Source organism: Lissotriton helveticus, chromosome 2_1 (genome assembly GCF_964261635.1).
Source record: "Lissotriton helveticus chromosome 2_1, aLisHel1.1, whole genome shotgun sequence".
In the NCBI taxonomy this organism is placed as follows: Eukaryota; Metazoa; Chordata; class Amphibia; order Caudata; family Salamandridae; genus Lissotriton; species Lissotriton helveticus.
Window position 1 is genome coordinate 1161421387 of NC_136059.1, and position 144179 is coordinate 1161565565.

The following is a 144179-nucleotide window of genomic DNA, read 5'->3' on the forward strand; positions in this document are numbered from 1 at the left end:
TTGTAGTTCTTTAAAATCAAACTAGATAAAATTAACAGAGCTAAACTGTATTTCATTTTTGACTACAAATATTTAAACAATTGTTAATGTGTCTGGCAAAAAAATGTACGTGATGAGTTTGGGGTGCTAATTATGTGATTTGTGAGTAAATATTTATTTTAATTAAATTGTAAAATATAATATGTGCTATAACAACCATTATGAGTTTAGTGGCAAAATTATCTGTTAACATCATATGGCTACCATGAATATACATGCTATTTTGTTAACTAAATATGTTACACATAATATCTTTTTACCAATTAAAATTAGACTACCTTACATTAATAGAATAGATTTTACAATTTGTTTATACTAATAAATAGATAAGACGTATTTTGGAAAAGTCATTTGAAACGTATCTTTAATGCATATTTCTTACCTTCAATTTGTAGCAAGGACATAGAAAATTTAACTATAATGGTTGTTTTCATAAAAAACCCAAAACAATGTGTTTTATTAAAACGCAATGGTTATCTGTATAAAATATTTATTTAAGATATTGAGCTATAGATTTTAATTCATAAAACTTTGTTTGTGTTGATTAATGAATTTACCTACAATAATGCATACTTGCATTGTAATTTTTGCATTTTTTTATAATCGTTCTCAATAGGTGAGTCCTCATCTCTGAAAAAGAAGATCTGGTGTGCTATTGCTAGAGAGGTGTGACAGCTGGTGGTCCTTAGGCGTGCAGCCTGCACTGAGGGAAGAGGAGGGGAGAAATTCATTGATGGACAAGCTTATATCTCTCTAAAACAAATTAAGAGGGGAGGTGAAAACCTACCGCCCTTAAATTGTAGAGAGATCCTCTAGAACAAGGATGAAGTGATACGTCCTCCTTATGATATGCTACAGAACATAAAGGTATCCCTTCTGAAGTACGAGACCGGCTCCTTGAAGGCTAATAAAGGGCCAATGGTACGCTGTGTGATAGCACACCCACTTATAGGTGTGGGAAGGGAAAATTGACCCTTTTCTTTATATAACCCTCACGCACTCCAAAAGTAACCTTTATTAGCAGAATGGGAGGGAAGGATAAAATATAAGGGTATGAGGATATGATGGTCCTATGACCCTAAATCATCAACATGTTTCAGCCCTGTTCTACTGGCCTGTGTGAGGTCCTGGGCTTTCGTCAGGGTGTGTAGCAAATAATTCACTCCCCCAATGACGTGACTAATGAGTAATTTTCTTTATGGGCATGCAATCAGCATGTACAAGATTCATAAAATTTATACTTGCCGCTGATGGGGATTACCTGTGGCAGAAGATATATACAGTATATAAAACATCAGATGGATATAAAGATCATGCATTACAGAGTTCAAGTAATCTACATCCGGAGTAGCGTTTATACCAAGAAGGTCCCAAAAGCACATACAATCTTGCAACTCAACAAAGGGGTATGCGATGGATCATTTCATTGTTTGCGATCACTTACATACATATGAACTTGGACGCATCACTGATGCATGGTCCAACTAGAGACAATGTAGTTGTATTGTCTATCTGCTTGATTATAAGCTGTACAATGAAATACATTTAGTATATATCCACTAATTCACAACTGACCAATACTGGTGATGCCCTGAGTGGACATCTCATTTTAAAAATATAAGGGAAAAGTTGTCAGCTCCTGGGGCATAAAGCAGGGATCCTGAAGTGCACAGGGGACCCTGTGTGGCTCCTGGCACAGCCACAAACAAAAATAAAGCTGTAAGAAGCCCCAGGTGAGCACTGGGGCACCCCTCTACTTAAAAGAAAAGATGCTGGCATTAAATAAATGAATAATAAATGAGCTGTTGGAGCAGTTCATTCTTTAATCATTCATTTGTTATTCACTGCTGCTAGCAAGAAGTGACCCATACTGCCCTGCACAAGCTTTTTAAACATATAGTTTTAGAGCCTGGTAGTGTCCTTAGAAGGGGCAGGGGCACAAAAGCAATTTTTTTAAATATTGTGGAAGGCTGCAGGGAGTTCCGCAGCCCCCCGGCAATAATAAAAAACAGTAAGTCTTGATAAATTAATGACACCAAGAGAGCTTAGCATATATTTTCAAAGCATTCCTAGCAGAAGCTCTATGTTCCTCAACTGGAGTGCAGAGCCCCCTTGTGGTTAGTTCTATAGCTGCACTTTGTAGTTTGAGAACTGTTAAAAAAGACTTAAAGACATGTTGATTTTTTTAACTAAAACTTTATTGAACATTTTTAAACACAATCACTTTGATTAAACATTGCACTGTGTGAATTAATAAAATATACATTTAATTATTATTATTGATAATTTTTGACAAAGATACTAAGGGGTTGATTCCGATCCTGTAAAATCCCCCACGATTCGCTGTACGGAGCGTTTTTCCCGTACAATTCGTACATCTACAACATCCCCGTACGTACAATGTAGTACGATCCTAACCCAAAGCATATCTACATACGAATCGTACCAAACACCATACGAACAAGAAATACATACGATACATATCCGGGTCACGCTGTACGCGCCGTCCGTACGTAAACAGGCAGCAGTTTCCGGCCCACCAAGTACGATTCGTCTCGGCGACACTCCGTACGACCCTATTGCTACGGGAGCTGATAACTATCGTAAAAGCAGAGTCCGGCTCGAACCGTACCCCGGTACGCGACAGACCCACCATGAACCCCATCGACTGTGTCATCTCAGTCCTGCACGCCTACGACCTGCTGCACAGAAACCGACGACGGCACATACGGTGAGAACAACGTACCGCAACAACCGAAGTGTACCTGTATGGTGCGTCACACGCTCGCGTATATCACCATTGCAATAGTGAATGAAGCCGCACACACACCATTAATGTTGGGGTACGGTGCGTCACACGCTCGCGTATATCACCATTGCAATAGTGATACAAGTCACACACACGCCATTATTTTTGGGGTACGGTGCGTCACACGCTCGCGTATATCACCATTGCAATAGTGATTCGAGCCGCACAAACGCCATTAATTTTGGGGTACGGTGCGTCACATGCTCGTGTATATCACCATTGCAATAGTGATACGAGCCGCACACACGCCATTAATGTTGAGGTACGGTGCGTGGCATCTGAGGGGTGTGTGGATATGACTCCCAGCAGTGCCCAGACATAGGAGGGGTGGGTGCACAGGACTCCCAGCAGTGCCCAGACATGAGAGGGGTGGGTGCAGAGGACTCCCAGCAGTGCCCAGACATGAGAGGGGTGGGTGCACAGGACTCCCATCAGTGCCCAGACATAGGAGTGGTGGGTGCACAGGACTCCCAGCAGTGCCCAGGCATAGGAGGGGTGGGTGCACAGGACTCCCATCAGTGCCCAGACATAGGAGGGGTGTGTGGATATGACTCCCAGCAGTGCCCAGACATATGAAGGGTGGGTGGATATGACTCCCAGCAGTGCCCAGACATAGGAGGGGTGTGTGGATAATGACTCCTAGCAGTGCCCAGACATAGGAGGGGTGGGTGCACAGGACTCCCAGCAGAGCCCAGACATGAGAGGGGTGGTTGAACAGGACTCCCAGCAGTGCCCAGACATTGGAAGGGTGGGTGCAAAGGACTCCCAGCAGTGCCCAGACATAGGAGGGGTGTGTGGATATGACTCCCAGCAGTGCCAAGACATAGGAGGGGTGGGTGCACAGGACTCTCAGCAGTGGCCAGATATGAGAGGGGTGGGTGCACAGGACTCCCAGCAGTGCCCAGACATAGGAGGGGTGTGTGGATATGACTCCCAGCAGTGCCCAGACATGAGAGGGGTGGGTGCACAGGACTCCCAGCAGTACCCAGACATGAGAGGGGTGGGTGCACAGGACTCCCAGCAGTGCTCAGTTAAAGGGGGGGGCATTATCATCATCATACAGCAACTACATGTGTGTATGTTTACATCCCTAACCTGTGACAGTCCTGATAGTGCCATAGCAACACATCACTTACAGCAGTGTCCCACTCCACGGAGGTTGGATTTCTGTCACACACTGCGTGACACACCACATGTGGTTGTGGTGTCAGATCCCACATGCATATCCACCCATGGAGGTTGCAGGCAACCTACACACCCTGCCATCATGACCCAATAGTGTATAGTCATGTAACAGCCCACCAAACAAATAGAGCAAAAAGGATAAACACACTGTCATGTATATCCCGGGCCTGATATGAATGTCCAGGTGGTGAAACATGTACTCTCTCATCGAAGGAACACAGTTGAAACCCCTTAGATACAAAGCAATAAATTGTGAGTCGTGTGAACAAATACCCTGCATTACAAATCAAAACATAAGGGTAAGGCTGTGATCATAAATCTGCATAGTGTGAAAAAGGCTGATGGTGTCCATGAAGGCATTTCTACATACTACAAACAAAAGTACAGTGAGTAGCATGGATGGCACAGACTAATGAACACAACTCATGTGTGAGCAGGCATAGACATTGCTGAAGGGAATGTCCAAAAAAATAAGAAATCTGCACAAAAGTAACCAAAACAATTGTGCAACTGTCTGTAGTGAAGATCTCATGTGTCACTGAGGAAGGGACACTCTTTCGGACAATGTCTGTAGGCAAACTGCACACACACAAATCAAGATAATTTGCTGCTACATTGTGATGGCACATAGATACCATGGTCCACCTCATTACCATCAGAAAATTGACATATTTCACAATACCAAAACATTAACATGACACCAACTCCTAGGCAGACAGCACCTAAAGCAAGTACCTGAAATGCAATAGTTTAGAATGAAAAATAAAATGCTTTATACAGCTCCAAAAGGAAAATGAGTTCATGAATGAGTCCCGGCTCAAAGAAGGCCAATGGCCAGTCTACAATAATTATTTTTGGGTGGTACATTGGGGAGGTTGTCACCCCCAAACTTGCCTGCACATGATGGAGTTAAAGGTTTGTGGACCAATGGGGGGCATCATCTGGGTCAGTGACCGACACCGCAGTGACAGTAGAGGGAAGGGTAAGTGTTGTGGGTGCAGGGGGTAGGAATCCTCCTCAGTGGCTTGTGCAGTGCCAAAGGTGGAAACATATTCAGCACTGCACACTGCTGCCAGTTCAGCCAGGCCACCACCTGCACCCGGGGACACAATGGGAGGGGAGGTAGAGGGTTCTGAGTCTTGCGGATTTTGTCTGTGGCTGCGTGCCTGCCGTCTGACCCCAGTCCCTGTGGGTGTGCCTGCATCCCCCTGTGATTGGGTGCCTGGAGATCTGCGCCTAGACTTCTGTGGTGGTGTGCTGGGTCGCTCTGTTGTTGTGCGTGATCTTGTGTGTCTGCATGTTCTGTGGAGAGGTATGGGAGAGGGGGATGTGGATGGGTCTGAAGGAGTGGGGGGTACGGGCCACTGCAGGCGGGCAACTGCTGCCGGCAGTGAGGAGTCTATGGACGATAGACTCCGGCATTGGTCAGACATGTTAGCTGACATGCCCTCCATGAATGACAACAACTGTGTCAGTATCTGAGTTTGACCATGGAGGACAGTCAGCATTGATGTTTGACCAACATGAATCTGCCTGAGTAGGTCCACAGACTCGGCACTGAGGGCAGCAGGGGAGACAGGGGCAGGGGCTGCGGTGCCGGGGACAAAGGAGACATGGGGGCCGCACGGACAGAAGGGACACTAGCAACTGGGAGGGTGGCGATGGGTCTGGAGGAGGTGGGGACAGACACAGTGTTTGAAGATGCTGTCGCCGCGTATTCCCCCTCCTCCTGGGAGTCAGAAGCCAAGTCGTCCGCATGGTAAGAACTGTCGGCTTCCAAAGGTCCGGCCACCTGACTCCCCTCACCCTCCGTGCCACTGGCTCCCTCCGACTCCTCAGCGCAGGTGGCACTGCGGCTGGGTCCCTCCTCCTGGTCCGTGCTCATGTCTCCTCCTGTGTCGGTTGATGATGCTGTTAGCAAGAAGAAGAAACAAAAACGCATCAGTCATCTGACACGTGACCAGAAAATCATTTGGGCACATTGCAAATCATGGCATGCATCATGAGTAACAGCCACATTGCTCAGCACAGATTTTAGACTAGTACTGCACAGTTGATATTGACACAATGCTACTTGGACACAAGGATCCAAATAACAGACCAGGCCACAACTTGAGTGAGAGTCACACTGAGGAGGTTCTGTTTGTGTACATGAGAGCTCATCTATACAATGAAGTTATGCCACCTCAAGTTCAGAAATAAAGAAACTGTTGTGTTGCTCCTCAGGGCAAACTAACACACCTCACCCCCCAAGGTTACACCACACCCAGTGCCCAGGAAGTACTGTTTGGTTAAAAGTAATGTCATAAAATCTTGGCATCTTGGGACTCTGCATACTTCACATATTAAACATGTATTGCATGTGCAAATTATCCATCATGTGAACATAACACGTATGTGCCTGCATGAAAGATCTCTCACAAGGAAATGCACACAAACAACATAGACACATTTATTGAGACAGCTTCCACACTTCAAGATGAAACATTGTTAGAAACAAATGGCGTGGACCATATACCATATACATGGTCCAACGGAGGTCTTGATGGATTGACACACACAGCAAAGGAGTCTCAAGCACTCAAGACCACTGTGGGGGTATACAACCTTTACAACGCAACTTTTACAACGCACTACCATTACAACAAAACTTTTACAACGCAACATCCATTACAACGCATGCATTTACAATGCAGTCATTACAACGCATGACACTACAACGCACACCACTACAACGCATGCCATTTCAACTCAGTCATTAAAAAGCATACCATTACAACGCATAGCATTACAACACATAGTACCCTTACACTATCCAACACTTACCCTACTGTTGCACCCCCTGGAGTTAGAATAGTAATTTTTACCCCTACACTATCCAACACTTACCCTACTGTTGCACCCCCTGGAGTTAGAATAGTAATTTTAACCCCTACACTATCCAACACTTACCTTACATGCAATGCAATGTAATGCGTTGTAATGGTATGCATTGTAAATTAGTATGCGTTGTAGTGGAATGCGTTGTAAAGGTAGTTTCAAAGAATTTGTTGAAAAGGCATGCTTTGTAATGGTGTGCGTTGTAATGGATGTTGCGGTGTAAAAAATGCGTTGTAAAGGTAGGCGTTATAAAAGTATGCGTTGTAACGTCATACATCCCTGTGGGGATATGTCTATGTAGATCAAGGCACACCATTAACCACTAACACTGGCCTCATTCAAAACCTGCCAGCTTATTCAAAAACATTGCACATTTTGTGTGGTGTGCACTACCTTGTGACACAACTATAATGCAGACACATAAGTGTAACCTACACAATTTGTCATATGCACACATTCCAAACAATAACAACTCTCAACAAGTGTTGGGAGTGCCAAGGTACATTCATCAATGTGAGTTCACTACAAATGTGTCACTCCTCACAGGGGCATCTATCACCACATCATACAGTTGCTAGCACATAACACACACTGGCTGTCATGTGAAGTGGCCCACATGTCCCAAATCAGGACAATGCTTAAGCTAATGTGCCTCCAATTATGAAGATCAAAATCATTGCTGCATTGTATACACACCCTTAACCACATGGGAAATGTGAGCACTGTAGTGTGCGCACTAAGACAAAACAGCGCAGCACCACAACTACATACATGTTGCAAAAATCTTTGAGGCACAATCATCTCAGTAAGCAAACAACATAGCCTGTAAAGCCCCCAATGACAGCACTGTCCAGCATCACAGGGGAAGTGCATGGTGATAACTCCACCTCACAAATTACATCCACAGCTCACAACTGACAAGGACAAACAGGCAGGGCCATCACTAAGTATGGGCGGATCTAGCGGATCTCGCGTACGCGAACTTGCGGATTTACGGATTCGCAATCCGCGAAGATCCGCGAACTCTAGCGGATTTGCGGATTTTTCCGTTTTTTGTGTTGGCGCGTGTTCGCGCCGATTTTGGGACAAGTTCGCAATTGCGAACTTACTTTTCGGCTCGCAACGGCCGCGACTATGTTGTTTCTACGTCTGGTTTATCATCACAGGTTCACAGCACCCTCTGTTTCACCACTGCCACCCTCTGGGACACCCATGCCACCCTCTGGTACATCCTCACTGGCACCTATTAGGTTTATTTATCACTGTAGATTATGGTGGTTGAAAAAAGCAAGCCCACCTGCCCTTCTTCAACTGCCATCAATTAATTTGTGTTTCATTAATGTGTCAGTAATTTTGAAAGTTCCAGTCTGGCTGGCACCTGCTTCCTTCCTTATCTGTAATTTGCTTTTTGTTGCAGTGAAATTTTTTTTTCACAGGACCTTTATGGTCTACTTGTAGCTATTCTATGAGCCTGCTGTTTGGGTCATAGCAGGGTCATAGAATAGTTGCAAACTCTGGAGGGGCCCATCAGGAAGCACTACCTTGAATGTTACTAATGTTAAGTTTGAACTTTTGCACCTGCTCATTGCTTTCAGTTTAGCTAAAATCGTTTTTTCTGCAATTTCGCGCGTTTTTTGGGGCGCGAATCCGTGCGAGATCGATTTCGGAAGCCGCGAATACGTGCGAATACAAAATTGTTTTTTTTGCGACGTGTATGTTCGCGTGATCTTGCGCGTGTTCGCGAGGCGCTTCTAGCTATACGTTTGCCAAGTTACCCTATCGGTCGTACACGGGCGCGGCCATCTTGTTGGCGTGACGTAATTCCGTTTCCGCCCGCTATGTGTAATCTCGCAAAGTGTGCTGCTCGCTAGTACAATTTCGCGCGTACTCGCAAGGAAAATCTCGCGCGAACTTACCCACGCGGTCGTGAACGGGCGCGGCCATCTTGTTTCTCATTCATTGCTATGGTTCTGGGCATGCTTTCTCTATCCTCTCTCAATCTCTGCCATCCTTTGCTTGTTTGAAGTTTTTTTGATCTAATTTTACTTATTATCTATCCCTCTATTTTTCTACCTCTATATTTTTGTGTTTTCTGCAGCTTTTAGTTACTTTTAAACTACTTTTTTAAACTTTTCTTTTCTTCTTCACTATTCTATTTCTTCTTCATCATTTAAGTTTATTTCTGCCCAGACCATGGTAAAGGGAGCCGGGAAGCACCCTGAGAAGGGGAAGGGTCCCGCACCCCATGCCCGGCTCCCGTGCGGGCGTTTAAGGGGGGAGCAAGTGGTCCCGAGGGAGATCTTCAGCGCGGAGGAAGTGGCGGCACTGATCTTCCACGTCCAGCGCCGCCTCCCCAAGACGATCCTGGGAGGCGGCAAGATCGCGACCGGCTATGGCATCCGGGAGCGTCGCAAGCGGTGGGAGAAGGTGTGCCGGGCCATGTACAAGATCTCTGGGGTCCGGCGCACATATAACCAGGCCACCCACCGCTGGACCGATGTCATGGACCGGGAGCGGGACTTGCTGGACGCGCTCGGCGTAGAGGTCCCCGGGCTTGGTGAGTAGTAGTAGTAGTACATTTACTACTCCGTTTTATCCTGCTCTGTTATTTGCAAATCTTTGTTCTTTACCAAGAGCAATAATGCTGCCGATTACATTGAGGTAAATTATATTTCAAAATCTTCTATGCATTTCAGGTGCACTGCTCTCCTTCTCAGTAGCCTTGCTTGCTACTATGCTTCTTTGTTTTGTATGTTGTGTTCAGAAGCATTTCATTGGCCTGAGAAATTATGTATGAGTGTACTGTAAAGAAAAGAACTGCGTAATGCTAGACAGTAAGGGTCATATTTTCAATTACCGGCGCATCCCTGCAAAGTAGCAGGGATGCGGCAGTAATTGTGTGCCATGCCACCACCACCCATTGGCCCAAAACGTCACAGAAGCCTTACGCATCTGTGCCGTAAAGGCAGCGCATTGCTGGAGTTGCGTGCCAACGATGGCGCAGCTCCAGCAATGCTCTGGGGTACCCTATCTCCCCAATGCTGCATCAAGCCGTACGTCGGCTTCAAGCGCGCAGGGTTTGAGTCATGCATCATTGTCCTAAAAGTGACTGATTGACATCTTGTAGATTTCCCTCAGCCACTTTTAGGATTCGTTCCTGCGCAGGTACGCCCTCCCTTGCGCCGGAACGCCCCCTGATGGCGCAGGGCTTTACAACGTGATGCATCGCCCATATGCCCATATGTGTTTTTTTTTTAATATATACGCCGCACCAACACCATGGCGAGTCTTTTGTTCTGCCGCTGCGTCAGAAAAGGCACGCAACAATGGAGGAAAATGAGCCGCAACTTCCGCAAGGGACTTCTAAATCAGCCCCAACAGACTGAAGTCCAGTCCTTCCTTTAGACACATGGCTATTAGAAGAAATAGTGGCGGTGGTGGCGGGTGGATTGATAGTTTGAGTATTCACTGATCTGCAAGCAGGATGGACTTTGTCTGTCACGTGTTGCGCACTGCTGCCTGCTGCAGTGCCAGGCCTAGGCAAACCTCTTTAGTAGTCTGTTTATTGAGTTACATAGGAACTTTCTAAGTCAACGTTCCGCAAATCAGGCAATACGAATAACGTAGTATACCACATGAGATAGATCCCGTGGAATAGTTGTCTATCTATTTGCTATTTTTCCAAAATATGTTGTTATTGTTCTTTTGAAATGTTTGATTTGGTTGAAAAATCTCATCCATGTTTTCTGGTTTTTCTTTCTTTCATGTTGTACATCAGCTCCCCCCAAGGGCAAGAGGACACAGGAGGAGGGTGCTGAGGATGCAGGCCAGGATCGGGCAGGCGAGGGCTCCTTTGCTGGCCCCAGTAAGTTTACATTTTAATAAACAGTACCTATTTTTTCCTAGCGTTCCTCATTCGATTTTTTCTAAATCGTCTTTGATCTTCTTGTAGACTGGATATAAATTCTTATCCTGCCTCGAATATGACTCCCTGTGGTATTACTAGACTATTCTTATTAGTCTGTCTGTGTAGCTAACTAAGATTGGACATTTGGCAATTCCATTGGACTCCCATTATATTCAGCAATACCTCTATGCACTGTCTCCTTACTGACTAGATAGTGTGGCAGAGTCATTCAGCTCCCGAAGTCACCGATTATAGATCCCCAATGATCTCTAGATTATCGTACGCAGGACAAGAGAGTAGTACGGAGTCACAGCACAGTCAAGAAGTGTCAGAGGCACTCATGCTTGCAAAAATTCCAAAACCTTCAGCTCATCCACTCTAGTCTAGAGGAACAAAAACCACAGAGTCTATTTAAGTTTAAAAGCTTTATTAAAAGTAAACACATTTATTAAAATCTACTTTGTCATAAAACTATTTAACTGTAAACGGAAAAGTGGTTAGTGCTGACGATTAATTGGACACATTTCTTGTGGTCGAGCCGAACTCTCACCTGGTTTGAACTTGATCCTGGTCGTGTTCTTAGGACTCAGGAGTCAAGCTTCTGTCTGTTAGGAGAAAAAGTGGTGCGTGTTAAAAATCAAAAGCAAGCATTCATCAGTTGTGCATAAAAGTGCAGCAAGACAACAGCCTTCCCTGGAAAATGGGACATTTTTACTATGGAGTAGACAGTCACAAATTATTACATTGTATTCTGTTTTTTTAACATTTCTCCTAGACCAAATATTATATAGTAGTGAGTGGTGTATTCTAACATTCTTAAATGTACTTTGTAGGTGTAACATCTGGTGACGGGGCCAGCGCGGAGGTGGCTGTGTTGGACCAGGACTCGGAGGCCTCTGGGGAGGAGGCGGCGGTAGAAGAGCTGGCGGACGTTCCTGTGGGGGATCAAACGGTGGTGGCGGAAACAGGTAAGCTATATATTCCTTACTTATTGAGATTGAAGACTGCATAGTGTGCTTTCTGCACGGGTGTATTACAATTACAAATCAACCAGGTAGTAGCCTCCTCGAAATGTACTTCGACTTAGCTGTGAAGTTTTTGGTGAGAAGAATCCCAATAAGTTCTTAGACGAACGTGATGGATGGGATGAACGAAAAGCGAAAGAAGGGTGTAAGTAAGTGGGACGGGAACTTGTATGATGGCTGGCAAAGAAGAACGATATGTGTTTGCTTGGCCCCCGAGGTGGCTGGGAAGGAAAGAATATGGTATGGTGCATGGCTGGGTCAATGATGAAGCAAGGATGGGTGGAAGGACAGCAGCCTGGGTGGGTGAAACAGAAACTGTATGTGTGCGTATACTTTGACTGAATGGATGCCTGGAGCATGGTATTCTCTGACTCTTAGATAGCACATGTGTATCTAGAGAGAGTAGATGGTCGCCAGGTGAAGTAAGTGTTACCTTGAAGAGCATGTACCACCGCACCCGCACGTCCGTTCCAGTGCAGGGAAGGCAAGGAAAAGAAATTGTAAATGTGTCCAATACTATCATGAATAGTAGCAGTACTTTGTATTGCGTTTGCATTCACAGCATATATCTGGTTATTACGGTGGACACTCCGTACCTCTCTTAATAACTTTAGTTTACTTGTAGTACGTCATTCATGTGTGGGTGTATCACTGTTCACTCAATATTAAGCAAAGCACCTAAAGTCATCTCATCTGTCATTAAATACGTCCCATGTGAAGTGATAGATAATCAAATTAGTTAGCTTCTTCATTTTCCTTTTCTAGTACTCATTTGCACTGTAGGGTGAAAGGTAAATTAATTAAGCAGTAGCCCTTGTAACAGAGTATTCTCAGTGCCACCCGTAATAGAAAAGTAATAGCTTCACCACCTGCATGTACTGGACCGGTACAGTAACGCAAGTCTGTCTCACTCATCATGGTGTGCAACTTTTTTTCTCGGGTGCAAGTTCACTGTGCTGTGTCCATGTCATTCTGCCGGCTTGCATAAGATAACGTACCCATTTCCCTAAACAAGAGAGAAGAAGAAGAATAAGACTGGTGTACTGTCATAGTCGACTGTAATGGAAGTCCATAGTGGTCGTAGAATTAGTTCATTAAACTACCACTACTGTTAGAGCAAGGATGCAGAAGTGGGAGGTTACATAGATACTGTCCTCAATAGTTATGTACTGTGCTTTCAATTTGCTACTTGTACTCTGTGACCCAACTTTCGGCTCAATCACTTTGTGTTATTAATAAGGAGCATTGGTTACAGACTATGTCTTTCTTTCTTCATATAGTTGCTCCTTCCAAATCAACAACAAGGAGGGAGCAGGCTAGATTGGCCCGGCAACGGAGGCTGGAGGCCACAGTCGCCGAATATCGGCGGCTGGTGGCCCTGGAGGAGGAGGAGGACACGCAGTCGAGCGGGGCAACATCCTCGACTGTGACCACTGCATCCTCCTCCGTGACTAAGCCAGCGGGACCGAGCCGGGCTAAGAAAGACGACCATCACCGCCAAGCAACCGAAATACCAGCTGCCCCCCACAGGAGCTGCAAGGAACGCCAACGCCGCCTACGAGTCCGCATGTCCAACCTGGAGCAGGAGGTCCTGAGGTATAAGAACTTGGTTAAGGGCCTCCGCTCCGAGCTTGCCACCCTCCGCAAGGAGTATGATGCCCATGCCGCATCATGCACCAGCACCAGCACCCTCCAGTAGTGGAGTGTCCCTTGCCCTTTTTTTATAGACTTTTGGGGGGTGGGATTTGGGAGTTGGGATCGTTTTGGGACGTTTCAGAGACAATCGTTGGGGTTAGGGTGGGTGAGGGAGATTATTTTGTTAGGGCTAAATAAATATATTTTTCAACTTTATCTGACCATACCTGTTTTTTACTGCTTTTCAGTCTGGTGGGTGGGGGGCGGGGGTGTAACAGTAACTTTGTTTTCCTGAACAGTCGTAGGACTTTAGTAGTACAACCGTCAATCTCTTGTCTACTCCGAAATAATACTCCATTATACTACCTCCCACCAAACGCTTATCTTACCTGTAATTTGTGTTAGAAATTAGGGCTAGGCCCAGGGCTGGCTCCAGGTGAAATGGGGATTAACGTTGTCAATCCTGGGCGGGTGACATTTCCTCATTGCGGTGGTACTAGTGGTGTGACACAGTGGCAGTTGCATGCCTATGGAAAAAAAGAAAACGAACCCTTGTTTGTCCTCCTTACTGTAGCATTACAACGGTTACGGTACGATCGAGAAAATAGCAGGTGACAGTACACTAGAACAGTGCCATAATGTAGCCCAACAAATGGTAAAGTATTTGCTTGCAAGTATAACTAGTACTTGCGTTGAATTTATTTGACATTGGCTACTACTACTAGAAGATATAGTACTGAAGCTGAGTAAGTCTAGAAGATATCCTCGTATTCCTTCACCAGCCTGTTGCTGCTATGACCTTATCCTCCCCAGCAAGTGTGTGGAATTATTGATGTCATTTTAGTCAGACATCAAGCAAAACAACACAGCCCGGGGGAAGAGGGTTAGGGTTTGTAAAATGGATGGGAATGGGGGTTTCTTTTTGGGTAGGTTTTGTTGAGAGAAGAAAAAAAAAGCAGAGCATGGACAAACAATAATTGAAGATACAGACAATCTTTGGTTACAAACTAAAGGTAAGCACATGCAGTCACACTCATAGAATAAAAGACAACAATGGATACTGTATCTGTATTGCGTATGTTGTTGGAGTTGTCCTGTTGAATTTGGTAAGTAATAAGCATGCAGCAAACAATTCCTCTTATTGGCGGCACTCCTCCATTCCAGCTGACGCTTTGTCCATCAATGTGGTGACCACTGACAGAAGACACCCTGTCCACTGCCTGCCTGGCGGATGTTGACTGAAACCCGGCCTGTAATTATTGAACGGAAAACAGGAAGTGCTATTACAATACCACTGATAAATAAATAAAAGGTATGTACGCTGTGTGGTGCAAAAAGTCACACTTTGATTTCCCTAATAGACAGTATAATATTTTAGAAATTGCGTGCTCTGTCTGAGTCACCTTTTTAAGGATCAATAAGTATGGCCAAAATATTATAGCGGATCTTTCCCCTCAAGGTAGGTGTACTACTGTGTTTTAGAACAAAATTTGACCTTGAAAAAAAGGCTGTTCCTTATGGATTTTGTCCAAAACACTTCTATCCGGTATTAGACCTTCCCAGGAATGCCCCAGGCAAGACCCGCCGGCGCCAACCCACCCGCAAAAAACCACCCGACAACACCCCCAAACAGCGAAAAAGCTAAATCTCATACTTACAATATCTCTCGGCCTTCGGTCCAAATGCGGCGCTGTTCAGCTAGGTCATCATCATCATCAATCATCATAACTCCTGTTTTCCACCACGGATTTCCTGAAAAGCAAATGCAATCAAGATTAGACTGTCGCAGCAGTGCTTCGACAGAGACCCCGGCCGCAACCCACCCACGAACAGCAGGAAGCCCCCAAAACGCTACATTGAGCAAGATGTCAGAAGAAATAGCAAAAAAAAGGCTGTTCCTTATGGATTTTGTCCAAAACACTTCTATCCGGTATTAGACCTTCCCAGGAATGCCCCAGGCAAGACCCGCCGGCGCCAACGCACCCGCAAAAAAACACCCGACAACACCCCCAAACAGCGAAAAAGCTAAATCTCATACTTACAATATCTCTCGGCCTTCGGTCCAAATGCGGCGCTGTTCAGCTAGGTCATCATCATCATCAATCATCATAACTCCTGTTTTCCACCACGGATTTCCTGAAAAGCAAATGCAATCAAGATTAGACTGTCGCAGCAGTGCTTCGACAGAGACCCCGGCCGCAACCCACCCACGAACAGCAGGAAGCCCCCCAAAACGCTACATTGAGCAAGATGTCAGAAGAAATAGCAAAAAAAAGGCTGTTCCTTATGGATTTTGTCCAAAACACTTCTATCCGGTATTAGACCTTCCCAGGAATGCCCCAGGCAAGACCCGCCAACCCACCCGCAAAAAAACAACCGACAACACCCCCAAACAGCGAAAAAGCGAAATCTCATACTTACAATATCTCTCGGCCTGGCCTTCGGTCCAAATGCAGCGCTGTTCAGCTAGGTCATCATCATCAATCATCATAACTCCTGTTTTCCACCACGGATTTCCTGAAAAGCAAATGCAATCAAGATTAGACTGTCGCAGCAGTGCTTCGACAGACACCAAAAATTACCCACAAACCCCCGGAACCCCGCCAAAGAGCACCTCAAAGGCAAGCAAGTCAGCAAAAACGGCAAGAAATTTCCACCTCATATTTGGTCCAAAACACTTTTGTCCATTATTAGAGCTTCACAGCAATGGGCCCAAATCCGTCAACTCACCCGCAAAGAAGTACAACACCCCCACAAGTGCTGAGTCTTTCTTCATTGGGCGTAATCCAGCACTCTGCTTGGAGGGAAATCGCAGTCTGGAGGAGGAGGATAGAGGAGCATGTTCTTCGGAACTTGTAAACCTGAGGAATGTAGACTGCGGCACCTTCAAAGCAATAAGCAAACAAGTGAAGACAGTTCTGATGATGGTCTTGTTTTTGGGATTAGGTGATTAAAGTTTGAATTAAATTAACTGTGCAAAACAAAGAAAGAGAGACACAAAGCACACAGGAATAAAAGGGAATAAGGACGAAAAAGAAAGTTCTTGATTGATTGTCTCATTTTCAGTGCTCGGTGTCAGGGAATAAGAACAAGATTTCGTCATCATACTCTGCGAATTCAGGCTGGATGAGGTCAGTGCCACCGAACAGAGAAAAAATCCCCTCATCTACGTTGCCGTCCTCCTCGTCTTCATGCGGCGTGTTTTCTCGTACTTTGTAATCAGGTGGTATGAGGTGCTGATTCATCTTGATCATTGTCAGCCGCTCCACATTTTTGGGCGAGAGGCGGCTCCGTTTGGGAGTTACAATGCCACCAGCAGCACTGAAAACACGTTCAGAAGACACACTTGCGAGTGGGCAAGACAAATAGTTTATAGCCAGGTTGTAGAGCTGTGGCCACAATTGTTTTTTGCCATGCCAATACTGCAATGGCTCCTCATTAAGAAAGACCACTGTTGAGTCATTCATATAGTCCTGCACCATCGACTCAAGGTCATCAACGGTTCCTCCACTTTGCTTACTTTTTGCTGTGGCTGTGACATTTTTTCGAGAACCATACCCCATCAAACTTAGCCAATCCTCCTCCGCAGCCACTGTTAGTGTTGTCATTGTGTGTGGTGCAGATGATCCAGTTGCCGGTGTCTTTAACGGCTGAGAGGTCACTTGTGCCCCAGCCTCAGGTGCAGAAGTGGATTCTTGTGACTGGGGATGGCCTGCTGATGCTGATGCTGATGTACTGGCTTCTCCTTCAATAACCTGCCGTTCTTTTTCAAACCTATTGGCTGACCAGGCTAACCAATGTTTGTACTTTTGAACATCTGCATCATCAAAAGGAAAGAATGCTTCGTCTGCCAGCGCCTTTTTGTAGCGTGGATCCAGAATAGTAGCACAAATGTAATGCTGATCGGACTTGATCTTTTGAAGACGTTCATCACCACGTAGGCGCTCTAATAATTTCTCTGACAAAATGAAATGGTTTTTTTTTTCTTCATCTTCTTTTTCAAACTCAGAAGACACCGCCATCAGTTGGTGCTCCAGCATGCACAACAATGGGATAGCTTTTCCCAAATTACAGTCCTCCTGGCTGACTGCACGCGTGAAGAACTCAAAAGGACGAAGCATGTCTGTCAGGCTTTTAACTATGTCCCATTGCGCCGCAGTCATCCGCAGGTCCTCCTTCTGAGATTTACCCTCTGTGAAGAAATAGTGATCGAGTACCGTATACTGCTCATACAGACGCTCAAGCATGTAGAAGGTTGAGTTCCAACGTGTTGCCACCTCCTGGATGAGTGCTTTCACTGGCATTCTACGTTGAAGTAGCAGTCTCCGCAGATGCTTCCGGGCCTTAAAAGAATGGCTGAAATGGTTGGACATTTTGCGGCAGGTGGCCATTACCGCGAACGCTGCACTGTCTCTATCACTCAAGAATTTTTGAACTACCAGGTTGATACAGTGCGCCAAACATGGCACTCTGAAATAGCCACCCTCCGACATGGCCTTAACTACATTGGAGCCATTATCCGTGGAAACATAACCAATCTTGCGTTTTAGGGGGGATAGCATTGTCAAGACCTTTTTGTTAAACTCTTGCAAAAGGTTTTCTGCTGTGTGACTTTTCTCCAAGCCAAACATGGCTAGTGTTGCATGTTTCCGAGCAGCTTTGAAAACTTTGTCCGGGTCAACACCTGCGTTTAGCTTTGCTTTAACACCTGAAAAAGAGACCCAGTGTGCAGTGATGCACATGTAATCATGGCCTGGGCCACTGGTCCACATGTCTGTTGTCAGATGTATTGTGTGAACAGCACTCTTCTGCAAAGCTGCCCCAATCGCCTGCAGCACATCTTCATGTAGTGCTGGAACCGCAACTCTGGCAAAATAGAACCGGCTCGGAACTTTCCATTTAGGGCAGAGCGTTGCCACTAATTCAAGAAAACCTACCGCTTCTACAAAAGAAAAAGGTAGAAGGTCCACAGCTAGCATTTTAGCCAGCTTAGTGTTATACAGACGCGTCAGTGGGTGGTTGCGTTCATATGGCACGTCTGAAGTAAGCATTGTTCTAATGTTGCCCTGGACCAAGGATTTACGGGCTGATAATGACTTCGTTGACCCAATTTTGCTCGCTGGTGAACTTTTGTGCGTTGGTGTCTCACTCGCTCCAACACTCTTAGTGTGCCTCACATTGGGTGTGCTGCTGACAGGGGTACTGGGTGTAAGGGAAGTGTTTGACACGTCTTCTTCCTGCTCGTCATCATCAGATGAAACATCAACGTTTCCTTGAATTTGGCCTTTCTTGATCGCATCTAGGTGCGCAAACCATTTGACAGTGTGCTGTCTCCTAAGATGACCTCTCTGGCCTCCGGTACCATAGTTGGTACCTGGCTTACCACGACTAACTGCTTGCTTACAAATGGTACAAATGGCAAACTTTGGATTTTTTGGACAAACAGTAAAGAAGTCCCAAACTGGGGACTTGAAGTGTCTGTGGGACATGGAGGAGGCGGCGATACTGGTGGTGGTGGTCATGAAGCTAATGCCAGATGAAGTGGAGGATGTGGATTGCCCAACTTTTGTACGTTTTGCACTTTCACCGCCACTAATTAAGGTCGAGGTTGACGGAGGTCTCTTCTTGCCAGAAAGAAATATGGAAGCGGGACGAGTTGGTGTACTACTTAACTCCAATGATTGTGGTGTTTCCACTGCCTCCTCATTGACAACATCATCATCACGCTCAGCAGCTCTTCGGGCTAGGGTCAAAATGTCTGTTTGCTGCATGCCCGCTGGGGCTGCAGTGACCTTTATGATGACTGGGTCGTCGTTGGCAGAGTCTTCATCAGCAGCAGTATCCGCCACTTCTTGTTGAGACTCATCACACTCCATAACTCTGAGACTTTGGACGAGCTTCCTTTTACGCTTAACTACCTTTGTTTGTTCCCAAGTTTGATCCGTATCATCAGAAGGAGGTGTGCTTGAAGAGGATGTAGACACCACCCTTGATCTCTTCCTTGCTAGGGGTGTGGAAGACAATGAAGGATCATCAGGAGGAGTGGCTTCCTCAAATGATACCTCGCCTTGATTGTCGATTTCCTGATGTGCCCCTACTTCGGGAGGAACAACTATTGTGGGCACTTGTTGTGACCCTCCATGCACCTCTGCTTGCGCATCTCCTTGCGCTGCCTCTCCTTCCACATGTACTTGGGCTTGTACTTGCACATGTGATTGTTGTTGCGGCTGTGGTTGTTCAACACTCGTCAGATGAGCTACAACAACCTGTGTTGATTGAGGGACATTGCTGCTGCTTTCTTGCGATGAGCCAACATCACTGGTCGATGGTGATTGAAGAAGTATACTGGCTGCCTCTGCACCACTCAAGGGCTTGGACTTAAGTTGGCGTGGTGGTGGTGGTGGCACTGAGCCCAATGGAGCGGGGGTGCTGCTGCCAGCTTGGTCCCCAGCAGATCCCGCTGCAGCTGCTGCAGGCATACTTTTTTTTTTACTCCCAAAAAAAGGGGCGGGCGGCACACCAGTGTCCTTGGTAACTTGCTTCTTCTGCTCCTTACTGGCACCTTTCTTGCTAGAGGAGCTACGGGTTACTTTTTTTGGGGCCATCTTCTTCAGAGCAGGTCAGCAGGCAGCAGTTGCACGAGTTGCAGAGGGTTCTGTGTCCAGACGTGACGTCGCGTGACGTTATGCTGCACACACCGCTGCAGGACTTCTTCCTGGCACTGGTGGTTCTATTGAGTCTTCTTGTGCACCTAAAAGCAATGGAAGACAGAGGAACATCAGTTCAGTTATACACCCCAAAAAATCGACAAAACACAGAAAAATGAGCACAATCCCATGCCATCCATGATGTTTACATTGAAGACACCCCACAGAAAGACTAGGGACATGCAAGTATGCAACACTCACTACCCCTGGGCATAAGGGATGAAAAGTAGGCAAAATAAGTGCAGGCCTCAGACACTGCCTCTCCTCAAAATGGCCCCCTTACACCCCAAGCACATGTTGCCTGTACCAGCCAGCACTCAAGATGGCCACCACCACCACCCACATGGCCAGTCCACATCAACAGTACACCCCCAAAAAACAGAAAAACAGCCAGAAATCACCACAATCCAATGCCATCCATGATGTTTACATCAAAGAGAGTGAGACCACACCACAGGCACACTCAGTCCATGCACCAGCACCACCCCTGGGCAAGGAAAAGGCCACACCAGCAGCCCCCCAAAAACGACAAAAAACAATAAAATCTGCACAATCCCAGCCCATCCATGGCCTCAATGGTGTTTAAATTCAAGAAGACACCCCACAGAAAGACTAGGCCCATGCAACACTCACCACCCCTGGGCAAAGGGCCACACCAGCAGGCCCAATAAAACGACAAAAAACAATAAAATCTGCACAATCCCAGCCCATCCATGGCCTCAATGGTGTTTAAATTCAAGAAGACACCCCTCAGAAACACTAGGCCCATGCAACACTCACTACCCCTGGGCATAAGGGATGAAAAGTAGGCAAAATAAGTGCAGGCCTCAGACACTGCCTCTCCTCAAAATGGCCCCCTTACACCCCAAGCACATGTTGCCTGTACCAGCCAGCACTCAAGATGGCCACCACCACCACCCACATGGCCAGTCCACATCAACAGTACACCCCCAAAAAACAGAAAAACAGCCAGAAATCACCACAATCCAATGCCATCCATGATGTTTACATCAAAGAGAGTGAGACCACACCACAGGCACACTCAGTCCATGCACCAGCACCACCCCTGGGCAAGGAAAAGGCCACACCAGCAGCCCCCCAAAAACGACAAAAAACAATAAAATCTGCACAATCCCAGCCCATCCATGGCCTCAATGGTGTTTAAATTCAAGAAGACACCCCACAGAAAGACTAGGCCCATGCAACACTCACCACCCCTGGGCAAAGGGCCACACCAGCAGGCCCAAAAAAACGACAAAAAACAATAAAATCTGCACAATCCCAGCCCATCCATGGCCTCAATGGTGTTTAAATTCAAGAAGACACCCCACAGAAAGACTAGGCCCATGCAACACTCACCACCCCTGGGCAAAGGGCCACACCAGCAGGCCCAAAAAAACGACAAAAAACAATAAAATCTGCACAATCCCAGCCCATCCATGGCCTCAATGGTGTTTAAATTCAAGAAGACACCCCTCAGAAACACTAGGCCCATGCAACACTCACTACCCCTGGGCATAAGGGATGAAAAGTAGGCAAAATAAGTGCAGGCCTCAGACACTGCCTCTCCTCAAAATGGCCCCCTTACACCCCAAGCACATGTTGCCTGTACCAGCCAGCACTCAAGATGGCCACCACCACCACCCACATGGCCAGTCCACATCAACAGTACACCCCCAAAAAACAGAAAAACAGCCAGAAATCACCACAATCCAATGCCATCCATGATGTTTACATCAAAGAGAGTGAGACCACACCACATGCACACTCAGTCCATGCACCAGCACCACCCCTGGGCAAGGAAAAGGCCACACCAGCAGCCCCCCAAAAACGACAAAAAACAATAAAATATGCACAATCCCAGCCCATCCATGGCCTCAATGGTGTTTAAATTCAAGAAGACACCCCACAGAAAGACTAGGCCCATGCAACACTCACCACCCCTGGGCAAAGGGCCACACCAGCAGGCCCAAAAAAACGACAAAAAACAATAAAATCTGCACAATCCCAGCCCATCCATGGCCTCAATGGTGTTTAAATTCAAGAAGACACCCCTCAGAAACACTAGGCCCATGCAACACTCACTACCCCTGGGCATAAGGGATGAAAAGTAGGCAAAATAAGTGCAGGCCTCAGACACTGCCTCTCCTCAAAATGGCCCCCTTACACCCCAAGCACATGTTGCCTGTACCAGCCAGCACTCAAGATGGCCACCACCACCACCCACATGGCCAGTCCACATCAACAGTACACCCCCAAAAAACAGAAAAACAGCCAGAAATCACCACAATCCAATGCCATCCATGATGTTTACATCAAAGAGAGTGAGACCACACCACAGGCACACTCAGTCCATGCACCAGCACCACCCCTGGGCAAGGAAAAGGCCACACCAGCAGCCCCCCAAAAACGACAAAAAACAATAAAATATGCACAATCCCAGCCCATCCATGGCCTCAATGGTGTTTAAATTCAAGAAGACACCCCACAGAAAGACTAGGCCCATGCAACACTCACCACCCCTGGGCAAAGGGCCACACCAGCAGGCCCAAAAAAACGACAAAAAACAATAAAATCTGCACAATCCCAGCCCATCCATGGCCTCAATGGTGTTTAAATTCAACAAAACAGTTGTATCATGCACCCATAACCAACCCTGGTCCTACTGGATACTGTGGCTACCCACAATATAATTTATTTAATTTTCTGAAAAAGTTCCAAAATTGTACTTGCAGCAACTGTAATGCCCCAAACAAACTTACTTGTGAAAGTTGATTTCTAATCCAAAAGTGATCCAAAGACAGTCAAAAAGGCCTCAAATCCAAATATCCAGCAGCACCCACAAAAAGTAATCCTTCCAGCTCCAGATCCAAATGAAAGTGACCAGGAGATGGACAAAGCACTGGGAGGAGCCTGCTGGACAGGAACAGGAAGTTGGAGACTGTGGGGCACTTCCTTCCTCCCCCCCCCAAAATGGACTCCTTGCAAAAAAAAAGGCCATGCAAATGTCAACCTGAGGAGTGATTCTGATAAAAATCATAATTTTCTGAAGGTTTATCCTGTTTGCTGGTGATTTTCTTGTGCGAAATTGCAAAATCTCTATTTCGCAAGTGCGAGATTGTTCCTTTCCGCCGCAACTACGTGTTCGCAATTGCGAACTCTCGCGAGGTGTGCTGTGCAAGGTGGCAAGCCGCGAGTACGTATTCGCGGGCGACAAACTCCCGCGGGAACACGCAGCAAGATCTAAAATGGCGCGTCACTCGCAAAGAAAAACAACTCGGCAAACGCTAAAATGACGGAAAGTGAACGCCGTGCACCACGCCGCGCGCCGCAACCAAGCAAAAAATCCGCCGCGAGCGGATTCACGGATTTTCGACAAATTCGCGAGCGTTCGCGGATTGCGAATTTGCCGAAAATCTGAAAAATCCGCGAGCGGAGCGGATTTTACGCCCATGCTTAGCCATCACACCCCTCCTGCACAACACCCCCATCACTCCGTTAATGTGATTGATACAGCTCAAGAAGTTAAATCTCTGAATCAGGGTATCAAAAACTGTGCTGCAACTTTTGAAAAAGTAAACCAAGGTCACCTCGTCTGGCTGGCTATCCATATTAGTCACAAACAACCAGCAACAGATTCTTGTGAATAGGCACACAGGCACTGCCCAGTGTGAGTATGCACAAGCCAAATCTTGTATCCATGGACAGTGTGCACATGTAGCTAACACATAATAAATACAAAGTATGGCAAGGACCAATGCCACTGAGGCACACCCATGCTGAACCCACTTAGAATGGGCACAGTGTTGGATGACACGCATGATTTGGAGGCCAGGGTGTTGCAGGGGACTGTAGTGGGCACACAGATCCGTGGGTCTAGAAATTGCTGACTGTCTGATGATTAACCGTCTTTTCACTATGCATATCTTGCAAATGATGTACATCATGTATGAGTACGCAACATGTGTCATGAATGCTGCTAGGGTGTGCATTTTAAAATGTACACTCCTATGTTGAGACTCATGATCAGTGCAAACAAATATGAATGCCAAACACAGTGCACAGGTCGTGTCACAGGCAAGGTACCAACACATGTCACAGACCTCCCTCCCACATGATGCGCAAATCAATGTGCAGCCCAGTTACCTTGCACCCTAGAAGTACATATGCAAAATTTGAAACACATAAACCAGGGAACACATGTGGAGGAGGGGAAGGGATGGAAAAGAGCAACAGCTGAATATGGGGAATTTATACTACAATGCACAAATAGTCTGTCTGACCAGACCCCCCCAACTGTGGGAGTGTCTCCAGGCTTCAGAGCACCTCAAGTAGCATGTGACAAACAACACAACAAACAGACATGTACCTTCCCCCTCCTTGCTGCTGTCCATTCTGCAACTGCCTATGGAGGTCTGGAAAGACCATTTCCAGGACCCGGAGCATGTGGGGGGTGAGGTGACGGCTGGCGCCATGCCGGCGCGGAGCTTCCAGCTTCAGCTAGACCCGGGCGATACACCAGGTCCAGTACCGGATGTCCTGCCACCTCTTCCTGATGTTGCTCAGCCGACGGCCCCCCACAGACCTGAAAGCCATGACAACGTCCAACCAGATCTCCCCCTTCTCGTAGGCAGTTACCTGTCAGGAAGACAAAGTGAAACAACACCAGTACACCTGCTCCATGTCCCAGAGACACACACTTGCACTACATTGATGATGTGAACAGGGCATAGGATGCTGACAGAACTTGCATCATTGTCCATGTGAATTTGGCCTGTGGGCATACACAAATGTACTACATGCCTTTGAAAGGTAACAGATGGCATTAGGGGTGCAACACACTCACTGATCATGGCACACACTGTACAACACATGCAACTGCAGGGCGTTGGACAGCACGTGACATGCTATCACATATCCCACTACACCTACGAACCCTCAGCAGACCACACATACACACCCTGGCACAGATCACTCGCCTGTCAGTCTCAACAGCGTATACAACCATCACTTTGCACGTCACACTTGACAAAGAGGTGCTACAGGTGTTGGGCTAACTGTGCAAGTCATGCACACAACACTGCATACTTGTCACATCATATGGCTACAGCTGCTGCATACGCCATGCAGCTGTGGTGCAAAACATCACATACACACTCAGCCAGGTGACAAGGAACATTCACACTCTTCAATGTCCATGAGTTCAAACACAGCATTTGTACAACATCACCACAGGTCCCCAAAAACATAAACATCAGTGAGTAAATTCAGCTGTCACTCTGGGGTGAACACTATTACAGCTCAGTAAATTATGGCAAAAAAACCTGCAAGGTGTGGCACAGCATAATGTGTAAATCAGTATAAATTGAATGACACAGTTAGCATAATGCAAGTAAGGAGTAAACACACTTTAACTACAACATGCTCTGCTTGGGAGACACCACAATGTACACACCCGGCACTCACTGCCAAACCACATTGCAAATACAGAATGGCTGTAGTGACACTCACACAACAGGTGCACAGTCAAAGCTAGTGCAGTCATCACTCACCTGCTCCCCTGGTCTCCCATACAGCTGTAGGTTGGTAGGAGGGCATCCAGCAGGGCCTGGTTCTCCTCCTCACTGAATGCAGGTGCCCTCTCCATGGTCAGCAAAATCAGAGTCCAGGGAACGCAGAGACAGCAGCAGTGTGGTCCACTCCAATGTTGTGCAGGCAAGTGCCCTCTCACAGCCACATGCAGCCTTAAATCAGTGCTGCTGAGGGGCTTTCAGTATCAGGAGTACAGTGTGATAGGCCAGATTACTTTGCATCCTACGTTTCATCCAATCACTTTCAACATAAGGCCCTGGCACACATTGGCATGGTTCAAAATTTGAACTTCAGCTCCACAACAATATTGCAACATTGTATAGTTTTGCCCAACTGACTTTTGCAGGACACCTTTAGCACACACTCAAATCTCAGTATCCATGACAACCAGCCTGCATTCTGGACCTACTACTCGTCCCCTAGGTGTCCCCTATGTATTTTTTGGGATCCACACACAAGTACGGTGCGCTTCACGTTGTGTATATAGTGAAACGAGGCGCACACGCGCATGCAATGTCGGGGTACAGTTTGCTTGCGTATGGCACCATTATAATAGTGAAACGAGGCGCACACACCCACGCAATGTTGGGGTATGGTTCGCTCGTGTATGGCACCATTACAATAGTGAAACGAGGCGCACAAACGCAGGCAATGTCGGGGTACCGTTTGCTCGCGTATGGCACCATCACAATAGTGAAACGAGGCGCACACACGCATGCAATGTTGGTGTACGATGCATTTTACACAGTGAGTTTCACACGCTGGAGTCAAAGCAGGGGGATGGTACGTTGCACACGCTCACATATGGCAGCATTACAATAGTGATACAAGGCGCACACATGGCAGGGATGTAGCTGTACGGTTAACACAAGGATGTCTATCAAGTTCTTGTCATTGCATACTTAAATGAGCATGCCCTAGGTGTGCCAGGCACTGATATAGCACAGGATATCAGATCTTGTTGCACAATCGATGTGTGATGACCTGTTGACAGATATGATGTGTGATGGGGCAGTATGTGGTACAGATCACCTTTCCACTAGTCCCATTGGTATCATCATGCACATGTTGTGATGCACATCAACACTGGAATGGCACAGTCATTACTACGGGCACCTGTCTCATGATGCCAGGGACCGTGGCACTTTCTCACTTGACAATTTGACGCTCATCAGGTCCCTATGTAACAATGTAATGTGTGTGTCATGGTAAAGATTGAATTTGCTGTTTGTGTTCCGTAAAATGCATCTGCTGTTGGTGCATCTATAATGGGTCTGTGTTGTGACTGAAATGGTTTTGCATGTACGCACACCATGCCACATGTGCTTTTCCAATGGCTTTTGGGTCTGATGGCATCATACATCATTGATCCCCATGCATACATGTCTGCATCGTGACAATTGCTGTGGTGTTGCGTTGTCACATACACACCTTATTAGCAAGTTGTATGATATGTCCAATAGATATTCCATGTGACCTAGATCTGTGCCTTGCAGTCAGCTGTCTGTATGGGATGACAACCTTCTAATGCAGGTCTTGTGACGTGTGTCACTCCAGTGAGATCTTGCTCTGCTCACTCAGAGCAGCCCAGCAGCTCTATTGTGTGCATGTAATGTGTTTTTTCAAAAACAACAGATGTATCTGTTTTTTTTTTTGGAGTGCCAGGAAGCTGGCATATGTGTCCAGGATGTATTGCTTACGCCAGACCCCATAGTAATTTGATGTGTAGTAGCAGTGTTACAGGTGCTATGCACATTGGAATAGTTGTTGGCTGACAGTTGTTCTCCATTATTCCCAAATATGTTCCTGCAGGGCACCGCCTCTACCAAGGCCTTTTCCCGACTTGGAGACCATGAGAGAACATGATTGTATCCGACGTTACAGATTCACTCTCGTTTTGAATCAGAACTTGACGGACAGGCTGGAACCACAACTCCAACGCGACACAGGTATCCAACTGCGCTGACACCAAAGCTAAAGGTGATGGCAGCCCTACATTTTTTTGCCACAGGTACGTTTCAAGTTACCATTGCAGATGTGGGGGGTATGTGCCAAACCATGTTTAGCCGTGTCCTACGTGATGTGTTAGCTGCCATGTTAGAGCACATTGATGAATTTCCTAAACCCGAAGAGTTAACAGATGTAAAGGGTGAATTATATGCCCTGGGAGGGATGTCACATGTCATTGGGTCTATTGATGGTACACATGTGGCTTTGGTGCCACCACAGGCTCAGGAGCAGGCCTACCGCAATAGCAAACATTACCACTCAATAAATGCCCTGGTGGTGTGGCTTTCTAACATGCTGATTTCCCATGTTTGTGCACTTTTTCCAGGATCGTGCCATGATGCATTCATCATGAGGCGTAGCAGGGTACCACAGATGATGCTGCAGCTGCGTAACGATCGGGAATGTCTTGTTGATGGGTATACTCTGTTTGTCCTGTATGTTTAATTTTTTGTTTGCTCTGATGGAATGGCATTACCCAAATGATAACACCATGTATATTTGTAGGAGATGCGGGATATCCCAACATGCCGTGGCTCATGACACCGCTCCGCAACCCAAGAACAGCTGCAGACCAGCGGTACAACAATGTACACGGGCAGACCAGGCGAGTGATTGAGCGAACATTTGGACTCCTGAAGAGCTTATTCCGGTGCCTTGATAAGACCGGCGGATCCCTCCCATACGCCCCGGTCAAGGTGTGTAACATCTTCATCATGTGCTGCATGCTGCACAACATGGCAGTTGAGAAGGCCGTGACACTCATCCTGGATCCTGAGGAGCTGGAACATCCACCCGTTAAGGACGAAGGGCTTGGCCACGATGAAAGTGATAAGGAGGAGGAGGATGATATCCGGAGTCAGCTCATACGCAACCTCTTCTCTTAATGGTGAGTAACTGGGAATTCGTGTGCAAGCTTGTGGCATAGAGTGACATGTGTTGCATACTGTGTGTCCAGCTGTCTGTATGAGAAGTCACTTTGATGTTTGTTGTGATGTGTCACACAAGTGATGATGTCATGACACACGCATATGTGCAATAAGTGAATTCGGAATATACATGTGTACTACATTGTGATGTTTTTTTACATGACCATGTCTGTATGGAAATCTTATTAATGTGTCCCCTTGTGTGCCTGTCATTCCCAGGTTGTTCTGCCTGTTGTCTGTTTGTGTCATCTTGGTACTCCTGCTATTCATCCTGATGATTGCAACGTGTGTCGAATCAGCGTTCCATGCACAGACATGTGGAAATGTCCGTTTGGGTAAGATATCTAAACAGGCTTTTTTGGGTTGGTATGCTTTGGGAATGTGTGGGAACTGTGTCTGTTCATGTTGTAGAAGCATACATACATGTGTCATTAACATGGATCAAGATGCATGTTGCAACACTCCCATGACTGGACAGTCACCCTTCTTCTCAGTCATCTGTTGTTGAGTGTTGACTCTGGTGAATGCATCAATGTGTGTAAACCTTGGGCCAGGCACATTGCGGATGTCACCGGTTTACATTGTGTGTGACATCACAACCACAGGCTCTGTGTGGAATTGAACCCTCACTGTGTGCAGCAGGATGTGTCTGGCTCATCACATTAATGTTGTGGCACAGTATAGTTTGGTTTACCTAATGACATGTTGTGAAGGTGTGGGCCAGTGTATGTGCCACATGGTCTGACAACTGTTCAGTGAGTCTGTTCATATGGATGCATTGCCCCTTGTGCCAGTATGTAATATCACTGTCACGTCGCTACATCAGTGCCGGTGGAGAACACTGCTTTGCAAGCCTGCTTGGTAACTTTATGTTAACTTTCTATTCCCATGAATCCAGGAATGTTGCACTGATGACATACCAACGTGGTGCTGTGGCAAATGTAAACACTTCCGTTACACCAGTCGGTTGACGTTAATCGCAGCAATCTCTAGTGCCGTGCTGCATATCCTGGTCACGGTAGGGGTGTTTTAGTGGCTTTGTGCATCATTACTCTCTGTAGAGTTTAGTCACACCTGCTTGTCATGTTTGGCATTGTAAGGCACAGTTGGAAGAGCCATTGACTGGCTCATGCTAGGCTTCCTTGTGTTTCAATAATTCCCTTCCTCGTTGCATGAGCTAAGTACAGCTCTTGCAGGTGATGTGTATCTTACATTCATGACGCTCACTGATTCCCAGGGCTGACAACAGTTTTTTGGCTTTGTGAGAGTAGCACTGCTACACATTCAATTCACTGTACTTTTTGAGCCTCATTCATACACTGTGAGTAACTTGATGAGCGCATGGTTCTAATTGCATTGAAGCAGCCAGGTGAGTGTTAGACCCCCTTCATTTAGGTGATAAACTCTGCTACCTTTTATGTGTCCCTGTTCAAACCTCAGATGTAGTATCATTTCAAAACCTGTGCTCACAAATTGTATACAGTGACTGTGGTTAAAGTACACAGGTGTAACTGTTACAGTATACGTCATGAGGTATAATGTGATTCAGTGCCAAGAAGTGTTGAATTGTTATGCTTGTTTACCTTTGTTTCAGATCTCCCTCCCTGCTCTTCACATCCTCTCCTTCCCTCGCCTGATCACCCTTTTGAGTCGGTTATTCATACTCAGACCAAGGGGCTATCTGGAGATGGACCCCTCTCAGCATCGCACAAATCTGAGGATGAAAGGTACCAACAGTCCCTGGCAGTCGTGTGGAGATAGTTTCACCAGCATTACAGGTACCCTCATTGCATGACAGTTATTTCCTTCAGACCAATGGCACTGGCCATGTACATTGGCTAAAGCAGCATGGCCTCAGAATAAACTTGAACCATTTCTGTAGTAAAAGTTTTCCCAAGTGTACATTGTGCCCCATTATTGTCACCGCAGATGTCTTGCCAGTCTGCATGCGTCATCTATGGCATACTTTACAATCATTGTGCATATGTGGTTATGTGTACTGTGTCAACATACACGGGATTTTTTTAAAACGGTTATGGTCTATAATGTGATTGACATACATGGTTGTGTTTGTATTGTTTTAGCTTAATACCCACAACGGTCATGCAACACATGCTGACGCTGTTTGTCCTGTGCCCCGCTTGGCCTTTTGGTGCCTGATCCTGTGGCCGTCATATTTGGTGATTGTTCACCCATTTTCTAGCAGTGACCCATGGGTAACCAGATACTTCTCCCTTTCCATACACATGTAACAGGGTGCTTTGCAAATATCCTTGTCTTTGTGTGCTATTTTTCCATGGTGTCTCACACCTTCTGCCATCATGTGTTCACACATTCCTGATGCTGCATCCCCAGTGACACCGCAACACCCAGTGCCCAGATTCTGCGACACACAGCCTCCAATATGCTCCTCTATTCATCCGTCCATTCCTAAGGCTGGCCGCAGCTTGTCAGTGCCACAGTTACACCACCTCCATGACAAAGGCAGGACCGTCAGCGCATGCAACGTGCACAGTGCAAGGTCCTGTGGTCATTCAATTAGACAGGTTACACAACGGACTCATGCTCCTGCCACCCTTCACACAGTGAACACCAGACAATGATCTACCTGGCATCAGGCAACCCCTAAAGGCACCCCTAAGCGCACACATGACAGATTCGCAGGCTGTGTGTGCAACTCATACTGCCAACACCTCACTGCCACACATAACAGTGCATGTCCGTACAAGCAGGTCATGTGCGTCGTACTGCACACACACTACTTACACCAGCCCAAAATTGGACACTGTTACCTCAACAACACAACAGCACAACACATAACCTTCATTACTGTGACCTGGTTGTCCGTAAGCCCCACACACTACTTCTACATTGCCATCATAGATTGATACTAGACCACCCACAAGAACGACACCAACATTCCAGGAGTATGACTGTCAATACTTTGTGAGGTACACCCCCAGAGTGACATACAACACCAAGGACCAATTTTGGTGATGCTCACAAATTGCAGCTCTGACTGGATTGTAGGGGATTAGAAGCACAAGATCCTCAGCATATGATATCATTTAGACTTCAAACATGGCAATTGAATCAGCCAACGGGGTAAAGTAAATGTTACCAAAGTCTGCGGGCTCTGAGCAGAGCCCTGCGGCATACCCCACTTCTGTGGTTTGACTGTGGAGTAGAATGTGTAGGTGCGGAGCTGATGTGTGCAGTCAGATAGTTAGGACAATATACAGTTCAGCACTAAGGACCATACACCTATGGTCTTCATACGGTTCTGAAGAATGGGATGGTCTACGGTGTCAAATGCTGTAGACATGTCTAACAGCAAAAGGCGCAAGCCCGTCTGCGCCTGTCCGTGCCTGGAAAGCGCCGAGCGCCCGAACCCCTGGACCACAAAGCCGCCACAACACCAGACTGCACTGCGACTCCAGCACCCTCCACGCACTCAACCCCGACGCGATCACTCCTGCCACCGGGTGACCCCGAAGCACAACCAATGGCCCTTCAGCTGCAAGGAAATGCAGCTTCTACAGCATCTGGCCTGCCAAACCATTGACCAGACAACCCACAACCTCCGATGCACCCTCCTCAACACCCGCTCTGCTTGCAAACACGCCATCGAACTCTGGGACCTCCTAGACTCAACCACCCCGACGTCGCCTTCCTGACTGATACCTGGCTGAACGTCACCTCGGCACCAGACATTGCCATTGCCATCCAAGAGGGCTACAAAATCTACCGCAGAGACCGCACCAACAGAGTTGGAGGGGGAATCGCCATCATCCACAAGGACTCCCTCAGAGTCATGACCAACACCGACGACACCCTCACCACCGCCGAGCATATGCACTTCCATATACACACTGACCCCAACACCACCCTCTGAGTAACTGTTGTCTACAGACCAGCCGGACCCTGACCACAGTTCAGCGACACCATCGACAACGTCATCAGCACCCAGGCCCTCACCTCCACGGACTACATCCTCCTCGGGGACCTGTACTTCCACCTCGAAAACAACAACGACGCCAACTCCACCGCCCTGATCGACAACGTCACAAACCTCGGACTCAAACAGCTCATGATGACACCCACCCACGCCGCTGGACACACACTGGACCCCATGTTCTCCGCAAGTCACCACGTCTCCTTCAACCACACCACCGAACCTTACTGGACTGACCACAGAGGCGTCCACTTCACCTTCAGGAAGCCAACCAAACACCACCGCACCCAACAGTTGCCACGCCGCTGCTGGGGCAAGCTCACCAAGGACCAACTGACCACCACCCTCACCCTGAGGCCACCCACCGACCCCACCGACCCTGCCGCCACCACCATCAACCTCAAGCATTGGATCAACAACTGCGCCGACACCCTCGCTCCACACAAGACCTCTGTAACAAATCACACCAACAAGAAAGCCACTTGGTTCACCGAAGACCTCCGGGCCTCCAAACGCACCTGTCGGAAACTGGAGAAGAACTGGCTCCGCAACCGAACACCAGACAGCTGCACAGCCCACAAGAACACCAACCGCAAACACCATCAACTCATCAGGACTAGCAAGAGAACCGCCTTCAAGGACCGCCTACACAACAACGCACACAACACCAAAGAGCTCTTCTACATCGTGAAAGACCTCTCCAACCCCAGCTCCAACACTAACGACATTCCAATATCACAAGACCTGTGCGATTCACTGGCCACCTTCTTTCACCGCAAGATCACCGACATCCACAACAGCTTCAACACCAACACCCTCTCATCCACCGTCGAGACCACCACCCCAGCGATCCCCACCCACACCAGTCGCCTGACCGCCTGGTCCAACATCAGCGACGAAGACACCATCAAGCCCATGAACTCCATCCACTCCGGATCCCCATCTGACCCATGCCCTCACCACATTTTCAACAAAGCCAGCACAGCCATTGTACCCCATCTCCGAAAAACAATCAATAGCTCCTTCGAGACAGCAACCTTTCCAGGGAGCTGGAAGCAATCCAAGATCAACGCCCTACTGAAGAAACCCAAGGCGGACCCCAATGACCTCAAGAACTTCTAGTCCATCTCCTTGCTCCCTTTCCCGGCGAAAGTCACGGAGAAGATTGTCAACACACAGCTGACCCGCTACCTCGAAGACAACAACATCCTGGACCCATCCCAGTCCGGCTTTCACAGCAACCACAAGACCGAGACCACCCTCATCGCCACCACCGACGATATCCGGATCCTGATGGACAAAGGAGGAACAGCCGCCCTCATCCTTCTGGACCTATCAGCAGCCTTCGACACGGTCTGCCACTGCACCCTAACAGCATGCCTCCATGACGCTGGAATCCAAGAGAAGGCCCTGGCTTTGACCACATCCTTCTTCTCCGGCAGAACCCAGAGCGTCCGCCTCCCCCCTTCTGCTCCAAGACCACTGAGATCATCTGCGGCGTCCCACAGGGATCATCCCTCAGCCCGACGCAGTTCAATATCTACATGGCACCACTCGCCCACGTCGCTCGACAACTCAGCCACAACATCATCTCCTACGCAAACAACACCCAACTGATCATATCCCTCACCAAAGACCCCCACACCACCAAAGCCAACCTCCACAGGCAAATGAAGGCCGTCGCAGAATGGATGAAGGACAGCAGGCTGAAGCTGAATTAAGAGAAGACGGAGGTTCTTATCCTCAGCACCACCCCATCAGCCTGGGACGACTCCTGGTGGCCAATATCACTAGGAACAGCCCCAGCACCCACTGACAACGCACACAACCTGGGGGTCATCCTCAACTCCGCCCTCTCCATGTCCAAGCAAGTCAACGCCGTCTCCGCGTCATGTTTCAACACCCTCTGAATGCTCCACAGTATCTTCAAATGGATCCCCTCCGACACAAGAAAAACCGCCACCCAGGCCCTTGTCACCAGTAGACTGGACTGCGGGAACACCCTCTACACGGAAACAACAACTAAGCTACTGAGACGGCTGCAACGCATCTAGAATGCCTCGGCACAACTGATCCTCGACGCCCCCCGACGCAGTCACATCACACCCCACCTGAGAGGCCTGCATTGGCTCCCCGTCAACAAGAGGATCACCTTCAAACTACTCATCCACATACACAAAGCCCTACACAAAGCCGGACCAGCATACCTCATCGACCGACTCAGCTTCTACACCCCCACCCGCAGCCTCCGCTCTGCTAACCTCGCCCTCGCCACAGTTCCACGCATCCGGAAAACCACCGCCGGCAGCAGATCCTTCTCCCACCTCGCCGCCAAGACCTGGAACACTCTCCCAGCCAACCTATGTCAGACCCAGGACCTGTGGCCTTCAGAGAACTCCTGAAGACCTGACTCTTCAATCAGTAGCAGCCCCCTCCCCTCCCCCCAGCGCCTTGAAACCCTCACGGGTATGTAGCGCACTTTACAAATATCCTGATTGATTGATTGATTGAGAGTCCCACTGTCAACTGCTGGATCACCTTCATACTCCTCAGCCACACTCAGTAGGCACTCCACAACCACAGCCCAAAAAATACTATATATGGACCTCTCCCACCCAACACCCCGTTGCCTGTAGTCCGTCCAGCCAGACTTGCCTTGTGCAACATTCATCACTTCCACAGTATAACTGCATGCGGGTGATAGTTCTCCCACATCAACAAAGAGACCTGGTAGCCCCTCCCTGGACATCGACACATTACCCATGACCTGTACAACTTCATGAGACTCTTACGTAACTGTCTGTCAGAGCAGTATGGCAAGCCACTCCCCCCCATCCTCAGCAGATAGTAACCATCAGGTGTGAGTATTTCCCTCCATGGATGTAGTTGATCATACATTGTGACCTATGTGTGTCCACAACCAGATTCAGATCCCAGTGTATGGATGGCTTGAGTTTGTTCAACACTCTGGCATACTTTGACATATCCCAACAGGTATGTTGTTGAGTCAGGGAAAAAATACTTCTACATCAATACGTATTGTGTTTGTTATTTTTAATTTTCCATCTTGTGAGTGAAATGTGAGTAGGTGTTAGGTGCTGTACAAAAATGCGGGGAATCCAAAGTTCACAGAGGGAGATGTGATGCCTTGCAGTTTTAGTCAACAGAGTCCAGACCACAGTGTTTGGCATCATTGGTGACACTGCGACTAGCAAGTCCATGTGGGAGAGTCAGACAGTCAATAAGGTGATGCTGTTGCACACAAAGGCAAGATGCCAGACCAGGTGACCTAGGAGATGCACATGGCCCTCTGCCTCTCAACGTCTTCTCCGTGGATGACCCACCTTCCATGGGGGACCCTCATATGTTGGCCTTGACGATGCCTGGGACTCTCCATTGGATGATTCCACCTCCTCCTCCCTCCCTGTGCATGTTGGCAGTCTTGCCTCGATGTTTCTGGCCTGGTGACACAGGGAGGGGGCTGCATGTTGTCAGCAATCCGACAGAGTGAATGGCTTATGTCCCTCTGCACCGCCAAGAGCTCAGCCAGACTTGCCTCCATCCATCCTTGGTGTCGTCATTGACTGGCATGTTGCTCGGCCTGCTTGTTTTTTAAATCGATGAGGGCCCCCACTCCCTGGCTGAACTCCCTGGTGTCCCGCCGTTATTCCTCCATGATGTTTCTGAGTTCAGACATACCGGTCCCTGCAGCTTGCTGGTCAGGTTCTCGCCTCCGCCTTGTGCCACTCCCACCACCTCTGCCCACACGAGCCTGGCCTACTGTTGTTGGCACATCGGGTCGACGGGACCCCTGGGGGTTGACAGTGGTGGTGTTGTCTGCCACCTCCTGGGTGCCCAGTGAACCTTGTCCCTCATTGTCAGACTGGCTCAGTTGTGGATTGTGGTCAGGGCTACGAGCCGTCTGCTGGGATGTGGCAGGAATGGATGTGGTGGTTGCGCAGATGCCCCTGATCCAGCTGCTGCACGGGTTTGGGATCCAGAGGTGCCAGGTTGGTCGGGGTCATCCATGGAGTGGTGAGAGGCGTCGCTGTTGGTGGGATCAGGGGGAAACATCACTTACAACGCAACTTTTACCACGCAGTGCCTTTACATCACAACTGTTACAACGCATACCATTACAACGCATTGCGCTGGGGGGCGCTCTAGGATAGGGAATAGGTTAATTTACTATCCAATAACCTTCCCTACTATCCACGGGGACTGGAGTTGGAATAGTAAATTAAACTATTCACTATCCAACACCCAAAAGCACTATGCGTTGTAATGGTATGCGATGTAAAAACCGCGTTGTAAAAGCATGCGATGTAAAAGCATGCGTTGTAATGTCGTACATCCGGGATCAGGGTCCTGTGGAGGCTGGGACTGTGATCCATCTAACCCCTGGTTGGGGGTAGATTGTGCACGTTGCCCTGTGGGTGTGAGAGACAGACGATGTTAATGCAATTTATTGCAAAATCAAAGGTTCATATGCATTGTCGTTATCACTGTTACACCCGCTTTGGATTTTTCACACTGTTCACTTGTGGTGTCAGATTGATCTGTGTTCGGGACACATTTTAATGTGAGGGTCTATTTACAATGAATGGCACAGCCAGGCATATCAGCAGGGATTTGGCAGTTATTGTGCACCACAGCTATGCCAGCATGGATGCAACACATTAACACTGTGTATCACCATAGTGTGATAACAGTACAGCTGCGTCCCACATCTGTGCCATGAAAGTGGAACATTGCTAGAGTTGTGTCACTGGTGAAACGGAGATCCAGCAATGCTCTGTGTGGCCCTATCTGCACAATGATGTGTCAATCCTTACGTTTGCTTCAGGCATGCACAGAGTTTTGAGGCAGCATGCGCATAAAAGTGACTGAGTGAAATGTTTAAGATTTCACTCAGCTACTTTTGGGAGGTCTTGCTGCGCTGTGACATGCAGCCACTGCACACCACACCACAACCACAACATGACCAGTCCACCTACTTCTGGCGCAGGGCTTTAGAACGTGGCACATCTCCCAGGTGCATCACCTTGTCAATACCCAGCACCATTGCAGTAATATTTGGCCATCCGCTGCGTCAGTAAGGTGTAGCTACGGCATCGTTGTATAAGTGCAAGTGACTTGTGAATCAGCCCTGTGCATTTTTTGCTTAAATGCTTCATCAGATCGGTATTTGTTGTGTTACATGACGATTGTGACAGTGGGGCACTACATTGCCTGTCCCAGCTGGCTATGTTTATGTTAGGGTTGTGTGTGACAGGCAGTGCTGATAGTTGGCATGTGAGTTGGAACTGGGCCTCACCCATGGTGTGGCTGTCCCCCCATGGAGCATGCTGCCATGACCGTGGTTGTGAGTTCCTGTGCAAGATATCTGACCTTGTTGTCCTGATGTTAGTGTTTGCACTGGTCACAGGAGGGCCTTGTGCTGCACACATCGGGGCCCAGTGTCAGCTATGTTGTCAGTACTTTCTCACTCCCTGTACATTGAGCATGGTCCATGGTTGTGTACCTGCACCATATGGGATGAGTGCAATTGGGCTTGTGCGTACACAGTATTGGTGATGGGGTGGCCAAAGTTTAAGCTTATTCACCATCCCCCTGGCACCCTCCTATCATCCCCCTTGCAGCAGTCTGTCCCTCAAGCCTTGCACCCACACCCATACTGTTACCCACTGCTAGGAGTCATATCCACCCATCCCTCCTATGTTTGGGCAGTGCTGGGAGTCATATCCACACACCCCTCCTATGTCTGGGCACTGCTGGGAGTCATATCCACACATCCCTCCTATGCCTGAGCACTGCTGGGAGTCATATCCACACACCCCTCCTATGTCTGGGCACTGCTGGAAGTCATATCCACCCACCCCTCCTAAGTCTGGGCACTGCTGGGAGTCATATCCACACCCCTCCTATGTCTGGGCACTGCTGGGAGTCCTGTGCACCCACCCCTCCTATGTCTGGGCACTGCTGGGAGTCCTGTGCACCCACCCCTCCTATGTCTGGGCACTGCTGGGAGTCCTGTGAACCCATCCCTCCTATGTCTGGGCAGTGCTAGGAGTCATATCCTTCCACCCCTCCTATGTCTGAGCACTGCTGGGAGTCCTGTGCATCCACCCCTCCTATGTCTGGGCACTGCTGGCAGTCCTGTGCACCCACCCCTCCTATGTCTGGGTACTGCTGGGGGTCATATCCACACACTCCTCTTATGTCTGGGCACTGCTGGGAGTCCTGTGCACCCACCCCTCCTATGTCTGGGCACTACTGGGAATCCACCCATGTAACATGAGTTGTTTGTATACTCACCAGGCTCCACGGCTCCTTGAATTCCATGTACTCCCACCTGTGGTAGCAGGGCCATGACCTTCTCCTCCCAGGGCTGGTACTGTACTGGTCTGTGGGGACCACCACATCCAGTGTACTGGCTCTGGGCTTAGTCCTCATCCATCTTCCGCTTGAGCATCCTCCGCAGATCGTACCACCTGGCCTGGCAATCCTTCCTGGTGTGCCTGATGGGTGCAACAGCATTGACCTTATTGACGATCCTCTCCCACAGCCGGGTTTTGTCAGCTATGCTGGTCTGTCTGACCAATGCGCCAAACAGCTGTGGCTCAACTCTGATGACTTCATCTGCAAGGATCTTCATCTCCTAGTTTGTGAACTTTGGATTCTTCTGTGCCGACATGTTGTGGGATGAATGTGTTTGGGGGGTGAGGGTATATATGGATGGGGGGTTGTGGGTCTGAATGTGAAGGGGGTGTGTGGGCCTGAATGTGATTGGGGGTATGTATGAAAGTGGATGTGTGCAGTTGTTGGTGTGTTGTCAGTCTCTGTAGGTAAATGGGTATGTTGCAAAGGATGCTGGTTTGTGTGTGTGGGCCCTTTTTATTGGTCAATTTGTGGGTGTGGCTTAGTTTGAATTTTTGGTGGGTGCGTTATAAGGGGTGGGTCTGAGTTTGGCCCTCTGTTTGCCAGTTTAGATTTAGCCAGGACATTGTTTTGCAATGGTTTGTACCCAGGAGATATGTTTTGTGGTGTTGTGCGACTCGTTTGCACACTCCTTGGGCTGTTTTAGGGGTACGCGTGTGCTTTTGTGTGGGGGGATTCGTTTCTTACTTTATTGTGTAGCTATCTCATATGCGATGTTTTTACGGGGTACGCATGCGCTTCGTTGAGGGGGGTTCGTTTCGTACTTTATTGTGTGGCTCTCTCATATGCGACGTATTTAGGGGGTGCACGTGCGTTTCATTGAGGGGTGGTTCATTTCGTACTTTATTGTGTAGCTCTCTCATACACAGCGTATTTATGGGGTACGCATGCGCTTCGTTGAGGGGGTTTGCTTTTTATTTGATTGTGCGGCTCGCTCATACGCGATGTTTTACGTACAAATCACAGTTCATACGCAACAGCATTTTCCCGTACGAATCGCCTTCAAGGTGCCGGGTCCGGATCGTACTTGGCGGGTCGTACGGCATGTGTAAAAATCGTAGGGTTCACTAGCCGAGTCCGTGTCGTACGGTTCTTCGTTTGTTTTTCGTATGGTTTGTAAACATTCGGACGGATTCTTTGTAAACGGATCGTACTACGCAATTCGGACGGCTTTGTACGAATCATACGGAAACAGCTATGAATACGAATCGTAGGACGGTATTCTTTCCTGAATCGGAATCGACCCCCAGGTGTGATTTACATATGTTAATATCATCAGGAGGAGACAGCAAAACACAGGTGAGGGTACTGCAGAGGGGTGAGACCTTCGGCTACAGGGCCACTCCAGTTTGTACCTAGAAATAATTTTGTTTCTTAATTTCACAATGTGAATATCTTTTTTACATGTCTAAAAATATTTGAATAGTAATATTATATATTTTTACATATAAATCTGTGTTGGCTAATCATGTTCATCTTTTAGAATTTTTTTATGTAGTTCTTGTAAAAGATTTATGAAAATTGTTACATAGAACATACATTGCAAAAATCGGATATTTGTACTGGTATTTTTCAAATGTACACTGGTGTCTTGGGTTTACAGTTTCTACTATTTGACACTAAGGTGCTCATTACGATCGCGGTTTTCCCGCATCCTCCGGGCCGGCGGAAGTCACCGCCGGCCCGGAGGATGCGGGAAAACCGCTGCGGACCCACCAAAGACCCACCGCCACATTAGGATGGCTGGTGGGTCCTGGTTTAAGTCCGCCGCTTTTTCGCCGCGGTCGGCTTACAACCGCGGCGGAAAAGCTCTAATATGGCTGGCGGTGTCTATCAGACACCGCCAGCCATATTAGGATGATGAAAAACACATGCCTTTCCGCGGCGGATTCTCCGCCGTGGAAAGGCATACGGTGAATTCTTTGGGGGCCCGATGCGGGCCCCCAGGGTGAGTAGGGGGGTGGGGGGTGCACATGTGGGGTACCTATGCATTTGCATGCACGAAGCGGCAGGCACTGCGCATGCATATTTAACCTTGCGGCGGGTGCTGCTTCAAGCAGCACCCGCCGCAATGTTAAATATTGAGTATGTGACTGCCAGGCTGGCAGTCACATCCTAATTGCACTGGAGGGACCGCCGCTGCCCCTGCGGACGGTCCCTCCTCCTCCAGGGTGGCAGACGGACGCAGGTCCGTCCGCCATCCTAACGAGCCCCTAAGTTTGAACACATTCTCTATCATACAATTATAATAATTTGATTGTTTTTAATTATACATTTCTTTTATAAAGTGTTACAATAATGGCATGTTCCATAACTATGGAGCAGATTATCATGGCGGGAGGACTTACATCCGCCTGCCACTCTATCGGAAATCGGGACCGCCTGACAGGCTGTCAGTGGTTTCATAAGAGGCATTATGATGCGACCACCACCACGGCGGTCACAATGCCTATCATTTGTATTGAGGCGGGTGCTGCTGGCTGAAGCACATGCCGCAGTTCAAAAAGGGGTCACTTTACAAATCCCTGCACTACGTGGCAGGCCCATGCGGGGCCTGCCACATGGTGCAGGGACATGTAAGGGGCACCATAGGTGCCCCTCAGTGCCCAAATGGGAGGGCCAGGGTGAAGGGGGCACGCAACAGGCCTACACATTCCCTTTCCGCCAGCCCTTTCATGATGGGTTAACCGCCATGAAAAGGCCATCAGAAAGGGACATTGTAATCCCTACGGTGGCTCCGGCACCATGGTAGGGACTAAAACCCCTTCCGCCGCACCAGTGGGCTTCTTTAGCCCGTCGGATGCTTAGCGGTCAGTCTTCCTGACTGCCACCCCTCCGCCTGCCATCCTAATGTGGTAGGCGGTAAAAATAGTTCAGATGGCGGCGAGACTGCCACCAGCAGCCTGTCAGTGGTGGTCTCACTGCCATCGAAATTAGGCCCTATGGGCCTAATTTAGATTTTGGCAGATGGGTTACTTTGTCAGAATGCTGACAGATATTCCATCCGCCAAAATATAAATCCCATTATAACCTATGGGATTTAGATTTCGGCGGACAGATAGCCATCACCGTTGTGAAGGATTAACCCATCAGCCAAACACGAATCAGGAACTATGTTTTAGAAATTCTTTATGCTTTATTAGGCCCAGATCTCTGTACTGGGGTGAATGTATGACATTGTTCTGCATTCTGTCCATCAACTGTTGTTTTTGCATTTGTCACCCCGAGTGGGAAGGGTATGCTCAGACGTGAGTCCCGTGCTCTCCACACCACTGGAGTCAAGCTATCCTGGCTGATGATGGCTGATAGCCAGAAACCGGTACTAGGATGCTTGATTCCGGTCCAGGGAAGGCATGGCTTGGCAGTTCGGGCTGAACTGTTCCCATGAGGTACAGGGTCAAGGCTGATTTGCATATGGCCATGTCTGAACTAGGGTGGTGTGGAGTGCAGAAAAACGAAGGATTTAGGCCCAGATCTCTGTACTGGGGTGAATGTATGACATTGTTCTGCATTTTGTCCATCAACTGTTGTTTTTGCATTTCTCACCCCGAGTGGGAAGGGTTTGCTCAGACGTGAGTCCCGTGCTCGCCACACCACTGGAGTCAAGCTATCCTGGCTGATGAAGGCTGATAGCCAGAAACCGGTCCTAGGATGCTTGATCCGGTCCAGGGAAGACATGGCTTGGCAGTTCCGTTCCCATGAGGCACAGGGTCAAGGCTGATTTGCATATGGCCATGTCTGAACCGGGGTGGCTTGGTGAGCAAAATAACAATGGATTAAACCCAGATCTGTGACTGGGGGTGAATGTTTTGTCATTGTGCAACATTCCGTCCATCATCTTGTGTGTTTTGCTGTTCACCTAGAGAGGTGGCCATTCCCATGAGACTGCGGTTGGTCCAAATAAAAATCTTACACCGAGCCTGGATCACTGACATAATATCGACAGTCAAAATTTCGACTTACCAAAATATCGAGGTAAAAATATAGAATGCCAGCATATCGATTTCCTATCTACAAACAGGTAAGTACAAAAATATCGACTCCAAAATATCGATAGGAAAAATTATAGAGAGTCAAAATATCGATTTTTTAAAATATCTTAAAAGTAATTTTAAAGTACTATAATAATAAATATAATTAATTTAAACATACTCAAAATACTTAAATATACTTTAAAATAATAAATAATTATTGTAACTTAAAAAAAATATTAAAATATATATATATATATATATATATATATATATATATATTACCTACTGGCGGTCGCCAGTAGGTATATATAGTTAGGATTTTTTCTCTATGGGTTTTTTGAAAATTCTATGTCTAATAACTTTGGCGTTTGTGGACGGAATTGGCTGAAATTTTCAGGAAAATGGCACATTTTGTTTCTGAGCAGCCCCTGAAAATTGGGGGGGGGTTCGTCCAGGGGGGGTCGAGAAAAAAGGGGGGTCCCAAAACGTGTTTTTAACATTGAGTTTTCCATAGGGCGGTTGGCCTCACTTTTAGCCCGAACGGCTGAATGGATTTGCACGAAACTTGGCAAAATTGTAGGGACTGGTAGCCCGATGTGCCTTTTGTAGGTCTCAATATATGTGCTACAGTGGATTTTGAGAAATTAACGTTTAAAAAAAGATATATATCTGTAACAGCGGACCGGGCAGTGCTCCAGGACGCGTACTTTTCGCGCAACGGAGCTTTGTGAAGCGAAGCTGATTGGTTCTCCGGCGTCTGTCAACATTCCAAACAGTCCGTAGCGGCCGCCATCTTGTCTCTCGGTAGGATCGAGAGACAAGAGGAGGCCAAAGCGAAGGGGCAAATGACCATAAAGGGGCATAGTAGATCCTCGCTGACCCCCTAGGTTTGATGTGGAGGTTTAAAAAGGGCCCCGCGGGGCAAAAAAAATAAATAATAATAATAATCGAACGGCTGAATGGATTTGCACGAAACTTGGTAAAATATTAGGGACTGGTAGCCCGATGTGCCTTTGCTAGGTCTCAATATATGTGCTTCAGTGCATTTTGAGAAATTAACGTTCAAAAACAAGATATATATCTGTAACAGCGCTCCGCTTCGCGGAGATAAAATTATATCTGTATTACCTAGCTGTTGCTAACACCAGTTAGCGACGGCTAGTAGGAGATAGCGACCATCTTGGGCCCCACTTTGCATGTGAGTGATATTTATCACTAATGACATGCAAAGTGGGCATGCCAAGATGTTAGCGACTGGAAACAGTCGCTAACATCGCTATCTCCTATTATCAACTTTTGGAATTATTCGAGATAAGCGCGAATATCTCCAAAAAGTAACAGCTGCCCTGAGCAGTTCTTAGCCATGTTATGCAATGGGAGGTGGATAACATGGCTAAGAGCATTAGCTCGGTAATGCATGAATATCGCTGAGTTTTCAGCGATATTAATGCATTGCGGTCGTTTTTTATCGTATTTGCGATAATCCTTGATAATAGCAAGGTTTATCTGCGATAATTTCTGACGGTAAAAAAATCTTTGCAATGCATCGTTAGGGATAAATATCGCTTAACTTTGGTAATATGCCCCAACGTCTGTTAACGTTCGATTCGAAGGAAATCAGGAAGTGTTGAAAAACATTGTCTGCGCCATCTTGTCTTTTTTCAAATGCCACACTTTTGTCGTGCACGGCAGCCATTTTAGATGCCTTGACCAGACCCACTCTGTGCACGCTGTCGATCCTTAGCATGGCTCCCCACCCTCGCAAGCATCTCACCCAGGCAGTGGTCATCCCCGCTCTCTGTCTTATGCATGGGTAATAAACCTCCCCCCATCTGCGCTGCTCTTCCCTGAGAATCACACCCTGTGCCCGCCCGACACCTCCCTTTCGCCCTATTCACTACACTCCTTTTCCTCTGTGTCCGATTGTCCAGGCCGGTCCTAGGCTATCAGCTAGCCCTGCAGATGTAGTTTATGGCCACAGCTGTAAAGAATCACCCCTCTTCAAAGGAGTTATAGTAGATCAAGGCCCACACTCGATGAGATCCGTCACAGCAGAAGCGTTGCTATTATCTGAAAACCATCCTGTATTGTGATTGGGGAGGGGACCGAGCGTGAAGCGGAAGATTCCAGGGATGACTCTTTGTACATCAAAGTTTTTACAATTATGTGTCACATTAAAAATATATAGCACTCCGACAAAGTAGTAAGATTATAAAACTTTAATAATTTATAAATATATACAAGAAAACAAAAATAGTAATAACATATAAACATTTTTAGGGAAAAACAACGAAGTAGCGGTCGGCTGTGCGAATAGTCCCAATGCAGCACAACGTCCAGATTTCCGGCGTGGGGCGTCGCGGGGGGTGGGTCATCAGTAGCAAACTGTTGTGCGAATAGTTCCAAGGCAGCAGAACGTGCCGAAATCTAGATGACACGAAAGTGATGTCTAGTAGGTTGCCACCCAGCAAATAACGGCGTGGGGCGTCGCGGGGGGTGGGTCATCAGTAGCAAACTGTTGTGCGAATAGTTCCAAGGCAGCAGAACGATGGCACCAAGGTGATGTCCAGTAAGTTGCCGCACTGGTTTTGGTATCCTACAATGCTGCTCCGAATAACGGCGTGGGGCGCCCCGGGGGAGGCGGCGTGAACGGGCCTCTCCAGGTGGAGTGTCATCTGTTGTAGTGGGGCGCCCCTTTACCGTTTCAGTTGCCATTCCGTCCGTTTTTGGTCCACTGTGTCAAAAGCCGCAATTCAGCTGAGTTGCGCCCACTCTTGCGGTGCAGCGATAGGCGGCTGTCACAGGACTCTCAAAATGGCGGCAGGCTCTTTCCTTTTTGGGCCTGGTCCACTGAAATGGCCCTGGGACACCTTGGAAATCGGACGCTTGTCTGCTAGGTCTTGGACCCCATTCTCGAAAGCGTCCCCTCCGCCTTGAGAATTCATCAAAAGTTTTGGGGGCCCCGACTCCTGCAGGCTTCTGGTGGGGAGCGGCTGCCATGATTGCTCGCGGAATGACCACGACGGAGCTACGAGATGGTGGTGCTCTCATGCTGACGCCAGTTTAGTCTGAAACATCCAGAAACAAGGTGGGGCTTTCATCGTTTGGGAAAAAAAAAAAGTTTTCATCCAATGAAAAGTGTTGTTTTTAGGTCATATGATCAAGCCTTCCATCATTAGGAAACCAAAAGTAAAATGAACCAATGAAAAGTTTTATAAACAAGTCACATGACCTGTTATGCGGCATAGGGTATAAAATGCGGAGAAAATACGTTGGCACGTGAGGCGGCGTCAGTAGCGGACCGATGTGCGAATAGGCCGAAGGCAATACAACGCGCCAAGATCCGGATGGCACCGAGGTGGTGTCCAGCAAGTTGCAGCACTGGTGTGGCCATCCTACAATGCTGAAAGTCGGCGTGGGGCGCCCCGTTGGCCTGTGAGTTTGCGTCAGTAGCGGACCGATGTGCGAATAGGCCGAAGGCAGCACAACGCGCCAAGATCCGGATGGCACCGAGGTGGTGTCTAGTAAGTTGCCGCACTGGTGTGGCCATCCAACAATGCTGAAAGTCAGCGTGGGGCGCCCCGTTGGCCTGTGAGATGGCGTCAGTAGCGGACCGATGTGCGAATAGGCCGAAGGCAGCACAACGCGCCAAGATCCGGATGGCACCGAGGTGGTGTCTAGTAAGTTGTCGCACTTCTGTGGCCATCCTACAATGTTGAAAGTCGGCGTGGGGCGCCCCGTTGGCCTGTGAGATGGCATCAGTAGCGGACCGATGTGCGAATGGGGCCAAAGGCAGCGCAACAATATTTTCTGACTGACACCACAAGGCGCTGAGATGCCAAGATCCGGATGGCACCGAGGTGATGTCTAAGTTGCGGACTGATGTGCGAATGGGGCCAAAGGCAGCGTAACAATATTTTTTGTATGGAAGATACCACTAGGCGTTGAGATGCCAAGATTCGGATGGCACCGAGGTGATGTCTAGCAAGTTGCTGTACTGGTGTGGTCATCCTACAATGCTGAAACTCGGCGTGGGTCGCCCCATTAGCCTGTGAGATGGCGTCAGTAGCGGACCGATGTGCGAATAGGCCGAAGGCAGCACAACGCGCCAAGATCCGGATGTCACCGTGGTGGTTTCATAGTTGAGAGGCACTTCATCTGCAGTGGGGCGCCGAGATCCGGATGGCACCGAGGTGATGTCTAGCAAGTTGCTGTACTGGTGTGGTCATTCTACAATGCTGAAAGTCGGCGTGGGGCGCCCCATTAGCCTGTGAGATGGCGTCAGTAGCGGACTGATGTGCGAATGGGGCCAAAGGCAGCGCAACAATATTTTCTGAAGAGAAGACACCAAAAGGTGCTGAGATTCCAAGATCCGGATGGCACAGAGGTGGTGTCTAGCAAGCTATGCAGTTGAGTTGTGTGCGCACTTGCGGCGAATAGGTCGAAGGCAGCATAACAATGTTTTTTGAATAGAAGACACCACAAGGCGTTGAGATTCGGTTACCACCGAGGTGATGTCTAGCAAGTTGCCGCACTGGTGTGGCCATCCTACAATACTGCTCCGAATAACGGCGTGGGGTGCCCGAAGGGGGGGGAGCCGGCGTGAATGGGCCTTCCTAGGTGGAGGCTCGTCTGCTGTAGTAGGGGGCCCCTTTACCGTTTCAGTTGCCATTCAGCTGAGTTTCGGCTGCTCTTGATGCTACAGCGACAGGCGGCTGCAAGAGGACTCTCAAAATGGCGGCCTGTTCTTTGGATTTGGGCCTGGTCCACTAAAATGGCCCTGGGACACCTTAGAACTCGGACGCTCGATTTTTTTTTCCTTTCCTGTACATGCAAAAAAAGGTAAATGCTTGGTACGTTACACGCTTCATCTGCCACGATGAACTCTCCAGAGGAACCGAAAAAAAATATAGTTGTGGTAACTATACCATGCATCGTCATATGGAGAGGTGGCACCAATTAATTATAGTGCTGCATAAAAGAGAGATTTGGAGGAGAACCCCTGACCTGCTAGTACATTCATCAAAGAAGTGGCACTGACCTTTGGGGAGATACCTGGTGGCCCCCTGAGTTGGGTCCCACCCCCACTCCGGTTGCGGAGATCAAAAATCTTGGTGTCTGGCTGGACCCTTCCCTCAACTTTGTTGGTCACACTAAAAGGACGGCGGCGTGCTGCTTTGGCATCTTGCGCAATCTGCGACCTGCCCTTAAATATTTTGATGCCGCAACCCGTCAACTTGTGGTACAAGCAACGGTTTTGGCTCGGCTGGACTATGCCAGCTCCCTTTTCATAGGGTTAAACCAGGCCGAGCTAACCCGACTTCAAAGAGTGCAGAACGCAGCGGCCAGAGCAATCGTAGGTCTTCCTAAGTTTTGCTCGGCCGGTCCAACCTTGCGAGCCTTGCATTGGTTACCCGTTAGGCAGCGGATCCATTTTAAAGTACTGTGCATATCTTTCAAGATTCTGAAGGGCCTACCGCCTCCCTTACTGTGCCAACTTTTGTGCTCTTACATCCCGGGCCGCACTTTGCGTTCGTTGGACCAAGAACTAGCGGCAGCCCCTCGGTTCAAACTCAGTCGGGCGGGGGGTCGCTCTTTTAGGGTGCGGGCAGCCGCGCTCTGGAACGCTCTCCCCTTGAAACTCCGGACCCTTGGCGACTTGCTTTCCTTCCGCAAGGCCGCTAAAACCCTTCTGTTCTCTGAGTTATGTTAAAATCCATACCCCCATTTTTAAATAATATTTTCTGTTTTCTGTTGTGTTGTGTTCGCCACCTTGTCGGTGCGCCGGGACGCTCCTTCGCTGGAGCAGCCGTGCGCAATACAAATAGCCCTAACATAACATAACTGAGAGCTTCAGAGGCAAGGGAAATGGTCCCAAATATTTAGAAGAACTTTGGAAAGATTAAAATGACATGTTTAGATTGTGGCAAATTAATTTCATGTGGACAGATGAGTGTTACTCTAATAAATACAGCATATAAACATCATCATAGTCGATGGTTGGTAGAGACATTTTGACTATATCCTGGACCTGCCCGTCCTCGCCCAAAATGGCGCCGGAATAAATGGGACTCGTAACTCCTTGTTGTGTACTGGTTGCAGAACCTTGAAATCACGAGATACGTATGCAGTTTTGAAGCACATGGCGGGCGGGGACGAGAATTGATTGACTATTTCGACATCCCTATTGATATTAAGTTCTGATGTGTTATTGATTACTGTACTGTTGAAAGTTCGAATTAACGTCACCCATGGTACTTGCCCGCAAATGTATATCTAGATAATTTTATTGTAACTGGCCCTGTCGTATTTTAATTATAAAATGTACGTCCACCGATTCCGTAACTGTTAGACACCTTAGTTCTTGCAACCTAATGGCCCGCCCGTTACGTTCCTCTACAGTGTAAATGTCTATTCATCATATACGATTACAGTTTGCTCTGTGGCAGGCCCACGTGGTTATAGGCTCGTATTTGTATAATGAAATTTTCACAATAAAGGTTTTTAAAAGAAAACATGGTAGTAGTATATACATTGGTAAAGTTTTTAATAATAGTGACTGTTTTAGAATCATTAAAAGGCAAGTGAAATAAAGCAGACCAATTACATGAAGGGTAAAAGGTATAATACGAAGTAACGCAGTAAAGATAAATGGTCAAGGGCTGTTGTGTTTTCTATTCCTGCAACATAAAGTGATCGATAAGAATCTCATATTCAGGCGTATCGGCGACTAAGACAGCAGGTCGACCCTCTTTTGCTCAACGGCTCCGTCATGGGACGAAGAAACGCTCTTTTTCTCGAAAAAAGAATATATTTTACTTGCAGGACAGTTGTAAAATTTCCGGGAAAGTACATTAGCCTGGCACATTATAACATATATTTAAGAAAAAATAATGTTCGGAAGTAATGAAAAGCGTAATTTTTAGGTCATATGACCAAGCCTTTCATCATTACAATAAGAAAAGTAAAATGAACCAATGAAAAGTTTTATTAACAAGTCACATGACTTGTTATGCTTACGTTACGCGCTGCGCGCCCCGGATGACTTCCGGATGCGCTAACGCGGCGCGTCATATGACGCATTACGCGACAACGCAGGTCCAGAATATAGTCAAAATGTCTCCACCAACCAGCGGTCGGAACACAACCCCTTTCAGCAGGCTAAATAGTTCTGTTAAATGACAACAGAAGGGACAGGCAACAAGAACCATCAGTCAAAGAGGGGAGGGCTAGTTCTTCTCTACCGGGTTACATTGGGGCGCTACCGGAACTGATCGAATTGGTAGTCTACATTGTTTCTGGATGTTTCAGACTGAAGCTGGGGTTAGCATGAGAGCAGCACCATTTCGTAGCTCCGTCGTGGTCATTCCGCAACCAATCATGGCAGCCGTTCTTTATCGTTATTTTGGGCGGGGTGGGTGGCGGAGCCGAGCTGTTTTGCAGCCATCATTGTGTGGAGTTCAGTTCATCTCACTAGTTTTGTATTTGTCATGAGGGGTTGTTCCTAATGTTTCTATTTTAGCGAGGTCAAAAAGAGATCCCATTAGTGGCCTACTGATTTTGCTCGATTCCTTTTCTTTTTTTTTACACGATTTTTCGTTATCTGCAAAGACTAAACAGAGTATTGCGACTCTGTGTTTGTTTGTAAATAGAGAATGAACCAAAGAGAACTAATTCTAAAACAGTAAATACTTGGATAACAATCAATCAAATGGAGAGAGAAGCAGGCACGACGGATTACAACGGGGGCAAAGGCCTGCGTTAACTACCTTTCACTATCTGCAAAGAGAGAGTACTCCTAATAGAAATGAGGGGGGGGGCACCATTCAAAGCAGATCAGTGTGCATAAACACGAAAATGTTTTCACTTACCACGTACTTGACATTCGACAGCTTATGATATTTGCTATTAAAAAACCATTGAAATTCACTGAAAAAACCATAGGTTATAGACCATATATAGTTAGGAATTAGCATTTACAAAACCTTGAAAATTCACTGAAAAAACCATAGGTTATAGACCATATATAGTTAGGAATTAGCATTTAAAAAACCTTATTTTACTCACACAAAACCATTGAAATTCCATATATAGTTAGTTGCACTAACTATATATTGCGCACCCGCAATCCACTGCTGATCATGTCACATATTACATCATTCATGACATGGTCAGTGACATCACTGATGACATCACTGATGACATCTCAAATGACATCACTGATGACATCACTGATGACATCTCATTTGACATCATTCTTGTGCTAATACGATAAACCTCTTCAGACTCTAATATAACCTTAGATACACTCAGTGTATACAGACACTTACACACTGCCACTCATCCATGGAGTTACTCACACACCCAGTCAGTCATGCAAAGAAACAATCTCACCTCCATTTCTTCAACTATACAGTTAAACACACCTTACTTATTGAAACATATACTAACACATATTTACTCTCTTATACAATCCCTGATACAAGTTCACAATGATCGATACAACCACTCACTCATTCAGTGGCTCTCATGCACAGTTATTTATATATGCCAACTCTCACATGTACTGTGTTTTACATATGTACTTACTATGACATGTAGCATTGAGATATCCATTCACTCATCAATACACTCATGCACACAGTCAACTGCCCATGTAGCTGTTTCCACATGCACTCTTGAACTCATACACCTAGTGAATAAACTGCTCACACATCTATGCATAGAGTCACACACCTTCCAGCCACCCCCACACAAACCCAATCTCCCATAGAAATACTTGGGCAACCAATTAATAACACATATAGCCTCTCGTATAGCTAATGATCAACACATGCAGCAGTTTACAGAACAACAGACATAATGATGCACAAATTAAGACAGTTTAGTTACTAACCCATGCATTCAGTGAGACACATTTAATCACTCACTCATACAGTCAGTCACGCACCTACTAAATCCTTCATCCAGACACTTATACATCCAATCATTCTTCAATATGTAAGACATATTTTAACTTTACAGAAACATACAGTCACTGGATGTTGTCATCAGTGATGTCATCAGTGATGTCATCAGTGATGTCACTGACCATGTCATGAATGATGTAATATGTGACATGATCAGCAGTGGATTGCGGGTGCGCAATATATAGTTAGTGCAACTAACTATATATGGAATTTCAATGGTTTTGTGTGAGTAAAATAAGGTTTTTTAAATGCTAATTCCTAACTATATATGGTCTATAACCTATGGTTTTTTCAGTGAATATATATATATATATATATATATATATATATATATATATATATATATATATATATATATATATATATATATATATATATATATATCCAATGCTTTCCCTACTGTTGCACTCCTTGGAGTGGGAATAGTCATTTTTATCTCTACGCTATCCAACGCTTTCCCTACTGTTGCACTCTCTGGGTGGGAATAGTAATTTTAACCCTACGCTATCCAACGCTTTCCCTACTGTTGCACTCTCTGGAGTAGGAATAGTTACGCTTTCCCTACTGTTGCACTCACTGAGTGGGATGGGAATAGTACATTTAAACCTCTCGCTATCCTACGGAAAAAAATATTGTATATGTTTTGTTAATAATATATATATATATATATATATATATATATATATCTTCACAACAAGGTTGCCCAAATGAGGATGTCACATACATCGGGGTTGCTGCACTCGACGCCGCAGGCAGCCGTGGATTGAGTGAGCTGCCTCTCCCTTTCAATCGCCAAACGCGTTTCGGGCTCCCATGAGCCCTTGGTCACTGGCAAAAAAGATGCAGGAAGCGGACTGCTGGAAATTGCTTTATTTAAAGTATCAAGTCCCGCCCATGTGGGCGCACGGTATGCTGGATAAGGTAGTCCGTTGTAATACCCCTGGACTTTCGTTCCTCTTACCAAATGGTTACCGCTGCTGCACCTCTTTGAAATATATACTCCCGGTTAGGTGAAAAGTTATGGCCTGAGCCGCAGTGCTACTGGAGCGGTTGGAAGGGGTGTTGCCATAACTTTTCACCTAACCGGGAGTATATATTTCAAAGAGGTGCAGCAGCGGTAACCATTTGGTAAGAGGAACGAAAGTCCAGGGGTATTACAGCGGACTACCTTATCCAGCATACCGTGCGCCCACATGGGCGGGACTTGATACTTTAAATAAAGCAATTTCCAGCAGTCCGCTTCCTGCATCTTTTTTGCCAGTGACCAAGGGCTCATGGGAGCCCGAAACGCTTTTGGCGATTGAAAGGGAGAGGCAGCTCACTCAATCCACGGCTGCCTGCGGCGTCGAGTGCAGCAACCCCGATGTATGTGACATCCTCATTTGGGCAACCTTGTTGTGAAGATGTTAAGCGGCCATGCCCGGTCGCGAGGATGTCCTGACGCGTACTGCGGACCCTAGGCACTTGTCTTAACAGGTGCTACCAGGACATCGGGGGCCTGAGCCGCAGTGCTACTGGAGCGGTTGGAAGGGGTGTTGCCATAACTTTTCACCTAACCGGGAGTATATATTTCAAAGAGGTGCAGCAGCGGTAACCATTTGGTAAGAGGAACGAAAGTCCAGGGGTATTACAACGGACTACCTTATCCAGCATACCGTGCGCCCACATGGGCGGGACTTGATACTTTAAATAAAGCAATTTCCAGCAGTCCGCTTCCTGCATCTTTTTTGCCAGTGACCAAGGGCTCATGGGAGCCCGAAACGCGTTTGGCGATTGAAAGGGAGAGGCAGCTCACTCAATCCACGGCTGCCTGCGGCGTCGAGTGCAGCAACCCCGATGTATGTGACATCCTCATTTGGGCAACCTTGTTGTGAAGATGTTAAGCGGCCATGCCCGGTCGCGAGGATGTCCTGACGCGTACTGCGGACCCTAGGCACTTGTCTTAACGGGTGCTACCAGGACATCGGGGGCCTGAGCCGCAGTGCTACTGGAGCGGTTGGAAGGGGTGTTGCCATAACTTTTCACCTAACCGGGAGTATATATTTCAAAGAGGTGCAGCAGCGGTAACCATTTGGTAAGAGGAACGAAAGTCCAGGGGTATTACAACGGACTACCTTATCCAGCATACCGTGCGCCCACATGGGCGGGACTTGATACTTTAAATAAAGCAATTTCCAGCAGTCCGCTTCCTGCATCTTTTTTGCCAGTGACCAAGGGCTCATGGGAGCCCGAAACGCGTTTGGCGATTGAAAGGGAGAGGCAGCTCACTCAATCCACGGCTGCCTGCGGCGTCGAGTGCAGCAACCCCGATGTATGTGACATCCTCATTGGGCTCACTGCACCGCCCGCCACAATGTCACAAAACAAAAGCAGCCTTTGCACAATCGAAGCGGCAGGCACCGCGCGGTGCCTGCCTCTTCGATTATGCAAAGGCAGGGGGTACCACAGGTACCCCCCGTGTGCCACCCCCCTTTGGCCTTCTCTCTGGGGGCCCACAGGGGGCCCCCAGAGTGAACACCGCATGCCTTTCCGTGGCGGCATTGCCGCCACGGAAAGGCATTGAAAGCAGCCCATAGTAATATTGCGGGCGGTGTCTAACAGACACCGCCTCCATGTTACTCGTTTTCCGCCCTGGCCGCAAGGCGACCAGGGCGGAAAACAGGGGGGCGGTGTTTTTCACCACCGCCTTCCCCTCCGCCATCCTAATATGGCGGGGGGGTTTGGGCTAGTGATGTCGGGCGGTTTGCCTGCGTCAGGCCGGCGGTGGCCACCGCCAGCCTGGCGGAGGCAAACCGCCCGACATCGTAATGGACCCCTTTGTGTCTGAATGTGGTTTTTCTTTGGATGAAATACAATGCTGTGGTTTTTGTTATGATCAATAAAATGAGTTTTAAAAAACCCTTGATTTGTCAGGTGCTTATATTAGTTTGCGAATTTACGAGAAGGATAAGGTGGATTATCTTGTTCTGATATTCCATTTTCAGGTCCTCAGATGGCTGTTTCATGACCAGATGGAAGCATTGGAACAGGATGGGCAGCATGATAGCAATGGATGTCATGCTAGGTCATCGTCTTTTCTTGTCAAGCTGAAATCATAATTCTGAGAAAAAAGGCACAGCCAAACTTATGAAAACCCCTTTCTAAAATGGTGACATTTCTTGAACACATTACCAGAGGTTCCAAACCTAAGATGAAAGTTTGAGCCTTTCTTGTGATTTCAGTTTCCATTTACATCATATCTAAAGAATGCAATCACGGGTAAAAGAGGCTTCACAAAGCATTTGTTCCCTTTTTTGCGTCTCTTTCATTACACTCTTTGCTTTCTTTTTATCCATGAATTTTGCTTCCAGCAGTTTGGATTCCATTTGAATATTCTTGTGTATGACTTGGCTCAGCTTTTGTTTCTTCTCTGATGTCAGAGAGAGTTTAGTGCCTGGATTATCTGCTGCTACATTAACTTCTGTTTTCAGTAAAGAATTACCAGAACTCAGTGGCGGCTCCTCCCTTAAGGCAATGGAGCATTGCGCCACTGTTCTCAGTAGTAAAAACAGGAAAAATAAAATGATAATAAAACAGGTTAGGTTAGGAGCCTAGAGAGAGGTGGGCCGGGCCATCCTAAAGACAGCAGCTGTAGCAGGTAGCGGAGTGGTGGTCACTGCTGCAAATCTGCATGTCGGTTTGGCCGGTACTATTAGGATGGACAAACTAACATATGCACTTAGATCTCTCCACCTGAACTGTGCTGCACAGCAGGGTGGAGAACAGGCAGAGGCTACCAGGACTTGACTGAGAGTCAGACCAGGACGCTTAGACCAGTTGTGGCACTTCTCTCATACTTGGTATTCCCAGCATGAGAGTAGCATGTGGATTGGCGAAGAGGAGTCTGGGAGCCTGTGCCTGGACTACATGAGTCAAGAGGACCAGAAGAGCACTGAGGTGGAGGCCGGCAGCTAAGTAATATGTTTGATTCTTATTTTTCTCCCCTGTACTGCCCCCTGTGCTACCCACAACTTTGAATTAAAAGCAGCCACCGGTGCTTGTCAACCGATTTCTGGAATACATGAATTCTCCAGGCCCATTCACACCCTTCCCTCCACCTAGGCCACATGCTTCTTGAATCTCAGTTCAAAACAGTGGAATAATAAATCATATAAGTACTAATTGAATATAAGTCTGTGTGCTTTTCTCATATTTTGGTCACTAACGCTTATTTGTCCGATCTGTGTAACTTATGCTGTGCTTATAATACACAGGTGTAGTTAGATTGAACATTTATTTTTACTTTGCATTTCTTTGCACCTTGTTGCATTTTTTCGCTTGTATGCCATTCCTTCCTACTTGTAACATCATTATAAAGGACTTAATTGGATTCTTTATTGCACTTTCTACACGACTCGTTTCTCCTTCATTTCAGTTTAAGGTAGGTTGTCAGAGCAGTAAGTGCACGTCCAGAGCTATGTGAATATCCCAAAAGTTACCAGTAAGTGTGTGTGTGTGAATGTCAGTCTTCCACATACCCTTGGAAAATATATGGGGCAAATGTACATATTATTGAGGTAGACCTTCTGACAGTACAAACGCTCCATAGTTACTTTCTGTTGTGAATTTTTTGCGTTTTACAAATGATCACTAAGTTTAGCCACATTGTCAAAATGTATAGTGCAAGAAGTGCAAAAAACACAGTTGATGGACAGAATGTAGAACAATGTCATACATTCACTCCAGTACAAGGATCTGGGCCTAAATCTATCGTTTTTTTGCACTAAACACCACCCTGGGTTAGACACTGGCTATATGCAAATCAGCTATGACCCTGTGCCTCATGGGAACAGTCCAGTCCGAACTACCAAGCCATGTCTTTCCCAGACCGGAATCAAACATCCATGGACCGGTTTCTGGCTATCAGCCTTCATCAGCCTGGATAGCTTGACTCCAGTGGTGTGGAGAGCCTGGGACTCACGTCTGAGCATACCCAGCCTACTCAGGGTGAAAATTGCAAAAAACACAGTTGATGGACAGAATGTAGAACAATGTCATACATTCACCCCAGCACAAGGATCTGGGCCTAAATCCATCGTTTTTTTGCACTCCACACCACCCTGGGTTAGACACTGGCTATATGCAAATCAGCTCTGACCGTGTGCCTCATGGGAACAGTCCAGTCCGAACTACCAAGCCATGTCTTTCCCAGACCGGAATCAAGCATCCATGGACCGGTTTCTGGCTATCAGCCTTCATCAGCCTGGATAGCTTGACTCCAGTGGTGTGGAGAGCCGGGGACTCACGTCTGAGCATACCCAGCCCACTCAGGGTGAAAATTGCAAAAAACACAGTTGATGGACAGAATGTAGAACAATGTCATACATTCACCCCAGTACAAGGATCTGGGCCTAAATCCATCGTTTTTTTGCACTGCACACCACCCTGGGTTAGACACTGGCTATATGCAAATCAGCTCTGACCCTGTGCCTCATGGGAACGATCCAGTCCGAACTACCAAGCCATGTCTTTCCCAGACTGGAATCAAGCATCCATGGACCGGTTTCTGGCTATCAGCCTTCATCAGCCTGGATAGCTTGACTCCAGTGGTGTGGAGAGCCTGGGACTCACGTCTGAGCAAGAAGTGGCCATGGACGCATGCAGCACTATGTAAAACACTCCTTCAGTTAGCTTCTTTCCAGGTGGATTTCTTCCAGAGTCAGGGCTTTCGTAATAATTCCTGGTACACAAAGCAGCATGGACCTATTCTGCCCTAAAGTAGGGTTGTCACACATCTAAGAAGAAAATCCTGGCATTTGTTAATGTTTACCTATTGTGGATGGGATTAAAGCTGGTATGTGAATAAGAATTTGTGTTAAATATTAAGAATTATTTTTTAAATAGCAATATTGCTTTGTTTCTCTTAATAATCATTATGAAACAATTTAAATGGCTCTCAAACACTTGGTAATCATTTTTTTGGGTAAGTGTGCTACATGTATTTAGGCATCCTGAGGTGTCATGGCGCTAAGGGACACGGCTGGCCCATCTTTTGGTCCATTGTGGACTATTTGTAGTTCTGCCAATGAACACACGGTACTGGGAGTCTGACAGGACAGTGGAGGTGGGGCAGTGGAGGTAAACTTACAGGCAGACCTGGGAGTGTGAAAGGTTGGACTGGGAGTCTAAAAGGACAGTTGAGCCAGGCTAGTGCTAGTAGATTTATTGGCAGGCTTGGGAATCTGAAAAGACACTTTCACAATCGCTTTATTAACCTTCTTGCTTTCTCAAAGATGCTTGAAAATGCACCTTTTACCAGTATTTTTTTAAAATTTTCTTGGGTGGATAGTCGCCCCCCCAAGCCCCCTTAAGATGATCAGTCTCACTCTCTACGCTCACTTGCCAGCAGGCATTCATCTCAAACGTTTGCACTTCACCACTTTCAAATGTCACCAGCCGCCACTGCCTGAACTACCAGAAGCCAAAGGATGTTGTTTACCCATGTGTTTATTTCCCTCCTTTTCAGCACCCTTTTTTGGAGACACGCAGTACTTTTCATGTGTATTATAAATCCAGGTAGGAAAGAGGCTCCTAGAAGGAGTTGCCATTTCCTTGGGTGAATTTGTAGGCCAGTGGGCTCCAGCTAAAGCTTTCTCCATGGTGTGCAGCGTTATAAATCAGTGTGTCTTACAGTCAGTGCAAGTACTCAAGGTAAGGAGGCCGGACAACAGAGCAACTATCATACGGGGCTTTCATATCCCGACATACTTGGCGCCAGTGTTTGTTTAATTTATTATGTGATTTATGCTACTTGTTAGTTGCTTTATTGTCAGTCACTGAAATCTGGTTTTATTTGCATGCTTCATTCACAGGACAAACACATTCATATTATTAGAATAAAAATACGATGTTAACAATTTCATTATAAAACTGAACATTGTCATAACTGACTTTTGCATATATTGTTTCAGAACTTCTTCAAATTTTGGGACATATTTAGAAGAGTTCAACGCCACAGGTATAAGTCCCTTGATCACTATCCACTGGATTCAAGCTAGCCTTACTGATGAGGGGTGCTACTTCGAAGCCAGTCCCAGGATGCTTGTTTCCGTTCAAAGGAAGGCCTGGCTTGGCAGTTCGGGCTGGACTGTTCCCATGAGGAACAGGGTCAAGACTGATTTGCATATGGCTGGGTCTGAATTGGGGTGTCAAAGTGAGCTAAAGAACGATGATGGATTCATCCCAGATCTGTGACAGGGGGTGAGTGTCTGAAAAGTTTCAGCACTCCATCCATCATCTCCTTGTGTTTGTTTTGTTCCCCTAAGTTGACAGGGTATGCCCAGATGTGGGTCCCTTGCTCACTTTGCCGCTGGATTCAAGCTAGCCTGGCTGATGAGGGGTGTTACCCCGAAAGCGGTTCCAGGATGCTTGTTTCCGGTCCAGAGAAAACCTTGTTTGGCAGTTCGGGCTGGACAGTTCCCATGAGGAACAGGGTCAAGACTGATTTACATAGGGCTGGGTCAGAACTGGGGTATCAAAGTGAGCTAAAGAACAATGATGGATTCAATCTGGATCTGTGACTGGGGGTGAGTGTCTGAAAAGTTTTGGCGCTCCATCCATCATCTTCTTGTCTTTCTCTCCCTGAAACTGGCCATAAGAAATATAGGACCTGCTTTGCTCTGGTTAGGGCTCATCAGCCAGTTATCGCTTGGTTCCAGTGACACTGTGTGTACTGGACCCACGTCTGGGCATACCCTTCCCACTTATGGTGACACACAAAATTATACAAAACATTGATGGGTCAGATGCTTGAAATAATCTCTTCCACTGGTAATTCCACAGAACAGCCTACCAATTCATGTACTTCCCAATAATGAAATAATGAGTATCTCCTGACTGCATGAGAGCCTGTTATGTGTAAGTCACACACAAGTCTGTACATTTAGTGTACACTTATCCGGATACCTTAGACAGTTGCACAGTATGTTTTTCTGTTTGATAATGCCATGTAGTGGTATCCCTTACCCCTCCTTTCCATCAGCTGTATTCTTCCTTGACTTAAATTTTGGATATCATTTTTCTAAAAGTTCATGATGTTAAGGCAAGGCTTCTCAGAATTTCCCAGTACTGTTAAAACTTTACCTTGGTTTTCATAATTCAGAAATAGGTTCTCATAGATTTAGAAAGCAAAAAATATAAATAAGATCTGCAAATCGAACCAATTTTATCTTGATCTTTTGTGAATATCCACAATTAACTTTTCAAAAAGTTTACATTGGCCTAGTGTCCTGTAATACAATCGGACAAAGTTTAAATAAAATAAAGCATAAACAAATTAAAAAACAAAACAATATGGGTTACAATGAAATCGACCATTTACAGGGCAAACATTTAGCAGTACAGGAATGCTGTGAGAAATACAGGCAAACATACAAAAAGAGTCAGAGGACATCCAGATATAAACAAGCAATGGTAAATGCATTTGGTTTCACCTATGTGATTAATAATAGGTTGCCTTTTGTTGTAAGTTGTAATTTGGTGAATAGTTGCACAGTTGTAGATATTGACACTGTGTTGAAGTGTTAGTACTTTACAATATATTGTGTTGTTACTTGTTTATATGGTAAACCCAACAGCAATTTAACAAAACCAAAAGTCCGGAATAAAAGAAGACAATCAAATCCTTTGAAGCTTGATTCATTTAGAAAACAGACAGCTCTGTTGGTAACTGTTGCCTACTTCCTGTCAATTACTGCTGAGGCACCCGGCTCCATACAGTGTAAACACACTATATTATTAATTTCAGTGTGCGCAGGGCAATGGGGCTGCTAGCTTACCCTTGTGAAGGGTGAGTGGTTGATTGGTGAATGCACTGTGAAATTATTAGTCCCCGTTACACAGCAGGTTAGCCCCAAAACCCTTTTAAATATGGACTTCACCTGCAACAAATATCCATAAAATGTATGATGCTGTGACAACAATATTTCACAAATTGCCAAAAACGCGAATTTATTTTGGAAGGTGTGTGAGGCAAGAAAGTAATAAATTAAAGAAAAGTCCAAAGACGTAGCAAAAACACACAGACAGCAAATATGCATAACATGCTTGCTGCTGGATGAACATATTTGACAGAATGATTGGTACAAAAAACTAAATAATTAGTTTAAAGGCCTCTGAATGAAAAATGTAAAAAAAACCATGATAAGCAGACAGGCAACATGCTAAAAATGCGTGCTGCTGCCCCAACCGTATTTCACAGAATGCCTGATATTTGGGGAAAAAACAAGAACATGTAGGCAGCAAATATACAAAATGGGTGCTCCTGCCATGAAAATATTTCATAAAATGAATGTCCCCAAAAACAAGATAATTATTTGTAAGGCTTCAGAGGCGCGATAGTAATAAATTAAAGAAAGACCCAAAGTTAAAGCAAAAAAACATGAAGGCTGCAAACAGGCATAACATACATGCTTCCTTGGACCTAACTGCTGGCCTAATCGGATTTTACCGCTACAACTTGCGGAACCCGCTGCGCGGGTCCAGCTGCGAGGTGACAGCCGCCTATGTGTTTGGGACTGCATCTGTGAGGGTTCGGGTGAGTGCAGGGCTGCGTGCGTTGTCGGGACAGGACTACATCACCCAGGAGTCCTGGTAACCCGCGCCACCTGTAACCTGGCCGCTCTCCCTGCTCGCCACGCCCCACCTACAGCCTGAAAAGCCCTTGCCTGTTACGCTGCTCTGGGATACTTCCTTGGACCTTACTGCTGGCCTAATCGGATTTTACCGCTACAACTTGCGGAACCCGCTGCGCGGGTCCCGCTGCGAGGTGACAGCCGCCTGTGTGTTTGGGACTGCATCTGTGAGGGTTCGGGTGAGTGCAGGGCTGCGAGCGTTGTCGGGACAGGACTACATCACCCAGGAGTCCTGGTAACCCGCACCACCTGTAACCTGGCCGCTCTCCCTGCTCGCCCCGCCCCACCTACAGCCTGAAAAGCCCTTGCCTGTTACGCTGCTCTGGGATACTTCCTTGGACCTTACTGCTGGCCTAATCGGATTTTACCGCTACAACTTGCGGAACCCGCTGCGCGGGTCCCGCTGCGAGGTGACAGCCGCCTGTGTGTTTGGGACTGCATCTGTGAGGGCTCGGGTGAGTGCAGGGCTGCGAGCGTTGTCGGGACAGGACTACATCACCCAGGAGTCCTGGTAACCCGCGCCACCTGTTACCTGGCCGCTCTCCCTGCTCGTCCTGCCCCACTTAACAGCCTAACTATCTTCCTATAAATCAAGCGGCATTCCCCGCAGCACGGGAGCGCGCGGGAGTGCCCGGGGCTAAGCTTGGGCAAAGGGCGGGCCCTCTGAGGCCCTCGTAGGCCAGCGTAGGCTGGGTTGGGCCTACTCTCTTTCGCCTGCTTTGTACTAGACCTTGGACCTTGATACAGGCGTCGGACATGGCATCGCCGGCTGTGGTGGGAATAACTGGGAAGGGGGCGGGAGCCAGAAATGGGACCTTGGACAATTATTTTTTGAGGGTACCGGGTGATGGGGATAAGGAAACCCCCTTGGCCGAGCGTAGGGCTGAGCGCCGTCGCTCTATTGAGAACATGAAAAATAGGCCCCTTACCGACACTACTCTTCATCTTGTAGCCCAGGAAGGGGGGCCCATCAACTATTAGTGAGGACCTATTATCTCAGGACGGCATCCCTCTTTTATTGCGGGATAGTATTCCCAACCCCTGTTTGCCTCCCAACCAGGATCCAGGTGCCTCCCCCCTCCCCAGTCCCAGTTGTACGGCTGTTGATCTAACCACCCAGATCCCTACTGCAGTAAAGATAAGGAAAACGAAGCCGAAGCAAGTAGTAGTGGTAGAGATGCATGGCCCACCTCCAAATAAGAGAAGAAGGAAGTTGAGGGGAGGGCAGGGTAAAACCAAAATCCTCCACTCCGATTTCGGGAAAATTTCAAAGCCCCCTCTCATCCCTGTTAGGGCAATAGTGGAGGTGTCAGAACTTCCATCTGTCAGGGATACCAACATTATAGACCATGTCAATGCTCCTGGGGATATACCACCGAATGCATTACCCTTCGTTACTTCTTTAGGGAACCTGGAATTTTTACTTAGGTCATTGCTCCTGCCCATCAGTGAGAGCATAAAAAAAGTGGAGGCTAGACTCACCATTTTGGAGACTGCCATAAGTAGTATGAAAACCTTGGCTACTATCTTAGGCAGACTCCCTGAGTCTAATTCTCCCTCTAATCCCCCTCCTAACTCCCAAATCCTTCCATCCAACTTAAGTCCTCCCTTAGTGATTACAGCTGCCCCCCCTCCGCAACCTCTTATGGTCAACCCAGCTCCGTTATTAATTAACAAACCTATTATCCCATCTCTGCAACCAGTAGGTCCAGTTCACCCTACGACCGCTTCCAATGGGGCTATATCCAATGATTATATAGCTCCCCCACCCACTGAAAAGCCTGCCCCTAGACCACTTAGACCCGATCTGCCCCCCGAGGCTAATCGCTTCATGGTAGTCATGGCTGGGGTCCCCCCTCTTGAGGCGGGCGAAGGTGAGGACTTTTACTCACTTAAAAGTAAAGTCATTAAATGGCTGAACAGGAATAGACCCCTCCCGGCCCATTTTAATAATGAAATTATCATGGTGAGAAGGGTACCTTGGCTGGGTAAAACCAGAAAATCCATAACGGAGGATTGTATTACGGTGAGCTTTCGAGACCCTAGGACAGTTCTACACATATGTGCCGGGTTTAATAGATCTCCCGAGTCCACCATTCAGACCTTGTCAGTGTCTTTCTTCTTCCCCCCTACCCATATGCACCATGACCAAGTCCTAGGTAATTGACGAGGGTTGAGAGGAGGGGTAAATTTCGTGGGTATGAAGCAAGACCGGTTTTTCTGCCCCCGGAGACCCCCTTCTGTGATTATAACCGATTCAACTGTCTTAACGGGCTGGATGGTGTTGATTGACTGCCTCCATCCCCAGTTCCCACCCCCCTCATTAGTGGTAATGGTCCAGTTGTAACATCGGGTACCAGCTCTCCTTTCATTCCCCCATCTGTAATGTCTCCTACTGCTGTCCCGGTGTACTCACCTTCCCAGGGAATAGAAACCATCGATAATAATTTAGTTACAGATAGGGGCCATTGTCTAGTAGCCGTAACATCTTCCATCTCTACACCGATGCACATACACTCTCATGGAGCTTATTCACCCGTCCTTGTCCATTTTCCTGCTAGGATGGTTCCCCCAGTTGCCAACAAGCCCCCAGTATCAAATTTACCCGGGACCATTGAACCATCCCCCTGTTTCCCTGGTTTTAAATTTGCCAGTTGGAATGTTGCAGGTTGGAGCCGGCAAATGTCGTCCTTGGGCTGGAGCGAAATCCTCTCTGATTTTGATGTTTTATGTCTACAAGAGACTTGGGTAACCACTAATATCAATCTCGATGGATTTGTGTCATATAACAACCCGGCACAAAGGTCCAATATGGGCAGGGCCAAAGGGGGGCTAGTAATTCTACTCTCTGTGAATCTCCCTGTTCGTATGAAATTACATCAGTCTGTGGGTCACCACTCACAAATTTTAATTTTGGAACATGTAAGGGGCCATGTAACCATGTTGATTAACCACTACAATAATTTGTTTGATGCTTCTAATACTATTGTGGTGGATGAGTTGGGTTTAGCCGTGAGTAACATTCGTAAGGGCATTCATAAATCTTTCGATATCATCGGGGGGGGGATTTTAATATTCGTACCTGCCCCCATTCATTTACCAGAATTTGTGGATATGATGGGGATAACGGGGAAAACCGGGCACATTTTATCCACTCACCCTATGGTGATTCTCTTAATTCATTTATGTTAAATATGGACCTTATGATCCACCCCCCGGCTGCAGATGCTGATGGTAATTCTGTCCCAACCTTTGTAGGCTTGAATTCGGCCTCTGTTATCGATCATTTATTGGTTTCTACACATTTTGTCCCTTTTTGTACGGTTGCCATTGTTGCCGATCTTGGAAGTAGCGATCATAACGCTATTACCATGTCGATCTCTGTCTGGGGGCTACCAGTTAACACTCAACGATTGATAATTGTAGATGTAACCCCCTGTAGGCAGAATGGAATCCGTATCAAGTGGTGTATGGGTAATGCCGAGAAGCTGCAGCTTAAAATCATAGAAGCAGGTTTTGCTGCAATATATAAATGTTTGTATCCAGAGGCATCCCTTGAGTGCATCATAGTTGATTTTGTGGAGTTAGGTACAATTATAAAAAGATGCCTTACCATTACCAAAGGTCAAATCAAGAAGGAAAATGTTGGTTGGTTTGATAGTATGTGCACTAAATCTCTCCGGGAACTCAAGCAGGCACTCTCTAAACAACCCATAGATAGGGAGGCTATTATATCCCTTAGACTGACATACAAAACTCATCTTATACGCAGAAAAGAAGAGCTAAGGGAACAAGCTTGGGATGCTCTTAATAAAGCAGCTATATTGCACGATAGTAGGCTCTTTTGGACCACGGTTGATAGCCCCTTTCTTGTAAAAGAAGACTTCCCTATATTGACAGCCCAGGTTAGCGAAGTAAACTGGGTTGCACACTTTTCAGAAATTTTTAACCCGCCTAGGGAGGATTGCGCCAGTTTTCCCCCCCCCATGTTCGAAATGAAGTTACCCCTGGACATTACACTACAAGAAGTGGAAACTGCTATTAGTCAGAGTAAAGGGGGAAAGGCTCCGGGACCTGATGGGGTCCCGGTTGACCTGTATAAATCCAACCCTACACTTTGGAGTCCACTCCTAACACAGGTGTTTAATGCCGCAGTCATGGAGAGTACACCACCTACCTGGAGCGAATCCATAATCCTACCCATCTACAAGAAGGGAGATAGAGGAGAGGCTAAGAACTACCGCCCTATCTCCCTTCTGGATTCCTCCCTCAAAATTATGAGTAGTGTTCTCCTGATGCGTTTGGAGGAATGGGCGGAGGAAAATAAAATTCTGGCCGAGTCCCAATTCGGCTTCCGCAAAGGCCTCGGGACAACAGAGCAGTGTATCAATCTCGACCTCCTCATTGGAAAGTACACGAAAGCGAAACAGGGCTCTCTATTTCTCTGTTTCGCTGACCTCTCGAGTGCCTTTGATTTAGTGGACCATACTTTGTTATGGTCCACTTTACTGGACATGGAAGCCCCCCCAGCAATTATATACTTCCTGGCCAGACTTTATAACAACTTATCGGCTCAGATCCGTTATGGCCAGGCAGGCGAATGCACTGGGAAAATTAGGGTTAAATCAGGCATAAGACAAGGCTGTGTGCTGGCCCCTCTGCTTTTTTCCCTTTTTATAAATTCTATGGAGTCTGAATTGAAGAGGGTACAGGCTGACTCTCCGCAGGTTGGTGGTTACCCTGTGCCAGTCTTGCTATATGCCGACGATACGGTTTTACTCTCGCGTACCCCAAACGGGCTCCAAAAGTTAATTAACTATTTTTATGATTTTATTAAGGGGAGAAAACTGAAATTAACAACTCCAAGACTTACATTATGGCCTGTGGCAAACGGATGAAACTTTCCAAGCCGTTGCATTTTAATAATCACAATATTGAGGTGGTGGACAGATTTTGTTACCTTGGAATAACATTCAATAACAGAGGGACTTGGGCACCCGAGATTTTAAACGTGAATGCTAGGATGGGCAAAAGCTCCTCTGGAGTATTCCGCTTTGCATCTAAGCTAGGTAGTCGCCGCATACCAGATATGTTAAATATCTATAGGCATAGATGTGTATCTATTGCTCTATATGGTTCTGGTATATGGGGCTATTGTAACCACAGGGAACTGCAAGTCACTGAGAATCGGTTCCTCAAAAGACTCCTTTGTCTACCCTCCTCGGCATCTAATGAACTGTGCCATAGCGAGGCGGGCATGATCCATCTTACAGACCTAATGGGAATGAGACCTTTAATGGTCTGGAGGTCAATCTGGGTTAAAGATGAGACAGATTTTACCAGACGGATTATCTTAGATTGTCTCCATCTGGACAACGCCCGCAAGATTCCCTAGTTAAATTATGTTTCATCTTCCTTTAGTGCAATCTTTAACCTTGACATTGTTAACGACCCCCTTAGTGCTGTTACCGTACCAAAAAAGGAACTCAAAAATGTCTTTATAGGGACCAAATCTAACTTACGCAGGGCTAAATGCAGCCTCATGTCAACTCATGTATTTTATTATTCTAATATGTTGGAAGACAGGGGCATGCCTATGTACCTTAAAACTATTACCAAGCAATCGCACCAGTTTGTTCTCACGAGGTTGAGACTTGGTATTGTTCATAATCTAGTGGCTTTTCCAGTAATGAAAATTCATAGTCAATCCCCCTGCCCCTGTGATGGCCTAACTAGGCAAAGCACTTTGCACTTTATGCTTATTTGCCCTCTTTATATGCATCTCCGTCGTTACTATCTATGACCAGTTTTTAAGAAATATTCTGTGTATACTATAGCCCAAGCATTGAAACTGTTATTTGCACTTGATACCATGGATATCTGTTTTTTTTACTGCTACTTTTTTACTTAAAGCTGTTTCACATAGGAAAAGCTTGGTGTTTTAATTCCCTTATTCCCATTAATGATCAGCTGTTTTTCTTTTCTTTTTTTCTACTGAAATGTCCATAGCCTGTGTTTTATATTTTGTATGCTTTTGTGATTGTTTTTAATAATCGAATAAAGCCTTGAAATTGAATTGAATTGACATGCTCCTGCCATGACAATATTTCACAGAATATGTGGTACAAAGAACGAGCTAATTAATCCAAAGGCATCAGAGGGAAACATTTTTAAATAAACCAAAACATGAAGTCAGCAAACATGCATACAATTCATGCTGCTGTGACGACAATATTTCACAAATTGCATTGTGCCAAAAACGAGAAACTTTTTGGAAAGCTTGGGAGTCAAGAAAGTAATAAATAAAATACAAGGCCAAAGACAAAGCAAGAGCATGCAGACAGCAAATACATATACAATGCGTGCTGCTGCCATGACAATATTTGACAGAATGCTTGGTACAAAAAACTAAATAATTAGTTTAAAGGCCTCAAAGTAAAAAATGTGAAAACACCCCATTAAAATGCGTGCTGCTGCCCAATAATATTCCACAGAATGCATGGTAAAGAATGAGATAAGTACTTTAAAGGCATTGGAGGAAAATATTTGGAAAAAATAAGAACATGCAGACAGCAAACACACATAAACTGCGTGCTCTTTCCATGACAATATTTCACAGAATGCGCGTTACAAAGAACGATCTAATAAATCCAAAGGCATCAGAAGGCAAAATGTTTAAATAAACCAAAATCTACAGTCAGCAAACACACATAAACACTTAAAGCATCCACAACAATATTTCACCAATTGTGTGGTAGAAAAAACGAGATCAGTAGTTCAAAGGCATAAATGCATGGTCCAAAAACACAACAAAATTAGTTGCAAGATGACAGAGGCCAATAATCTAATAAGCTTATTCAAAATGTTTGCAGACAAGATGAGCGAAACAACAAGACACAAGCGTGCTCTAAATGCATGCAGCCAGGCAAAAATAACAAAATGTAAACAGTAAACGCTGTGCAGCCTTAACAAAAAGAAAAGCAAAGTTCCAATAACCAAAGCTGAAGGGAATGAGTACTTGGGCCTCGGGAAACTGATAAGAGAAATACAGTAGAGAGAAAAGGCTACAACGAATAAAACGGAAGAAAAGTAAACCAACCAAAAAGAATAGAAGGCCCTTTCAAGATATATTTAACACAATAGATTTCATCACCATTTAGTGGATGTGGTCGGGGGCTAGATGGCAAGATGGCGGCCGCTGCTTAGTGGGCGACTGTTGGGATAATGGCAGTGGCATCCTAATGCTGTATCGCTATGTAACCGGGATTCCTGTGTGCTCCGGTGTCTGTTTGCTGCAGGATAGAAGGATCTCTTTGATGATATCAGACCCGGCTTGCACCCAATAACAGCCAGCTACAAGTAGCCCACTGACCGAGTAGCCTCGATGGACTACGAATTATGAAGTCCTGAGCCGTGACCGCAGAGCTGACCCGAGACACGGTAACTGACGACCTCTCTTCTGATCTGATCAGCAAAGCAGCGCTTCTTTGCACCGCGCTGCTCTCTGGCACTTCCCGATGTCTCCTGATGTCTCCGGATGCCTACTGGTGCAAGGTAAAGACGGAGCTCAAGCGGGGGCTGAAGCGGGGAGCGCTAAGGATATTACATGACACCACTGAGCCTCTTACTGCCAACAAACTTTGCTCTTCTCTGCTATACCGCACATCTAATTTTATCAGCTAAGTGTATCAGCGCTCGGCGCTCAGCTGCTCCTCCCAAACTATACGTGGTTTTGTTTACAGCCTTGCTCGCCTTTTGCCAATCTGACACTGGAAACTGAAAACTGAAAACTGTCACGGAGCGCTGAGTGCTTTGCTCTATATCATTACTCACTTCACTTTACATACAGCGCCTCCCCAGGTCTCTCTGCTAGAACCCTGTATTACAGTCCTGGTCTCCTGGTCGGTACGTTTAGCGAGCTAGGAGTGATAGTTCCTCGCTCTTCCCCTCCTTCATCGGCCGGTCTTCACTCCTCATCACTGCCTTACCTGTCTTGCTCTCTTGCTCTGTGCTCCACATTTCCTCTGCCAATGTTCTTAGGAGTCAGTCAGGTGCACCAACAGAGGCAGAGGCAGAGGCAGCAGAGACTCTGGAAAGCCTGCATCGCAGCAGTACCGGCACGGACACTGCGTCAGCAAGTTTGGAAGCACCTCCTGAGCCTGATAAATTGCTCTATCGCATCACCCAATTACAGGGCCCTCGGGGCGGCGGTGGCATCCTAAGCGGGACAATGCCTCCAAAACCACTCTCAGAGGCCGCAGCAAGGGTGGCTGTGGCGGCGGCGGATCATAGGGCCCGTGTCGAGGGGGCCGGTGAGGCCGCAGAGGCTGATATGGCAGCTGGGGGAGCCTTATGTGGGACCCCCCCACCCGATCACCAGGTCAGAGCAAGTTGCTCTCCCCTAATCCTGATCAAGATCAGTTGACGCCACTACCTCCAAGAAGAGGGAAGGGAGCCCCCCTTCCAAGGATCGTGTTGCTGGACCTTCTGTAGTTGAGCTCCTGCAGAGAGTGAAGACATCTAAAACGACAGTCGACGATATGGATTCAGGCAAGGACACTGGTGCAGAAAGCAAGGAGGGCTCCCCCTTAGGTGATGAGGCTAGTTTGTCTGATATGATGGGAGTTACGGACGCAGAGGATAACCCGCCACCCACCACGCCCATCCCTCCCACTCGAGTACCTCCAGTACTTCCTGCAACCCTAACAACAATCCCAAAAGAGAATGGATCTGGATCTTCGATAAACGCAAAGGTAATTGAGGAAGCTGGAAGTCCTACGCGCTCCGGCATTATCTCGGCCTTAAGAGAGGGGCCCGCTACAGACAGTCTGGATATTGGTGAGGGGGTACAGAAGGGCAGTTGCAAATCAGTTACACCCCCACAGGCTACCCCTCATCAGGAAGTACCAGATACAGTGATTAACTCTTCTCTCAAACCCTCTCAGGCCCAGCCAACTAACTTAGAATATCAAAAAGCTGTACGAAAGAAGAAAAGAAAGGAATGGGCGGAATCGGAGCAAGAGAAACAAGAGGAGCAGGAAGGAAAGAAGAGGGATAAAGTGGAGAAGGAGCCCAGCGACTGCTTTTATTCACTCTCAGAAGGTGCAGAGTGGTCAGACGACAGAGAATTTGAATTTAAATTTTAAAATATTTATTAAGCGCACTTATACCGGAACGGTTTCATGGCGCTAGACAGCGGTGAACCAATGGAGGCGGAGGGGAAGGCTAGGCTGCTGCAGATCTAGAAAACAGGAAGGTCTTGAGAAGTTTGCGGAATTCCAAATAGGAGGATAAAGTCCTAAGTGCAAAAGGAAGCGAATTCCAGAAGGATGGAGCTAGCACCGCAAATCTGGCCCCCCCGGACTTCTGCTTCCTGAATCGGGGGACTGACAAGAGGGCCTGGTGAGCGGAGCGGAGCTCTCTAGTCGGAAGGTAGGATGAAATGGCTTCACAAAGGAAAGTGGGGGCAGTCCCCGACCTAGCCTGATACGTGATGCAGCCCAACTTGAAAAGGGCCCTCTCCCTCACCGGTAACCAGTGCAGAGACTGCAACAGAGGGGTCGCATGGTTGGTTTTGGGAAGACCATAAATCAGGCGGGCCGCCTAATTTTGTATCAGTTGGAGCCGGCGGATCAGGTAGGCTGGAGCACCATTATAGATCACATTCCCATAGTCAAGGCGCGATAGCACCATGGCCATGAGAATGAGCTTGAGGGCGGCGACAGAGAAGAATCGAGAAGCCTTACGAATGGTACGGAGGGAAAAGAAACAGGCAGACACCACTGAGTTAACCTGCGTATGAAGGGTGAGCAGGGGGTTAATAAAGATACCCAGGGTTTTAACCTTGGGAACCGGAAGGGGAGGGGGGCCAAGAGAATGGGGCCAAAAAGAAGAGGACCAAGGACTGCAACCACCCCCCGTCAACACCAATTCGGTTTTGTCGGAGTTTAGTTTGAGGTGGTTGCAGTTCATCCACTCTTGGATGAAAAGCATGACTCTCTGGAAATTCAGGGCAGAGGTGGGGGAACAGGAGAGATTGAAAATAAGTTGGAGGTCATCGGCGTAATTAAACACCGAGACCTCCATCTGCTGTAAAGAAAAAATGAGGGGTGAAATGTATAAATTAAATACCAAGGGAGACAGGGAGGAACCCTGGGGGACGCCGCAGGTCACTCTCCGAGGTGGGGCAGCAAAGTCGGCCAGATGGACGGCCTGCTCCCTGTCCGTTAAAAAGGATCGGAGCCAGGCAAGGGCCGTGCCCCCAATGCCCGCCGCCTCGACACGGGTCAACAGAATGTCGTGGTCCACCGTGTCGAATGCGGCGGACAGATCTAACAGGACCAGGGCCTGGGGGAGGCAGGTGTCAATGCCCTCCCTCAATTTGTCCATCACCGATACAACCACCTTCTCGGTAGAGTGCAGCGGGCGAAAGCCCGCCTGCCGGGAAGAAAGGCTGCCCGTGGATTCCACAAAGGAGCTCAGAGTCCCGGTGACATGAGCCTCTGAGACCTTCGCCAAGTAAGGGAGAAGGGAAATGGGACGGTAGTTAGCAGGCAGGGAAAGATCAGTGCCAGCCTTTTTCAGAATCGGAATGATGACTGCCGATTTGTGGGCGCGAGGGACAGAGCCAGTTTTAAGGGAGTGATTGATTAAAGTAAGTGGGGGGGAGTAGCAGTTAGAAAAAAACTCTTTCAGGGCAAATGCCGGACCAATGTCCTGGGGGGAACCCGATTTTACCCGGGCCAGTAAGGGGAGGAAGGTTTCTCGTGTCAAAGGGGGGAACTGGGTGAAGAGTGGAGCGGGGGGGCGGGTGAACAGCAGGCGGTACCGGAAGTGAGGGAGGGATGTTGGCCTTGATGAAGGCTACCTTCTCAATAAAGAAGGAGTTAAGGGAGTTACAGAGTGTTTGAGATGGGGGGATTTTGGAGGTCACCCTGTCGGAAGCAGCGAGCTCGTGTACTGTGGCGAATATTTCCTTGGATTGATTTTCCGCTGCCAGGATTCTACCAGAGAAGTACTCAGCTTTTGCTTTTAGTATGTCCCTTTTATATTCGTTGAGTACCGAGCAGTAGCTTGCTTTGAGGAGGGGGCAATAGGTGCGCCGCCACGCTCGTTCGGCTCTGCGTGCCGCTAGCTTTTTATCTCTAAGGGAGGGGGTAAACCATCTGTTGGCCGCGTGGGCACGTTTAATGATCACTCTCTTGAGGGGGACAGTGCTGTTGCACGCCTTTAACAGCCAGTTGTTAATGGCTGTGAGCTGGGTGGGAAGGGATAAACCACTAAGCTCGGGGCTAGATGCTGCAAGGGAAGAGCAGACCGCGGGGAGGTCGGCCTTATCCCACTTTCTGGCCCAGGTGTTTTTGGGCAGGGGAGGTTTGGGCGGCTGTCCGAGGTCTACTGCAAAGGAGATAAGGGAGTGGTCTGACCAGGAGCAAGGCGAGATGGTGGGAGGGTTGGTAGGGATATTAAGGGTACAGATTTGGTCGAGTTGATGGCCATGGATATGGGTAGGCATAGTGAGTTGGGAAGAAAAGTTGAGGCTGGTGAGCAGGGCCGTGAATTCCTTAGATCTTGCATCTTCAGCAGGGTCATTCGGCCAATAGTTCAAGTCCCCAAGTACCAGGACTGCAGAATTGTTCACTACTAGAGTGGCCAAGAGATCCTCAATAGAGGTTAGAAAGTCAGGGGTAGACTGAGGTGGACGGTAGATGAGTACACAAGTCAGAGGAACCCCGAACGAGGTGGAACGGACTACTAGACAGTCCACAGCGGGAATAGGAAGGGAAGGTAGTGTCTGGAAATGGAAATCAGTGCGGGTAATCCGAGCAACACCTCCCCCAGTCTTTCCCCCGGGGCGATCCATTCTGATGGCCGAGTAAGTGGAGGGCAGCATGGATAAAAGGCTCGGGAGGGAATCATCCCTAAACCATGTTTCCGTAAGGAATAATAGGTCAGGCTGGCGGGAGTCAAGCAGGTGGAATAGCTCAAGTTGATGCCCAACCGCAGACCTAGGGCCAGATGTAGGTAAATCTATTTTACCGACACTTAAATACCGAATTTTACCGATTCGGTATTTAAGAGTCGGTAAAATAGATGTACCGAGATGTAGGTAAATCCAGATGTGGATTTACCGATTCTTTAAAAGTCGGTATTTACCGATTCGGTAAATACCGACTGGTAATGCTCCATTCATTCCTATGGGCTTTGAAGCCCATAGGAATGAATGGGGCATTACAGGTCGGTATTTACCGATCGGTAAATACAGATTTTTGGCAAGGGTGCAGGGGGTGTCACTTTGACACCCTCTAGCACCCCCAAAAAAGGTTCGGGGGCCATATGGCAGGCATACCTGCCCTAAGGGCAGGTCTGCCTGTCATATGGCACAGGTGTGCATGCACACATTTGCATGCTCACCTGAATCGGTATTTCACCATCAAATTGAATTTGATGGTAAAATACCGATTTCTTAGGCCTTGTGGGACTCATCAGAGTCCCACCTACATATCGATTTTACAGAATCTGTAATTTTACCGTTCTGTAAATTTACCGACCGGTATATTTACAGATTCTGTAAAATTACAGATCGGTAAATTACAGAACGGTAAAATTACCGATTCTGCCCCCTACATCTCAAATTCCTTTTACCGGTCGGTAACGGCCGAATTCGGCCGTTACCGACCGGTAAAACCCTACCTACATCTGGCCCCTAGTGTTAAGAAGGATCGCAGTGGTGGTAGGCTGGGGGCTACCGGGGGTGTGAGGGGAAATGGGGTCGTGCCTTGGTGACAGACAGACAGGGGATGGAGGGGCGTCGGACAGCTGTTGAAATAACACACTAGGCCGTGAGTGTGCGGAAGAAAAATTACGTAAGCCAAGTGAGGCAATGCACTCTAGCACTGTGGGTTGTGGGGGACATGAGTGCCGGAGGGAGTAAATGGTCGCCGGAGAGTACATGGTGGGTAAGTGGGCGTAGTGACCGGTACCGGGCCCCGGCCAGCCGCGGACGGGCGCAGACGGGCTTAACTCTGGCGCTACTCCGGCGCGCCTACGACTCGCCCGCTGCGCTCGTCCGCTGCGCTGACGCATAGTGGGTGTTTAAGTAGAAATGTGACTAGGGGGGTGTGGCGAAGGTGGAGCACGCCGACCAACCCAACCCAAGATGGCGCCCGCAGCCGCCGGGGAGCGCCGTTAAGCGGTCAGCCCACGGAGGATTGCTGGCTTCAGGCAGGCAGACGAGGTGAGTGTGGCTGCTAGTAATCAGCAAGGTCAGTGAGGTAAGTTTTAAAACATTGGCACTGCTCGCAGTCAGCAGCACAAAATACAGCTAGAAATGCCGATAAGGTTGCTCGTAATCAGCAGGAGAAAGCACTTCATTAGGGGCAAGCAGCTCAGATTCAAATGGCGAAGACTCTGAAGATGAAGACGGAGACAAAGATGAAATTCCCAAAACAGCTGTTAAATCTGTACTTAAAAACACACAAAATAGGAGAGGACGGTCTAGGGGAAAATAGACTCAGTCCGGGACAATTGCTCTAGTACCCCTGTGTCGAAATCAAAGGAAATGATGCTGGATGAGGAAAGCGGACTCTTAACGTTAGATTCTATACATCAGGCCATCCTGGCTCACACAGAAGAGGCCAGACAAGACAGTCGGAAGGTACAAGCCGGGATGAGGAAAATGCAGGGTATTGTAAGTAAGCTTTCTAAAGTTTTTACAAATCTTGGTGATAGAGTCTCTAACTTGGAGGAGAGGATTGTCGGGACTGAGGCAGACGCATCAAAGGCTACATCCATGGCAGAGGAACGTTCGGCACAAATCAGGGACATCCAGTGGAAACTTGAAGATTCAGAAAACAGGCAAAGATGTAATAACCTTTGTGTACTCGGAATACAAGAAGGCCTTGAAGGGGCCAACCCCAGACAATAGCTAATTGACCTTTTCAAAGGGGCCTTCCCAGAATTATCACAATGGAATTGGCCAGTGGAAATCCAAAGGCACACCGCATCCCGCTGAAATGGCGCGCACCAGCCAAAGTGGGGGAGAGACCCCGTGCTTTACTAATCTTTTTCGGTAACTTCCTTCTGCGGCAGGCAATGTATGAAAAGGCAAGGCCAGATGCTAAGAGATCAGTCGGGGGTCTCCATCTTCGTCCGCCCTGATTTCTGCCATGTCACAGTGGAGAGACGATGGCGGCTCAGACAACTCATCAAACCTTTTCAGGACAAAAACGTACAGGTGTTCTTGATCAACCCAGCTCAGCTAAAAGTAATTAATAATGGCTTTGTGGTATATTTTGCCTCAGAGATAAAAGCGAAAGAATACCTGGACACACTGGGAAATTAGGAGGTTATCATGTTTTAGGCTCAATTATTAAGAAGTAAAAAAGTCATAGCACTGTTGGTTAATTAGTATAGCGGGTGTAGAAGGCTGTCTGTAATTTTATATGCACTAGAGGAGGATAGGGGGCACAGGGGGTCGGGAACAGTAAAGGAGGTCTAGTTCTGTCTTTATAATTGCAAAAAAAGTGAAAAAGCAACATGGGGTTAGCGGGGTCACTGAGCTTAAGCTGTTAAGTAAGAGGAATTTGATTCACTGTATCAATCTATGATAACTATGTGTCAATTTGAAGATATAGGCGCATGTTAAATTAGCCACTGCCAATTCCCGCAGTTCACATCACATGCTCAGACTTGTATCTGAGCGCCCAAAGGGGGTTAAAGGGAATAACAGGGTGGGGAGGGGGGATGGGAAGGGAGGAGGGTTTGAGGGTGAGGGGAGGTTGCGAGGTGGGGAGGAGGGCCTAAAAAAAATGAGAAACAAATTAGAAAAAATTCACTGTACCTGGTATAAAGTTTTTTTTAAAGAGATTTTTGGAAACTATGAGATGTTTGAAAAATAGAGAAAAGGAATAAGAAAAGGTATTAGAGTCTGAACTACAAAATTGCAATGGAGAGACTTAGTATTTGCACTATTAATGTTGGGGGTCTTAATGACTGGGGTAAGAGACAGAGGTTAGGCCAATACATTAGACTAAGCCAAGCTGATATGCTCTGTCTACAAGAGACCCACTTACCATGGGTTAAGAAACATCTACTGAATATAAGAGGATACAAGCTGCTGGCTATCTCCCCCCAAACCTCCAATATTAGAGGAGTTGCTATATTGGCTAAACCAGTTTTGGGGGGAGCAGACGACACCTGGCAGATGCTCATGGTCGCTGAGCAGTTGTTGAAATGAACTTGGGCTTTACACCATGCACTATATATGGGTCAAATCACGATGATCCTGAAATCTTCGACGATCTCGAGATTGAATTATTGAATTGGCCCTCTCCTCTTGTAGTCTGTGGAGACTTAAATATCTCTGCGGATTTCACAGAATCAGGTATGATTACTTCATATCGGGGTCAGAAGCCCTGGGTATTTCGCTCCTTAACGGCATTAATTAAAACCCATGGGCTGCAAGATGTATGGGGTGAAAAGGAGCCTAATAATCCTGGATACACATACTTTTCCTGTCCTGCTAAAAAGTTCAATAAACTAGATTATTTTCTTGTTTCTGCTCTACTCCTAAATAGGGTGGAAATCAAGAAAGTACCCAAGGTAATCTCTGACCACAATCCATTGATACTACAATGGCACATTGATACCCTGACCAGACCATCATCGAGGTGGACCTTTGAAAGGAAGCTACTCGCTGACAGTAAATTTGTCTTACATCTGAAGAATTGGGCCCAAAGCTACTTCGACATCAATTGATATAGTACATCTCGTAATATGGTTTAGGAATCATTTAAAGCGGCTTTGAGAGGGGAGGTAATTAGTTTTTCTGCAAAGCTCAGGAAGGACATCAAATCCCATAATGAGAACCTTCTGACTCAGCTAGCAGATGCAGAAGAACTGTTGGTCAGAGAGATAACCAGGGGGTATGAAATCATAGAAACAAAACAGAAAGTCATGGTTATTAAAGCAGAAATAAATCAGTCATTATCCCAAAGAGCGGCCGATCAATATCAAACAGACAGAGGCTCAATGTATGAAACCGGTGAGCAGGCGGGTAAACTACTAGCTCTTAGAATTAAACAAAAGAGTAGCCAAAATATCATTAAAAACATTCGTGAAGGAACTCAAAATTATTCGGAGCCAGAAGATATCGGAGAAATCTTTAAAAATTACTATTAGGCACTATATAAGGAAGAGATAAGATTGAATTTTACTAATACAAGCTGGGATGATTTGGGACCAAAATTGACAGAGCAAGATATACTTAGGCCGGAAGAAGAGATATCATGGGAGGAAGTAATTGAGGCTATGAAGGACCTAGCTATAGGGAAAGCGGTATGACCAGACGGCATCCCTCTGGAAGTGTATAAATGTCTTCAAGATACTATAACTCCCTTATTAATAGATCTATTTAATGGTATAATTTATACTATGGATATCCCTAGTTCATGGAAGGAAACCAACATCGTAGTATTCCATAAAAAGGGTAAACCTAAGGATGAACCCGGTGCTTATCGACCGATATCCCTCATTAATTCAGATACAAAGACCTGGTGTCGCCCTGGCAGCATGGGTTCATCCCGGGTCGTGGAACAACGAACCATGTGAGACGGGTAATCACTCTATTTGATATCCATGCTGCCCGGGGGATCAGATGGCGATGATCCTCCTCGACGCTGAGAAAGCGTTTGATCGTGTCACCTGGCGTTTTTTCAGCCACGGGCCGTGGAGGGAGTTACAGTGGGGCAGGGAGGCGGGGAGGGGGAGGGGCAGGGTGGAGAGGGCTAAAAACCGGCATATGGATAATTACAGGTAAGTAAACAATTTAAATAATAAAACGAATTTCGTAGCGCGCACTGCATTGCAAAATGCGATGCAGTGCGTGCTACGAAATTCGTTTTATTAATTAAATTGTTTACTTACCTGTAATTATCCATATGCCGGTTTTTAGCCCTCTCCACCCTGCCCCTCCCCCTCCCCGACTCCCTGCCCCACCGTAACTCCCTCCACTACCCGCGGCTGCGTTTTTTATGGGGGTTATTGGTGTGAAGAGGTTTTGGTCCCAAAATAATCAATGCAATAAAAGCAATGTATTGTGACTCTAGAGCCCGGATCCAGATGATGGGGGAAAGCTCGGAAGAGATTTTAATATCTCGTGGGACATGACAGGGGTGCCCATTGTCCCCAATACTCTTCACCATATACATAGACCCCATGATTCGTAGAATCTTAGGATGTCAGGCAATCGACCCAGTAGTATGTAGAGACAATGAGACAAAAATGTTGGCATACGCCGATGATTTGGCTGTCATAACTCCTAACCCGGAACAGGCAATAGGAGCTCTTACAGACATGGCCAGGGATTTTGGTAATTATTCTGGATACCGTCTTAATGAAAACAAGACTCAAATAATATGCACTAATAATATGGTAAGACAAGATACTAGGTGGGTTGACTCAGCAATATACCTAGGGATTAGGATAACACCGGCAGTTAACTCTATAATTGAAGACAACTTTGCTCCTCTGGCCACCTCTATTACGCAGGAATTGAAAAGAATAGATACTATACATCTTTCCTTAATTGGGCGAGTAAACGTTCTAAAGATGACTATGCTGCCAAAAATTATTTATCTCTTCCGTTCAATTCCGCTTCTGGTTGGTGAGGTATGGATTAAAAATCTAGAAACAGTATTTTCACATTTTTTATGGTCCTATGGTAAAATCAGAAGGTCCCTAGCATATTCATTACTTCCGCAAGAGAGGGGTGGCTTGGCAGCACCTAATATTAGATTCTACCAATGGGCATGCCTTATGAGCAACATGACTATATTATTGGATACCTCTCCTAACCACACTGACCCATCTGAGCCCCCCTCTATTTTTAAACTACTAGTGGGCGATGATGCTCAAGGGCTGCTGTTGCGACGAACAGAAAAGAGGTATTATAATAGAACAAAATATAAAACTATGGATGGAATATGGAAAATATGGAAAGCTATTCAGAAAACACTACTAATTCCTAAATTAAACTATTATACCCCACTATGGAATCTAAAATCTTCCTTCAATTGAGCAATGATAGGATGGGGGCTTTCTGGGAACAACAAGGAATCAGAAGAATGGGGGAACCTACTCGCTTTTACGGATATTCAAAGTAAATTTGGCATCCCCTCTACCCACACTTTTAAGTATCTTCAGATTTATCAATTAATGAATGGGATTAGGCCTCGTATTGATCCAGGAGGGGAAATCAAAATATTTAAGCACATGCTTGGAGGCGTAGCTCGGATTAAAATTATATACAAATCCCTGACCGACTCAATACTAGACGATATGGATAAAGTAGAAACATCATGGATGATGAAATTAGGGGACCCTGATTTTGACTTGGATAAGTCCCTCCAGCTTGCGCATAAAGTGTTCCGCTCTACTAACCTAAGGTCACAGCAATATAAAGTCCTCTTTCATTTATATTTTACCCCGGCCAAACTCTTCAAATGGGGCGAAAGGGAGGATGATAGGTGTCCGAGATGCCAAGAGGGACCTGCCGATCGAATCCACATGTTTTCGCAATGTAAAAATGAAGGGAATCTGTGCTGAAATTGAGAAGTTTCTGGGGTTGCTAGGTTTCGAGGTAAACCTGTCCCCTACCCTTATAATATCTGGTATTGGTAACAATCATGATTTGGAATGGGAGAAGGAGGCTTTCCTATTTATATGTTTAGCAGTCCTTTGGATCCTGGTGGCAGCAGGATGGAAAGAGAACACAGCTCCTACTTTTCAAATGTGGCTTACTAGATCGCTAGGTATCCATAACATTGAAGCCGCTCTCTATAAAAACAGGGGAAAAAAGATGAGGTTGTGGGGGCTTTGCGTTTGGGCTCCCCTTACATTGTGGAGACAATCCCCCTAAAAGGTTATTACTGTGTCTGCCTATAGATATGAATATTTCCCCCAAAGTCTAACCTATCTTTTATCTTTTATGCTGTATCCCTTATATTTCACCGCTATTTTTTTTCCTCTTGCTAATTCTAATTACCTTAGTATTGTTCATTTTGTTTTCTACGTTTTGTAATATATCTCACTATAATATTTCATGGTTAAAATGTTTGTTCTCTGTTTATGAACTTACGGATCTAATGTATTGTACCAGGTAAAATGAAAATAAAAATACTAATAAAAAAAAAAGGTTTCACAAGCACAGTGCAAATGCTTTGCAGGCAAAACCAAAAACAAGGATGTGTCAGCCGAAAAATGAGCAGCAGATTGATAGTGAAGGGGACAAAACGTTTACAATCTTTCTACAGTAACTGAAAATAGGAACAGGAGAACATAGTCATAAAACATCTGCTGTGCACAGTTCAAAGGTGGGTGATGTCACCAGTGGCAGCTCCTCCGCTAAGGCGAAGGAGCTTCGCCCCACTGCCGGAAGCAGCAAAGGAAAAAATAAAAAGATAATAACGTAATGTTATTATCATTTTATTTTGTCCTCCTGCTGTTGCAGCGTGCGTGAGGGGGCAGGGTTACAGAGCAGTGGAGGAGTGGTAGAACACTCCTGTGCGCAACAACTGTTTGGTCGGCCCTCTCAGGCATGCACACTTCCCTGTTCTCCATGCAGGCTGCATTACAGACTGCATGGAGAACATGCCCACCCTTCCAGCCCCTGGCTGAGCGCTGTGTCATGGCGTTTTGGCTGCGGGGAGCGTGGGAGCCCTGCTGCTTCCTATTTCTCACAGGAAGCCAGGAAGAGGACAGGACGGGGCACAGGAGAGGCAGGAGGAAAGTGATTTGTTAAAATCTGATTTACACTCCCCCGCCCCCACTTGCCCCACTGCTGCTTCTAGGCAGCAGCTGTGACTGAATGTCACTTTAATTTAAGTTTTATATAGGGGGAAACTCGACCCAAAGGTATTGGAGTGCTTTACATGAGCACCAGTTACTATACACAAGGTCATATTCCATTTTTTATTTCTTTTTTAGGCACAGGAGATCAAGTGATTTGTTCTGAAACACAGGACATTGAGTGATCCCAGGACTGAACTTGGTTCCCCAGCTTTAAAGTCAGCCAGCTATGGATGTAACGTCAGACACCTCCACACCTTTCTCTCCTGTAATTTAGTAGGATAGTTGAGGCCAAAAGTGAGTTACATAAGGTTCATTTGGTCCAATCGCCACTGTTAAATTATGATTGATGAAATTGATTTTTGCATAAAATGCATCAGTTCAATACAATTTATAATACAAGTATTTAGAGGTTCATGAGAGAAATGTTTCATTCCTCATCACCCGCTAGGTGTTGACTGCTAATATTCTAACCACAACAACTGAAAGTATACAAGTATAAGGAGAAGTGTGGCTCAATGGTTAGAGCGGCAGACCCTGATGCAGAGGTCTAGCCCGGGACCAGGGTTCAATTGCCCGCTTCGGCGGGTCTTGGGCTCAAAATTCCACGGACCTGATAATTCTCGCCTCGGTGCCTATTCCAATCATGGAGTCCCACTCTGCAACTCTGGGCAATAGCTTGCTTAATCTCCACAATGGCCCCCGCAACGCTAAGGATGCCTGGCCTCCACCTTGGGGGTGCCCAGGAGTGGACACCTCACAGGGAAAGCCAGGATGGGTTCCACAGCGGTATTCGTACAAGCGCCTTGAGACCCTTGCGGGTGAGTAGTGCGCTATACAAGTATCAATTTACAAAGTATAACATAACAGCCAAAAAATCGGGCCTAGAACAGAGATTCGTAGTTGTAACAATGCATCACTCATAAACATATAAACAAATTAATAAAAATAAGTATATAGCTTGGAATATGACTGAAATGTAGAACAATAAGGAAATCGATAATACCATAACTATCACAATTAACAGTTATGTTGATTCCTTAACAAAGCATAAGACACTTTTTCTTGGGGTGGAAATGTCTAAAATGTACCATAAGATCCCGAATGTTTACTCAGGCACATGTCACTTTAATGAAAAAAGAATAATGGACAAAACACTAGCTAAAATACTTTTTTTTAGCAATATGTATTTTACTGTAATACTTTTTCATTTGCTGCTACTAGTTTGTATGTAAGTGTTTATTCAGGCACATGTCACTTTAATGAATAATGAAAAATGGCTAAAGTCTAAGCTAAAGTACCTTTAGCATTATGCACTTTATTGTAATATTCTTTCCATTTGCTGCTACTAGTTTGCACGTGAGTGTTTGAACTATTTTTTAGTATTTATTAAATAATGTTGTCCCGTTGCTGCATCACATTGTGGGTTAATATATGGAATGCGCAGTCAACCCTTTCTACCTTATTAGGGTAATTGTAAAACTTGAATTACGACGATGTTATTGAATGTATTTTTAATGTTGCTTTTATGGTTGTGTCATGCAAACCGAATAAAGCTTTCTAAACTGAAACTGACATTGGGCGTGCATATTTATTTGTATAAACTCATAAAACACAGCGCTACACTATCTGAAAATTGCATAGCAAGTGTAAAATTGTGGAGGGCAGGTTTGGTTCGAGTTACCAACTTTACAACAAAGTGAACCAGGTTCGAATCCCGGCATTGGCTCACCAATCTGTGATTCTGGACAAAGCACTCTATATCCATGTGTCTAAAAAAAGAATAAAATATGTAAAGTGTTCTAATTCTTTTGTAAAGTGCTGTAATAGTTTTGTGCCATGTTTGAGCTATAAAAAATGCACACATGGCGGATGCCACGGACCATATATCAATTTCCCATCAAAGGCTTTTTACAGAAACGTGACATAAGCTACTGAAATAGCTGCCGTGTTTAGTAAATGCTTTGTAAGTATTGCAGAGATATATATAATGTTACCACTTACAGCGAATCATTAATAATGACTTTCTAGTTTCCTAGATCATTATCTGTTGTTATGTATTCATAACACCACTCCTAGTATGGGAGCTATGGCTTTATGTTCTGGTTGTAATGCAAGGTAATTGCGCCGATTATGCAGGTGTTATATTAGCTAAATTCATACATAGCACAATGTTAACAGCCAGTGCTACAGCATGATAGGTCTGTTTATATCTCATTACCTGTTCTTTTTTTATTGCTGTCCATAATCTCCCAGGTTGGCTAACATGAATATTCTTAGCTTCAAAAAATTCATTAGAGTACATTACCTCTGAAAAAACATTTAAATCAAAATGCTCGTGAAAAGTTTAGAAGCAATATAAGTAAGCAGAGGAATTGTTATCTACTGCCAGATGCATTCAGATATGTTGGGGCAAAACGATAGTGAGTATCAGACAGTGTGCTCATCTCCTGTATTTAATCGATTTACTGGCACATTTCTTGGTCACCGCAACCCAGCATTATTTACATCTTTCATATCTCATGCCACGCTAGAAGTAAAACTGGTATCTTCAGTAATTGAAGAGCCAACAGGCAGAAACTGAGCAATCACTCTTTGACATTATACGTACATCTCAGAAACCTGCGATTATAACGTAGAAAGTGAGCATGGTTTAAAGAAAGGAGAACACATCATAAACCCATAGGTAACCTTTTGTAGACTTGAATGAATGCTGTAATATTTAACATATGTTAAGATAAGAAGTTACTGATGAAAAATATTTTATTGGAAATAGTTAGAAATACTCCTCACTTCGGTTCATTATGTTCCTATTAATATAAGGTAAAATTCTGTTTCTATGACCATATAACAGCTAAAGATGAGATCTATTAAAGAACCGAGTGCTTTTACTCTTCTTTGTTGCAGTGCTTTCTTGGTGCTGTTTTTGCTTGATGATTTTAATCTGTTTTAGATTTTGTGAGATGGTCATTTTTAAATTTGCATCCCTCTGATTGTTTGAATTCTTATTTGTTATTGCTATAGTACTATGTTACCACTGTTTACTTAGACAGTGTACTGTTAACAGTAGCGGTCGGCAATAGGTGTTTCTGTAGGGCGGTGAGGTGGGCAGGGGGAGGGTCAGGCTCACTGTATCACAAAATGCGATGCAGTGCGCGCAACGAAATTCGTGTTATTTATTTAAATGTTTACTTCCCTGTAAAACTCTGTAATCCATACATTACTACCCCCCACCCTGCCACTCCCCCTGCCCACGTCACCGCCCTACAGAAACACCTACTGCCGACCGCTACTAGTACTGTACCACCCTCTGCTGGCACCTGGTACAATGTGATGTGGACTAGTCAGCGCACATAATACATAAATAGAATTAAGTATAACTGCGGTATGACAGCTCTCATTGCAAGAGTAGTGTGAAATGGAGTCAGGAAATAGAGGTTGTTTTGCAAGTGGTGAATTTTAAATATATACACAGAATATTATTGCATAGTAGATGCTTTTGATAAAGCGCCAGTATTTTTGTTGCATTTTTAAGAACGCCTCTATGCACTCAATTCTTTACTTAGGCCCCGATTACGAGTCTGGTGGCCAATGGACCTGCAGACTCACGGGGGCTCAGTGGTGGCGGTTTCCCCACTGCCCTATTATGAGTTGGGCGGTGGGACTGCCACAGCCGCCAGAGAACCAACATTCCTGGGGGGGTTGAAACGGTGTAGGGCATAAATATGATTGGTGGGATCGCTGCAGTCCCGCCAAGCATTTTAGGAGTTTCCTCTCCACCATGGTTTTCAAGGGGGTTTCTCCTCCATATGAACCATGGCAGAGAGGAAACAAAGGGGGCCCTAGAGGGTCCCCTTTGCTTCTGCGCCCCTTGGATGCACACAGGGGGACACAACATCAGCCGCGGGCCGTGGAGGGAGTTACGGTGGGGCAGGGAGGCGGGGAGGGGGAGGGGCAGGGTGGAGAGGGCTAAAAAACGGCACCTGGATAATTACATGTAAGTAAGCAATTTGATTAATAAAACGAATTTCGTAGCGCGCACTGCATCGCATTTTCCGATGCAGTGCGCGCTGATCCAGCGGGCTATAGAAAATATATCATAAACTACGCTACCCAATTTCATAACCTATAAACAAAATTCTAAACTATACATGGACCCATTTATGAACCTGATATATTTTGGGCCTACTGAATCAGGTGGTCAAATAAATCTATATATACATTATTTACAAACTATAAACATTTTATACATTTGCAGAAAGAATTTTGTCATTAGAATAAAACCCAACCATTTAAACGACCACCATAGGCGACATGATCTAGCTTAAAGGTAACCTATACTTCTAAATAACCAAGACCAGCTTGTTTGTCAAAAGTAAGATTTTATTTTCTAAATTATGGTATATAAGTTGTAAGTTTTATAAATGAAATTTATTTGCAATAAAGCAAGCATGATGGTAAGGAAATTGAGAAAAATACAATTTAAGCAATTGAATCAGTTTAAAGAAATTATATAAAGTTTAGCATTTCTAAAACCTATTTCCCTAACTGAGCTAAATAGACAGAAATTAAAGTAAAGTTCTTTGAGGATTCTTACATGCTCCACGCAAAGTCCAGCAGCACATCACCCTCATCGGAAAGTCAGAAAGCAGCAGCCAGCCCAACCCTAAGGGCATGACTTTTTATACCTTTCTACGCTAACTAAACTAGCAAAGGAAAGTTTTCAGAAATACTCGACGTCCCATTGGCTGAGAGTGACAAGTGACATGTCACACGATTCTTAAAAAGTTCCATAAACTCATGTCTTACAAAGACCATTGTCTCTTCCACGTGAAGCCAGAGGCTTCCTGCTATTGCAACTTTGTAACAGGTCATCTTCGCAGCTTCCATAGCTTTTCAGAGCAACTTCCGCGGATGCCAAGTTAAGGACTGACAAAAAGTTCACTTTCGACCTTGGCCATGTCCGACAGAATGATGTCAGCTCATCAGTTTTTGCTTTGTGAATGCAGCTTCAATAAACGTTTTAATTCAGAATGGGCGTCTCGTGACTTTCTGCAGAAATATGGATTAGCTCTTTTTCTGCGGCTCAAATAGCTAGGCCTCAAAAGCAGGCAACTTATGATTTCTAGTATAAAACAAACACAAGAAAAGTATTAATGTAAGAAATAAAGTATATTCTGTATCCACCCCATGGTTTACTAAATAATTAACCCACCCGATTAATCAAAATGTTACCTAGCCATTGCAAACAAATAAAGCAGCGTTTATATTTACCAGTCTCCGTTTTTCAATGAGACCCATATGCACCTAGAATAGTAGAAATGACATCACACAGACAAGAAAAAGCAAAACAAGCACATGCTTATTTTAAGTATGCAGCAGTTAGTAATGACAAAAACGAAAACAATAAATTATTTTATTATTTTGCACGAACAAAAAGATGCAACATTTATGCACGTTTATGAGCACACATGTTAGTCCCCCCACGTGTAAAGTTTAATCTAGGTTGTATTAGCACGACATATCACAAATCATTAATAATTTTTATTCATGTTATGGAAATGTGACTTTGCGAGTCTAAACAAAACTCTGTTTTCTATCTCGCTCCATCAACTCCCTCATCTGGTGATTAACAAATCACCACACCAGCACTCAAAATTTTGATAAATTTAATTTATAAGAAATCGATTCAAATTCAATTGTATTAGTAAACCTAAAAGTCTGTTTCAGCATAATCTTTGCAATTAACATGACGTTCTCTATGTAACTCCTGCAACTCAATCTCCCTTTCCTCTTCTTTTCTTAGTTTATAGATTCTTTTCTTTTCTCTCAAATGCTTCTTTCTCTTATGTAACAAACAACCTACTTTAGTCAAAATAAAAATGAATACTATAATAATCAAAGGTGCCAGAATCTTGCCAAGAATTGAACTTCCGATATTATGAAACCAGTTTTTAATTGCTTGAAACCTATTTGAAAGTTTCCCAGTAAAATCTTCTTCTTCTAAAGGAATTATTTCAGAATGCATTTGTGTAATATTCTTAATATACATTTCAATATTTTTACTTTCATCCGGTATATATGTACAGCAATGTTGGACATGTAAAATGCCACAGACTCCTCCCTCTTTTGCTAAGAGTATGTCTAAAGCAAGACGGTCTTGAATTACCATGGATCTAATTGCAATAACTTCAACATTCACTAATTGAAATCCATCAGCAGTGTCAGTTGATAATCTATCAACTATAGTGGACAATTTTCTGATTCTCCCTGCATTTAGGGTTATACCAACAAAAGGTATTACAGCTTGAAAAATATCTCCCAGAACTTCAGTAAAAGTTTCTCTTTTAGCTCTATTTACATAATTATGGATTTTAAATAATCCTTCTGAATCTCTGTCAACATGAAATACTTTAGGAAAAACAATTCCCACATAACAAGTTCCATACCAATGGTCTGGAAGGTTGTAGTAGGCTTTGTCACCACAAACAAAATAAATTCCAGGAAAGATAGGATCTTTTCCACCTTTAAATCCCCAACCTCCCATAATCTGATAAGTATCTTCACAGTTGCTTGCACCTACAAAATAATTATCAAACAGTGTGTTATCTCTTCTAATGCAAAGCTTTCCACTAACAGGTTTGTCTATGTGAATTGCAATATTTTCAAGCATTTTGCCATTTAGTTTCTCATCCTCTTTTTGCCAGAATGATGACTTAGTCTGCTTGACTAATTCATTTCTCTTATAAATTGCTCTTCTCTCCTCAACCATATTCAGAAATTTCTTCCCTTCAGCACTTAATTTACATGTTAGATTATTCTTGTAAGCATACTCATAAGTGAGTTCATTAGTAACAAGGAAATATTCTCTCAATTGTTTAGCTTTCTTATGCTTATTTAAAGCATTATCAATCTTGACATTAGCAAAAATCTCATCATAATTTGAATAGTAATATTCTAAACGACCAGTTTGATAAAATAAACTAGTTAATACACTACATGTAACAGCATAAGTGAGAGGAAGCATATTATATGTTACTCCCTCAGAAACAGAAGCCGGTAACTTAACGCACACATAACAATCCTTTGCATCCATTACCTTTACATATTCACTCAAAAGCTTTGTGAAAGTATTGCTTGAAAAATCACCTATTGATTTATCTTGATGAATGTTAGGCTGATGATCAATTACTTTTGCAGATGCACTATGTTTAGTTTGGCTAACTAGAGCTTTGCTCGTTATGTTAACTTTGTGTAATTCTCTATTCATTTCTAAAGGTATAATCACAGCTAGTACCAACCAGAGCAGAACTAAAATGAGCAGACACACCAGAGTCATCTTACAGCATCTTTTAAAAACAGAGCATTTTGAAGTGCTCTCCTTAATGTAAGGCATTTTTAGGTTAGTTTTAGCCTCAAAAATAAAATTAAAAATAAAAATAAATTTTAAAATTTATATACACCCCCCTTTTAAAATATTTTTCTTTTTATAACCCTAAACAAGATTTCTTCGACCTTATGTCATACATAAGTTTTCTTCTACTAGACAGGTTTTCTTCGACCTTGTGTCAACTAACAGGATTTCTTCAGCCTTATGCCAATTTAATAATTTTGTACTTCAATCATTGTCACTAATTTCTTGGATTTCGTTTTCTTCTTCACTACTATCATATATGTCTATAACAGGTGGAATTACTAAGTAAGTCCACTCAGGAGACTTGTATTTCTGGTTTGGTCTAATTATTCTCTTCCCTTTTCTTGATATCACTTCTATTTTCCTCCCAACTCCAACTTCTTTTCCAGGACTCTTTTGACTACTTATTTCTTCAACTTGTTCTATTGGCTTTTTGATTAATCTCACTCTCAATCTTCCACCAGGCCAGAAGTCTGCTTTTCTCACGTACTTTTTCTTTGGTTCAGAATTATTTGATTCTGACTTCCAAGTCCTTTTCTTTCCGTTTTCACTTCCACCTTCCACGTCACTTTCCTCAGTTTCGTAGTCTGAAATTCCAATTGACTCAGGAACTTCTCTATATGGCAATTTCACTCTTTCAGGAACTTCACTTTGTCTTCCATCACTGGTACTCGGTAATTCGTTCTCTTCCTCTTCCTCAATTACCTCTAGCTTCCCAGATTTCGGATTTTTGTTCCTTACTTCAGAGCTTGTTCTCTGCCTTTCGATACTCTCCTGGTCTGAAACTTCTTTTGGTTCAGCTTCTTTGTCTTCAATATAGACAACCGAATCCTCAGTTATCTTTCCTTTTAACAGATTCTCTTCACCTTCAGAATCTATTTCAATTATTTCTAAGTCTTTTCTTGTCAGATTTCCATTTACTGGCACAGTTTCCAGATGTCGACTTTCTTGTCGATCTTCAGAATCTGGAATTACTTCACCTTCTGTTCTGTCTTCTGCTTCAGAATCAGAGTCATCTGTGGTATCACTTTCAACATCAGAATTCTCAGGAGTTGGTATTGGAATAGTATGACTTGGATGAATCCAGCGCTTCAATCCTCTGCACTTTACAGCATTAGTAGTGATCAAGATTACCTGCCTAGGTTTCTGCCATCTAGGAGATAGACAATTCCTCCTCCGATGTACTTTCGTTCTGACCCAGTCTCCAGGTCTCAGATCATGTGTCAAAACTTTGTCATTTGATTGTGCTTCAGTTCCCACCTGATTAGATACAGAAGTTACCATATCAGATAACCTTTTACAGTAATCCAAAATTGCACTGTCATTTATGCTCAACAGTTTACCTACAGGTACAAAAGCTTGCCTCATAACTCTTCCCATCAAAATTTCATGAGGACTCAAACCTGTCTTTTTATCTGGTGTACTTCTTATTGACATCAAAACAAGTGGAAGAGCATCAGTCCACTTCACTCCTGTCTCTAGACACATTTTCCCAATTCTGTTTTTGATAGTTCCATTTATTTGTTCAACTACACCTGATGCCTCTGGTCTGTATACACAGTGTATTTTCTGCTCAATACTCATAGCTTCGCAAATTAACTTCAACAGTTTGTTATCAAAATGACTTCCTCCATCACTCTCAATAGTAACTGGAAAACCGTACCTTGGGATGATTTCTCTGAGCATTAGTTTTGCTACTGTAATTGAATCACAATGTCGTGTAGGAAAAGCCTCTACCCACCTTGAAAACAAGCATACAATTACAAGTACATATTTCAAACAGTTGTGTAAGGGCATTTCAATGAAATCTATTTGTAACCTGGTGAAGGGACCACCCTCTCGACCAATTATTCCTGTCCCCACCACTGATTTTCTGTTTGGATTCATTTGTTGGCATGACAAACACCTTTGACAAAAAGATTCTGCAATGGTTCTAAACTTGGTATTGAACCATGTTTCTTTAAACAGTCTGACCATAGAATCTCTTCCTAAATGTGCAGGACCATGATATAATCTGGCCATGTCAGAAATCATGCAATTTGGTAAAACTACTCTGCCATCTTTGTAAACCCACACTCCATCTTCATCACGTGGTCTACAATCTGATCTTAACCATAGGTCTTTTTCTTCATCATCTGCTTCGTTTTGTAAATCTCTAATCTCATTCCATGTTTCTACAACAGTTGTTAGCATTAATGAATTTGAATCAGTTTCTGTACTTCTATTTCGATTGTAAGAATAATTTTTCCTTGCGCAGTACTTTGCTGTTTCATCTGCGAAGGCATTTCCTTTGGAAATATAATCAGTCCCTCTAGTGTGTGCTGCACACTTGACTATGGCAATTTCTTTTGGCAATTGTATTGCTTCAATTAATCTTCTAATGAAAACTGCATTTTTAATTGGTGACCCTGTTGATGTCATGTATCCTCTCTGTGACCAGAGTTGTCCATAATCATGCACAACTCCGTACCCATACTGACTATCAGTAATAATGGTAACTCTTATATCTTTTGATATTTCACATGCACGAATTAAAGCAATCAATTCAGCCACTTGTGCTGAACGAACTCCTTCAAGACATGATGCTTCTTCAACATCTTCGACTGTACAAACTGAGTATGAAGCTTTCAAGACACCTCCTTCGGATCTTAAGCATGAGCCATCTACAAAGTAGACAAAATCCGATTCAGGCAAAGGTCTGTCTTTGATGTCTTTTCTTGGTTTTGTGCAGAATTCCATAACATCTAAACATTCATGTTCTGTCTCGATATCATCAACAATTTCAGAATCAGGCAGTAATGTAGAAGGATTCAGATTCAAACATTTTGAAATCGAAACATTATCTGCTCCCAGTATGATTTTCTCATACTTTGTCAATCTGCTACTTGTTAAATGTTGAGTCTTACCTCTTGTCAGTAATATTTCAACTGAATGAGGCACAAAAACTTTTACAGGAAATCCCATAATGATTCCTTCACTTTGTTCTAGGCTAATACTTGTAGCTGCAACTGCTTTCAAACAACCTGGTAACGCTTTTGCAATTGGATCAAGAACTGCAGAGAAATATGCAATAGGTTTCTTTAGGTTCCCATGTCTCTGAATTAACACAGATAATGCACATCCTTCTCTCTCACTGCAATACAGTTCAAAATCTTTCTCATAATTTGGCATACCCAAAGCAGGAGCTTGGCATAAGCTCTTTTTCAGGTTCTCAAAAGATTCCATCTCAACATCATTGAGAATGATTGGATCTTTTACATCTGATTTGGTCAGTCTTTGTAGTGGTTTTGCAATTACTGAAAATCCACTTATCCATTGTCGACAGTAACCTACCATTCCCAGGAACATTCTGACCTGTCTTTGTGTTCTTGGCGGTAACATTGCTTGAATCATTTTTATTCTCTCTATTGTTACTTGTCTTTTTCCCTTTGCAATTCTGTGACCAAGATATTTTACTTCATGTTTGCAAAACTGTAGTTTTGCTGGGGACACTTTATGTCCTTCTTCTGCAAGGCGATTTAACAGAATTATTGTGTCTGTTACACAATTTTCTCTTGTCTTTGCAGCTATTAACAAATCATCAATATACTGCACCAACGTAGACCTACCTGGTAAGTCTAAATCTTCTAATGATCTTTTTAACAGTTCGTTAAAGATTGAAGGACTTTCTGTATAGCCCTGAGGGATTCTTGTCCATCCAAGGGTCTTACCTTGGAATCTGAAAGCAAAGATTTCATAACTGTCTGGGTGTAGAGGAACAGTAAAGAATGCATTGCAAAGGTCAATGACTGTGTACCATTCAGCATCATATGGAATCTGAAATAGAATTACTGCTGGATTTGGAACCACAGGACAACATGGAATAACAATTTGATTAACCTTTCTCAAATCTTGTACGATCCTAAATGTTCCGTTAGCCTTTTTAACTCCCATAATTGGTGAATTACAAGAGCTACTCTTCATTTCTTTCAATACACCTTGCTTGATTAATTTTTCAATTACAGGTGTAATACCTTCGATTGTCTCTGTTTTCATTTTATATTGTGGAGTGTTTGGAAATTCTATTCCCTGCTTCAATGCAATTTTAACAGGATCTACGTTTTTCATCAGACCCATCTCATTCCCAGTAAAATCCCATATTTCAGAATTCACTGTTTCTTTTAGCTCTTCAGGTAAATCTTTTTCTTCAAATACAGGAAACAATTTTGTTTCTTCTGCTTCCATCATTATCATTGTCATTCTGTACAAACCATCTTCCTCCATTGTTTGTAATTCAACTCCTTCAGGAGAACAATATATTCTGCAATTCATTTTACATAGGATGTCCCTACCTAATAGATTTACTGGACTACTATTACAAACCACAAATCTGTGTTTGTCTCTGTAATTTCCAATTTCAACTGGTACTGGATCAGTTAAGTCTGTTTTAATTTGCTGATTACTTACTCCGACAACTTGGATGGTATCCCCAGAGAGAGGTAGGTTTTCAATTTCCACTGATCTAACAGTAGAACGAGTAGCACCAGTGTCCACTAGAAAAGTGATGTCTACATCATTAACTTTCCCGTTTACATAAGGACCAGACTGGTCAACCTCAAGAGTGGCTCCAACAACACACTCTTCCTCCTCTCTCGGGCACCGTCAGCAATAATCATCAGAATCACTGTCTTGGCTTTCTGTTAATAAAAATTGTTGTGAAGCATTTTGCATTTGAACCCTTTGCTGCTTTTGCTGTTTTTGTGGTTTTATTACCTGTTCACATCCCTGAAATCCCACGTTTGGATTATATTTTTGAACTCCCCCACAATTCGGAAAAGGTGGTTGTGGCAACTGGTCCTGACGATTATTCACCTGTTGTTGTTGCTGTTGTTGTAATTGTCGCTGAATATTAAATTCATTTAACCCCTGTTGCATCTGTAGCTGTTGCTGCACGTTAACACCATTCTGCATCTGTGGATTCAATAAGGGATTCTTTAAGTTTCTAGGAGGATGAGGACACTCGTCCCTCCAATGTCCAATTTCGCCACAATTAAAACAAGGTAATCTTTGTTTCAGTTCTTCTATCTTTGGGCTAAATTTCTTTTGGAAATTATTACCTTTAAACTTTCCTTGTATTTGGTTCGTATTTCCAGTTTGTACAAAATTAGTGTTCTTATTTCCCATGCTGGCAATCTGTTGCTCAGCTACCTTTACCTGTGCCCACATGGCTTTCTCCTTTAGCTTCTTCTGTTTTACTTCTAATTCATCGCTACAATATTTTGCTTTTCTCAGAATATCATCTATAGATAGTGCTTGCCATCCGACAATACTAGTTCTGATCATTTCTCCAATTTCAGGTTTTAGTCCATAAACAAATCTATAGATAAAATGACTCATGTCTTTCTCATCTAATTTTTCATAACCACTGTATTGTTTAAAGATTAACAGTAGTCTTTCATAAAAAGAATGAACTGATTCTTTTGTTTCCTGCTCTGTTCTTTCTATTTTAACCCAATCAACTTCTTTGGGTGGAATTTTGTTTTTCATCCAAACAATTACTTTCTCATAAAAATCCATTACAAGTGGATTTGGGGCACCTGTTTCTTTGATTCGCTCAGGTTCTGTTTTTGGCCAACTAATAGATATTTTACATTCTGTCCAAAGATCAGATGGAACAACAATGTCAAAAAATCCATCCAAATCAATCCACAGAACTTTTGACACTTTAATAAATCTATCGACTTGCCTGTACCACTCAACAGGTTTCTCTCTTAATTTTGGAAAGTCATTTGTGAATAACAGAATGTCTTGTCTCGACCATGGGACATGAACATATCCTCCACCTGCAACTTCTCTCATTGGAAATTGTTTTGACATTCTTTCTAATCTTTCATCTTCCTTCCTTTTAGTCCATTTCACTCTCCATTTGTTCAGTTCTCCTAGCTTTTTGATATAGACAATTAAATCTTTAATGTGAACTATTCTTCCCATTGAGTTCAAACTTTCAATGTCGCTTTCTGAAAAATCTAATCTATAATGTTTTGCAAAATTCTTTTGTTTACTCACATCGATTTCAAGTTCTGCAGCTAGATCCTCTAATTGATCATATTTATTTTTCGTTTTCCATTGAATACTTTTGCAAATGAATAATAGTTCATCATCACGATAGTAATTTAAACTATCTGGGCCAATTGTTCCAATTATTAATTCTTCTATATTCGCTTTTAATTTGGCCACATCAAGCTTTGGTGTAGTTACCCTGACTTCAGGACTTCCTACATCTGACATAGCACCCATTGGTGTTTTTGGAGATAAATCCTCATTAAAGGTTAAATCAGGCATTCTCGATCTAGAAGTGTTTAATTCTATCAATTCTGAATAAGATTTTTCAGCAGGCTTTTGAATTTCTGTATTTAAAGGAATAGTTAATCCAGTTTTGTTTGTATTTCTTTGATCAAATACAGGCTGAACAGGACCTATTGTTACTGGAACTGTAACAGCTTCCATGCCTTTTGTCATTCTTTTGATTAATTCTTCTTTAGACCTTAAGTATTCATTATAATCATCATCCTCAACATTTCTTGTCTCTCTTGTATAATCTTTTGGAGGTTCCCTTGCTCTTGGAGTCATTGAAAAATGTCTACCCTCATTTCGAGCATTATCAAATTCTGATCTTCTAGGAGTTTCAGTGATTTCACAATTATTTGGATAAAGTTTAGGAGCTTCATTAATTGGAGGTGCACTCGGTGAAGATTCAGTAGAAACCACCGGAGTAGACCATGATCTAGGAGGTCTCAAAGGCTGATTCGGCTGTTTATTTCTAGCAGTTGTATATATTTCTTCCATAATTGCATCCTCAGATTCACTTTCCATAGATTTTCCTGTAGGAGAACCCATTACCATTTCATGAATTAAATATAATCCTTCACTCATGTTTCCCTGTCTCCACATTCGCAATCTATCTTCATGAGTTTCTCTTTTCCATGATGGATTTTTAGAAGGTCTTTTAATTCCACTAGCTTCTCTTTGTAACTGATACATCTCATCTTCCCACTCAACTAAAGCTTCAAATTGAGTTGGTCTCGGTTTTGGAACAAGAGCATTCATTTTTTCTCGTAAGTTTCTTAAAACTCTTACATTAAATGAACCATCATCAGGCCAAGTCAAAACACCATCGTTTTTAGTATAACGTTTCCAACTGTCGAACCATAAGACAGTATGATATCCGTATTCACCTTCCATGTACGCTGCAGGTGTTTTATACTTATGAAGTAGTTTACCACCTCGCGTTTCGATTTTCTTGTCAGGTGAAAATAAATTCTTAAATTTCTGAAATAATGTTGTCTTTTTCTCAACATGTTTAAAATGATAACTCATTTTTAAAAGTTAAATTTAATTCACAAAATCGTTCGTAAAATATTTCCGGGATGTTCCGCAAAACAACCAATCCGTGCGCGAAACACACCAACAAGCCAATGGCAGTTGAGCCACGTCAGTTTCCTGCTCAACCAATAAATTTGGAGAATTTCTGAAGGACCAATCAGCTCACAGGCCGTCAGAGACTCAGGAGCCAATCAGAATACAGCTTGTGACGTAGGTCACCCAATCCCAGCGCGGCTCTGTGACGTACACAGCAGCTGCGGTTTCTCGTTTCTCACTCCTGGCGCTTACCCCTCCTTCACAAAATCTTTTCACAGCGCCATTTTAAGAACACTTTTCAGTGTAAATTAATTCTTAACAATGACTTATAAAGACAACATCTGTTCGTTTCACTAATTAGGATAGTTTACATACATTCAAGTATCCACACTTCGGAATAGACGGCGCTATTCACACTAAGGATAATATTCAATTGTCAGTAGAGTAACCTTACCCCACCCTTCTAACACGTATAATTATGAACTCGCTTTGCTCTGAACCCACCGCGAAGTGAAAGTTCTAAGAGTTCCACTTGAACATAAAATACAACTCAAACTCGCACTTTTACACGGAAAATTCCCTAAATTCAAACACACACAAAATCCGTACAGGACTCTCACCTGTTTATAGAAATTATGCACCGTTAGCAAAATAACGACGTTATCCGTACAGGGCTCTCACCTGTTTATAGATATGAAACATGTACCCGTACAGGACTCTAACCTGTTTATAGATAATCATGCACCGACGTTAAATTTTACCCTTCACTCAAGCTCGGATATAACTAATACTCTCATCACAGTGAGTTTTATGGAAGGCGCTTTGTCCCTATTCTCATGCTGCTCTAATTTCTTAGAAAATCCTCACTATACAAGATTCAGACCTAGCCCTAAAACTGTGCTGCTCGGCGACAACACTATGGTACACGGCGATACCTCTTGTGATACTCGGCGATATCACTACAAACGAACAGATGGCTTGCGTGACTAATTTCTCGCCACACAATCTATACCGGTATAGCTTACAGATAGGTACGAAAAACGAACTTAACAAGTGTTAAAACATTAATCCTATTTGCATACCATGACGTAATCCTTAGCAACCAACATGTTACCTTGGTTACCCCTTAGCAACCATCCTCTGCTACCAGATAATTGATCCAGCGGGCTATAGAAAATATATCATAAACTACGCTACCCAATTTCATAACCTATAAACAAAATTCTAAACTATACATGGACCCATTTATGAACCTGATATATTTTGGGCCTACTGAATCAGGTGGTCAAATAAATCTATATATACATTATTTACAAACTATAAACATTTTATACATTTGCAGAAAGAATTTTGTCATTAGAATAAAACCCAACCATTTAAACGACCACCATAGGCGACATGATCTAGCTTAAAGGTAACCTATACTTCTAAATAACCAAGACCAGCTTGTTTGTCAAAAGTAAGATTTTATTTTCTAAATTATGGTATATAAGTTGTAAGTTTTATAAATGAAATTTATTTGCAATAAAGCAAGCATGATGGTAAGGAAATTGAGAAAAATACAATTTAAGCAATTGAATCAGTTTAAAGAAATTATATAAAGTTTAGCATTTCTAAAACCTATTTCCCTAACTGAGCTAAATAGACAGAAATTAAAGTAAAGTTCTTTGAGGATTCTTACATGCTCCACGCAAAGTCCAGCAGCACATCACCCTCATCGGAAAGTCAGAAAGCAGCAGCCAGCCCAACCCTAAGGGCATGACTTTTTATACCTTTCTACGCTAACTAAACTAGCAAAGGAAAGTTTTCAGAAATACTCGACGTCCCATTGGCTGAGAGTGACAAGTGACATGTCACACGATTCTTAAAAAGTTCCATAAACTCATGTCTTACAAAGACCATTGTCTCTTCCACGTGAAGCCAGAGGCTTCCTGCTATTGCAACTTTGTAACAGGTCATCTTCGCAGCTTCCATAGCTTTTCAGAGCAACTTCCGCGGATGCCAAGTTAAGGACTGACAAAAAGTTCACTTTCGACCTTGGCCATGTCCGACAGAATGATGTCAGCTCATCAGTTTTTGCTTTGTGAATGCAGCTTCAATAAACGTTTTAATTCAGAATGGGCGTCTCGTGACTTTCTGCAGAAATATGGATTAGCTCTTTTTCTGCGGCTCAAATAGCTAGGCCTCAAAAGCAGGCAACTTATGATTTCTAGTATAAAACAAACACAAGAAAAGTATTAATGTAAGAAATAAAGTATATTCTGTATCCACCCCATGGTTTACTAAATAATTAACCCACCCGATTAATCAAAATGTTACCTAGCCATTGCAAACAAATAAAGCAGCGTTTATATTTACCAGTCTCCGTTTTTCAATGAGACCCATATGCACCTAGAATAGTAGAAATGACATCACACAGACAAGAAAAAGCAAAACAAGCACATGCTTATTTTAAGTATGCAGCAGTTAGTAATGACAAAAACGAAAACAATAAATTATTTTATTATTTTGCACGAACAAAAAGATGCAACATTTATGCACGTTTATGAGCACACATGTTAGTCCCCCCACGTGTAAAGTTTAATCTAGGTTGTATTAGCACGACATATCACAAATCATTAATAATTTTTATTCATGTTATGGAAATGTGACTTTGCGAGTCTAAACAAAACTCTGTTTTCTATCTCGCTCTCCATCACGCGCTACGAAATTCGTTTTATTATTTAAATTGTTTACTTACCTGTAATTATCCAGGTGCCAGTTTTTAGCCCTCTCCACCCTGCCCCTCCCCCTCCCCGCCTCCCTGCCCCACCGTAGCTCCCTCCACGGCCCGCCGCTGCACAACATGCAAACTTCTTTTTGAAAGCAAACTGGGTGCCCAGTTATCTGTTTGTCATTTTCACTATAAATTCAAATATACAACTACCACTAAAAAGCATGTATCGATTCTGCCTTATGTGGGTTCACTGACTGAAAATGTAGAAGGAAAAAATATTGATGAAAAAATATAGAATGCAAAAATATCGACTTCCTATACGTAAACAGATAAGTACAAAGATATCGTAAAAAAATATCTGTGCAAAAAAATTACTTGTACAAAATATTGATTTTTATAAATACATTAAATAAGATAATAAATATGTTAAATAATAAAATTAATATAAAAAAACAAAGTAGATTTAACATGCATTTTAACAAATATAATAAATAAAAAAAGTTAAACACACATGCATAATAATTAATATATATTTACTTTAAAACAATAAATAAACTATTCATTTTAATTTATTTTATAATTTTAAATGTATATAAAATTTATAAATGTACCATCAAACTTAAAGTTCCCTTTCCAGGCAGTGCAACAGTAGGGAACGTGTTGGATAGCGGAGCAATAAACATTACAATTCCCAAATCAGTGAGTGTGACAGTAAGGAAAGTGTTGGACAGTGGAGGGGTAAAAATGACAATTCCCTCTCCAGTCAGTGCAACAGTAGGGAAAGTGTTGGACAGCGTAGGGGTAAACATTACTATTCCCACTCCAGTGAGTGCAACAGTAGGGAAAGTGTTGGACAGCGGAGGGGTAAAAATAAATATTCCCACTCCAGTGAGTGCAACAGTAAGGAAAGTGTTGGATAGCAGAGGAGTAAAAATTACTATTCCCACTCCAGTGAGTGCAACAGTAGAGAAAGTGTTGGATAGCGGAGGAATAAAAATTACTACTCCCATTCCAATAATTGTAACAGTGGGGAAAGTGTTGGATAGCGGAGGGGTATACATTACCATTCCCCTCAGTACAAAATATTAACAACAACAAAAATATTTAAAAATTAAAGTACATAAAATAATATATAAATAAGTTCACATTAAAGTATAAATATATTTAATATTTTTAAAAAAATAAAAACATATTATAATGCTAAATACATTTGACAAATACCTACAAATATTATATTAAATATTATGAAAAATAATTTTCAAACAAACAAATATGTTTAATTAGAAGTATTTAAAAACAAAAAACATTAATTATTATATGCATTCTTTTTATTTCCTACCCTATAACACCACAAAATTCACAACCCAGATCTAAATTCATTTTTTTAAATGTACTTTCTCTATTAACATATTTAAATAGCCATTTAAGAAATATTAATAATTAATTAATTAAAACACATAAAAATAAATAAACTTTACACACTTTACCCCTATTATCCCCACAAGCCACAGGTAAAATTAAACTGTACAAAAATGTATTACACAGTTAAAGCTTATTTTCAATTAAAACACTAATAGTCGATTTCGATTCGATTCATAAGCTTAATTCGATTATTCATAAACAATCATAAAAGCATACAGTTGTTTAAAAAATGTACATGATAAATATATTACAAAACGAAAAAAGCATAAGTCACAATAAATGGAGCAGCTCAATTGAAGACAAGTATTCGACCGGGCAATTAAAATTATTACAGATAAATCAGACTTTAGAAAAACAGACTTTTCCTATGGGACACAGCTTTTAGAATAAAGGTGGCGGTAAAAAAACAGATATCCAAAGTGTCAAGTACAAATAGTAATTTCATGGCATGAGCAGTAGTAGACACAGAGTATTTTGTAAAAACAGGTTTTAGATAACATAGACAAATGTGCCAGTACAATGGGCAAATTAGCATAAAGTGCAATGTGCTTTGTTTGGTGGTGCCATCACACGGGCACGGGCTTGAACTATAAATTTTCATCCGCGGAAATGCCACCAAATTATGGACAATGCCTAATCTCAACCTAGTGAGAACAAACTGATGTGATTGTTTGGTAATTGCTTTTAAATACATAGGCATGCCCTGGCCAACCTCCTTGTTAGAATGGTAAAAAACATGGGTTGTAAAGTGGCTACATTTGACTCTACGCATATTGGATTTGATCCCCAAGAAAACATTTTTAACCTCCTGTTTGGGTAAATTAACAGCACATAAAGGGTCATCAAAAATATCCAGATTGAAGATTTCTTTATAGGACGTTATAACATATTTTAACCAGGGGATCTTACGAACATTATCCAGCCGAAGACAGTCTAGGATAATTCGCCTGGTAAATCCTGTTTCGTCCTTTGCCCAGATTGACCTCCAAACCATGAGGGGTCTCAGGCCCATTAAATCTGTCAAATGATCCAGCCCGGCCTCTTTATGAGTCAGTTCGGTGGATGCCGAAGAGGGAAGGCACAGAAGTCTTTTGAGTAACTGATCCTCTGTTACTTGCAGGTCCCCATGGTTACAATGGCCCCATACTCATGAGCCATATAGGGCAATGGAAGCGCATCTGTGCCTATAGACATTTAGCATAACTGGGATGCGGCGACTGCCCAATTAAGAAGCAAAACGAAATACTCCCGAGGAGCTTTTACCCATCTTCGCCTTCACATTTAAAATCTCGGATGCCCATGACCCACTACTATTAAAAGTTATGCCAAGATAACAGAATTTATCCACAACCTCTATTCTGTGTTCCTTAAAGTGGAATGGTTTAAGTTGTTTCACCTTTTTCCCACAGGCCATGATGAAGGTCTTAGAGTTATTAATTTTTAGTTTTCTCTCCTGGATAAAATTATAAAAGTAATTTATAAGATTTTGGAGACCATTTGGAGTTCTCGAGAGAAGGACCGTATCATCTGCATATAGCAGTACCGGGACTGGTTGGCCCTCTATCTGCGGGGAATCAGCTTCGACCCTCTTCAGTTCGGACTCCATAGAATTTATAAAAAGGGAAAAAAGTAACGGGGCCAGCACACATCCTTGCCTTATACCGGTTTTAACCCTGATCTTCTTAGTGTATTCCCCTGCCTGGCCAAAGCGAATCTGGGCTGAAAGCTTGGTATATAGTCTGGCCAGGAAATAAATTATAGCTGTTGGAGCTCCCATTTCAAGTATAGTGGGCCATAAAAGAGTATGGTCCACCAGATCGAAAGCACTTGAGAGGTCGGCAAAACACAGGAATAATGAGCCCTGTTTCGCTTTGGTATATTTCCCTAAAATAAGATCAAGGTTGATGCACTGCTCAATTGTCCCAAGACCCTTGCGGAAACCAAATTGAGAATCCGCAAGTATATTATTGTCCTCTGCCCATTCCTCCAATCTCACTAGTAAGACCTTAACAGCTAATTATGAAGTAAGTACAATTAATTTATTCCCCACACTGTACCCCTATAAAAGTAAAACCCACACACAAAAAATATAAACAAATGCCATAATTAAATATCAATTAATGGATGAATATTAGTGATCAAGTAACTATTAATTGATTAAACCTAAATGACTTCCCACACTTTACATCTATAAACTCCACAACCCACACCTAAAATTAATTACAAAGTTTCCGTATTCCATTTTCAATTAAATAATTAATATGAATTAATAACTAATTATTATTACCTAAATATAAATTACTTCCCGCCCTTTACCCCTATAAACCCCACAATCGGCACCCAAAATGAATTACACAATTTAATAATTTACGATCAATTAATTAATATAAATTGACATAATTATACAAAAATTACTTCCCACTCTTTACCCCTATCAATCCCACAACCTGCACCTACAAAAATTACACAATTACCATAATGAATTATCAATTAATTAATTAATATTAATAAACAACCAATTATTAATTAATTACAAATAAATTACTTCCCACAATTAACACCATAAAATCTCAATGAAATATTAATATATAAAAAATATTTCATTAATTTATTATAATTAAATGACTTCCTACCATATTCCCCTACAAACCCACAATCCGCTACGGAACTAAAAAACGCAAAATGCACTTATAATAAAACTAATAACTACTAAAAATGTAACACATATATTAAAAAACATAAACAATACTTATACAAAAAACATACATCACATACATTTAAAATATAAACTAAAATACATACCACTAATAAAAAATAGATATTTTAAACAATTATATTTTTGCAAACAATATTTATAACTTCTTTATTTTTGAAAACGATATTTCTTACCTTAATTCGATATTCTTGACCACGATATTCTTGCTGTCGATATTTCTGCGTCACAATATTCTCAACTCAATATTTTTGTAAGTCGATATTTCCAACTTGATATTCTGTTTCAACACCCAGCATTATGCTAGGGAAGAGCAGCATTATACTGTGAATCCCCACAATAAGCTTGGAAAAATCACCATTATGTGAGGCACAAATATAGATTAGGAGTGCACATCAGCAAACCATGAATACTCACAATGTACCACCAATTATCGCTATTAGGAAATGGCCAATGTTATATTAACCATGTGGGCAACACATTTATGCCCTCATACACCAAATGCATTTAAGCACACACAGACATGCACACACATAGACAGACAGACAGACACACTAAAACACAGACACCAAAGATACCAAGGGCAAGCCAGCAGTAGCAGCTGCAACCCTGGAAATCCCGTACTGACGAACTGACAACCATGTTTATACAGTATCTTATAGTCATACGTCTTTGGAAACACCCTCTGGTTTTTGATGTCTGAATCTTTGTCCATTAGCTTCTTCATATTCATGGAAGCCATTAAATTAAATTAGCCGTAATCAGTACCCAACTCTTACAATCAAGATGTATCTTAGTTAACGGGGGACTTTATTTTAAATTACCATAGCACTGTATAGGAAACTTCAGCCAGACACTAGGAGATCCCCCTCTCTCTCTCTCGCAGTTCCTGTTCTATATTAGATTATAAGAAGATAGTGAGGCAAGGCGCTCCCCTTGAAATCCTTCAATACACTTTTATGCCAAGTTAGCAGTTCTGTATCATTTTATGGGTGTGCAGGTATCCAGGACAACTCTTACAATCTTGGAGGCCTCCAAAAACCCTCTCAGGGAATGGAAAAGGGTATCATTGATGCAGAGGTATGATATGCATCCCAGACTATGCGATTATGCTATCTGACTCTACACTGGGAAACAACAAACACACTTTGAAAAGAGGGCTACGCCTTGCAATGGGAGGTGCAGCCAGATCTCCAATCTTGGTGAAGTGTGGTTGTTTAATGATCCTTTTTGCCACTACCAAAGATCCTACCCAGTTGGAGATGGGCGGGGGGAATGTGGACCCCATTCTGGATAGTTAGCATTTCCACCTTCCTCGGATGCCAAGCTCAACTTAGATACTTTGGTTTGAATGGGGCAAGCTGCCCTGACCCTCCCACCTTTTGCACTGCCTAAGAGTATCTGTCAGGCTGAGCATCTAGCAATCCCATTGCGCACTATCATGTCTGCACCCTTACTGAACACTTCCTAGAATGTTAGGAGCGTGGTAGCCCACCCTAGAGGTGTGGATACCTGTGGGCTACATGCCCAAGGGGAAACAGGTTTGGGCACTGGTCTCCCCTCTCTGTTTGGCCACCAGCCTGTCTACTTGAACAAAGGGGCAAACCTTTAGCATTATGATCACAATTTGCACACCAAATGTGGTTTTACCTTTGAAGCTCGCCTTTTGGGCCAACACCCTGAGCGGCTACCTGCAAAGGGGAGTCAACACCTGTCCCTGTAGCAGGCTTTTGTTCTGCCTGAGACTGGTAGTCATTCATACTAATCCCAAGGGAGAACAGAGGGCTGTCTAGTGGCCAACAGCTGTTCGAGTCCACTGGACAGACTGGGCAAAAGAGTGGCAACTTTCTAAAAGTTGCCTTACTTAAAAGCTACTCTAGATGGTAGTGCCAGCATTATGTCATCAGAGGAACTAACTGCCTTTTAGGCTGGAATGAGTTGTCTTCCAATTGTTGTTGACCAATCACTCGACTTCCTTTTCCAGCCAAGGTAGCAGAGAAAATATGCCTACCCAGCTCTCCCTCTTTTTTGAGGACAATCTTCCTCTGGATGATATGCAGTTTGGCTTCAGAGAACACCACAGTACTGAATCTTCTCTGCTCACAGCCATTGAGGAAATCAGGTCATCGCTCAATAGGGGAGGCAATGCAGTGTTGATTCTGCTTGATCTCACAGCGGCCTTTGATACGGTCAACCATGATGTACTGGTTGATCGTCTGCAAGGCATTGGTATCATGTGAGTCAGTGCTGGCGCTGCACAAATATTTCCAGATTCTGTATTTTTATTGTGATTTTGTGCAGCTCCAGGGAGTTCCACATAAAATATACACAGACATCTCCAATATACCAATTCAACTAACGGTTAAAAACAGGCTAAAATGAGACAAAAACATTGTAGATTACAACTTTTCATAAAACGATGCAGAATTCATAGTTGTGTACAAAGAGGAGAAAGCAGAATTGCAGATGAAAATTAAATTTCATGAATCCTTTTAGATACTAAAACTAGCTGGGCCAGAGCAAGATGAATTGTGCCATTAAATTATTTCATGACTTCGACTATGCAATATAGAAAATTTAAAATACATTTGTATAAAAAAGAAAAACAAAAAAGGGAGAATATTGACACATAGAAGATTGGATAACAAAGAGAGTAACAATTCTAAATACGGTACACTATAAATAGCTGCAAAAAGATGAAGAACATGCAAGTGCTTAGGCATGCCAACGGATTCAAAAACCTCATTAAATTCTAATTATTATTATAGCAAGCAGTAGATTTGGCCCAAAATAGTAATTGTTCAATTTGCACAGAAAAGGCCTGACAGGTGCATTATTCATCATGCGCATTGAAATTCACAACAACATACAATGTGCGGAAAATGCAAAAGCGGAATTACAGCACCAATTTCCTAAGTCTTTTATTATTACCACCATGGTCAGTGCAAAATATATCATAGCATTAAATTCTCCAATAATTTCAGCTATAAAGTAGAAGAACCCAAAAATGTTCTACTTATAAAATGTATTGGGTTTTTTCCCAAAGGGAGCCCCGCGCTACCATCTACATCTGCATGGAGAAACATAATCCTTCTCTAAAATACATTTAAAAATGGTTTAAAAAAACAAAAGAACTTTAAAACAAACTGGTTCAGAGGGAGAGGCCATAAGGAAATTTCGGGCCTTCTCAGCAGTGGCAATGTTATATTTTAAGAACAGCGGTCTCAAAAAACGACGTTGTGAAGGATGAAGTGAGGGGCAGACAAAACATGATTTAGATCCTGCACACAGCTTCCACATATGTGACAGAGTCAATCCTGCCTAGGGAGACCCTCCCATGCCCCTGTTATTATTCGCAAGTACCATTACGTACTGGTTGACCGTCTGCAGGGCATTGGTATCAGTGATTCAGCTCTGGTGCTGCTCAAATCTTTCCTCTCAGGCCACCAACAAATGGTGCCATTGTGGACTTTTAATTCAGGAACTTTCTGCCCACCTTGTGGGGCCCCTCAAGGATTCACCCTTTCCCCAACTTTATTTAATCTGCACGTTACACCTCTTGCCGCTTTGATCAGATCTTTAGGGATGTCATTGGCATTGTACGCCAAAGATACTCAAATCATAGTCTTAATGGCCAAAAATGAAATAGAGGCTGGTGAGACATCTAATAAATGAAGGAGCGTAGTCAATAGCTGGATGGCCAACAATTGTTTAAAGCTCAAATCCTTGAAAACAGAAGTCATTCAAGTTGGTAATAATCCAGCACACTGGTCCACCCATTGGTGGCCATCAGACCTGGGTATGGCTCCTACACCAACATCCAAGGCAAACGATCTGGGGTTTATGTTCGACAATGAACTAAAATTTAAAGAACAAATCAGCCTAACTACTTCCTCCTCATTTTACTGGCTTATAATTTTCAAGAAACTTGAAAAACTCCTGCCGGCTGACTTACTGACAATGGTGGTCATAGCCCTGGTTCTTTCGCGTCCTAACTATTACAATAGTCTTTATATCAGTCTCTCCAAAGGCTCATTTAAAAAACCGCAGGTATTCCAAAATGCTGCAGCACTGTTTCTCCTAAAAATCCCAAAACATCAGTCTGCAAGGGCCACTATTAGGCAATTGCCTACCTAAAGGAAACTTTGATACACTATTTCCCAAACAGAAATCTTCAGTCATGCTCAGCTAACTTGCTGATGGTTGCCCCCTTTAAAGGGGCCACTTGGGGTGGCAGGAGCTTCTTTAGAAGCACAGCTCTTCTCTAGAATCGTTTGCCGTTGGAACTGAAATCCACACCGACACTCCTGGTTTTAAGCCATGGTTATTTACCTAGTTTATGGCCCTCTCACTATTCCTTCTTGATTTCTACAACACCAAGACTCCTCCGGGTATTCATGCACTTTACAATATGTATCATTCATTCAATTATTATTTATGTCAAATGTGACTTGGGCATCAAGTTGGGTATAATGCCATGATTAATTTGATACCACAAAGTACCCATTTTAGAAGTGCCACTCAGAAGTTAGACAGGTTGCAGGGTCAGCTGTTAACTCTGTGTTGTCCAATTGGGGCTACTAACTTTTTCAGAGCAAAAAAATAAACTTGGGGATTTTGCTGGAGGGCATATTAAAGATAGATTTCCTACTTATCTGCAGCTCCCTGCCTTAGGGCCTGGTAGGCCTTCCTTAGGGGAGACTTACATATATTGTTAAGGGAAGTGGGGGGGCTTTGTCTTTGGTTTAGATGGCAATGTTGAACTAGCAGATTTAAAACTGCTCTTCCAGGCTGCAGTGTCAATCTGGGAGCCCTTTTGTACTTTGTCACACACTGGGTGGCACAACAAGTATTGCAGCCCTGGGTGGACACCCTGTCTTAAATGCCCTGGGTACCTTTGGTACCATATATTAGAGACTTATAAGTAAGTCAGTCTATGCCAATTGGGAACAGTCAATCTAACATACCTTTTGTAATTGGTTAGAACATTGGCACTGAGGGTTGTTTAGCAGGCATCAGTGCACACTCAGATTTGAAAAGCAAACGTTCTCTTTTAGACATTTTGTTTAACATTTGTGGAGGGATTGGGGTTAAAAGTTCACAGGGGGAACGATATGCTATGATTGTAGGTCTAGGAAAGAAAAGGTTCCACATGTTTTTTTATTTAAGGGGAGAAAATTACCATTACATATACTTTTTCCTATCCTAGTTGATTATTTAATTCTTCTAACTCATGGTCAGAGCATGTGACTAACAAACAATGTTATTTTGAGATATCAGTATCAGATTGAGTAGATCTGCAACAAAGTTAGGACAGAAGTCTATAAAAGAGATTTTGAATGCAGATATATAAAGAAAATGTGTGTCTGGTGCTGCCTAAGTGGCGGGGTTTTGGGGACACACTAACATCGCCTCTTTGCAGGTAGTGAAATATAGGTTCATTAAAATATTGTTATCTGCCACTTTGAGCTAGTGAATTATGTTTTCTGTGTGGAATTGGGTACACAATTTATTGAGGACTTATTTCTATGGCGCCTTACTTTTATGGCACACAGTTTGGTTTAAGGCAGCTTGGAAGAAAAACAAGAACTAATCAGGGATTGTTTTCTTTTGGGGTTGAGTTCAAAATATTACCTGGTTTAGTTACATTAAAAGTGTATATCTAAAGATGGGTAGAGGTACGTATTTCACTGATCATAAAATCCTGCAAAACATGAATTGAAAAGATTTTAAGTTGTTGTTGTTATAGTACCGAGAGAATGAGCATGCTCATGCAGAATTTAACAAAGAGACTGTGGTAGCGCATGCTACTACGCTCATTCAGCCTGGTATTCAGCCATATATTAAACAAAAAGATGGTGAGAGCACACTGCTATACATCCCAGCACTCAGTTCGCCCCAATGCATTGTGGTAAATACAGTGCGTGGTAACACTTTTTTTCAGTGGCAGTCTTTAATTTTAACCCTTGCTGGTGCTTCCGTGCTGTGTATCTCTAGACATGTTTCAATATCGTTATCATTCTTCAGTAGAGAGCAACACTCTTTTGAGAGTCCTGGAAATGCTGCCCAAAGTCTCCTCAGGTGTCTGTACCACTCACTGGGTGCAGGTGCATCAGCCAGAGCTCGTCAGCTCATTAACTCAAGACAGCCTTTTCAAAGAAAAAGAGGATGGGAGCAACTGCCTCACATCTAGCATCTCAAGTTCACCCCAATGCATCATGGTAAATGCAGCATATAATTCTTACTTCAGTGGCATTATTTAGTATTTCACCCTTGTTGGTGCAGCCAGTGCTGGGTATCCCTAGACATGTGTGTCAGGATAGTTGTCTTTTGTAATATACTGTGTGGTATAAGGCATCCTCTCGATGTTCTCTGCCTTATTGCTCAGCAAGCGTGTGAGGTCATTAAAATGCTGAAAGGGTTTGTGTTTGGATCAGAGTCAGTTGGAGCGAATGGGCTTAGCTGCAAGGAGGCTGCTCCTGGTGGGGCATTACATTGGAACCTACCATCTTCCTGTAAACTGTAACTGAAGATATAACTTGAAGAATAAACTTACATCCTTTTTCTACATGACCTGACTATGTGGCTTCCTTCATTTTAACACTGGTGACGAGAGGAAAAAAACCCAAGCATGAAGGGAAGACTAATGCAGGAACAGAAGAGATTAAGAGAAACTAAGAAGTAACTAGATGAACTGCACATGAAATAAAGAAGATTACCAAGTGTGAGAAGCTGGCCTGGTATGGCATACGATGTCCACTAATGTAATTGGGCACCTTGCACCAGTCCAGACAAGCTTTATGGTGATTTAAGAGGTCTTAGGCAACCTTAGAAATCTCGCTAAGTGGTAGCTGTGGAGAGCAGCCTTCAGGCTCACTCCACAAGGAGTGTAAAGCAGCTTATTTTAGCAGAATGCAATCTTATAGTATAGATTAAGTGAAAAAGAACCACACAAGGTATTGTTTTAAAAAATATGTATTTATTATATAATACTCGCTAACACGTTTAGATATCTTCTACCTAGAGATAGTCACAATGCACACAATACTTTGCAAAGATACACAGTAAATAGCACAGAATACACAGTAGACCTAAGGGAGGGGAGGAACCATGTACTAAGAAAGTGGTTGCAGAACCTCGACTCGGGTCAAGACAAGGTTGAGAGTACATAGAATTTCTGGGGACCCAAGAAACCACCCAAGGTGAATAGATAGGTAAATCACGGAGAGCATGTGCAGTGTAGAAACCTGATTGCGTGCTCCATACAATTCTATGAGCAAGTCGCAGTTGGATTTTTAAAGATTAAGGACCCTTCCCAGTGGACCCTAAAGAAAACACTTGTAAGACAGAAGGGTGGAGAGCCACCCCACCCATGGATACCCTAGTGCCCACTTTACCAGGGGAGCCGGGTGCATAGGTGTGAAGTGGTGTCAGAAACAGCAGTCGAACCCAATGGAGGACTTCAAGTAAGTGATGCTGCTGGAGAAGGAGAAAGTGTCCGGTGGCATCCGAAGATGGATTCCAGATGAGAGGTACATGCAAGCAGAGTTAACAAAGTCTATGTCACTCAGGAGTGACCAGGAGACTTGGAAGATGAATACCCTCTGATGTCGGGTGTTGCAGGATGGATGACAATGATCTTGACTCTGCAGCTGTGAGGACCAGGCGATGCTGAGGAAGATGAGGAGCTGTGCATGAGCTGCCCCACGTAGGATGTCAAGTGCTGAGGGGTCGCTGTCCGGCAGAAGCACCAACAAGCCTTGGCAAAGGCAACCAATGCAGCAATCAAAGAAGGTGCCACGTTGGGACCAGCAAGGTCCAGGGGAATCACCACAAGCAGGGGAGTAAGGGCAGGCCCTGAAAAATTAGGGAAGCCTAAAAGAAACAAAGATGAACCTCAAATGGACCCACAGGCCGGAGGCACTGAAGTCGCGAGAGGACCTCAAGCAGCTCACCAAAAGATGCAGGCCACGATGCACACAATGTGGTGTGGCTGAACATTCTGGTTTCTGGAGGTTCTCGAGATAGGGGCTACATGGACTCCGAAGATCTTCGTGGAAGGAAGCCAACAAGACTTTGCACCTGCAAGTTGACCCTGTACACAGGAGCTCAGTTATTGCAATCCCCACAAGACATACTGGCTTCAAACTTGGTGAGAGACCGGTCGACTTAGTTGCGGTGCCTGGGAATGCAGGGGAGTAACTCCTTCACTCCAATGGCGATTCCTTCAGGGTTTTTTTTTACCCACAGGCCTTGGAAGGCTCCTCTATGGTGCACAGGCACAGAAGATGCAGCAGACTGTAAGGGAGACGAAGGCCTGCCCAAACGAAGTCCAGCGAAGTCCAGAGTGCCCAGACGCTAGAAGAAGAAGTGGTGTTAAATGAATCTTGTACCACAATGAATCTAGGGACCCACCCACAGGTAAGCACTTAAGTACCCTAAGGAAAGGGTTGGGATGATTCAGGGGACCCTCCCAGGGGAGGGTCTGGACAGGGGGGAGGTTACTCTCACGTCCTTTGTCTAGTTTTGCACCAGAGCGGGAGCCAACAGCTGGTTAGAACTGGACTATGCATGGGAACACCAAATGTTCCCCTCATGCAGACTGAGTGGCGCTGGCAAGCACACCCACTCTGCCCCAATTCACTAAATCCTGTCTGGGAGGGGTTCACACCTCCCTTTAACAGGATGCCTATTGTTCTGCCTTCCCCTGCTCGAGCTTGGTTCAGCAACAGGAGAGCAGAATCGTGTCTCTGTTCAGCAGCAACCATTTTGTGCTGTCTTGGTCAAGAAGGCTGGAACCGGGAGAACTGAGAGCCTAACAGAGGGCTCTTCCACTGCTTGGAATCATACCTCCAACACTGTTTACAGTGTGAGGATATGATTCCAACATGTTTGATACCAAACAATAGCATTCGTTTCAGCCCTTTTGGAGATGGTCATCACGTAATTACGCCGTGCACTTTCATATAGTATAGTATAGTATATGGCTGCTTCACTTACAACCCGGCCATAGGCTGCAGGGGTGTCCTGCTCATACAGGGGCACCCTCACACTTAGAACCAAGCACCCTGCCTTCAGGATTGATAAGGCCTGCTATGGGGTGACTTATAGGTTTTAAGTGCAGTGACCCCAGATATAGGAAACCTATACCTGTAGTAAGTGGTGCTAGCATCAGCTTACACAAGCTGCAATGGCAGGCCTGTAGTTCCATTTGAATGGTCTCCCATTGGTGGCATAATGTGTGCTTGAGAACATGGGGGACTTCTGGGGTACCTATGCCCTGGGTACCTTGGTACCATATAATAGGAACTGATAAGTGTACCCCAGTATCCAATCTGGGTTGTACCTAAGTACTAAACATATCAATTTAAGGGAGAAGGCAGATAGCCTGGGGTCCTGATTAGCAGATCCCAGTCAGACTAGTCAGTAACAGCTTGGCACCATGCAAAAAGTGGAGGTAATCATAAAAGCCGATCCTACTGTCCTACAGCAAGGAAAAGAGATTGAAGCCTGTAAGGAAGAATTGCACCTGATAGCCCACCATTGTCTATTTTCATCAGACAGCCTGCATGCCAGGGCATTTGAACAGGCGTGTGTCTGACTGAAATTGCAGCTACATCAAACTACATGTACCAGCAACGTTTATTTTAGAGATACCGGCAACATTCATGTAAACTGCATTGAATTTGATTGGAACTGGCAGTGCTAAATTTAAAGGAATGGGTAGCTTTTGTTTTGGGGGACAGTGCTTTGGACTGTTTTAGCTTTTCAATTGTATGCTCTGTTTTGTGTTACTATGGTGAGACTATATTTGGTGTTTACAGGATCGCTTTGGAGACTAAACTGACAGCCCTGCTTTACACCGAATGCAGCATGTGAAGTACGTTAATGCTACACGCGATGTGTATAATTAGGCAGCAGATGGTGTAATTCTGGCATTGGGAGTGTTGTGCTGTCATCGGAACTTTAACGTGCCTCTATGGGGTGGGCAGACTCAGGGAGGCACCTAGCACACCATTAGGATGCGCAAGGCGGCCCCTCCAGAAAAAGAGACTGGACACGAGGGTGAAGCCCTCTTTGTCCTCTTGCCTCAGGTGCCCAGCGGGTGGCAGCCGGTAACGAGTTGTGCAGCTGGGCTATCCAGGTGAGGGGGCCTCACGTGTAGTTTGGAGTGGAGGATACTCAGTTCATGGGTAATTTTTGGCATTTTCAATCTGCCGGTGCTTGGAAGGAAGCAAATTGGTGAGAACTGATGTACAAGAAAGGCGCAAAGCAGTGCCCTGGTGGCCGTTGCTAGAGGTAGACGACGGGTAATTACTTCACATTGGAAGCAATTGAGATGGGTTGTGGCCTGCTGGTACAACCTGCATCAAGTGTGGCATTGTGTCCTGCTGGTACAACCCGCATCAAGTGCGACTCTGGAGATCCAGATTTGGAAATACAATGGTAAAATGAATACTGCACAACCCTATGTTTTTCAATGTGTGTTGGTTGGGTTGTAATAAAAGTTGGTCTAATGATTTATCGGAATAAAGAATGGTGTAATCAGAGAATTAATAAAGACTACGCAGTGAAGACCAGCTACTTGTTTGGTGCTTTTGTGGTAGGAAAAAGGGTGGGGCAAAGTGTGGGTCCGAATAGCAGGTGATATGCCTACTATGGGTAGCTTATGTTTTGGGGGAGAGTGCTTTGGACTGTTTAAGCTTTTCAATTGTATGCTCTGTTTTGTGATGTTACTGTGGTGAGACCATAGTTGGTGTTTACAGGATCGCTTTAAAGACTAAACTGACGGCCCTGCTTTACACCAAATGCAGCATGTGAAGTAAGTATGGGTGAAATTTGGAAATTCGCGGTCTGCGAAATCCGCAATGGTGTAAGGGTTGAAAGATACCCATTGTGAAGATGCCATGTGTGTGAGGGAGGTGGGTTGTGAGACACCCATTGGGTAAGGGTTGAAAGATACCCATTGTGAAGATGCCCTGTGTATGAGGCGAGGTGGGTGGAGAGACACCCATTGTGCAAGGGTTGAACGATACCCATTGTGAAAATACCCTGTGTGTGAGGCTAGGTGTGTTGAAAGACTAACATTGTGTAAGGGTTGAAAGATACTCATTGTGAAGACTCCTGGAAGCATGTGTATGTGCACCCTTATGTTAGTGTCCTTCCTAGTTGTTTAGGGGCATGTTGTATGAATGTGTTGCTACTCTTCCCTGAGAGATGAGCAGAGAGTTTTCTTGGTTTCTGATTAACCTTATCTGTTTGCTGCTTTGGGGTGATATTCATACATTTGTTGGATGTGTTGCTTGTGTGTTTTTTTCATTTTGCGTCAGTAGGATTTTCTATTATCTCTATAAGGGGGCTATGTGTTGTAATCTACTGTCAGGTATAATGCATGCTCACCAATGATGTTCTCTGCCTTGCTGCTCAGTCAGCATGTGAGGTCAATCAAATGTGTTTGTGCTTGGAATGTCAGCTGGAGTGTATGGGCTGAGCAGCAAGGAGGCTGTTCCTGGTTGGAAATTAGATTGGAACCTACCATCTTCCTGTAACCGTAAATATAACTTGAAGAATAAGCGTACATCCTTTTTTTTACATGACCTGCCTACGTGGCTTTCTTTGTTTTAACATTGTCCTTCTAGAGAGCAGCACATTCTTTTAGTGGTGCTGGACATTCTGCCCAATGTCTTCTCAGGTGTATGTGCCACTAACTGGGTGCAGGTGCATCAGCCAGAGCACGTCAGCTCATTAGCTCAAGGGAGTCTTTTCAAGCACAAAGACGGTGGGAGCACACTGCTACACATCCCAGCACTCAATTCGCCCCAATGCGTCATGGTAAATGTAGTGCATGATAACACTTACTTCAGAGACAGTCTTTAGTTTTTCAACCTTTTTGGTGCAGCCAGTACTGTATATCTCTAGAAACGTGTTTCAGGATAGTTGTCCTTCTTTAGTAGAGAGCAACACATTATTTTGGGGCTGCTGGAAATGCTGCCAAAGGTCTATTCAGGTCTCTGCACCACTCAGCTATAATTTGGTCTGATGTTTAATACACAACATAATTTTTTGTTAAATAGATTCTGTTTTAACACTGTTCACTTGCTCGTTGTTTTTAGGTATGAATCCAATGAGCTGTGAAATTTACCTGTATATCGATGTGATAATTTGTTTGAGCACTCTGCTTTACATTTGATTTTTTTTGTGTAGTTTTTAATCTATCCCAAGATGATTGTTTAGTTTACCTCTTTTTAAGGATATACAATGTGAACAATGTAGACCGCTTTATTGTACTTACAGCAGATGTACTCGCTCTTTATATGTTTCTCCAAGGCAAGTTTTCAAATTTGCATTTGAAAGATAAGAACTTTCTACCTGAGATGTAAATGTGTAGTTGTGATGTGCTTATGTTTTTTTAGCTTCATGGTTTTAACGAGGTTTGATAAATATTATATTTAGGCTGTGGGTTTTTAGGTTTAAACCTATAATAACTGATAAAACCCCACTGAAAGAGAAATAGCCCTCACCAGTGAAAACATATAAACACTGAAAAACACCTACACAACCACAAACTAAATGCCATTTAAAGAAAGGAAAAAGAGAGTGAAAGAGTCATTTTTTTTCTTCCTGAAGGGGCCAATACAATGTAACTTTGTTCTACAAGCTAGCAGTAAGAAAGACTTGGCTAACATTATTCTGCTTGAGTTTTGATGTTTAGGGATGCCACTAAAATATTGTTTCTTCTTCCTTTTGCTTGTTTCAGTTTTTGTGGTCTTTGGTCTAAAAATGCAGGGTTTAGAAGCATGTTTTAGGTCTCGCAAATTGCCAACACCTCAGGCTTTAAACATTCAATGCAAGGTTTAGTGACAATGTATAAAGAGCGCTATCACCAAGCATCTGGGATAGTGGTGAAAACATGACACTAGACTTATGGAAAACATGTAACGCAGTATCACTTTGAATGCTCTGCAAAAAAAGGTTCTTTCCAAGTTCAACATAGATTGGAGTGATATTGTTTGTATTTGCAATTATTCAGCTACGTATATGAAAAAGTTGTGTGATTAACTGTAAAAATGTATACCCGAGCTGAACTAATTCTCTGTAGGAGATCCTTGCCACTTGTTAGATTTTATGCTGAAAGCATCTTTACATTCTTCAGAGTTAATGAGGGATGCTGTTTACTTTTTAGTCCATTCTGGAACACTGTTTTCTTATGCACAGGAACTAAAATGCAAATATTTATCATTTCTTGCTTTGTGTGGCATCAAAGAAAGAGTCATCCCTACTGTGTCCTTTAGCTGATTGTTCTTAGTCCAAGGAGTTATGAATGCTACATTATCCATGTGGTAACCATTTACAGAATTTTTGCTGAGTGATGATGCCAAAGGCAAAAATTGTGAGGATCTTTGGTCGCATATTGATAGTGATGTAAAACAAGTACCCTCTACTGCATTATTAGATTTTCACAGGAAAACAAAACTGCTGTAGTGGACATGATTAAAAAAAACTAGTGTCTGAAAAAACTCTTGTCTGCCAAGTGTTCAGCATAATTGGTGTAGATGTGAAACATCTCCTTGAGAGTAGGCTGGTTGACACCTTTAGTGACTTTGGCACTGCAACATGTTCCATGTTAGAGTGCTTGCCACTTGGTAAGCAAGGCAATGTTGAAGAGCAATTCAGGAACGTTTATTTTACAACATATGAGAAATGGCATGCAATGAGGCATAGAAATGTCCCTTCACCACCAATGGCATTTGAAGTCAATGAAATCTCAATGTGGTACTCTGTAAAAGTTTTAGATCCCTTGAGTAATGGGGAATTTCCTCCGTAGTTTCAAAAGTGCTGCTTCATTATTGACCGCTTCAATAACTCTGAGGTACAAAAGGGGGTGGTGATGGACGGAGCATCTGAACCAATCAAACACTCACACCCAGTCAAAAGATCTGGGTTTAATCCATCACCGTTCTTTAGCTCACTCTGCCACCCCAGTTCAGACATGGCCATATGCAAATCAGTCTGACCCTGTGCCTCATGGGAACAGTCCAGCCCGAACTGCCAAGCCATGCCTTCCCTGGACCAGAAACAAGCTTCCGAGGACCGGTTTCTGGCATTACAGCCGTCTTCAGCCGGGCTTGCTTGAATCCAGTGGCAAAGTGAGCAAGGGACTCACGTCTGAGCATACCCTGCCACACTTATGGCGACCAAAGCGGTACAAAAGGGGGTGGTGATGGACGGAGCATCTGAACCAATCAAACATTTACACCCAGTCAAAAGATCTGGGTTTAATCCATCACCGTTCTTTAGCCCACTCTGCCACCCCAGTTCAAACATGGCCATATGCAAATCAGTCTGACCCTGTGCCTCATGGGAACAGTCCAGCCCGAACTGCCTAGCAATGCCTTCCCTGGACCGGAAACAAGCTTCCGAGGACCGGTTTCTGGCATTACAGCCGTCTTCAGCTCGGCTTGCTTGAATCCAGTGGCAAAGTGAGCAAGGGACTCACGTCTCAGCATACCCTGCCACACTTATGGCGGCCAAAGCGGTACAAAAGGGGATGGTAACTCTGAGGGCATAAGCGCCCAGCTCAATGCAAATGTTGCAGAACCTGCCATGAGAATTGGAATGTTCAAGTGCACCAGTATTGGCATGCAAAGCTATGTCAGTGGCCAGAGTTAACAAATTGTGTACTGGCAGTTTTGGCATTGCCCATCTCAAGTGCCAATGTTGAAAGGGCCTTTTCACAGAAGTTTACATGGGAAGGAAAGAGCGAGCACACATAACCTAAGACTCACTGACGAAGTATTGTATTGTGTACTACAATAAGTTTAATTTGCAAAAATCTATTTGGACCTCATATACACTATACGTACACTGTCTATATACCATGTTCTATCAGTGCAGAAAGCAAGCAATGATAAAAGCCAAATGTTCCATAAACACAGGAAAAACACTTTTTTTGTTGTTTTCGTGGCGGGCAAATGTTTAACCAGTGATAACAACTGTTTTTACGGTATTGAAATCACTGAAAAAAAACCCACCAGAATTTACCAAAAATAGAAACTGAAAACAGGAAAGCCTAATTATATTGTAGTCTATATTATGTCTATATACAGTTTAAGTTTTGTTATTAGTTGCAGTTTCTATTAAATAAACATGGATTATGCAGTTTGTTTTTTAATTTTTTTTTATTTATCTGTTCTCGTTTATTGAGTGATAAAAGTTCAGATTAAAGAAAGATTGATTGATTGATTGAGTACATGTATTTTGATGCATTTAGTTTGCTGACACAATTACATTTTTAATTGCAGATTAATGGCCAATGCTTCAGGATGCCTTTAGCCACCATAGAGACACAGGCTAAGCTTTACTGTCCTTCAGGCAATGGAGTGCTACATGAAAAAATTCAGAGGTATATTGAGCAAAGAACAGAAACTGCTGCAGCGCCTGTAAGAGTCACCTGTCAATTACATCTGTGGTGCCGGTCATGCAAAATCTGACTTCTTCTCTTCTTCTGAGTGAGGTTCTGCCTTGCGTCTTCACTTGTGGCAGCTTTTATTTGACATTATGATTTGCAGCAAAGCCAAGTCAGTTGACTTCAGTGAATTCAACTTGATCCAAAACCTAGGGTTTTTGGGCTGGCCTGTCGCAGACTAACCTTCTTGCATACATTACCAGTTGGAATGGCGTAAAGAGATTTGACATTGCCATCTTTATAGATAAAATAGCTTTTGTGTGTCAATGTTGATCAGTTACTGCTGTTTATGCCTCATTTTATTCAGAACACAAGCAGAAACTATAATAATTCTGGACCACTGTGTTATTCACTAATAGCCTTTGTGCATTCATTTGTTGTATAATGCTATCATGATAACATGTTTTTGGTGTTATTCTTTTTTGTTCACAAGTAAGGACTTCTGTCAATACAGACCTTCTTAAAGATGCAAAAAAGTACTTGACTGTTGTCTATTGCTTGTTGGTGTTGGAAAACTCAAACATTCTCTTCCCAAGAATAACTACTAAATACTAATTACTAATAGTCCAATTGCCTTTAAATATTTGCTGTGCACCCACCATGCACTTTCCACTAAAAGAAAAAGTTAAATTTTTAACCATACTGACCAACCATCCTGTGCCAAATGTTTTTCAACAAACTCCTTTATAGCAAAGTATTTAGTGGCATATTATCAAGAGCCATTTCACCGCCTTTTTGGCTTTAAAAGCCAAAAAAGCGGCGAAAATGACATTGCCCTATTAACAAGGCGGCGTTAACATGCATTAGAGCATGTTAGCAGCCGTTTTTCAAATGCCACGCTTTGCATCGCTAATGAGATGCAAAGTAGGCGTTCCTTTCAGGAAACAACAGGAAAATGATCGCTAATAGTACATCAACCTATTTACAAGCCATCCCAGAAAAAGCTTAGCGATGAAAAACTCAGCGCTAACCGCTGGTATCGCCTAATACTAATGTCTCTAAATTCTCAACTTATGAGGTATACAAACAATGGGGCCGATTAGGATAGTGGACGGACCTGCGTCCGTCCGCCACCCCAGAGGTGGAGGGACCGTCCTCAGGGGCAGCGGCGGTCCCTCCGAGCAAATTAGGATGTGACCGCCACCCTGGCGGTCACATCCTGTATGTTTAACATTGCGGTGGGTGCTGCTTGAAGCAGCACCCGCCGCAATGTTAAAACTGCATGTTTTACATTTACATGCACAAAGAGGCAGGCACCGCGCGGTGCCTGCCGCATTGTGCATGTAAATGTTGGGGGGTACCATAGGTACCATGTGCACCATCCACCCCCCACCCCTAACACCCCTGGGGGCCCGCAACGGGCCTCCAAATACCAATGTCCACATGCTTTTCTACAGCGGAAAACCCGCCGTGGAAAAGCATGTCTCCGCCGGCATCCTAATATGGCTGGCGGTGTCTGATAGACACCGCCACCATATTAGTGCTTTTCCGCCGCGGTCGGAAGGCGACCGCGGCGGGAAAGCGGCGGACAGAAACATGACCCCCCAGCCATCCTAATCTGGCGGGGGGTCTTTTCTGTGTCCGCAGCGGTGAATCCGCATCCTCCGGGCCGGCGGTGACTTCCGCCGGCCCGGAGGATGCGGATTCACCACGATCCTAATCGGGCCCAATGTCGGGTATGTCTTATTGCCTCAAACTATTCTGAATATTCAGCAATTCATTCATTTACAAACGAGTTAATCAAAATAAAAAAAATGTGCATATCCACACCTTCTAGGGTATATCAAAGTATTTTTATAAATTGATTGAATTTATAAATACCCGAATTTCAAAATTTCTAAATATACACGGCTGTAAACATTCCAGGGGGATGAGATCAGTGCCCGGGAATTTGTTAAGAAGCTACAAAATAATCAGCTCAACCTGAAATTCGCCAGTGTCATTAGCAGTGTGGAGGTGAACTTTTTAGACCTGACTGTGTACGTACACCACAGGAGACTACACACCAAATTATTTCGGAAACCCACCGATAGGAACACGCTGCTGCATGCAACGAGCTTCCATCCGGCGAATTTGGTAAGGAGCATCCCCTATGGGGAGTGTCTCCGAGCCATTAAGAATTGTAGCTCCAACACTGATCTTGAGACGGAATGGAAGACGGAACATGTTCTCCAAGAGAGGGTATGCCCAGAAATGTGTGGAAACAGCAGTATATAAAGCGACTAGGAAATCAAGCCAAGAGATACTCTTCAAACCTAGTGAGAAAAAGAACAGGAAGGCAATGGGGGACTCCCAATGCAGACTAATTACGACCTATAACAATCAACACAAAGATTTGAGACATATCCTACAGAAGCATTGGCACATTATCAGTAATGATCCCATTTTGAAACAATGTGTCCAGAGGAGACCACTTATTACCTTTAGAAGGGCACGGTCTTTGAAACTAGCACTAGTCAGTAATATGCTGCCAGCAGGGAAAACATCTAAAGCCAAGAAATCATGGCTGGCAAGGAAGGACAGCTTTATCAAGTGCACGTAAAGTAAGGCCTGTACCTTTGGGAAAAACACCAGCAGCTGCTCACCAGGGTTCACTACTAAACAACAGAAAATAAGGGGCCAATGTACTTGCAAAACAGAGTTTGCTGTCTACGTGCTTCAGTGCCCATGTGGCCTGAGGTACGTAGGCAGCACAATTCTTCAAGTCCACAAACGAGTGCTGCAGCACTTACGAGCCATCAAGAACGCCGACAAATCCTCTCCTGTCGCCCGCCACTTTGAGCAATGCCATTACAATGATGTAAAGGGATTAACGTACTTTTTTATAGATGCTGTCCCAGTCAGTATTAGAGGGGGTGACCGCCAGAAAATTCTGCGCACACTGGAATCAAGTTACATTATCAAATTGAATACTAAGATCCATATGGAAGAAGATTTGCATACATATTTATGAATTATTCTCGTGATCCTTAAATTTTTAACTGTTGACTTTAATAGTCACATAATCAAAATGAGCACCAGAGCAAAGAGGGCATAGTCGAAAGACGCTGGAGCATATATGAAATTTGGAATGGTTACAATGCCCACTTGGGCTTGAATGGTATAACTTTGAATTGAGGTTTGCGTACATGCACTGATTAGATCAGTCATGCGATTGTTAAGAGCATATTGCCGCAAGGAACATGGAGGCGAAGTATTCTATGGCCCACTGGGGCACTAATCAATTGTTTTAGGTGCATGCAATGTGCAAATTGTAATGATGATCTGGTTACAATTATAATAACAATAGGCACAATGCCGTATACATGCGAGTGTTTAAAAGGAGGTAGGCGTAATGGGGTATTTAATTGAAATGGATGGAACTCATCGCCTGGTCATCCTCGCACACTGTAATGCGCCGTCATCTAATGTGATACATCATTATTCCCTTGCATGTCACTCATTGCGGGTGTGTTCTTTTGATAAAGTTTGAATTGTTTTTCGAACCAATAACCTCTCTTGAAGATTTGAAAAACAGATTGTTCCAAGTGTGAATATGTATTGAACTACGAGTATGTCTTCACTCTTTACTATTGTAGTTTCCACGTGACAAGGAAGCAATGCACAGTTCAAAATGGCGAATCATTTACAAAAAAGTTGTGAGTGAGCAAGCCTGCTGGACAGGTGAAACGCGTCTGACTTTCGTTTCAGCTGACAAATAAAAGATATTTGCCAAACGACATGGCGTCGATATTCTGTTGTGGGAAATACGTACATGTGTTTAGAACGGATTTCGGAGGTCTACTAAACGTCAACACACCTCTCGTTCTGGAGGCGGAGGGTTCTCGGACGCATTGCTGAACATATATATATATATATATATATATATATATATATATATATATATATATATATATATATATATGTATTACCTACTGGCGGTCGCCAGTAGGTAGTTATAGTTAGAACCTAGTTTCCATAGGAAAAGCATTTTTGATTTGCTAATAACTTTGGAGTTGTTTGACAAATCTTCACAAAATTTTCCCCCAAAAAAGTCTATTCAGGTCAGCTCCTATCCTGAAAGTTTGGGGGTGATTCGTCAAGCTGGGGCTGAGACAAAAGGGGGGGTCCCAAAACTCGTTTTCCCCAATGTTAATTTTCATAGGTAATTTTGAGACGGGCTGCAGCCCAAACTGCTGAACGGAATTACCCCAAATGTGGCAAAAAGGTAGAGCTTGGTTCAGAAAGCGAACGTTTTTAAAATGGTGTAAATCTGTTCAGTAGTTTTTAAGAAATGTAAAAAATAAGATTCCAAAAATCAATTTCCCATAGGAAACTTTGGGCAAGACTACAGCCGAAACTGCTGAACGGAATTACACCAAATTTGCCAAAAAGGTAGTGCTTGGATCAGAAAGCGACCTCTTTTTAAATGGTGTTTATCCGTTCAGTAGTTGCTGAGAAATTAAAAAAATTAAAATATCGATATCTAGAGGCACCCTCCCGGCAACAAGCTTTATTCGAATTGGCTGTCAACATTCCAAATCAGGTTCTGTTGGCAGGACCGAGTCACAAGACAAGAGAAAAATAAACGTGAAAAACAAGAAAAGGAGGCAGGGTAGAAACACCCTGACCCCTAGACCTGCTCAGGGGGCCCCACAAGGACACCCAGGGCCCAAAAAAGCATTAAAAGAAAATCGTCTGAATTCGCGCTGATGCGCAAATCCGTCTGAGAATTTTTTTAAAAAATGAAGTTCAGGATCCAGCGCTTCGTTGTATTGAAGGCCCCCGGTTGGGCCAGGTTCCGGGAGCACTGAAATCCCCCCTACACTGCCCTGGGGACCGCCACCTCCCCGGGGCTTGATTTAAGAGTTGCAGAGGGCCCCCTAGCCCCGGGGACCGCCACCCCCCAGGGCTTTTATTAATTATTCACGGGGGCACACATCCTCCCCCGCTACCCTGGGGACTGCCGACCCTGGGGCTTTTTTAATAAATAATTAAACATGTGTGGGGGGTCAAGTCCTCTTGAATCCCGAAGGTCCCTGGGGGCCAACTAGCCCACCAGGTACCTCTAATAAGCACCAAGGAGCTGCCAATTTACAACCCACCAGGGGGTGCGTTTGCACAGTGGTGCAGAGAGGGGGCATGGCCTGATGTGATAATTGTGAAAACGCGCGCTGTGGTGCGTTTTAAGTTGGGGAATTAAGTCCCCTTCAATCCTGTAGGTCCCTGGGGCCCAACTAGCCCACCAGGTACGTCCCGTAAGCGCCAAAGAGTTGCAATGCAGAGAGGTGTAAAAAGGGGCATGGCCTCAGACCACCTCTCTGCAACGCAGCTCTGTGGCGCTTACTTGAGGTACATGGTGGGCTAGTTGGCCCCAAGGGACCCTCAGGATTCAAGGGGAATTAATCCCCCAAATTAAAAGCCGCCAGGGGCGGGTGTGAACAGTGGTGAAGGGAGAGGGTGGGGCCTGATTGGACATGTGTGTACTTATGCAATCACTCCACCAAAACCCAAGCACTTATAAGTTCACCATGCACTCTCCTTGCAGCACTCTAACCATCCAGCCACTACCCATGCACTAATGCAATGACCCATGCACTAACTCATGCACTGCTACAATACCCTGAGCAGTACCAATTCAGACCTCTAACCACCTAGACAGTACTGATTCCCTCCTCCAACTATCCAGGTTGTACCCATGCACTCCAGAAATCCCTCTGTCAATACACATGCACTCCTTCAATCACCCATCCAGCATCATGTACTTATCCAATCACTCCGCCAAAACCCAAGCAGTTATAAAATCACCATGCACTGTCCTTGCAGCACTTTAATCATCCAGTCACTACCCATGTACTTGAGGCACTAGACGTGACTGGGGAGGAGTAAGATGGCGGATTGACGCTGCCACAGAGGTCAGCCGAATGAGCTCCCGCCGCAGACACCCGACTGGAATGGCCTTTACAGCGTGTTTTCTCCCTGCATAACACAACGTTTTTACGGATTTAGAAAAACTGAAGAATTTGATATCTGTGATTTTTCACCTGAAGCACGGAAGGAGAGCGGATGTGGCAGTCTTTTGCGAGCAGGCTCGGGCGCTTGATTTTGGTGTCTCGGCTACTTTACTGGAAGCTGCGTAACCGGCCTGGGGGTGGCTGGCCAGGCCTGATTTTTGCTGTTGCTCCGGTGGTAGCGGCTACATCATCGGCTCTTTTACCATCAGTTCCTTCCTCATTTCAAGCTAAGAGGATGGCACCAAAAACAGCTCCAAGGAATACTCACGCCGGGCAGAAATTCTGTGCTGGAGCAGGAATAGGAGAGGTGTACATATCGGAGAACATACTGGACGGCGCTGGGAAACCACCACCTGCAGGCAATTCAGAGAGGGATAGACCGCCCGGCAGTCAGCTATCTGAGACTCAGCTGGCGACCACTCGGGCAATCCAAGAAGGTAACATTGTTACTACGCCTAACACTGCGGATACTGTCCCAAATACTGCTACTATCGTAACTGCCACCGCTACTGTTTTGAAGGCCTCAGATGCTGCGATAAACATTGGCGACAATATTATAAATTTTATAAATGTTGCTACTGCTGTAGCTGCCTTAACTGCCCCTGCTACTGTCTCAGAGTCCACAGAATCTGCCGATGTCACTGCTAATGACAATATGGCTATGCCTCCATCGGCTGCTTCTGGCAGTTTAAATAAATTTTATATCGATGCGGGAGCAGGGGGTGGACGTGCTCTGGCGAGTCCGTTAATACATGAGACTGGGGTATCAGAAAGGAGCAAACGGAACTGCTCAATTGAAAAGAGTGGCGAAATTGAGTGCAAGAGTTTGCAGTGCCATAGATAAAATTACCGCTGATATTACCGTTGAGGAGAGAGACGAGGAGGATCAGGAGGTGGACTCATTTGATGACATTGAAGATGTCATGGGACTCTCAACAGCATCAATGGATACTGTTAAATCATCAGTGGATAAAAAGGGAAAGGGGAAATCACCTGTTGGACAGAACGTTGGACAGAACATGATTACACCGCGTGGGAAATTAATCCCTGACAATACCCCTTTGCGTAAATGGGTACAAGCAAAGGGGGGCATCAAGAGTATAGCATTGCTAGATTCAGGAAGCACCCCCATAGAGAACATACCAGTAAAAATCCAATCAGTATCCTCGCTGGCAGATAGCTTAAAGAGGGTGCCTCTGGGCGGAGCAAGATCTATGCACCCAGGTCAAGGAGCATCCTGTACTATAGAAGGCATTCGAGGCATTACAGGCGCTATTACAGGCGCTCAGGAGGTAGCTCTGGAGGTGGCTGTAACAATGGATGGCATAGCAGGGACAGTTGGTATCCAAGAGGCTATGACACCATTATTGTGTTTGATATTGCAGTCGCTAAAAGAGCAAAGACAGGAAGCTCAATATCGCTATACTCAGGTCCATGAAAATAACAGCAGAGTACAGCAGTCCTTGCAGGAGATGGCGAACCAGCTGGGGAGTCTAACCCAGGATATTTCAGAACTACAACAGAGGGTCGTGGATACGGAGGAGCTATCAACTCGCACAGAAAGTCTTACAAAGAAACATGACGATCAGATCTCAGCAATGCAGATTAAATTGGAGGATATGGAAAATCGCACAGACAAAATCTAAAACTTTTTGGCATCCCTGAAGGTTCAGAGGGGGCAGACCCGAGGTCCTATATGGTGCAGTTACTTCAGAAGGCCTTCCCTGAACTCTCTGATTGGGACTGGGATTCTCAGCTGCAGAGGGTTCATAGACTACCTGGCGGGCAATACCCACAACCATTTATGATTTATTTTGTCAATTTTCTGTTGAGACAGGCAGTCACACTGAAAGCTGAACCTAACTCTCCGGTAAAAGTTGGGACAGTAAGTTTCTTTGTTAGATTTGACTTAAGCAAGGCTACGATGGATAGACAGTGGAAGCAACGCCAATATATAGACCCGATAAAACCTTTAGGGGCGCATGCCTTTTTACAAGAACCTGCACGCTTAAAAGTTCTTAAGAATGGTCATACCTATTTCTTTGCAGGAGAAAAGGAAACTGAGCAGGCAGTGCCTAAGTGGAAAACAGAGGCTGAATTATAAAAGTAGAATGGGGGTCGTAATTTATCAGCCTTGGATGTTTTCCAGTACGGCCTTAAATTAAATCTTATTTAGCTTATGTTTAGTTTATGCTTAGTCGGTGCCTGGGTATTTCTGTCTTAGGACCATAGGGTGGTAGCCGGACATAACATATGTACTTCACAAAGGGATGGGAATGCTACATCTGTGTGGTCAACTTTGGCTAACCTAGGCACTATCTCAAGGGGAGGGATTTTTTTTTTTACTACATGATGAGGGTGTGCGGGGAGAGCATCATGGCTGAAGCTCTGCAGGGGCTGCCTAGTTAGCAGAAGCTGGGTAAAAGGTGGAATCCTCTTCCACGGGACAGGGTGGGAGGTGGGTCTGGTTATGGAGGGAGGGGGGGAAGGGGGCAAAACATCTCATCACTAGGGCATTGTAGGTTATTAGCTCTTTTTTTGGTTCTACTTTTTTTTTCTTTTTTCTGAAAGGCAAGATACTAAAAATAAACAGAACAATGGTTATGGAGGCAGTAAAGGGGGTACTGGCAAAGGCTAGGAAAATTTGTCATGGATCAGGTTAAATGCATGTCTTGGAATGTGGCTGGCCTCAATAGTACTATTAAACATGAGTTAGTCTGGGAGGAGCTGAGAATGTACCAACCGCATTTAGTAGCTATAACAGAAACACATATCGCTTACAAAGGCCGTAATTTGCTAAAACAATTGGGGTTTGAGATTATTACATGCACTACTCAATCAATATCTTTAAAAGGAGTAGCTATTTTAAAAGATAAGAGGTTTAATGGTAGAGTGCTAAAAAGCCAATCAAACCAACAAGGCCGTTGGGCTCTCGCTCAGCTTGAGATAGGAGGCAAAACATTTGTGGTGTGCGCAGTATATGGCCCTAATGTGGACAACCCTGCATTTTTTTAATATCTCAGTTTAGAATTGTTGAATTGGGAGGGTGGAAAATTGATAATGGGGGATTTTAATTGCGTAATAGATTATGGCTTAGACTCTTCTGGTAAAGGCCGGGTCCAAAGAATGCGTAAGACACGCGCTGTGATACTTCAAATGGCAAGGCTACCGTCTGTTAAAGATCTATGGAGAAACAAATATTTAACAACACCGGGCTACACATATTTTTCGGTCCCCCATAAATCTTATTCAAGGATAGATATGGTTTGGGTATTAAATGGTCTAATTAGAACATCGGATATGGAAATATGCCCCCCTTTACATCAGACCATAATCCTATCATGCTAGTATTTCGGGTTGATGTAGTAAAGAGGGAGGTTAGACCGTTTTCTTTTCCCAGATACCTGCTGACAGATAGTGATTACTTAGATAATACGGCCAAGGAACTGGAAGAGTTCTTTAGAGTTAATACAGGGACAGCTTCACCGACGATTGTGTGGGATACAATGAAAGCATTTGTTCGTGGTATTACACAAAAATATATTTATGATAGGAATAAGAAATGCAAAAATGAAACAGAGTCTCTGCTAAGCACTTTATGTAATCTTGTATGTATCATGTATGTATGTATGTATGTATCAAATGTATCATTGTTATTGTAATCTGAGTTTTTAAACTGAAACTTACCAGGGCACTTGAGCACCAGACTTAGCACAGGTAGCCGACCTTAACGCTACCAAAACAGCCCTAACACCGAGGAATCCTCCCGACGCCAGTAGCGCGAGGACTTCGGCCACGCCCCCTTTTTTAGGCCACGTCCCCCGCGACGAGTACAAGACGCTGAATGTGAGCGCCCTGCACTGAAACTGACTAACACTCCTGAGGCGGAAGCCGGGAGAGCAAATTGCGTTTTTTAAAAATTTATCATTGTTATTGTAATCTGTGTTTTTAAACTGAAACTTACCAGGGCACTTGAGCACCAGACTTAGCACAGGTAGCCGACCTTAACGCTACCAAAACAGCCCTAACACCGAGGAATCCTCCCGACGCCAGTAGCGCGAGGACTTAGGCCACGCCCCCTTTTTAGGCCACGCCCCCGCGATGAGTACAAGACGCTGAATGCGAGCGCCCTGCACTGAAACTGACTAACACTCCTGAGGCGAAAGCCGGGAGAGCAAATTGCGTTTTTTTTAAATGTATCATTGTTATTGTAATCTGTGTTTTTAAACTGAAACTTACCAGGGCACTTGAGCACCAGACTTAGCACAGGTAGCCGACCTAAACGCTACCAAAACAGCCCTAACACCGAGGAATCCTCCCGACGCCAGTAGCGCGAGGACTTCGGCCACGCCCCCTTTTTTAGGCCACGCCCCCCGCGACGAGTACAAGACGCTGAATGCGAGCGCCCTGCACTGAAACTGACTAACACTCCTGAGGCGGAAGCCGGGAGAGCAAATTGCGTTTTTTAAAAATGTATCATTGTTATTGTAATCTGTGTTTTTAAACTGAAACTTACCAGGGCACTTGAGCACCAGACTTAGCACAGGTAGCCGACCTTAACGCTACCAAAACAGCCCTAACACCGAGGAATCCTCCCGACGCATCCTCCCGACGCCAGTAGCGCGAGGACTTAGGCCACGCCCCCTTTTTTAGGCCACGCCCCCCGCGACGAGTACAAGACGCTGAATGCGTGCGCCCTGCACTGAAACTGACTAACACTCCTGAGGCGGAAGCCGGGAAAGCAAATTGCGTTTTTTTAAAATGTATCATTGTTATTGTAATCTGTGTTTTTAAACTGAAACTTACCAGGGCACTTGAGCACCAGACTTAGCACAGGTAGCCGACCTTAACGCTACCAAAACAGCCCTAACACCGAGGAATCCTCCCGACGCCAGTAGCGCGAGGACCTAGGCCACGCCCCTTTTTAGGCCACGCCCCCTGACCTCCTCCTCAGCAGCCATTTATCATGTGCACTGGCCGGAAGCGCAGCGGACGAGCGCAGCGGGAGCGCCGTTTGCGCACCAAAGGCGCGCCGTTTGCACGCCAAGGGCACGCCTAGGGCAAGCCCGTCTGCGCCCGTCCGCGCCAGACCGAGCCCAGAGCCCATAACCCCTGCCTCACCCACTCCATCGCCCCTCGGATACACCCAGAAAACACTGCTCGGGTTGAGGAACCTCAGAGCCTCCGCCTGCCGCTGTATTATCACTGTAGAGGATGGACAGTCTCGCTGTCCGAAGTGCAGCTACAAATTTACCCCCCACTTCCCCGCTAAACCACCCTGTCTAGGGATGGCCCTGATTAATTGCAGATCCCTCCCAAAGCACCAGACAGAAATCAACACACTCCTACAGGGCTTGGAAATTGAAGTACTCTTTCTTACAGAAACATGGCTCACCTCTGATTCAGAGCCTGATATCATTCAATCGCTCCCACCAGGTTTCCTCATAAAACATCAGAACAGACCGTCCGGTATTGGTGGCGGGATATCAATTATATATAGAGACTACCATTCCTGCCAGTTTAAAGAAAGCCCTATTCTGGACTGTGAAAACGTACTTTTCTCCATCCACCGGCCCCCTTCCACCACCATCTCAGGGATACTAGTGTATCGCCCACCAGGTCCCCAACGACGCTTCTGTGACTCCTTATTGGATTCAATCTCCTCCCTCGCATGCCGAACCCCGAACTTCACGGTCTTGGGAGACTTGAACCTCCATTTCGATGACCTATCCAACAAAATAGCCACTGACCTCAAAGCATATCTTGCTTCAATAAGCCTCCAGCTACAAAGCAATCAACCCACCCATAATAAAGGCCATTTGTTGGACCCCATATTTTCCAATCTCACTAGACTGGTAATACACTCCCCCATTCCCGTACCATGGTCTGACCACTTCTTAGTCCCCTTTAACCTAAAACTCTCGGCGGAGACACCTGAGAGACCCCCCCACAAGCACCCTCTCGCCCGTGGAAAAATCTTGACATTAACTCCTGGGCACAAGCACTTTCGTCCACCATCCCAGTACTTGACCCAGATCCCTCAAAAGCAGATGTCCAAATCCACGAGTGGATCACCCAATCCCTTGACGATACCCGTCAAATCCCTCCCCAGCAGAAAGAAAACTGCAAAATCCCCGTGGTTCACCCAAGAACTACGCAACCTCAGGAAGACATGCAAAAAACTCGAGCGCCTGTGGAGAAGAAATTGGTCGATGGAAAGCAAAGACCAGTACAGGGCCGCCATCAAGCTCTATAAAAACTGCATAAAAAAACACAAGCAACCTTCTACGAGGAAAAGATATCAGCGGCAGCCAATTCGGCGAAAGAAACGTATCGCATCGTGCGCCTTCTTACCAAAATTCCAGACCCCTCACTTACACCTGACCCATCGGGCAAAAGATGCAACGAGCTGGCCGAGTTCTTCTCTTCCTGGCCCCAACTCCTTTCAAATCCCAGTCACCCCCCCCACCCGGTCCCGAGGCACCACGCCTCCGATCCCTCCCCGAGATCACCACAGAGATATTTCTGTCCACCCTACAAACTATAAAAAGTGGTGCTCCTTCAGACCCAGCTCCCACTAGTAAATTAAAACTAGTCGCCTCTACGATCGCCCCCCCACTCACCCACCTCATTAATTCCTCCTTCAAACAGGGGGCTGTTCCTGCCAACTGGAAGAAAGCCACCGTCAGGGTTCTCCTAAAAAAACCTCAACTTGATCCCTCAGACCCAACCAACTTCAGACCCATTTCTCTCCTTCCTGCCATAAGTAAAGTGGCCGAACGAATCGTCAACCACCAACTCTCGAATTTCCTGGAAGCTAACCAACTATTGCGGCAATCCCAGACAGGGTTCAGGCCGGGACAGGGCACTGACACCGCTCTACTAGCCGTGGTCGAAGAAGCAAGAACCATCATGGACGTCGGAGGATCAGTGGCAGTGATCCTCCTCGATCCGAGTGCTGTCTTCGACACGGTGGACCACACCATCTTCACCCACCGGCTAAGTCTGATAGGAGTCGCAGACTCCGCCCTGTCCTGGATCAAATCCTTTCTGGAGGAAAGAACCTTCCAAGTGTCGGATGGCACCACTGCGTCCAAAACCATGACTCTCCAGTGTGGGGTCCCCCAGGGCTCCTCCCTGAGCCCCACACTGTTTAACGTTTATATGTCCCCTCTAGAGGACATTACCGCCCCATATGGAATAAAAACAGTCATGTATGCCGACGACACTCAGCTGGTGGTTTCGATAAACCAGCTGAGCAACAGCCTAGACAATCTGGCAAAATGTCTCGAGAGTGTTTTCCACTGGATGTGTGAATCTCGATTGAAACTGAACGGAGAAAAGTCTGAGATACTCCTCCTAGGCAACCCTCACAAACTGCCTCCACTCCTCCCCTGGCCGACATGTATGGGAACCCCTCCCACCCCCAAACCCGAGGTTAAAAGCCTGGGCATTTGGTTGGATCAAGACCTTAACTTTAAAACGCAGGCCAGAAAAACCTCGGGGACCTGCCTTAGTCTCATCCGTATGGCACGAAAGATCCTCCACCTGATCCCATTTCAATCTAGGAAACTACTGATGCAGGGATTGGTGAACTCCAGACTGGACTATGGCAACGTCCTGTATCTGGGGGCACCGGCTTCAGTCATCCATAAACTACAATGTGCCCAGAACGCTGCTGCCAGACTCCTAACTGGAACCAAATCAAGACTCTCGGCCAAGCCAGCTCTCAAGAGCCTACACTGGCTCCCGGTCAAAGAAAGGGTCACCTTTAAGACCCTATGCATTTCGCATAAAATATTGCAAGGCAAAGGCCCCCCGATTCTAAGGCCGTTCATCAAACCCTACTACTCTAACAAACAGCTCAGATCCGACTCTCTCGCCCTTGCCAACGTTCCCAGAATAAAAAAGTCCCGATCCGGAGGGCGCCGGTTCGCTTACAACGCCCCAAAACTGTGGAACTCCCTCCCCCTGGTCATGCGAAAGGAACACAACCTCCTGGCCTTTCGGAGGCAATTAAAAACATGGCTCTTCCCAGAACCCTAAACATCTTTGCTCTCCACTCCGGAATTAGGTCATGCCAGCGCTGGGACGCCCTAGGGTAGCTATGCGCTTTAGAAATCCCTACTCAAACTCAAACTCAAACTCTTGAGGTGCAGCATACAGAGGCAGTAAATAAAGATCAGATTACTCAAAATACTCTGCTTCTATCATTAATAGATGCAAGAGTATTAGTGAAGAAGACTCTTCGGGAAAAAATGGCAGCTAGTTTTACTAAACATCGACTGGAAAGATACGAATATGGGGAACATATAGGGCAGGTACTGGCCTATCAGACTGCAGAGGCAAAAGCAAAAACCTAGGATCAGAGCTATAAGGGGCTCAGATGGATATCTGCGTACTGAACCTTCTGCTATTTTGGAGCAATTCTTATTTTATCAGAAACTCTATTCACTTACATGGGACCCGAATTAGGAAGAGAAATTAGGTTATATTGAGGATAGCTGCATACCAGTAGTTGATGTGGAGGAAGCAGTTATATTAGAAGATATAGTGTCTATAGAAGAAGTTGAACTGGATTTGTCAACTCTACCAACGGGGAAGGCGGCTGGAGATGACTCGTTGCCATTAGAATTTTATAAATCGTTTAAAAGAGTATTACTATTGCCTATGTGTAGAGTGATACAATCATTGGCAGTAAGCGGGCAGGTGCCGGAGTCGTGGAACGCAACACAAATTGTATTTTTCTTAAAAAAGGGCAACTCTCCAACAAAGTGCGGGTCATATTGGCCTATCTCACTTATCAATACTGACGCTAAGGTCTTTTAAAAAATCTTGGCAACTCACCTAGCTCCACTTATGTCGCGACTAGTTTCTGAAAGACAACATGGGTTCATTATGGGGAGGGACACTACTGCCCACGTCAACATGGCCATTTGGGCCTTTGACTACGCAGATAAACAGGGTATCGACTTCGGTATGATATTATTAGACTCCGAAAAGGCATTCGACCGAGTCAGGTGGGACTTCTTATGGGCCGTACTGGCCAAAATTGGCCTTGGACCTCAATTTTGGTCCTCTGTACAGGATTTATATTGTAATTCACAGGCCAAGCTGTCGTATGGGGGAGTGTGCTGCCCTCCATTCCAGATTTTGTGTGGGACAAGGCAGGGATGCCCTCTGTCCCCGTTACTTTTCGCTCTTTATATAGAGACATTCCTGGGCACACTACCAAAGTGCATACAAATTAAACTTTTAAAAGCTGACAATACTAAACTTAAGATCACAGCTTACGCAGACGATATTGCAGTTTATGCAACCAACCCAGACGAGGCTGTAATAAGTATTAAGGTAGAAGCAGACAAATTCGGCAAAGTTGCAGGCTACAAATTGAATGCTGACAAAACTCAGGTACTTACCACTGTTGGGATTCAGAACTCCATTATTGGATCTTGTGTCACCGTGACTTACTTGGGAGTAAAGATAATGGCTAAGATTAATCAGATCATCGATTTAAATTACGCACCCTTGCTGAAAGAAACTATTAAATTGTTAAAAATGTTGAACAGGCTCCCTATAGGCCTGCACTGCTGATGACGTCACATATTACATCATTCATGACATGGTCAGTGACATCACTGACCCTGTCAACCTCAACCACCACCTCAACTACCCTTTTATGTTTGCTTTCACAAACATACATTTTTACTATTTTTCTCCACCTCATATTTGTAACCATCCAACCAGTCTCTGTTTAGTCCCTGACAACACTTGGAATACACAGCACTGCACACAGAGGCAACATGCATGCACTAATATTGGTGCCCAAAACGGAGAGACAATGGGAACCCATCCCTTGTCCAAACTCCAGCATTCTGCTCATAGCATTTAGAGGCCTCAGGTATAAAGAGACAGGTTGCAAAAAGTAGTCTAAAATTGTGCACCAACTTTTTGAGACGCGTCTCTGATTTTGTGATGCAGCTGTTGTACGAATAGGTTGCATTGCAAAATCTGCAGTCACATAGATCACAGGACAACCAAATGAATATTTATTAGGCAGGTCATTACTTGTGACCCCCTGTGTTTGTATCCCTGTGTTTGCATTCCCGCATGGGAAACTTCATTTTTTTTTTAAAGGAGCCTGTGTTTCCAAACTGTACTGTGTTGCTTTAAAAGAAAGGTTCCCAGTTTAGATAAACATTTAGAGGAGCAGGACCACTATTTACTCCCTCAGAGTCTGCCAACACAATTCAAATCACAACTTGTCTCAAGGGAGCACCATCCTTTTTGGAAATAAGTTACCATGATCGTATAGTGGTTATTAATGTAGAGCGGAAATATGTTAGCTACTCTTTTGAGATATTTATAAATAAGCAAAGGTGTTTGACTTCAATTGCAAACCACTGGTACATCAACTACAACTCCCAATTCGGCTGGGACCTCCTGCCCCCCTTTTTAACTCTTTCCTTAATCGATTAGGATTGCAAAACCTGGCCCTTACTCACCACGCAATTTCATGCACTGTTTCTAGGTGACAGATTTTCACATTTCAGTGTTTCATCAACAATAAAGAATTCCTTCCATTGCTGTCATAAATAATCCCCTAGGTGAGGGTCAACTGGATGGCAGTGTGGACAAGGCATCTACTATGCTATATATTGTTGGCTTTGCCTGTTAAGTGTACCACATATAATACAAACTTGATCTTCTGAGTCCTTTATATAACACTCATGTGTGACAATATGCTTACCCATGCTCACTCAGTCTATTCTAAAAAGGCCCCTACTCTTTGATTGCATAATATTGTAGCCCAAGATGCTGCTTCACTGTAGACCTTTCCTTTTAAGGATAGCTGGAAACACCTCACACATAGACAGCCAACTACTACCAAAGTCTTCCATTAACAAAAATTCAGATCTATTGTCTTTACCAATGTTTGTTACAACTGTCACCACACTGTTAACACAATGATTTGGGCTAAAGGTTCATCTCAACATTTCTAACATACCAATCATTCACAGAAGAATGTTAATGTATTTGCTGTTGCATTTTTATGCTATACAGTTACAAGCTAAGGCCATTTACAGTTAACAAACAACATGTAAAGGAATTCGGTCCCTAGGTACCTAGAGATGTTAAGTACACAGTGTGAAGCAAGTCTTTTACTTAAAAACTAAGCAACAGAAAACAGAAACACAACAATTGAAGCGTTGTTTGAATAACAACCCATGTTACCCCTTTGAATGATCTACAGAACGATTTATCAGTAAATCTCTGGCACAATGATACACAGGGAGATACATTTGAGTTTCTCTTTGCTGCATACAATAGAAAGTGATTTTTCAACAAATATTCACAAGTTAATTAAAAGAAGATCCAACAGTCTTGTGAAACCTGGCAAAATATTTCTCATGTAAATCCCATTTAAATCCTAGTTACTGGGTTTTTCTTATTTTGTGTTTTTGTTTTCTTAGGCGCACTAGGGAGATCAATGCGCGCTTCAGCCATGTGCACAATAGCGCTTGTGCAATTTTCAGAGTAGGGCTGCTGCCTTCATTGTCGCTTCAGTGTACTCACAGGAATTCATAAAAATTCCAGCTTCACACAAATAGCAAAGTGTAGCAAATGATCCGTGCCCAGTGTGCAAGAGAGGTAAGGGTGTAGTATGGAGCTAATGTTGGTATTTGAGCGCACTGTCACACATATATTATATATATGGTGTTGTAGCTCACTGTAATGTACAGATAGCACATTTTCTATTGAAATGACCACTGCATTTGCACTAGCATAAAGTTTTACGGATAGAACTAAATTTCACAGAAATACAGTTTCACTGATAAAACTATATATAGCACACAGACTTTAATGTGTGGGAATTGGATTTCTACGAATATTTGTTATTTGGTGATCACCAATTAAAGTGTGTTGGTTTGGTTTGATCCTATTAATATATTTGTTTCCATCATATTTCAGAATCAGGGCCAGACTGTGTAAACTCAGAGAAGCCCTGGGAAAGTTTGTGAGACCAGGCCCATATATTGCATAACAAGAAAGCACAGTGAGCAAATTGGACCGCTATGAGGGTGCTTGGGGGGGCTCTCCCCACTATGAAAATGTCTATAACATCACTTTTCATTATATATTCATTTGTATTAGTTTTTAAAGCATAGTAAATGATGACCTTACAATGCACCAGAATACCACAATCTTTATTGGGGCATTTTAATGATTCCCTCACTATTATCCTCCAACAGTGCCTCTAATCTCTTAATAGCACCTCTCTCACATGTATTTGATTTGTTTTATAGCACCTCTCATACAGGCGTAGGGTGTCAGTGCATGTTATTTCATGCACACAGAAAGAGACATGAATCATAAGTGTGTAAATCATTGTATAGAAAATGTTACATAAGACAAAGGGGATTATGAATTAATTAATGAATCGCCATTTGTAAGGCACATGGCTACCAAAGGCCTCCCAGTGCTAGAGACAAAGCCATCACACAATCACATGATCAGAGAGTTCCAGAAAACATCATAGTCTTCAGCTGTTTGCGAAAGGAGAGATGATTAACCTCGAGTCTGGATGTGATCTCGGAGCTGATTTCAGCATTTGGCCGAGATGAGGGTAAAAAGACATCTCCCACTCCGAGCTCGATATACTCTAGGAACTATTGCTAGATGTTTTTTCTCAGAGTGCAAATATCTTTTAGGGAGATAAGGGGAGATAATGGACTGAAGAATCGGAGGGGCCTTAGCTGAGAGTGCCTTTTGGGCAATACACAAAGCCTTACACTGAATTCTCTCAGCCACTGGAAGCCAATGCAGGGATATGATGTAAGGTTTAGCTGATTCCTGCTTGTGAACCTGCATCAGCAGTCACGCCGCACAGTTTTGAACCGTTTGCAATTTTTTAATGGTTGTGGCTGGAGACCCTTGGTATAGAACATTGGCATAATCAAGCCTCGAAAAGATCAAGGCTTGTACCAAAAGCTTTCTGACAGAAAACGGCAAAAGTGGGAGAACCTTCCTAATCATTTTTAAAATGCCATAGCAGGTACCTGCCACCCTACATGCCTGTTCCTTAGAGTTCAGGCTGAGGTCCAGCCACACCCCAAGACTTTTTATTTGAGTCTTGGGGGTAGGCATCACCCCTAAACATTTCGGCCAGAGGGCGTTGATGTCTATATTAGTGGTTGTACCCAAGAGCATCAGCTTGGTTTTGGCTGTATTCAGCTTTAGGAAGGAGTCATCCATCCATGCGGAGATCCTTTCCAAGCAGCTGGCCAAATTTCTCTTAGCATTGTCCAGACTGTTGAGGGATACAATCAGCTGAGTATCATCAGCATAGGAGATGATGTTAACCCCAAAGGGTTTAACCACCTCGGCCAGAGGGCGCAGATAGACATTAAAAAGAGTGGGGCTCAGGGAGTATCCCTGCGGCACCCCACAACGTAATGGCATTCTTTCAGAGCTAACATTGCCCTCAAAAACCTGGAAAGACCTGTCTACCAGGAAAGACATTTGAGTAAGATTCCTGTCACCCCAATATCTCTGAGTCTTGTAATCAGAAGTTGATTGTTAACAGTGTCGAATGCCGCACTGAGGTCGAGTAATATGATAGCTGCGGACCCGCCACTGTCTAAAATTTTCCTAGCTTCTTCGACCACAGGTAACAAGGCTGTCTCTGTGCCTTGGTGGGGTCTAAAGCCCGTTTGAAAGGGGTGAAGACGTTCATTCCCCTCCAAAAAGTTGGAGAGAATGGAATTAACATATTTTTCACATATTTTAGCATACATAAGATGTAGGATTCACATGCCATCCATACTGGTAGGTATTTTTGAAGACTCGTTCTTCTGAGGAAGAACAGACTCAGGATGCAGAACGTAACACAGTGGCTAGGGTTAACTTTCCTAATAATAATTTCTTTCTATCCATACAAACCCTTTTTAGTGAAATTACAATAATGAAACACTGGAAAAAAAAATCTCTAACCTAGATTTGGATGGTAACTTATGAATTGCACAGTGACAAAAGCACCAACCCACCGAGCTATGCACATAAAATACTGTTCTGGGATCTGCATCGTACATGCTCTTTGTAGCAGGCATACTAACCCTCTGTATTACCATAGATGTGTCAAAACCGCCAATAGAAAAAACTCTGTTCTCACTTCAGCAGATATATTAACCACCAAAGTTTTCTTGCCATTTTTATTGGTGCCTGAAAACTGTTGGATATACAAGGAACTCAGCAGTGATTTTAAAACTGCGGCACTGCTACAAAACTGTCCCCTGGTAACAAAAGCAGCCCCCACCCTTCCAGCCTCACAAGGAAACGCCCGATGCCCGTACGGCCAGCTTGACCTTGTTCAGACCAAAAAGGTTCTTCATTTGGGCTTCCTTAACTCATGATATATTGAAATATTTGTACAGGTCATTTTATAGGTATTTACATTTTGTGTGTGTTAACAATGACATCCTTTCCCATCACACTCTCTGTACTCCTGCATGATTGTCACAAAGTTCACTTTACAAAATCCTCTCAATTTGCAGTAAGAAAAAGAAAAGGGAACACCAATCTCTATGTTAAAAGAATAAGCAGCATATTGTCGGATGACTATCCTGACATTTGACCTCTGTCTTTAAAAGCACAACAATTGTGACAAGATAAAAGTAAAATGTAAATTCATCTTTATTGCTGATTCACCTTTGGAGCTCCAGCATGGCTCTTTTGTGGATGTTGTAGCACCCCTACTTATCCAAACCTCCAGGGCCTATGCATGTGCACTGCAATAGCAAAATTCACCGCACAACTTTGCAAACTTCATGGAAAGTGCATGGAGCCTGCACTTCACCTGTCTACTGTATATGCTGGACCACCTAGAGTCCTCTTTTCATACAATCCACTCACCTGTAGGCATGCAACTAGTCTCACATGATCTGAGATGCAATGACTTTGGTTTCTCTGATCAGGTTTAAAACCGAACAGTCCTTATTATTACAGCAAATTAGAATTAATAGCACTGCTCTCAAGTAGTCAGTAAGACAGAGGAGCCCCTTCCAGGGCATCACTCACCTACAGGTATATTTTGTTCTTGCCTTTGAGAGGGACATTATACAGATTTGAGCCTGAGTTTGACCATTGATATAAATATTAGAGGAAGAGAACAAAGAGATTCCACGTGGTGGCACAATTTTCAGAAAGGTTATTTTGTCCCATGTGTTCCAAAATAGTTTAGTTGTATCCATGAAGTTTCCTACTTCATTCAAAGACAGGAATCGTTAGCAAATCTTGGGGTATTATTCCGTAGTAGAGCTACATGTCTTGAACCTAAGAAACTGAATCATTCATCTCCTTGCTGGAGCTGAGTATATTCTTGCAAGACTGAGTCAAAAGGTCTATTTTGTTTGGAGTTGTATGTCTTTTGCTTTCTTAAAAGAAAGTTAATGAAAGGGTCTTTGGTCTCAGCCATTTAATTTTGAAAGGTGACAAGGACACACCAACTCTTTGTTATGGCTCATTCATTCATGACCGCTTTTCCAACAGTATTAGCCAGTGACAATACCGTCTAATAGTGGCAAGCAATGAGAATAAGACTAGCTGGGAAACTGCTTGTATGAACTATTTTTTCTAAAGGTGCCAGTCTGACCATCCATGAGTGCTGACCTGATACCTCCCCTCTTCGGCCTCGAGTAGAACAGAGGCTAAGACCTTGTCTTGATGAATTACAGAGGTCAAACTGTATGTCACACAGGAGTTTGTAGTCATCTACTTCTTTGTGCAACTCGAGATCATGAGGATTCAAAAAGATAAATCATGATGAAGGTTTTAATCTGACTCCTAGAATTGGAACTGTGACTACAGTGCAAGAAAACACATTCCTGTGTCCAAAAGTAGTAATTGAAGTAAGACATCCCTATTTTAGTCTCAGAATGTAACATCTTTATTTACACCCTCAACTCTTCAAAGCTCTTTTATGAAGCTGATTCCAGCAAATCTCAATGTGTCTTCTTAAAATGCATTGTGGCTTCAGTTCAAGCTGCAAGGAGTTTTATCAGCTTTCAGAACTATTGTGACCTGTCAATGATGACAAGAGTTTGCAAACATTCTTGTGGTATACATATACAAACAGGTCTTTAAAGACACTCAGATAAACCCCTTAAAAAAGTGAAATAAAAGATTTTTGTATGTTTATCCAAATAGTACACTATTTGATGTTATGCTCAGCGAACTAAACTGAACCACATCTATTGGAGAAATCATTATGGTAAGATAAGAAAGATAAGGAATCTGGAAAATGAACTCATTCTAATTTTAAATTTCTTACTTTCAATTACGAAATTTGCGCTTCTCATTAACCCATAAAAATATTATTAACATGGAATCTATATGTTTGAAAAAACGGTTGGGCATACTAATTGGCATCACAGACATAGAAGAGAACAACATTGAAGTTAACATCATTATTAATTGTAAATGACCCAACACATCTAAAAATGATAATATCCACTGCATTACAATTTGTTAAGTTTTTTTGTTAAATACCCTAAATTATGTTTTGGTATTTCTTAGTATTTTTTCCAAATATTACATATTTTATTGTAATATAACTTCATGATGTGTCATAAGACTGAACCTTTGATTTCAAAGAGAATGCATTAAATGATCACATTTCTGATTTATTTATATTTAAATTATACCCTGAAGGTTTTGGAAAATAATTACTTAAAACTTTTTTAAATGTTGTTTTATCTCACACATCACTATAACTAGTGGAATATTATATGCATATACATCCATTTTAATTTGGTTAAGCACATATTTATGACACTGATATTATTGTTTTGGCAAATTTTTGCAAGAAAAGTACCAATGAAAGAATGAATATCACAGTTGATAAAAGCAAAAAGGAGAAGTGGATCCATTTACACAAACCAAGTATTTGGGAGAAATATTTAATAGGAAATCAAATTCAATAATTTGGGGCCTAAGCAATGCGATTATACAGATGTTACCATCTAAAGTGGTTACCCAACGTGATGAATGTCTTTGATACAGCCAAAGCTATAGCAGCATTAAGAAACCTGATTTTCTTTGCTCTTTTTATGTTATTAAATAGAGTCTAGGAGGCACATGCATAAAGCAAAATACTAGTCGCAAACGGGCTGTTTTGCAGAATAGGCCCCTTTGCGACCAATATTTTGCCATTTGGGATGCATCAACCCAAAAGCTATTCGCCTAATAGATCATCGCAAATTTTGTGATTACCTATTTTGCAAATGCAGTTAGGGAAATTGCGATTCCCTAAATGCGCTGCATTAAGGATTCGTAAATTTTGTTTATGCAATTTGGAGTCGCAAATTACCTTCATCTTAAAGTTGATGGTAATTTGCAATTCCTTTGAAAAATGCAAATAAATGCATTTTTCAAAGTACATTGTGGTGCACACACATGCCATTAGGGCATGTGTGCACCACAAGTGCATACTTACCTTTTTGGGGGGTGTATCAGGGTGGCCTTTTGGCCCCCTTGCACCCTTTTAAATTGCATGCGCAATTTGCAAGTACCTATTTGGTACTCGCAAATTGCGCATGCAATCCCATTCATGCCTATGGGCTGTTAGGTTTGAAATTCCCATCCCTGCATCACACTTGTTTCATGCTAAATTAGGTTAGCAGTGTGTGGCTAAATAGATGCCATTTGTGTTCACATTATGCAACCCATCGAGTGATCTACGTAATGTGTAGGTTTCAGTTGGCATGTGTGACTCCATTTTGTATTTCGTAATCCCTAATAGGCTGCTTAGACTGTGCCTGAATTAGGTCCTATTACTTGTATTGCTTGCCTCAGGAGAACACTGTATTTTGTTATTATTTTTTCTTCTGTTCAAGGCTGTTTCCCAACTTGCTAATGAATAGGCCATTCTGCCCTCGCATACCTATTCAAATGTGTCGTTTCTGCTCCCACTTTAGAAGATGCTGAGGCTCGGCACAGTAACCTTGAATTGTCGATAACATTTTTTCGACATATTCCTTAATTTTTCGAAATTAAGGAATATGTAGGAATTGTTAATAATTTAGCAAAACCTACATGCATAGGTAATTGGGATTCCTTAATAGCGATTCCTTAATAATCGCTATTAAGGCATCACAATTGCCTCGCTTGATGCGTGTGCCCTGAAGTGTCATCTAAAGATATCATGCCTGTAATAAATCCATGTTCGATTAAGTGTGGCAAATAAGACTCTGTGTATATAGACGGAAAGTCTTATAAAATCTTAGAACTAATATTTATAAATGAAATTTGACTATAGATTTATACATTTTTTACCTAAGAATTGCAGTGCTAGCTTAACCAAAAATCAAATGTTGTTCCTGCGAAGTCAAACCAACATCTGTAGAAGAGCTTTTATTGAATGAAAACAAATATTATCAATGTTGAAACTGATAGCCACAAATGTTTATGTTTAAAGGACTGTACACAGTTTTACAAATGTATTTGAAATGTGTGTGTCACTAAAAGTAGTCTAGCTTTCCTCTAGGAAGGACTCAATTTTTGTGTGTTCGTTCTTCACTTTCAAATCATTAGCAAGGAATGAACCTGCTTTATTTCTTCCTCTATAATATATTGCATCAACTTAAAGAAGAAAGCCACAAGCACTTATAGTGATTTTATTAATCTGGATTTTAGCATGAACAAACTTTTCCAATAAAGTTTTTGAATTTGTCATATAATATTAATGCTCCAATTTCTTGAACCTATGTAATACATTTTCTCTCTTTATCCCCATTTAGCTTTGCTGCCCTTTGTGCGCTGTGCACTGTTTTTGATCTGCTGGGTCCACATTGGAATACCTGCCTGAACTTCTGTTGCAGAGGGATCCTCCGTGCATATCCGGAGCATCTGGTAATAGTTGTGAGTGGAATTGTCGCAGACTGCAACCACCAGGGACTATAAGTCCTATAATGTCTTGCTGGGCAACACTTGTGGAACATTAGCCCAACTTAAACCAGAGGGAGTCCCGCTGTGTTGGGGACTTGCTGCCTGTGGTGCGCTCTGCACTGTTTCTGATCTATTGGAGGCCGCATTGGAATAGCTGCCTGAACTTCTGTTGGATAATCCTTTGCAACTCCTGTGGATCATTAGCCCAACTTAAGCCAGAGGGAGTCTCGCTGACAGGGGCAGGCCCATCTGTGGCTGTCTGTGCTGTGCAGGGCTAGGCTGGGCCACCCCTCTACCATCTAATGGAGCTTTTTAGAACACATAATGCAGGTGAGGAACCCTACTTTGTTTTTACTAATATGTCAAATGCTAAGTGTTTGGAGACCCCTCAAAAGCATGTAGACCTACAAGTGTTGACACTATGCTCGAGACAGCGATTGGGGTTGTGAGTAGGGACATCTATTTAACCTAACAATAGTTATTCTTGGGGCATGGAAGTAATGTGGACGACACAGCAGAGACCCTTGGACATTGCACAA